The sequence below is a fragment of the Myotis nattereri genome (assembly GCF_964212035.1).
Source record: "Myotis nattereri genome assembly, chromosome: 8".
Taxonomy (NCBI): domain Eukaryota; kingdom Metazoa; phylum Chordata; class Mammalia; order Chiroptera; family Vespertilionidae; genus Myotis; species Myotis nattereri.
Genome location: NC_138083.1, coordinates 6610351 through 6749317, shown reverse-complemented (window position 1 = coordinate 6749317; position 138967 = coordinate 6610351). Strand labels below are relative to the sequence as shown.

The 138967-nt window shown below is 43.0% G+C and overlaps 2 protein-coding genes across 2 annotated transcripts; both read left to right on the top strand.

Moving 5' to 3' along the window:
* The first annotated feature begins 387 nt into the window (after positions 1-387).
* Positions 388-46991, top strand: RAB22A (RAB22A, member RAS oncogene family). The gene is made up of 7 exons (XM_081096645.1): positions 388-516; positions 1383-1462; positions 29712-29793; positions 38293-38364; positions 38452-38558; positions 39113-39222; positions 44197-46991. Exons 1-7 carry the CDS (start codon positions 481-483, stop codon positions 44292-44294), a joined length of 585 nt encoding a protein of 194 aa, XP_080952771.1. The 5' UTR covers positions 388-480; the 3' UTR covers positions 44295-46991.
* Positions 46992-64889: 17898 nt separating this feature from the next.
* Positions 64890-125669, top strand: VAPB (VAMP associated protein B and C). Its single transcript, XM_081096644.1, has 6 exons — positions 64890-65197; positions 101514-101666; positions 114924-115027; positions 118181-118261; positions 120378-120554; positions 125409-125669. The coding sequence occupies exons 1-6, from the start codon at positions 65140-65142 to the stop codon at positions 125565-125567; spliced, it is 732 nt and encodes a 243-aa protein (XP_080952770.1). The 5' UTR covers positions 64890-65139; the 3' UTR covers positions 125568-125669.
* The last annotated feature ends 13298 nt before the right edge of the window (positions 125670-138967 follow it).

Sequence of the window (138967 nt, the reverse complement as noted above, 5' to 3'; positions counted from 1 at the left end):
GAAGGGGCGCCCCGGCACCCCCAGAGCTCGACCCCACTTACCCGCCATCTTGGGATGGGCCTAGAGGCGTGGTCCTGGGGGGCGGGGCCCATGGTCCTGGCCACGCCCCTCATCGCCGGCCACGCCCCCAGGGCCGCCGCTCCCCACGAGCCTCGCGGCGCCGGACGGGCCCCGCCCTCGCGGCGAAGGTGGCTGCCGAGGTGGGCGGGGAGGTCAGGTGACCCGGCCGGCGTCCCAAGATGGCGGCGGCGGCGGCGCCCGGGAGGCCGAGGCACCGTCCCGGCTGCTGAAGCGGGTTTCGCGCGGCTGGCGGCGGACGGGCCGGGGTCGAGGACCGGCGAACGGGCGGCCGCCGCGTCAGCACGCCCGGCGGCCGGGGCTGGGCCGAGCGGCGGCGGCGCCGGGGAATGCCCGTGCGGGCCCTGGCCTGGCCCTCCTCAACTTAGGGCGGCGGCGGGCCCGCGCCCAGGCTCCGGGGCCATGGCGCTGCGGGAGCTCAAAGTGTGTCTGCTGGGGGTGAGTGGCGGCGGGCCGGCCGGGAGGGCCGCGGGAGGCCGGGAGGGCCGGGGACCCGGCGCGCCCACGTCCCGTCCGCCCCTGCCCTCCGCCTCCGCGCGGGACACCGCCTTCCTGCCGGGACCCTCCCTGCACCCGGTGCTGAGGGTCCTGCTGGCCGGAGGGACCCCTACCCCCCCGCCCCCCGGTCTGTGCTGGAGCCCGAGGTCTCTTCCCGCCCCGTCGCCCCTGGTTAAGTCGTTTCCCGCTCAGGTGCCAGTTAAAGTTGGCCAAGTCTCCTCCGGTCCAGCCCGCAGCCGGCCCGCGGGGTCCTGGCGCCGCGGGAGCAGCCCCGCCGGCCGTGCGGTGTTGGGGGACCTGCGGGCTCGCCCTGACACTGTCCGCACCTCCTTGCCTGCGGGACCGTGAAGCGGCCGCTCCCCGTCCCGTCTGGGCAGCGGCGCCGCCTCCGAGCGCGCTTTCCGGGGTTGCTCCCCTGCACACCCCCGAGGGTTCCCCAAAGAGCCTTCCCCTCCCCGGCAGCGGGGCGGGGCGGGGCGGGACCGGGACCTGTCCGGGACGACCCAGAAGTCATGCCAGAGTTCCCCGTTTACTTTCTACACTTACAAAGCCAGTGAGTTCGTCGCTGTTCAACAAGAAGCAGAAATTTGGGGTCTTTCGAAAGGTCCTAAAGCCTTAAAAACTGCAAAACCCCTCTCCTGCAACACGTTTGAGATCCCTTCATGGCTCCCACTGAATCTTTATGGAATGGAAGCCTCCCCTTTGTGTCCCCTAACTTCTGAAACGTGTCCGGGGTGCGTTTTCTGAAATCCCGAACTTAGGTCTGCCGGCAGGCAACCCGCACTCACCCGTCCACTCTCTTCCAGGACACAGGTGTGGGCAAATCAAGTATTGTATGGCGGTTCGTGGAAGACAGCTTTGATCCGAACATCAACCCAACTATAGGGTAAGAGATGAAGTTTATTGAATATGCACCTCGCCGGGTGTCGGAAGCCCTTCCACCTAAAGCGTGCGCCCCAGGCGCGGGCCTCTCCATTGCCCGCACTAGCAAACTCAGAGACCTTGGTTCCGTCGCCTCAGGAAGGTCGTGGAAAAGACACAGTGAGGATTGCTGTGTTTAAAGAAAATTACCTTTTGGCTTGTGAGGAGTGAAGACTGAAAAGCGAAAGTATGAATTAAAGTTCCGAATACACCTAGAACCTTCAGTCTAATATCTCAGCGGCAGTTACACCCTGAAATAGGGCAGGTGAAAATGGGTCTGGTTTCTGATACTGTCTTTTCAGGCATGTCAACCAACAGGTATTTAGATGATTTTCATACTTCCTGAAACGTAGGAGAATGGGGCTCGAACTTTACTCATGCGTTCTTGCTCTAGTAGTATTACTGAATTGATAAATGAATGTTGAAATGTAAGATTCTTTTAGGGTATCTGATTCTTTGGATAAGTGACACTGACTAGCGATTGGTGTTTGACTTAGAGAAAACTTCTCAGGGTATTCAGATATCGTACTATTAATACTTTCTCTGTGAGTTGTGTTTTATAGGTTTTAGTACTATGTGAGGCTTGGGAAACTAAAGCGCCGTTATGCTGTTTTTACTGCATATCCCCAATCAAATGGTTTCTTCCGTTTAAAGAGAAAGGCTGATCTGCCCGGTAGAGAAATATCTTACTACATGTACATACACATATGAAGGCCTGGAGATGAAACCACCACCAACTCTCCACAATTCAAATGCCTTTCAGTACCCTTCAGAAAAGAACTGTTTACAGCATGTTTAAAGCATGACCTCACTGTCCTCAGGGCCTGCCTGTTGCTACCTGCATGGGACAGTGAAGGGACAGGAAGTGATAGCAAGGAGAGCTGGTGACTCAGTGAGTGACACACCTGACACCTAGTCAGACCTGCACACACAGGTCCGAAGTACCCGAGAGCTCCTTCAAATGAGAAAAATGAAGGGTGTGTTTCCAGTAGTTGTGCAGCTCGAAGCCCTGTCCTGGGCATCCACTCCTCTGTTTGCAGCCCTCCCAGTCTGACGCATGTGGGGTTCCTAACCTCCTCAATCCCCTCTCCTCACCACATGGTCCTGGCTCACATTTCACAGGAGAAGGGAATACTGTACAAGGCTTTCCCCTTATTTCCTTCCACCTTTCCTTGTTTCCTCAGCCTCAGGAGGTGTCTTCCTCCTTCATGACCAACCGCCCACATACCTGCGCCCCGAAGTCCCCCTATTCATCAGTTCTCCCCCAGCCCTGCTTTCTCATAGCATGCAAACACGCTCCTAATGTACCTGCTCTATGAAGATGGTATAAGTATCCAAGCCTATCGCTCAAGTTGTGGAGCTCTTGAAAGAGAAGTTACTACTTCCTCAACTGCTGCTCACTCCTCAAACCACTGCTATCTCAATTCCACCTCCACCATTCCACTAAAACCACATTCCCTGAGTACCGACTCTTTCCTGTCTAACTACCATAATGGCTTTTCTTTTTTCATTCACTAAGTGTTTTATTTTTCTTTATTCGTTCACTAAGTGCCTACTACCAGTATATGTCATATGCTAAACTGGCTGCTGATGACAGACCTGGGATCAACAAACCATGGCCCTTTGGCCCACCTCCTGTTTTTGTAAATAAAGCTTTCACACAGTCACACCCATTCATTCACATACTGTCTCCACTGCTTTGGGACTTCGTGGCAGAGCTGAATAGTTGTGACTAAGACCCTATGGTCCGAAAAGCTGAAAATATTTACTATTTTGCCCTTTTCAGAAAAAGTTTGCCAACCCCTGGTGTAGATAAACTTGGTGCTTGCCTTCATGGACTTGTAAGTAGGAGAAACAGTCTGTAACTTGTATACAGGAAGTGATTTATTTGACCACTTTTTGTGCTACAAAAAAGTGTGGAATGAGTGAGAGCATATAAGAGGCCTAACCTAGGCTTAAGGAATAACTGATTTCTTAGTGGAAAAGTGAAGGTATTGAACACTTGGCAACTCTTATATTTAAATATTGAAAAAAATGAGTGGATAATACTTCAATAGAAAGTTTAAGGAAAAAAATTTTTTGTAGAGCAGACATTAACTAGGTGGTATCAAGGGTGGTGAGTAGCATCGGGGAGGGCATGTTGGAGGGGTAGCCAGGAGGCTGGTGAGGCAGCAGGGACTGGGTCCTGGAGATCGGGGAAGGCTCCCACATCACAGGATGTCTTAGAATTAAAACTCCTGTGTCTTTCCTAGTTCTCTTCCTGTGTTCATAACCTTGTTCACTCCTGCCTCTCCTCCCACTTACTTCGTACATAGTGGTCTTCCCCAAGCTGTGTCCTGCTCTCATTCCCTTCCACGGCTCAGCTCCACCTGTGTAGTTAGACTCAAAGTTAACTTCTCCAGCCTGAAGAAAAGAACTTTCTCCTTAGGACCTGATCCCCTGCAGAACTCAGTATTCCTCCTCGGGTCCTTCATCCCTCACTCCCATATTCATGGTCTTCCCTAATGGGCCAAATCAGGGGAAGAGCATGGCCCTGAAGAACCATCCTTCCTGGACTTAAATCAGGGACTCAATCTTGTGCCAGCTGGGAGAACTTCTGGACAACTGACCGAGCCTTCCTATTGGGGATAGGGAGATGATAGTCATGCCTGCCTCCTGGGTTTGTTGGGAGAATTTGGTGACATGCTGGATGTGCACAGGAAGTGTGTAGTGAGTGTTGGTGGCTGGTGGTAGTACTGTGATCAGATGCCATTTGTCACCACACCGTTCTCCACCCACCCATTCTACTTCCCCAGCCCTGTTTGTGCTTCCTCTGACCAGTCACTGAGACCAGGCCTCTCCTCCCCATCCCACAGCTGGACGCCCTCATCCTGCCTTGCCTAGACCCGTGGTCAGCAAACTGCGGCTCACGAGCCACATGCAGCTCTTTGGCCCCTTGAGTGTGGCTCTTCCTAAGCCCTCGGAGTACCCTAATTAAGTTAATAACAATGTACCTACCTATATAGTTTAAGTTTAAAAAATTTGGCTCTCAAAAGAAATTTCAGTCGTAGTACTGTTGATATTTGGCTCTGTTGACTAATGAGTTTGCCAACCACTGGCCTAGACCGTTGTGAGGTCTGCTGTCCCACTTCCAGCCAGTTCTCATTGCTGTTGTCTGAGCCTCTTTAAAAACAAGTCTGATTTTCCCGTGCTCAAGACCATGGCAGGACCCAGCCTCATCTCATTTGCTTCCTTCATGCTCTTCTTGCTCACTTCTCCCTCCTTCCCATGCACACACACACACACACACACCAAAACCCTTTCACACACGTGTACTTTACATATGCAATTTCCCTGGACGGGGGAGCTTTTCTCTTCTTTGTCCCCTTGGTAAGTGCCTGTTGATTTGTTAAGCTTCAAGTACTGCTGTTAGCCCCTCTAAAAGTTGCAAACTCCAATGTCAACAGGGGCCTGGCAAGAATGTAAATGAGTGAGATGGCCCAGATGGAAGAACTTGAGGGTCTCAAGTGTGAACTGCCCCAATTTTCTGCCTTCCCTGCACCATACTCCCCTTATCTTCTTACCTCTATAGAGACTTTCCTTCAGTCTCCTCTGGTTCCTCATCCTCTGAATCCTCCCTTTTTATGTATGATTCCCAGGTAGACCCCCTTGACTGCAAATTCTTGCTTGATGACCTAATTCATTTTGTAGCTTTAGGTTGCATCCTTAGCAGGGATTTTCACAGCCGAGGCTTTTTTTTCAGATGTATGTATATACATGTCTATGGCCCCTCCCCCCACAATACACATGTACTAGGTAAGACATGGCCCCCATTAAAATCACCTTGGTGCCCCGGCCGGTTTGGCTCAGTGGATAGAGTGTTGGCCTGCGGACTGAAAGGTCCCAGGTTCGATTCCGGTCAAGGGCATGTACCTTGGTTGCGGGCACATCTCCAGTAGGAGGTGTGCAGGAGGCAGCTGATGGATGTTTCTCTCTCATCGATGTTTCTAACTCTCTACCCCTCTCCCTTCCTCTCTGTAAAAAATCAATAAAATATATTTTAAAAAAAATAAAATAAAATCACCTTGGTAATGAATTGCAGTCACCAATGGGAGGAGCATATTGTGTTCCTCAAGTGTACTGGGTGGAAAACCAATTGAGAATTATCAAAGATTTTACTTCTTCCTTTGCAATCTATATGCCTTTTATTTCTTTTACTTGTCTTACTACATTAGCCAGGGCCTCTGCCACTTTGTTTTGGAGTGGTAGGGAAAGTCAGCCTTTCCTTATTCCCAGTCTTGTGGGGAAAAGCATCCAGTCTTTTATCAGTAAGTGGGATGGCTAGACTCCAGGTTTTTTTTATAGGTACCCACCCACACTATCAGGTGGTGAATGTTCTTACCTACCCCTCAAACAATGAGATTTTTTATCATGAATTGTGTTGAATTACATCTTTTGAATTGTTTTATGCTTTTTCTTTTTTAGTCTTAAAATAGTAAATTACAATAATCAATACTGAAATATTAAACCAATGTTATGTTCCTAGGATAAATGTTACTTGATTATTATTATTTTAATAAATTATTGGATTGGATTTACTAAAATTTTTTTTTAATATATTTTATTGATTTTTTACAGAGAGAAAGGGAGAGAGATAGAGAGTTAGAAATACCGATGAGAGAGAAACATCGATCAGCTGCCTCCTGCACATCTCCCACTGGGGATATGCCCGCAACCCAGGCACATGCCCTTGACCGGAATCGAACCTGGGACCTCTCAGTCCGCAGGCCGACTCTCTATCCACTGAGCCAAACCGGCTTCGGCGGATTTACTAAAATTTTGCTAAGGATTTTTGCCTCCATGTTCATGATGGATATTGATCTGTAGTTTTCTGTAATATCTTTCTCTAGATTTGGTATCAGGGCATCATAAAAGAAGATGGATGTGTTTCCTTCTCTTCTACTCTATTGCAAGAGTTTATGTAGAATTGGTGTTATTTCTCCCTTAAAGGTTTGGTATTCAGCAATGAAGCCATCTGAGCAAGGAGTTTTCTTTGTCAGAAAAATTACAGATTCAATTTCCTTACTATATATCGGCCTATTCACTTCTTCCTGAGTATCCTTTAGTAGTTTATGTCTTTCAAGGAATTTTTCCTTTGTGTCTATGTTTGTTTTTAAAATATATTTTTATTTGTTTCAGAGAGGAAGGGAGATGGAGAGAGAGATGAAACATCAGTGATGAGAGAGAATCATTGATCAGCTGCCTCCTGCACGCCCCACACTGGGGATTGAGCCCATAACCCGGGCATATGCCCTGACTGGGAGTTGAACTGTGATCTCCTGGTTCATAGGTCGATGCTCAACCACTGAGCCAGCCAGGCTATGTATTTTTTTTTAATCTATTAGAATAAAGCCGTGGTGTTTTATTGACCAGGAATTGAACTCAAAATCTTTTTAGTGTACGGGAAGATGCTCCAACCAGCAATCAGGCTGGGCCCAATGCACTTTTTATTCCTTAGTGATCTTTTTCTTTTTTTTTTTAAATATATCTATTGATTTCAAAGAGGAAGGGAGAGGGAAAGAGATAAGGAAACATCAATGATGAGAGAGAATCATTGATCAGCTGCCTCCTGCAAGATCAGGTATCAAGCCAGAAATCAAACTGTGGTTCATAGGTCAAAGCTCAACCCCTGAGCCACCATGGTCTGGACCAGGGGTCCTCAAACTTTTTAAACAGGGGGCCAGTTCACTGTCCCTCAGACCGTTGGAGGGCCGGACTATAGTTTAAAAAAAACAAGCTATGAACAAATTCCTATGCACACTGCACATACCTTATTTTGAAGTAAAAAAACAAAACGGGAACAAATACAATATTTTTATTTGCATGTGGCCCGCGGGCCGTAGTTTGAGGACCCCTGGTCTGGACAGTCAGTGATCTTTTAAAGAGACTATTAGTTTTTTTATCTCTGTACATGTACCAGTATCATCGTTTCTTAATTTCTCTATCTTTGTAATAAGTCCTGATGTCCAATAATGTGAGTCTTTTGTGTTATTATTCAAGAATGTCTCACCCTGGTCAATGTGGCTAGGTGGTTGGAGCGTTGGCTTACGCACTGAAGGATCTTGGGTTTGATTCCCTGTCAAGGGCATGTATCTGGGTTGCAGGTTTGATCCCCAGCCCCAAATGAGGTGGTGCGGATGGCAACCAAACTAATTGATCTCTCTTCCTCTTCCCTCTCTCCCTCTCCCATCCCTTCTCTCCTTCCCTTCCACTGTCTAAAAATCAATGGAAAAAATATCCTCAGGTGAGGATTAAAACAAAACAAAACAATGTCTTGACTGTTTCTAACCTGTAACATTTCCATATATGCATTAAAAAACATCCTGTCTGTTTTCACACACACACCAACCACTCGTCCCCACTGTATTTTTAAAAATATATTTTTATTTATTTCAGAGAGGAATGGAGAGGGAGAGAGGGAGAGAAACATCGATGAGAGAGAATTATTGATTGGTTGCCTCCTGCACACCCCACATTGGGGATCGAACCCACAACCCGGACATGTGCCCTGACCAGGAATTGAACCATGAGCTCCTGGTTCATAGGTTGACGCTCATCCACCTAGCTATGCCGGCCGGGAGCCACTGTAAATTTTGATTGGCATTCCATTGAATTTAGATTGGTTTGGAAAGAAGTGACATATTTATGATATTGAATCTTCTAATGTATGAACATAGATTATGCTTTCATTCATTAGGCTTCATTATTTTCTCTTAGTAACTTTTCTGCTTCTCTGTGTAGTGTACTTGCACATCTTTCATTAGACTTACTCCAAGGGATTTGATGTTTTAATATAGTTTTATGCTGTTAATGTGCTAAGTAGTATTGCTGTGAAATATCTTTTTTTCTTATCCTTAAACTTTTTACTTCTTTTTTTTTTTTTTAACTTTTTACTTCTTATTTTATTGAATCAGGTATGATCTCCAGTGCAATGTTGAATTGAAATGGTGTTACTGGGTATTTTTATCTTATTCTACTCTAGGAGGGAAAGCTTTCACTATCATACTACTAAATATGCTTATTGTGGGTTTTTGTACATACCTCTTACCATATTACAGAAGTGTCTGTCTTTTCATCATTTGCTGGGATTATTTTTACATGAATAATGGTTTTATCAAAAGATTTTTCTAACCTGTTGGGTTGAACACATGTTAATGTTACATTGTGAATTTTCATGGAATAAATCCAGTGCAATCATGATAGTATTCTTTTTACATATCATTGGCTTTAGTTTCCTATCACTTTTTAAGATTTTTGTGTATGTTTATAAGTGAGATTGTCATATAATAATAACTCCTTTCTGTAATGTACATGCCAGATTTGGTATCAAGGTTATGCTGGCATTATAACACTAGGTGGGAAACTTTCTGTGGAAGGGTCTGTATAAAATTGCTCTTATATCTTCCTTAAATATTGAGAAAAATTCATCAGTGATGCCATCTGAGCTATGAGTTGTCTTTATCTAATAGAGTTTAAATAGTCAATTTCTTTGATAGGTGTAAGATTATTCATATTCAGATTTCTTGTATTGGTTTTGATTGGGTTTTGTTTTTGTTTCTTTAGGAATTTTGACTTTTTCATATACGTTTTCTTAAAAACGTTAAGATTCTACACTGATAGCCCTTTTATTTTACATTTCTGGCATTAGTTTTGCCTTTGATCAACTCTAGAGTTTGTCTTCTCTCTATTTCATTAATTTCTACTCTGATTTACTGTTTCTGTCCTGTTCAGTGTGCTGGGTTTTTTTCTAACTTCTTGATATGCAAAATTATCTCACTGATTTTTAGTCTTTATTCTTTTTAGTTATACTCCTTATATTTTAAAACCTTAACCATGGTTTTTGCTAAATCTGATAAGTTCTTATATATCATAATTTCATTATCATTCAAAATATTTTCCAATTTCTTTTTAAAAATTTATCTTTATTGTTGAAAGTGTTACAGATGTCCCCTTCCCACTCCCAGTTCTTTACCATACTATTGTCTGTGTTCATGGATTATGCATATATACATATAAGTTCTTTGGTTAATCTCTTCCTCACCTCCCCCCTTCCCCCCAACAGAATTATCAGTCTGTTGCATGCTGCCATGTCTCTTGATCTATTTTGTTTGTCAGTTTATTTTGTTCATTAGATTTCACATATAAATGAGATCATGTGATATTTGTCTTTCTCTGACTGACTTATTTCACTTAGCATAATAATCTCCAGGTCCCTCCATGTTGTCTCAAGGGTAAGAGATCCTTTTTTACAGCTGCATAGTATTCCAGAGTGTAAATGTACTACAGTTTTTTTATCTACTCATCTATTGATGGGCACTTGAGTTATTTCCAGATCTTAGCTGTTGTAAATTGTGCTGCTATGAACATAGGGATGCATATATTCTTTCTGATTGGTATTTCAAGCTTCTTAGGATATATTCCTAGACGTGGGAACACTGGGTCAGATAGCAGTTACATTTTTAATTTTTTGAGGAAAGTACATACTGTTTTCCATAATGGCTGCACCAGTCTGCATTCTCACCAGCAGTGTACTAGGGTTCCTTTTTCTCCACATCGTGGTCAGCACTTGTTGGTTGATCTATTGATGGTAGCCATTCTGGCAGGTGTGAGGTGGTACCTCATTGTCTCTTTAATTTGCATCTCTCTGTTGATTAGTGACATTGAGCATTTTTTCATATGTCTCTTGGCCATTTGTATGTCCTCTTTGGAGAAGTGTCTATCTAGGACTCAGCAGTCGCCAACCTTTTAGACCTCACGGACCACCAGTGATCCGCAGAACACCAGTTGGCAACTGCTGATCTAGGTCCTTAGCCCACTTTTTAATTGGATTGTTCATCTTCCTTTTGTTTACTTGTATGAGCACTTTATATTTTTTAAAAATTAACTCCTTAACAGAGTATCATTGGCAAATATGTTCTCCCATACAGTGGTTTCCCTTTTCGTTTTGATGCTGGATTCTTTTGTGCAGAAGCTTTTAATTTTGATATAGTCCCATTTGTTTATTTTTTTTCCTTTATTTCTCTTGCCCTAGGCAATGTTATCAGTGAAAATTCTGCTACATGAGCTGTCTGATACTTGGCTGCCTACACTTTCTTCTAGAATTTTTATGGTTTCATGACTTACATTTTTTTTTTATCTACTTTGAGTTTATTCTTGTGTATGGTGTAAGTTGGTGGTCTAGATTCATTCTTTTGCATGTATCTGTCCAATTTTCCCAACACCATTTATTGAAGAGAGTGTCTTGACTCCATTGTATGCTCTTGCCTCCTTTGTCAAATATTAATTGAACATAATGGCTTGGGTCGGTTTTGGGGTTCTCTGTTCTGTTTGATTGATGTATATGCCTGTCCTTGTGCCAATGCCAGGCTGTTTTGATTACAGAGGCTTTGTAGTATAACTTGAAATCTGGTATTATGATTCCTCCAACTTTGTTCTTGTTTCTCAAGATTGTTGCAGCTATTCGGGGTCTTTTTTGGTTCCATATAAAGTTTTGGAGTATCTGTGAAGTATCTAACTAGGTCCTTTGCCCATTTGGTATTTCCTATGCCATTGGTATTTCACTAGGGATTGCATTGAATCTATAGATTGCTTTGGGTAATTTGGACATTTTAAGGATGTTAATTTTACCAATCCATGAATACAGTATATTCTTCCACTTGTTTATACCTTCTATCTCATTGTAAAACGTTCTGTAGTTTTCTGAGTACAGGTCTTTTACCTCCTTGGTTAAGTTTATTCCTAAGTATCTTAATTTTTTTGTTATTGCAATGGTAAATGTGATTGTTTTTTGCTTGTTTGTTTCTCTTTCTGAGAGTTCGTTATTGGTGTATAAAAATGCCATCAATTTCTGAGTGTTAATATTGTATCCTGCTACATTGCCAAATTCATTTATTATATCTAGTAGTTTTTTAGTGGAGTCTTTAGTGTTTTCTATATAGTATCATGTCATCTGCGAATAATGAGAGTTTTACTTTCTCCTTTCCAATTTGGATGCCTTTTATTTTTTCTTCTTGTTTAATAACTGCAGCTAGGACTTCCAGTACAGTGTTGAATAAACGGGGTGAAAGCAGACATTCCTGTCTTGTTCCTGTTCTTAGGGGAAATGGTTTTAAAGTTTTTGTCCATTGAGTATGATGTTAGTTATAGGTTTGTCATATTTGGCCTTTATTGTATTTTCCAGTTTCTAATATGATTTCATCTTTGATCCAGGTGTCATTTTGATGTGTGTTTCTCAATTTCCAAACATAGGGAAATTTTCTGGTTAACTTTATTAATGATTACTGGCATAACATATTGAAGTAAGAGAACATAGTTGATATTATTTAAATCCTTAAAAAATCTCATAGAATATTCTATGTGGCCCAGCATATGTTGATTTTGGTAAATGTTCCATATATGTTTAAAAAGATTGTGTACTCTACAACCATTAGATGGTGTGTCCTAAGAATGGAATTAGGTCAAGTTTATTAATCCTGTTGTTTATTTTTCCTGTTAGAGTTGCTGGGGTTTTTTTGGACTACCTGAATCCTAAGAGAAGTGGGTTAAAATTTTCCACTATGCTTGTATATTTGTCTATTTATCTTTTTCATCTCAATTTTGCTTTATCGATTTTACAGCTACATTAAGTATCTGCAAATTGAGAATTTGATATCTTACTAATAATGCAAACCTTCTAATATTCTGAAATGTACTCTTTAGCTCTAGAAATGGATTTTGCCTTGAAGCCTAATTTGTTATTAATATAAGGTCACTAATAACTTTGGTCAGTATTTGAATAGTGCATCTTTTTCTCATCCTTTTGTTTTTAACCTTTCTCTATCTGTATAATTTAGGTGGATCTTGTAAGTAGCTTATGACCTCATTTTGATAAAGTATAATCCATATAACCATCACCAGAAATTTCCATCACCTCAGCAAGTTCCTTATGTGAATCTCACTCCAATAAGCAACCACTGTGTGATCTCGGTCACTAGAGATTAATTTGTCTATTCTTGAATTTCACATAAATTCAGAATGTGAAATATTACAGAATGTACTATTTGGTGTTTGATTTCTTCTCCATAAAACAATGTTTTGGAGCTTCAGCCATACTGTTGCATGTAGCATAGGCCTTTTTAAAAAATTGGTGAGTATATTCTCTTATATGAATAGATAATAATTGGTTTATCCATTCTCCTTGTTATGGACATCTAGGTCATTTTCAGCTTTTGGCTATTACGAATATCGATGGTATGAAAATTCTTTTACAGCTCTTTTTGTAGACATAGGCATTCATTTCCTTTGAGTAAATAACTAGGAGTAGAATTTCCAGTTCATATATAAATAACTTAAGTTGTCAAACAGTTGTCCAAAGTGCTGGTATCCTTTTACCCTCCAACCAGCAATGTATAGAATTCCAGTCATTCTATAGCAGTGATGGCGAACCTATGACATGCGTGTCTGAGGTGACACACGAACTCATTTTTTTGGTTGATTTTTCTTTGTTAAATGACATTTAAATATATAAAATAAATATCAAAAATATAAGTCTTTGTTTTACTATGATTGCAAATATCAAAAAATTTCTATATGTGACACGGCACCAGAGTTAAGTTAGGGTTTTTCAAAATGCTGACACGCCGAGCTCAAAAGGTTCGCCATCACTGTTCTATAGCCTTACCATTATGTGTCTTTTTCACGTGAGTTATCCTAGTGGGTGTAAAATGGTATTTCATTGGGCTTTTAATCTGTATTTCCTAGATGGCTAATAACATTAAACATCTTTTTCTGGGCCTATTTGTCATTCACATATCTTTTATGAAGTCACTATTTAAGTCTTTTGTCCATTTTTATGTGTTTTTTTGTCTTATTACAGATTTGTGTAAATTCTTTATATATTACAAATACAACTCCTTTGCAAGGTATATTTATTGCAAATATGTTCGCAAGTATATTTATTGCAAATGTTTTCTTTCATTCCATGGTTTGCCTTTTCATTTTTTTAAATGATGGCTGCTGTTGAAGAGGAGCGTTCATTTTAATGAAGTCTATGTTATCAGTTTTGTCTTTTTTGGCTTATACCTTTTTGGTCCTCTCTAAGTAAGCTCTGCCTGCAATAAGGTCTCAAAGATAGTCTCCTATGTGTTTCTTGTGGCATTAGCTTTGCATTTAGTTCTTTGAGCCATCTACATTAATTTTTCTGTATTGTGGTTTCTACTCAGTGGCCTAGCATCATCCTTAGCACATAGGTAAGAGTGTCTTTATTATCTGGCTGGTTTTAGGATCTGCTCTTTATCTTTTGTTTTCACCAATTTACTGTAATATCTAGGTGCATGATAGATATACAGTGGGGCCTTGACTTACGAGTGTCCCACCTAACAAGTTTTTCGAGATACGAACCATCTCTTGGCCAATTCTTTGCTTTGAGTTGCAAGCTAAAATTCAGGTTACGAGCCAGCTTCAGATACCCCGCCACTAGTTGGCGTAGCGAACGTCACAGTGAACGCCACAACATCAGCCCAGCATCACGTGTCTCACTCATTCACTTTTTGATTTGACATACGAGTAATTTGAGTTACGAGCTCTGTCATGGAATGAATTAAACTCGTAAGTCAAGGCCCCACTGTACTTTGGATTCACTGAGTTTCTTGGATCAGAAATTCTATTATTTGGGACATTGTCAGCTATTATTTCTTGAAATAGTTTGTCTAACAGTTCTCTTACTTCACCTATGGGATTCTAATTTCACACATCTATATCTACACTAATAAAAGAGAAACATGCAAATTGTTGTCACTCCATTATGCCCACCAGCCAATCAGATGAGTACGCAAATTAACCCAACAAAGATGGCGGTTAATTTACATACACAGGCGCGGAGCGAAGACTGAAGACAACGTAGAAGGGAGCGAAGCTGCAGAGAAGCAAGCGGGGTGGCAGAGGCGGGAGAGAAGCAAGCGGGGTGGCAGAGGCGGGAGAGAAGCAAGCGTGGTGGCGGAGGTGGGAGCGAAGCCCACCTTGGCGGGTTTTGCTCCCTTCTCTGCTTTGCTTCAGCCTCAGGAAGCCCTATTCTTGCAGGAATCTTCCTGCAGCGGGCCTCTAGTATATATTTAAAAGGCTAATATGCTAAGTGTCCGACCATTTGACTAGTAGCCATGATGCGCACTGACCACGAGGGGGCAGACGCTCAACACACAGGCTTGGAAACATGGAACAGACTGCTGAATCTCAGAAGGGGCGGGCGGCGGGCGGCGAGGGCAAGAAGAGATTAACCAAAGATCTTATATGCATACTAGAGGCCCAGTGTACGGATTTGTGCACTGGTGGGGTCCCTTGGCCTGGCCTGCAGGGATCGGGCCTAAACTGGCCTGGTGCACGGATTCGTGCATTGGTGGAGTCCCTCAGCCTGGCCTATGGGGATCAGGCCGAATCTGAGCACTGGGCCTCCCAACATCCCCTGAGGGATCCCGGATTACGAGAGGGCACAGGCCAGGTCTCTGGTGTTAAATAAATGTTATATACTATCTCACAAGTGACTGAGGCCTGGATGTTTTTCCCCCCATCTTTTTCTTTCAGTTCTTAGGATCACATTATTTCTATATGATCTGTCTTTAAGTTCAGTTTCTCCCTTCTTCTACTGTCTGTACTGTACATCTAATATATCTTTTTCCTTCAGATATTGTCCTTAATTCTAGAATTTACATTTGGTTCTTTTTTATATTTTATATGTTTAGATTCCCCTTCTGTTCACTCAATATGGCTCTTTTGCTTTGAGCCCTAATTATATTTACTAGTATAAGAGGCACTTTTAAAGTACAATTCTGCTAATGCCAACATCTGGATCAGCTCAGGATCTGTTGCTATTTACTCTTTTTTCTCTTGACCTTAGGTCACATTATTTTTGCATATCTAGTAATCTTACTTTATTTTATTGTATACCATCCACTACAGGAGATATGTTGCAGAGGTTTTAGATTCTCTTACATTCTGTTAAGGGGTGTTGCATTTTGTTTTAGTAGAAGGTCAAAGTATAGGCTAGTCACTTTGAAGTTGTGGAAGCTTTTACACTTGCTTTTACACTTTGTTAGGATGGTTCTTTTGGAGTGTTGCCTTTAGCCTTATTCCTGGGATCTTTTCTTTACTTCTAAGGTATGGCCTATTAACTTGGCAGGATTCAAACTCCCAACTCTTCTTTTCTTGCAGTCAGCAGCAGCTAACTCTCTGTTCAGCTTTTTTTTTTTTTTTAATACATTTTTATTGATTTCGGCAAGGGAGAGAGAGAGAGAGAGAGAGAGAAACATCAATGATGCGAGAGAATCAATGATTGGTTGCCTCCTTCATGCCCCACACTGGGGATCAAGCCACAACTCAGGCATGTGCCCTTTCCAGTAATCAAACCGTGACCTCTGGGTTCATATGTTAACACTTAACCACTGAGTCATGCTGGTTGCTTTTGTTAGCCTTCCAGCTATTGCTGTCCTTGAAGGCTCCCCTATTGTATGTGTGGTTTAAGAGTCAGCTGTGGATTTGAGAGGAATTGGCGTATAGATTTGCAGCTCTTTCCTCAGCAGCATCTTCCTTTCTATGACCTCTCTTCATTTCCAACCACACTGGTAGCCCTGACCCTTGTCCTCCAGCCAGTAGCACTGACAAGTCTGTGAGGGCTATTTCAGTACAAGCTCCCACCACCATTACTGGACTCCTAACTCCTTTTACTTTTAGTCTGAGTATTTAATAATTTCACCTTTAATATAATTGGCAATGTATTTATGTTTAAACCTATAATTTTACACTTGGCTTTTTAATTACCCTGTCTGTTCTATGTTCTTTTGAATTGAACTTTGTTTTTAATGCCATATTTTCCCCTTTGTTTATCTCAGTTACTTTCTTTTATTATTCTTTAAGTGTTTACTCTAGAAATTACCTTTAGCATCCTTGACTTATTCAAGTCTAATATAAGGTATTACTTTTATCATGTTCCAGCAATTCAAGGATCTCAAATTCAATTTCTCTGCTTCCTGCCTTTTATGCTCCTATAGTGTATTTTAATTTTGTAACTTAGACCTCATAGGACATTTATTATTGGTATACAGTCAACAGTCCTGTCAATTTCCTCCACATGTTTAATCTTTTCCTTGCTTTATATTCTGCCTGCATTTCTGACTTTTCATCTGGGATTATTTACTCCGTTCTGAAGAACACTATTTTGTATTTCTTTTAATATACTCTTCTGGTGCTCAGTTATGTGTTTGAAAATGTCTTAATATCATCTTCTCTTAATTGAGCTTTTATTTAAATATAATAAAAAGTGTAGTTCAATGATTTTTTAGCTTGTACGTGTTGAAGTTGTCAAGATAAAGAACATTTCCATTATCGCTAAAAGCTCCCTTCCTAGTGTATCCACTCTCACCTCACCAACATACCCCTCTTTCTGTGATTTTAAACTTGATATAAATGGAGTCATATATACTCATTTATGCTGCTTTCTTTTACTCAAAATACTCTTTTTCAGATTCATTCATGTTTTGATTTCTGAGTAGTATTCCATTGTGTTAATATACCATGATTTCTTTATCCAACCTCTTATTAATGGATATTTAAATGGAGTGTAGTTTTGAATTGTAATGAATAATGCTGTTATGAATTTGTATACAGTTCTTTTTGTGGACACATACACATGTTACTCTTGTGTACATATACCTGAGGGTGAAATTTCTGGTTAATGTTTATTATTTATCATTGTGTAACAGTACCTTAAGACAGAATGAACATGTATTACCTCACAGTTTTGGGGACTTAGAAATCCAGTTTATAGCTGGGTTAAAGCTCTTGAGTGTCTTCACAACATGGGAACTGTCTTCCTCATAATGAGTAATCACCAGAGCCCAAGATGTAAGCCCCAATGTCTTTATGACCCTATCTGTCCTTTCCTGATAGCCTGTTGATTACAGCATCAGCCCCATTCACAGTGGGAGGATCTGTAGGGCCATCTTGGGTCCTGGCTACCACAGTTGGTGTAAAGGCATATTTAACTCTGTAAGAAACTGCTCTTTTCCAAAATGGTTGCATATTCTTTTTCATTCCCACCAGCAATACATGGAAGGGCCATTTGCTCCACATTTTCGCCCACAGTTATTTTTAATTTTAGCTATTTTGGCAGGTCATAATCATTTTCCAGGTCTATTTTCATTGGATATAGAATTCTTGGTTTTCAGTTATTGTTTTTCAGACCTTTGAAAAAAATATATCCAGTTTTCTTCTGGCTTCATCTGTTTTTATTGAAGTCAGTGTCAGTTGTGTTGCTCTCTTGATAGTGTGTCATTTTTTTCCTCTGAGTGCCTTCAGGATTTCTTGTCTTTGAGTTTCAGCACTTTTTGACATGCGTAGGTGAAGTTTTCATTGGATTTATCCTGTTGGGCTCATAGTATTCTTTGCATCTGTGGTTTGATATTTTTCAATAATTATCTCATCAATATTGCTTTTGCTCCATTTTCTCTTCTCACATTCTCAGACTACTGGTCCTTGTAGTGTAGGTTTGTTTTTTTTCTGTCTCTCATACGCTTTACTGTATTTTCCATCATTTTTCCCCATGCTTCAGTCTAGGTATTTTCTTCTAGTCCTTCATTCATATCTTTAATATATTTTTTTCTAACTAATTCTAATCTGATTGTAAATATATCCATTAAGTTCTTGAGTTCATTGATTACCAAAAGGTTTTGTTTGTTTTTATTTCTTTTTTCTATGCTGAAAATGTTAGGTTTATTTTTTATTTTCTTAAACTGATGAGACATAGTTATTTTAAAGTCCACTTTTAGTGACAATAACAGAGTGGAAAGTGGATGATTATTGGAGTTGGATAATGGATTCTACTTTTGTGTATAAGTGAAACATTTCATAATAAAGTTAAAAAGAAAGCTGTCTGATAAACATTCCCTGGAGCACCTGCATTTCTCTTCATTGTCTTTTAGCTTGATGGTTGGTAACACTGACTTGTCACCTTGCGTACATAGTTTATGTTTTATTGCATTCTAAATATTGTTTAGTGAAGTACTATAAATAATTTGTGGGTCTAATTCAGAGTCAGCAAACCTGCAACCCAGGAGCCAAATCCAGCCATGCCCGTTTATTTACTTATTGTGGCTGTTTATTTACTTATTTACTTACTGTAGTATGGCTGCTTTCATGCTACAGCAGCGACGATGAGAGAGACCTTGACATGCAGACCTACAGATATTTACTGTGTGGCCCCTTTCAGAAAATGTTCTCCAATGCCTGCTCTACATGTTATCCTTCACATACACAAACCCAATCCCCTACCACTAACTTGTGATACTTGTGAGTAAAAATCTAAACTATCTTTTCTAGTTTAGATCTGTGTCCACCCAGTAGTCTAACACCTCATACTGCCTTTACCCTAAACCTGTGTTTACAATCTTTGTGCCTTTTTGTTGTTGTTTTTTTGTTTTTTACTTAGGGTATTGGCTAGACTCTCCAGTACAGTGTAGAAAAAGGAGTGTTAAGAGTGGACAGCCAAAAATGTAAAAATAATAATTAAAATAAAGTGGACTTCCACACCTTGTTCTTAGGTAATTACTAAAATTAAGTAATGACAACCAAAATGTTTGTGAGAATGTGGAGGATTTAGATATTTATACATTTCTTTCGGGAGTATAAAATGTTGGACTTCTTTGGAGGACCCCTCATATTAAGTTAAACATAAACCTACGCTATGACCCAGCAATTCTACCCCTATTTGTTTGCCCAAGAGAAATGAAAATACATTTTTACAAGAAAACTTGTGAAAAAGTGTTTACTACAGTTTTATGCATAATAACCAAAAACTTTAAAAGTCACCCAAATATTTTTCAACCCAAGAATGGGCAGCCTTGGCCTGTGTGTCTCAATAGTTGGGCATTGTTCCTTGTACCAGGAGGTTACTGGAGGTCAGGGCACATGCCAGGCTGTGGGCTTAATCCCTGGTAGGGGGCATGCAGGAGGCAGCCTATCGATGTTGCGCTCTCACATCGATGTTTCTCTCTCCCTGTTCCTTCCTCTCTCTCTAAAAATCAATAACTATTTTTTTAAAAATTATAATCGACAAAGTATGATGTAGTCATATAATGGAATACCACACCACAATAAGAGAGAATTAACTACCAAATACAGCAGTGGGCAAAAGTAGGTATACAGTTGTGAATATGTGAAACAGTTTATTCTTGTATTATTATTTATTCATTATTGTATTATTTCCCATATGAACAACTGTAAACCTACTCTTGCCCACACCTGTATAGATGAATTTCAAAAATACTGTTCAGTGGAAAAAGCTAGAAACAATCGAGTGTTACACGTTTTTGGTTCCACATGCATGTAATCCGAAGACAATCAAAACTGACCCATGATGTAGAAGTCAAAAAGGGCTTGCCTGGGATAGTTCCAAGAATAACTGGAAATGTACACAAGGGGACCTCTGGGACTATGGAAATATTCTTTATCTTCTTTTGGGCAGTAGTTACACTAGAATGTGAAATGTCAGAATGTATTGAACTGAAAACCTACACCGTATACTTTATTTTATGTTAGTTATACTTCAGTAAATGTGTTACTGAAGTGTTAAAGCCCTGTGTTATAAACACTGAAATTATTCCTGGTTTTCAAATGAGAGAACTGAGGCAAAGAGAGGTTAATTGACTTGTCTAGTAATATGCAGTTGGTGGCAAAACTAATAAGCAAAGTTGAACAGTCTGGCTTAAAAGTCTGCACCCTCAGTCAGTATACTGCTCTTGTCTCATACACTGGGGCTCAGCAAGTGTACTTCTAGAACTTTAGCCTACAGATAAACTCACATACTTTCCAAACCATGAGGTTAATAATTGTACAGAGTTAATAATTGCAGTATTGTTGATTAGTGGAGGTCTGATTATATAAATTGTAATGTAGTCATTCAATATAATATGATAAAGGAAAAAACAGCTTGAGAAATGTTATATACTTATGTTGAATGATCTCAGTATAGCATAGAGTAAAAAAAAAATTAAAGATATGTAGTAAATGCTACCATCTGTGTTAAAAAATAAATAAAGGAGAATTCAGGGGAAACTGTATATACATGTGCTTATATAAACCTGAAGTATTTTTGAAAGGAGACGTAAGAAGCTGAAAAGATCCGTTTCCAAGGTGAGGAATTGAATGGCTGGGAGAAAGGGATAGGAGGGGAACACTTCAGTATATATCCATTTTGTACATTTTGGGTAATGAAGCATGTGAATGTATTACCTATTCAAAAAATTAATGAATACAATTATAATTTGGAAATAACTGAAATAGCTCATCACACACACAGTTGCCTGAGCTGACAGAAGCCTGCCTCAGACTTTCAGAACTCTCCCTCCCCTTATACCAGTCAATACCTGGTGCTTGTGTGTGCCAGCCTCAGTGTCTCTTCTTGCTCATCAAACCTACCCCATCTTTCTTCCTTCTTTCCTTTTCTGTCCAGTTCCTGCTGGCTGTCCTTGCCCTCACCGTCCTTAGTATTCCCCAGTTTTTGCCTATCTATCTGTTTTCACTTCCACCCCGTAATGTCCTTAAAAATACAGATCCATCTCCTTCATGAACTGGTTGCTAAGGGCCTGGTGTCTAGCAGAGGGGCTCCAACAGCCTGCTTCCAGAATTCACCTCTAAAACAGGAGTGATAACTTCATCCCTTCCTTCCCTCTCACTTTTAGCTGTCTTTCCATATCATCACCTGTGAGATGACTTTAGATAGTGCACAGATGAACATTTAAATTTCCATTGCTAAGTATTTTGTGGTCTGCTAGGAAAAATAAAACTAGTCCGCAAAACCTGTGGCTTTTTAAATTTTATTAATGTTATTGTTTAGACAAGGCTAAGTTTTTTAAAAAGAGTGATTTTTTTTACAATATTCAGTAGTAAATAATTCAGATGGAACACTGATACAGCAGGCATGGTGCCTGTGGAGCCCTGGCCTTTGGGGAACAGGGCCTCACAGAGAATACACGTTCATCAGTGCTAGAGTGCAGTGGCTTGCTGCCTTTCATCCACTATCTGTCCCTGGATGCCTGGAGACTCTTTTGTGGTCACCTAATTGCACTCACCACTCCACCCCACCCCAATCCTGTCTTGTCCCCATCTGCTCCCTCCTTAACTTCTGGGTTTAGTCAGCCTTGGGCAAACTACGGCCCGTGGGCCGGATCCGGCCCATTTGAAATGAATAAAACTAAAAAAAAAAAAAAAGACCGTACCCTTTTATGTAATGATGTTTACTTTGAATTTATATTAGTTCACACAAACACTCCATCCATGCTTTTGTTCCGGCCCTCCAGTCCAGTTTAAGAACCCATTGTGGCCCTCGAGTCAAAAAGTTTGCCCACCCCTGGTTTAGCTCAAACTTGACCTTTTCACTGAAATCCTCCCTAGTTTATTAGTTTCCTAGTGCTGCTGTAACAAATTATAGCAAATTTAATGGCTCACAGGAACACAGATATATTTTATTAGAGGCCTGGTGCATGAAATTCATGCACTGGAGTGTGGTGGGGGGGTCCCTCAGCCTGACCTGTGCCTTCTCCCAGTCCGGGACCCCTCAGGGCATGTCTGACTGCCGGCAGTCAGACATCCCTCTCAGTCTGGGGTTCTTTCAGTCCAGGACTGTTCGCTCTTTACTGCCCGTCTGCAGCAGAGTCAGGAGAGGCTCCCGCCACTGCCGCTGTGCTCACCAGCTGTGAGCCCGCTTCTAGCTGAGCAGGCTCCCCCTGTGGGAGAGCATTGACCAGCAGGGGGCAGCTCCTGCATTGAGCATCTGCCCCCTGGTGGTCAGTGTGTGTCATAGCGACCAGTTCTACACTAATAAAAGACAAAGATGCTAATTGACCGTACCTTCGCTACACCCCAAGCAACATCCACCAGCCAATCAGAGTGACTATATGCAAATTAACCCAACCAAGATGGCAGCCGGCAGCCACGAAGCTGGAGCAAGCAGGAGGCTTCGTTGCCCGGGCGATGGAGGAAACAAGCTTCCCGCCTGCCCTGAGCCGGCTGTGGCCTCTGCTCATGGCAGCACAGTTTCAATTGTAGAAGACAAATAAATCCCAGATACCTGCTTCCAGCCAGCCTCCACTGGGAGCTTGGGTGGCTGGGGGCTATGGCCAGCCTGCAAACAGCCATAAGCCCCTCCCCCAAGATGGCCACACACTCATGGGGTGAGGGTCCCCGCTGGGGGGCTTGGCCAGCCTGCAAACAGCCATCAGCCCCTCACCCAGACTGGCCACACCCTCATGGGGTGAGGGTCCCTGCTGGGGGGCTTAGCCAGCCTGCAAACAGCCATCACCCCCTCACTCAGGCTGGCCACACCCTCATGGGGTGAGGGTCCCTGCTGGGGGGCTTAACCAGCCTGAAAACAGCCCTCAGCCCCTCACCCAGACCGGCCAGGGACCCCAGCAGGAACCCCCCACCCTGAAGGGGCTGTGGCCAGCCTGCAAATGGGTCTCAGCCCCTCACCCAGGCTAGCCAGGCACCCCAGCAGGACCCCCCACCCTAATCCAGGACACCCTTCAGGGCAAACCAGCTGGCCCCCACCTGTGCACCAGGCCTCTATCCTATATAATAAAAGGGTAATATGCAAATTGACCCTAACAGCAGAACGACTGGGAATGATGGGTCACTATAACACACACTGACCACCAGGGGGCAGATGCTCAATGCAGGAGCTGCCCCCTGGTGGTCAGTGCGCTCCCACAGGGGGAGCTCTGCTCAGCCACAAGCCAGGCTGACGGCTGCCAGTACAGCGGTGGTGGTGGGAGTCTCTCCCACCTCCTCAGCAGCACTAAGGATGTCTGACTGCAGCTTAGGCCTGCTCCCTGCTGGCAAGTGGACATCCCCCCAGGGCTCCCAGGCTGCCAGAGGGATGTCTGACTGCCAGCTTAGGCCCAATCCCCCAGGGAGCGGTCCTAAGCCAGCAGGTGGTCATCCCCTGAGGGGTCCCAGACTGTGAGAGGGCACAGGCCGGGCTGAGGGACCTCCCCCACCCCCACCCCCACCCCACCTCGAGTGCACAAATTTTTGTGTACTGGGCCTCTCGTATAGGATAATAGTGGAAGTCAGAAGTCTGAAATCAGTTTCACTGGCTTAGAGTCAAGATGTTGACTTCAAGCTGCTTCCTTCCAGAGGCTCTGAGGGGAGACTTTGTTTCCTTACCTTTTTTAGCTTCTGGTGGCTCCCTTAGCTAGTGGTCCTTTTATCCATCTTCACAGCACATCATTGCAGTCTCCACTTCCATCTTACATCCCCTTCTCTCTGGCTCTAACTGCCCCTGGGCCCTCTTATAAGGACCCTTGTGATTATATTAGGCCCACTGGATAAATCAGGCTCCTTATCCATCAAAAGATTCTTAGCCTAATAACATCTGCAAGCTTCCTTTTGCCACAGAAGGTAATGTAGCCATAGGTTCTTGGATCGGGGTATGAATGTCTATGGAGGAAGAGCCGTTATTGAGCCTCCTGCACCTGGCATTCCCACTCTCTTGGGTACTAACATTGGGCTTTACCTCTGTGCTCCCACAACTCTGTCTATCGTTTGGTGTCTCATTGAATGTCTGCTACCTGAACAGTCCTCCCACTGTGAGCCTCCCAAGGGCAGGAATGGGGTTGTACTCATCTTGGCTGCCTATGTTCGTGTAGTCAAGTAGAAGGCCACATGTTTGAGGAAGTAGACCAACGAGTGCAGAATGGTGATTGTTGGAAGAACAGTGGAATTCAACCAAAGGCTTCCAGTAAGAAGGTCTAAATGGGTCATGTATAAAAGTAAGAGAAGAGTACCTGATAGTAATGACCACTTAGTCGAGGCAGCTAGTTTCATCATCGGTCCTGTTGATTTTGTTTATGATGTAAAAGGTTATATATTATGTTATTATTGACAAACTTAGGAAAGAGGAGGCTAACTCTTCATTATTAAACATTTACATTTATCTTTACATATATATATTTAAAGAATATAAATATATATATTTATATTTAAAGAAATGTTTTGTGATTTTAAATATTTTCCCCAAAGTTTTAGAATGACAAAAATGTAGAAACTACTAAAGGATGTGCTTGGGATGACCATGAACTTGTGGAGCAAGCCACCTCATCTGTTGTGCAATGCTCTGGTTTGAGTGGGTGGTGACTGATTACTAGGAAGCATTGTGCAGAGTGAGACCTTAACCCTTAGATCTCGTTAGCTTAAGAGATGGTAGAGTTTAAAGGAAGGGTTAAAAATAAGCATGACTGTGGAACCCACATTAAGTAACTGAATCTACGGATCCTCATAAGACTTCTGGTTTTTTGAAGCCACTCTAACATAAGACAGATGTGCCTTTATATTCAGCTAATTCTCACTGAGCACCTGGTAAATTCCTGGCACCACCCTGAATTCTCCTGAAGGCCCCTTGGTGTGTTCAGTAAAGGAACTACTAGATTCCACGTACCTTTTAGCTCCATCTTGGTGTACTCAGTGGTGTTTCTATCAGTGTATATAACCTAGAGATCCAGGCATTGTTTGCATGAGATTTAGAGTTGTTTAGAAGTTTCAATCTTTTCTTAATTTTTAAATGTGCTGAGTTGTTCATCCTTAAAAGGCACCATTTGTCATTTTGGGGATGACAGCATCCCATGTGCCACTCCAAGAAAAGGGCTTGCAGTCAAGAGAGGTCCTAGAATGTGAGGGCAGGGCATACCTTGTTCTGAGAGAGCCAAACAAGTCCACTGTAGTCAAAGAAAATAAATTTTAAAACATTTTGTGGCAAGTACTTTCATTGGGAACACGTACTGTGACCGGAGATCATGACTACTTGGTGTGCATGAAAGTTATATTTTGAGAATGTCATGAAAAATGGAGAAGTCTATGAAAGGCACTCTAGCTTTAGGAAATAATGCTAGTAGGGATTTTAGATTAAAGAGGTAATAAGATCTGCCTAGGCAGAGTGAAGAGCGATGGTTGAGTAGTGAAAAATAAGGTTATCAGACAAGTAAATGGCAGGCTGGAAAATAAAAATGTGTCATTGGGATGGCAGGAAGCCATTGCCCGTTTTTCAGAAAGCAAGATAGGGAAGTTATCATACCCTCCCCATCATTTAACTTGAATGGTAAAGGAGTGATCCTAGAGTTCAAGTGACAGTGGGAGGGAAAAATTGTAGTAGTCTCACTTAAAGATTAGGGTCCAATTTTTGAACTTATATCAGGGGTTGAGGTTCAAGTGTAGATTAAATATAAAATGAAGAACCAGACAGTTCTACAAAATTGGATGCAAGTAACAAAGGACATAAACTGTTGTTGCAGACCAGTTTCAGTTCTGTGGAAAGCAGACCGCATGTACTGATTGCGAACTTGGAATTTGGGACTTTTGTGGGGGTGGGGTGGAAATAAGTAAGCCCTGTCTTTATCACGTTCAGTATGAGGAGGTGGAGAGAGTTTAGATGGTACAGCTAAGCTAAATTCAATCAGATTTAGAATGGTGCTGTCCTCAGCAGATAAAAATGTGAGGCTATGGGAGGGAATTCAAGTGAGTCATTCTGCCCCAGGACTAGCCCAGCGCTCCCTAGGGACCATTTGGAAGAAACAACTGGGCAACACCCTATCTCATATGTGACCCTGCATCCAGGCGGTACCACTACATAGACAAACTGAATCCAAATGTTAAGAAGGATGAAATGGTTTCTACAGGTATGACAGACCAAGATTTCAGAGTCTCAAAAATTAGCAGAGATGTCTATTGCTGTAAGGAGGCTTTGGTGGAGCTCAGTGGTGGGAAAGTGAGGGAGGTGTGGTCATCTCACCATAGCCACCTGGCTGGTTCCTGGAGGTGAGACCTGATTCTACACATGAGCCACCAGCAAAGAAACCCCATCTACTAGCACTGCTTCTTCCTTAGCAAAATCCAAGAGTGATGGAAGGACTGGTAATTCTTCCCTCTAGCTCCTGTGTTTTGCCTATTGCCTACCATAGGGGATAGAACTGATGGTTCAGCAGGCAGGAAAGACTTCCCTGGGTATAGTCAGCCCTGGTCTAGAGGCCACAAAGCCAGCTGCAGTTAGAGAGCCACGGTCACCTCCAATCTCAGCTCTGCCTGCACTTCATAGGTGATGCTCCAAGAAGGGCATAGCCAGAACATCTTAGAGTTGTGAGAGTAAGGACAGCAACACAGCAAATACTCTGTCAGAACTCTAGGATAGCATGGAGGAGGGAGATGAGAAAGAAGTATAGCAAGATCCCTGCCCTCATGGAGCTTACATTTCTCCTGGGTGAGTGAGAGCTTGAACAAATAAATTTAAAAAAAAAAAAAAACATAAATAAGCTGATCAGGCAGTGTAGTAGTGCCCTGAAGACAAAAGGGGTGATGTGTGTATTGCAGAGTGAAGTTGGAGTGGGAAGCTGCCTCATTTGGGTGGACCACACAGCTTTCTGTAATCTTTGGCAATTGACCTGAGACCTAAAGAATGAGGAGCATCTTGCCACAGGAGAACTGGTGGAAACGAATTAAGGAAAAGTCTGTGTGAAGGCAGAAACAGGAACAATTAGAAGGATTTTAGATTGTGGGGAGGTGACTAATTTATGACTACAGTGGCTGTGGCAGGATGTGCTGGGATCATGATCCAGGGGAAGGGTGATGAGTGAATTAAAGAAAAGACATGTCGGATTCAGCTAAAGTCAGAAAAGGAAATCACAGTCAGTGTGAATGGAAATTTGTTTCTTCTTAAGTTGTGAGGGTTGACTGGGGAATATTTTGGAGGATTTAGGGTTTCTAACCTGTATTTTCTCTGCAGAGGCAGAAAGGAGCTTTTGTCCTAAAAAGGAGGGTAGCAGAAAGTGGTAGAGAGTTGAAAAGCAGTCATAAGAATGTGGAATAATTGCTGTATGGGATGAGGGGCCTAAGAGGTGGCCCAGTGGAAATAGGATCATCTCACACTGTCCCACACAGCTATGTGACTTTCCTCAAGCAAAACATCCATCCCCACCCACACTGGGTGGAAGAAGCCAGTGGAGAGGCTGTTTGGGGCTATTCTGGGTGGTTGAGACAGGGCAGACAAGATTCCTGAAGAACTGGCAGTGTGGGTGAATGATGCTGATAATCAAAGGACAAGAAGCCAACAATGTAGACCCAAGAAAACCCAAGTGGAGAGCTTTGGACACAAGAAGACATTGGTGTAGAGAGGAAGGGTGTGTTGAGGTGACCATGGGAGGAGCTGGAAGGATGGCCTGGGGTCAGAGACAGGAAGTTGGGTTTAATCCTTTCAGATACTTTACTTATGTGACAGCTGCCATTCTGTCTTTCCCCTGAGTAATGAATCTGTACTTTCATTGGGGGGGGGGTGGGGGGGGGGAATGGTTGGCAGGTAGGTTGAACTTCAGTGAATTTTAACCATATAATGAAACGTTTCCTTTTAATTGTTGCATATACCTTTCTCAGCCTTTTGTCTACTGAAAGTATATTTCTTCTCTTGTTATTTGCACAACCATAATGGATGTGTTGGATACCTGGGCTCTGTTAATAGGCCTGTATTGGACACCCGTTGTCACTCTTAAATAGAACACCACAGCCATAATTGATGGAGAGTTGAGTTGCAAGCTTTTAGGACTAATTGTAAAGTCTAAACTAAAATGTTTCCTGGAGCTGCCTTAAAAAATAATAATAATAATAATAATATACCTTGTGTAGGTATAGTGCTTTACAACTTACAGAGCACTTTCATGACATCATATCATTTAATTTTTACAATAAACGAGTCTGATTGAATGCTTAGATCTCTGCTGAGAAATCGTGCTGCACGTCCTGATTTAATCATGGTGAGTTGCCAGAAGTTCTCAAAACAATAACCATTTATTGAGCACCTTCTATGCATAAAGCACTTTACTAAGGATACCTAGGGGTACATTTCCAGTAAATAAATATCCAGTAAATAGTACCTATCCAAAAATGTGATCTTGCTTTCTAACGTCCTTTCCCTTCCTCATCACAGTCACTGTTTGGGAGGCTGCTTGCTAAACCATAATTTATATAAATATTGCCAGGAATTCAATTGTAGCAGAATTTAAGTTTTTTAAAACTAAGGATTCTGATACTTAGCTGAGCTCAGTGATTCTTCAGAGAGCCATTCTATCGATTTCATCTTGTACTGTCTTAAAGTTTATGTAGCTATTACACGAATCTCAGAAGTATTTCAAACATCCAGTGTATTTGGAAGTGCTTGAATGGGATGTTCAGGGTATGGTTCCAACAGTGCAGCAGGGCCCTTGGCCCCAAGGGCTTAATATCCAGTAGAAAAGGAGAGACAGTCATCTCCAGGGTCTTTGCTGTTTTGAGCCTGGGGGACAAAGGACTCCCAAGATGGAACTATCTGGGTGCATTGGGGGGTAGAAGATAGTATTAGAGCCAGGCCTAGCACCAGAGCAGGACTAAACCTGTGTCCAGGAGCCCCTAGGGTGTCCAAGCATGTGCTCTGGGCCACCATGGCACCTCAGAGATTTTCCAAAAGGTATGAGACACCCCCCTCCAAATAATAGGATTCCTACTTCATAGGCCCCTGGGCAGAATGGCCCCTCAGAATGAGTGATATGGCCTGCACACCGCCATTCCTTTCCCATCGAAGACTAGGTCAGGCTCAGATGTGGCCCATTGGGTCAGCTGAAGGGCTGTTGTGCTACTGAAACAGAGGTGGTCACCAGGGTGTGGCTTCTTCAGCTATCTTCCTGCTCTTTGAATATTGTCTTACACTAGCTCTCATTTGGCTGTACATATGGCCATGTGGTTTGGGAATGGGAGACCACAAATCCAAATGGCCTAATATTTTTTAATAGAGTACTAAATTCTATTATAGAAAGCTCTTCCATGTTACCATCTTTTAAAATAACAATTTCTGTTCTTTACAAGGGAGAGTATTGTCTGGATTACGAAGTTACACAGAGCTTAGGCAGACAGAAGCCAAAGAACGCTTTCTTTTTTGTGTTGGGCAGATGTGCATAATGCTTTATTTTGACACAGACTATGCAGCCAGTATCTGATCATCTCATAAATACTCCAGAGGGAACCACAATGAGAACAGAGTGTGGAGCAGGAGCCTGAGCGTTAAGTCTAAATGATGTTTCCGACTGGGGCTGGCAACATGCTTTAAATAATTATATTCTGATCATTTAGGTCTCTCTTTATAGGGCATCCTTTATGACCAAGACTGTCCAGTACCAAAATGAGCTACATAAATTCCTAATCTGGGATACAGCTGGACAAGAACGAGTAAGTACTCTTTAATTTACTATGTGTTTTTCTGAGGCCCAAATAAAGCTCCAACTAAACCATTGATGTCCCTGTCGTTTCACATTACCCACTCCTCTTCTGCGCGCCTGAGATACATTTATTCCTATTTGCATAGGACAGCCTTTTTCTTTTCAATTAGAACCACAAAGTCCAGTGATGGAGAAAGTGGTAATGGGTACTGAGGGCATTTTTATACTTTTTAGTGTCTTAAAGTAAATGCTGACTAACGGGCTTGATAAAATCCCGCTTAGAGCATTGTGTGTAATTTGGGGCTCTGTCCTCCCACAAAGATAGAAGAGAATTAGTGGTAGAAAGGGAGAGCTAAGCACATCTCATTTATAGCTGCCTTTTAAAAGCTAAAGAGGGAACTTTACAGCATATAAAGTTTGAGATTTAAGTGAAATGGATGAGCTAACACAGTGCTTTGCAATAGGTACTTAATAAATGCCTGATGATAAAATTGTCCAAGATGGTTATCTGCTTAAGGAAGAGCCTGAACCAGACGTGGGAACTGGGCTGAGGCATCACAGTGCAGAGTGGGGATGGGGTGAAGCCCACCCAAGTCATACAGGAGTGGGGAGGTGGGTGGGAGAACACACACCTGCCTGCTGCCTTATTTTACTCTGGGCCCTAAGTCTGATTTCCCTGTCGAGGGGTATCTGGCAGCCACCCCATTATTCAGCTGCTGTTTAATTTTGTTTTCAAACAGTACTATCAGATAGAACATCTGATGGATGCACAGTGCTATCTTAAGCTCTTAAAAGTGTACCAGAAGTAATCAGAAGAAATAGTCTGTCATCACGGTCTTCTCTAAGACAGCAGAGATACTGTGTGTGGTATAAAACCTGACAGAATCATCACAAACAAACAGAGGAAACAAAACAGCCTTACTGTTGTCCCGGACGCAGACACCATGCATCTGTGTCTGTTAGCTTGCTTCTGTTGGTTTTAATGCTGGATGTCATACCCTGTGTCGATTGCTCATCTGAGATCCAGCCCCTAGTCTCCATCTCCCATGCCTTGTACTCTGTATCTGCATGGAGTATTTGGGCCAGCTAGGCCTTTGCTAGCCATCACTCTTCCACCCTTCCCAAGCGTTGCTTCCACAGAGCCTTCCTTAACATATCTGTAGGCACAGCTGTGGTGTCTGTCCTATTAGCCAAAAACTCACGTGGCTCTTCAGGCTGATAACATATGTGCCCTTTCACTGAATCCCGAGTTTCAGTTTACCCCTCCCATATAGTTGATGATACAGCAACCCCCTCATCATAAAGGATCATGCTCTGGTACAGAGTTCACGAGGCTTTGAGTCCGTATGCACTGTGATGTGGAGCATCTCTTTTTTCTAACCACAAAAAAAGAGTTAATAGTGTTTATGCCTCCCTTGCTGCTGCCATAATAGCAGAATCCTATTAAGATGTTCTTTGTTTTTTTGTTTTTGTTAATCCTCACCTGAGGATATTTTCCCATTGATTTTTAGAGAGTGGAAGGGAGGGGGGAGGGAGGGAGGGAGGGAGGGAGGGAGGGAGGGAGAGAGAGAGAGAGAGAGAGAGAGAGAGAGAGAGAGATCAATGTGAGAGATACATTGATTAGTTGCCTCCCACACATGCCCTGACTGGAGTCTAGGATTGAACCTGCAATGCAGGTTCATGCCCTTGACCAGGAATCAAAGCTGTGATCCTTTGGTCCACGGCGACGATCCAACCACTGAGCCAGACTGGCCAGGGTTTAAATTTTGTGTTTTTTTTCCAGGGTTTAAGTTTTATAGTTAGCTGGTTTGCCTGCCTTTTCTTTCCCTCCTTCTCATTGATTCTGTACCAGGAATAGTTGCTCTGAGGTATAAGGCTGCCTCACCCCTACCTGAAGCTACATCTCTTAGCCAGGGGCTTGCCCAGGTAATATAAATGAGGCAGCAGGCAGAGGTCAAGAGAACTGGCTGGTAGGACCCAGACCCCATTGGAAGACCTGAGAGGAGATCCAGCCTGTGGTTGCCAAGCCACTGCATTTCAGAAAAGTTAAACATGTAACAGTGAATCACAAATGGTTTGAAGTACTGTGAGCTTCGTCCAGGACATATCTGTGAGCTTATTCTGATGGCAGTGTGTCCTGGGCAAGGCCTCCCAAGTCCCTGAATATGCCAGCCTTGGCCAGAGTTTCCATTTGCACCTCCTCCAACCAGTTACCCTCTAGGACCCAACCAATGTACCCTACAATTTCATACCCTCACACCCATGAACTATTGTTTCCTATACTTTGAATACCCACTCCCACCTTAACCTAGAAAACTCGCCTCTCATGTCACCTCAGGGGAGGGTGGATTTTCCTTCCTGTCCTGCTGTTCTCAGATAAGTACCCACAATGCCGTACACCTATGTTGCCCCAGCCTGAATCCAGAGGTCATCTTTGACTCCAACCTCCCCCTCACATTTGCTCCAGATCTCAAATCATTCACTTCTCTCCTCCACTGCCAGCACCATGCTCTCAGACACCTTTAGCTCTCAGCCAGGTGTTCCTCCCTGCTATCACTCTTTCCAGCCCCCACCACACTATATCATTTCTCACAGGACTCAGAGGAGTCTTTTGGAAGCATAAATCAGACCAGACCTATTATCTTCTTGCTTAATACCCTTCACTATCTTCCTGTAGCTCCCCTCCAATAGCCAACCTAGGACCAGTGGCCTACAAAGCCTGGCATGGCCTGCTCTACCTTCTCTCTTCGCCCATCCTCCTCTCACCCACTGAGTTGCTGCCCACTGGTCTCCATTCAGTTCCTCAGACTCTGCCCACCATGCCTTTACACACAGCGCGTCTTCTGCGGGAACTTCCTCTTTCCTCCACTGGGTGCCTCGCCAGCTTTCCTTACTAATCTTTTGGTTTCAAGTTAACTGTTATGCCCTCAGACCCCACAGCTAATAGGGCCCCAGTTCATTCTCCATCAGTGTCCTTGATTTATTCTCCTTAGGACCCTCATTCTAAGTTGTAAATAGATATCTGTCTAGTCACCTTTGGTGGCAGTCTCTCCCCCAGACTGTAAGCTTGGGAGAGCTGGGACCTGTGTCTCACTCACTCACTGCTATATTCCCACTGCTCGAACAGTGCCTGACCTAGAGCTGATGTGCAATACTGGTCACCAGTCATTAGATAAACTCTTCAGCACATCTCTGTAGTCTGAACAGTCTTTGATTGCCCTTATCCATGGCATTGTACCTGTTTCCTTACTTATCCTCTGTTTTCTGTAGTAATGAGATTCATTGTGGAACCAGAGTCATTGTAAAATAAAAACCCTTTTGGGTGAACCCTGTTTTGACCCTTACAACTGTCTATTAGTTTGATGGGCCAGTTGCAGTGGACTGCCGAGTGATTCATTAAGTCGGTGAAAGAGATTCTGGAGAACTTTACAGGTGTTGTGTAAAGCCAGTGATGGTCGGATCTTCTTAAATGAAGTGATGATGATACAGGTGCTTCAGAAGATAATGATTTGTATGTAGAAGGGTTGAGAGCCCTAAGGAAAACTGGTGGAATTCTCAAGTAGTTTTGTAAAAATTATCCTTTTTAAGTTGGACCAGGAGAGCCGAAATGAAATGGAAGCTGTCACCTTGCACCAGCAAGCAGTTTCATCAGAAGAACCAGTCAGCTTGGCTCATTCATTCAGCAAACTAGCTTCTGGGTGCAGTAATAAACCTGAGTTTTTTTTCAAATGTCAGATTAAATGACACTTGTTTTTATAACTTAAAATTTATTTTCTCAAGGCAGAGCCTGCCAGACCTTTTTGTCCCTATTTTCTGTCCTTAATGACTTCATTTTAGGTGACATTTTTTCAGTCATCCTTCACTAACAAGGATTCGTACAGTATTCTGGGGGCTGTGCACAAAGCACCACAAACACGTATCATAAATATGCCATAAGTGTCGCAACATTTCAAGTACTTGTTGCCTGTGATCATATAAAAGAAAGCTGCTTAACCAAAGTCTAGTAGACACTGCATCCAGTCTAAAGGTTTAAGCTCCTGAATCCTCACATGCTACTCGGATGACTCTTTCCGGAGGTGACACCAGGAAGGCTCATTTATTGTCACCGTAGTCATGGAAGGAACTGTTTTTGGGTTTCAAATCAGGAAAAAGTGCAGTAGCCTACTATCATCAGAGCTAAAGTCGACACTATGGCCTGTGGGCTAAGTCTTGCCAGCTGCTTGTTTCTGTAAATAAAGTTTTATTGAACACAGCCGCACACTTACTTGTTTACATATTGTCCTCGACTACTTTCATTCTTCAGTAGTACAGTTGAGAAGTTGTACCAAAGATCAAGTGAACCGCAAAGCCTGAAATATTTAATACCTGGCCCTTTCCAGAAAAAGTTTGCTGAACCCTTATCTGGAGCCAGATTTGGAGCAGAGATGTGCGGACATCCTTTGAGTCTCTATTTAAGCTGCCACCTTCCTTTATACAGAAGGACATGAAAGAGTTTCGATGTCAGTAATGGCGGAGTGGCTTGTAATGGAGTCACCCTCCCACAGACAACAGTTCTCTGGAAACTGGACAACACATTAAACAGCATCTATCAGAAGGTACTACCAGATGCAGCCAGAGACTCCACTGGGGGAAAGCCACATTTTTACAGTTTTTCCCAGGAGGGCACTCCCAGTCCATGTGGGACAGGGTAGCTAGGACTCGAGTAGAAAGCCTATTTAGCTTGTGGCTTCTGAGGACAGGCTTTAGGGCTGCTAGAGCAACCAAGGAAAGAAGAGGCAAGTCCCAGAAAAGGGGGACCAACAAGGAGGGAAGCCCTAGAATCTGCTTATAAATTCCCATCAAGGCTTTGCCAGCCCCCCAGTTGTGAATGCAGGGGGAGGACACTGAGGCCCCCAGCAGAAGGCACAGCTAGAGAGGCAACAAGACTGAGCAGAGATGGGGCTGCTGCTCGTCTGTCGCAGGAAACATCGAGTTTGGAGTTTGAGGCCAATCCTGCCGTGTTGGAGGGATTAGTAAACACCTTGGGCTTCCATTGAAACCTCAGAAGGATCAGGCCTCAGGAGCAGACACCATGTCCAAGGACTAAAGACAGACCCAGGCAGACTTACCCTAACCACCGGCAAAACCAATCTCACGATGAGTAGTCAGCAATTTCACACTCCTCGGAGAAGGTAAAGATAGTTTAAGTTGTTCAAAGATTTAAGGAAAAGTAGTCTTATCTACTTTGTACAGATGGGGAAGCTTGCACAGAATGAAAACTAATAACCATATGGAAATGGTAAAACTGAAAACTGTAACATCGAAATGAAAAATCTGCTGGATGGGTGACAAAAATGAGCCAATCAGAAGAACAGGGGAAGAGTGGGAAAATAATGAGCATAATCTCGGTACCATAGGGACAAATCCACACAGTCTAACATTTGTGTAACTGAGACCCCGGAGTGGGGAGCGGGGACAGAAGAAAAGGGATATTTCAAGAAATAATGATTGAAAATTTCCCAAATCTGGTGAAACATATCAACTCACAAATCCAAGCAGTTCAGCATACCCATTAGTACAAAGAAAACTACCTTAAGGTGCATCATAGTCAAACTGCTGAAAACCAGAGTTAAAGAGGAAAAGCTTGTGAAAGCAGGCAGAGATAATAAACACGTTATGTACAGGGGGACAGTATGAATGATGGCTAACGTCCCACACAAACAGGCTGGAAGACCATAGAACAGCATCTCTAAAGTGCTGAAAGCAAAAAAGTCACCCTGCCAAATTATCTTTCAAATATGGAGTCAAAGTAATGACAGTTTTAGAAAAGTAAATGCTGGGAGGATGCAGCAGCAGCCCCAGAAGGGTTTCCGGCTGACGGGTGACACAAAGTGGTAACTCGGACCCATAGAAAGCAATATATAAAAATCCCTTTTCTCAGCTGATTTAAAGGCTACTGGCTATTTACTGCAAAAATTACAGCATTGGATTGTATAGTTTGTAGTGTATGTAGATTGAAAGTACTAGTATTTTACAACAGCACATACGACAGTGGGATAAAAAGAATGAGACTTTTGCAAGGTTCTGGTATTGTACATGGGGTAGTACATTTTTAAACTCTAAGTCAACTGTGGGGGTGTGGGGGGAATGTATATTGTAGTTATGCAAGCATACCACATAAAAAGTAATACAAGAGGTATAGATAAAAAGCCAATGGACAGATTATTAAAATTAAATACTAAAAATATTCAGTTAATGCAAAAGAGGGAGGTAAAGAATAGGATTTTTGAAATGGAACAAATATAAAACAAAAAGCAAAATGGTGACATAATATCAGTAAGACCAAATATATCAGTAAGTACATTAAATGTAAAGGAACTGAGCGTTTCACTTAAAAGGCAGAGTTTAGCAGCGTGGGTCAAAAAGCAGGATCAGCTATGTGCTGGCTGGCAGAGGACTGCCTTAAATACAAACAGAGATAGCTTGAAAATAAAAGAATGGAAAAGGATAGTCTATGCCCGTTAAAAGCAAAAGGAAACCATTGTGCTTATATCAATATCAATGGCGTAGATTTGAAGACAAGGGTTATTGTCAAGGTTAAAGAGCATCAGGGAACTTTCTGTGTTGGTAGAAATGTTTACTATCTTGGTGGGATGTTTACGTGGGTGCATCCACATATGTCATTTTATCAAAACTTAAGATCTTTTATCAAACCTAAGATCTTTGTACTTTTCTATATGAATTTTACCTTCCAAATTTGAAGGTAAAAGCAACAACAGCCTTGTAAAGATGTTGCGGTGTGGTACATCAGAAATGAAAGCTAATGCCATCCCTTTGTCTCGCCTGTACATTCCTGCTCCCCTCATGCTCTCCTTGGAAGTCAGCCCATCTTCCCCACCCAGGAATGCAGTTCCCTCTATGTAGTACTTTCTTGCTCCTAACCTGCATTTTTTGTGGGGGTTTTTTCTCTGTAAAACAACATATTTTATTAGGAGTTATCAGGCTTCCATCCAGAAGAAGGGGTTTTTCTCACAGAGACCAGTGAAACTTCCTATGACACTGAGGTTGGGGTCTGGCTTTAGTTTGATATCACCCCATACTTAACAGTTCTTACTTGTGTTTTCACCAATTCTGGCTTTTCTACAATGTGCAAGCGCTAGGCCCCAGAGAGAAAACCATGTAAACAGACAGGCTACCTTCCCTCATGGAGTTTACAGTCAAAATTTCGCTTTCTTTTGTAAAACTCAAATGAACATGGAAGTTTAAAAGCCAGAGATCAAGCTCATTAGGTGAGAAGTTGCAGACTGTATGTGAGCTGTGCAGCAGATGTTAAGCTCTGCGGACAGTTCTTACCTGAGGTGGGCTAGCCACCAGGGCAGAGAGTAAGGTGGGAGGACAGTGGGAGCCCGTTCTATGTCGGATCCGGTTTCAAACTTGAGGTGTAAGACAAAGATCAATTACAGGTAAAATCTTCTCTTTAAATTTTGGCATCACAGTCGCTGAGTGAGGTGCTCAAACCAGCACATCCACATGGCCAGAGAGCCCAGGTGACTGGGCAGAGAGCAACAGCATAATGTCTCACACTGGTTGAGAGACATGGCCAGCTACTCAGCCTAGCCCTTTAAATTGTTCTTCTGCTCCTCTTTCCTTCCCTTCCCTGTCATTCCTCCTTCCTTCCCTTCTCTGTCATTTCTGTCCCCCTTCCCTTCCCTTCCCTTCCCTTCCCTTCCCTTCCCTTTTCCCTTCCCTTCCCTTCCCTTCCCTTTTCCCTTCCCTTCCCTTTTCCCTTCCCTTCCCTTCCCTTCCCTTCTCCCTTCCCTTCCCTTCTCCCTTCCCTTCCCTTCCCTTCCCTTCCCTTCCCTTCCCTTCCCTTCTTTCCTTGCCTGTTATTTCTCTCCCCGCCTTCCTTTCCTTTCCTGTTGTATGCAGGATGAGAGAGCTGGTGATGAGTGGAAGGAAGCTGTGTATACAGAGTTAATTTCATGTAAATGAAATTAGATACTTACCACATTTGGGAATTGCCACCTGCATGGAATTAGGCAGAAATGGAGTTACAGACTCATCCCAGTATGGAGGGTCGACGTGTCCTCATTTCTGGGGTACCATCAGCATTCATATGACAGGGTCTTCTTCATGACACCCCAGTGCAGCCGCTTCTCTGGAGAGCTATTTGCAGCATGATTTTTATCTCCTTGATCGTTTGAGGAGCCGAAGTTTAAAGGACTATTGAATAAGTGAATTTGGGAACTATAACATTGAGTTCAATTAAAAAGCCTTTTTAGCTGAAACAATTGTTTATAGCACTATATTTAATTCCTATAAAACTGTATTCTAAACTATCTTCTGAGAGACATTTCAGTGTTACATTAGAGTTGTTGCCTTTGGTAATCACTGCCTCATTTGCTTTAAAGCATCATATCATCTTGGGCTTAGAAGAAAGATTACCTTTTGTGTAGGGATAATGGGTTTAAGAGTCTAGTAAAAAACATTAACCAGTTTTCCCAATTTTGTTGTTTCTTTTTCTCTGCAGTTCCGTGCCTTAGCGCCCATGTACTATCGAGGGTCGGCTGCAGCTATAATTGTTTATGATATCACAAAAGAAGTAAGACCTGTATTGTGTTTTCCAGACTGCTTTGAAAACCCTCTTGGTTGCTTAGCTCTCCAGTTGCTTTCCCCTTGTGTGTTACAGGAGACCTTTTCAACATTAAAGAATTGGGTAAAGGAGCTTCGACAACACGGTCCACCTAATATTGTAGTTGCCATTGCAGGAAATAAGTGTGATCTTATCGATGGAAGGTAAGTTATTAGAACAGGAGATTACAATGCTGATCATGTGTTCCTTTTCTTACCGAGCAATATCCAGTTCAAGAATCTTGCTTTTACTTTATCTCTGGCATTGAAAAATCCCTTTTTGTTGTGTGGCTGGACTCCTCAAGTTTCAAAGTAAAATTAAGAGTTCAGGCATTTGGAGCCAATTAGGTTATGTATGTAGACAGGTATGTAATTTATTTAATGTTGGTTGCATCAGGCTTGACATGATCTGAGCTTAGCTCCCATGAAATAGTATACTGGAACAGGGAAAGCAGGTTTTCAGGAAAGCACATTTGTTAGAAGTTTCTGTGGACCACTTCTATAATTCCCAACGCAGGGGCATTACTTTGGCGGGCGGGGCCATTCTCTGATCATTCCACTGCATGCATTGCTAGCAGTACATTTTTGTTTTGTTTAACCATAGACACGAGCCATTCGTGGCATCCTTTGTCATCATCAGTCTGCTGAATTACTGGGTAGGTGGGATAACATGAAGCACTGATGGGTCACATTTCTGATTTGCAATCGTTGCCTTTCAGAGAAGTCATGGAGAGAGATGCTAAGGATTACGCCGACTCCATCCATGCGATTTTTGTAGAGACCAGTGCAAAAAATGCGATAAACATCAATGAACTCTTTATAGAAATTAGTGAGTATCTCTGTGCCGTACGGCTTTTTCCTGTGCAGGGCAACTGAAAAACAGAATTGTCTTTCTGGGTGGAATTCCTTCTTCGTTTCTAGTATGGTTCTCAGTGGAATGAGAGTTGAGAGGGTAAGAGTGACAGCGGTTTTCATGTCATGTAATTGCTGGAGAGCTGCTGCCTGACGACTGACCCTTCTATTAAGATCGTTGCTACTAATAAATTATGCACAGGGCCTGGAGGGCCTGGAAACTTGCCTCTCCCTCTTTCGCTCTTTGTATGTCCCAGTGAGTCGTCTAAAGTCATTGAGAATGAATAAAATAAATAAGGGGAAGGGAAATGCATGTAGAATTCCACTGTAAGGAAACCCTCAGAAATTACTACTAGGCGAGTAAAAGGTAAGACCTGTCTCCCTTTCCCTCCCCCTATCTAGTGTTAATATGATGACACTAGATGGAGAGGCTGCTGCATACCTTTGGGACCCTCTACAGATTGTGTCTATGTTTATTCATTTCATTCAAGTTCATCAAAATGTTTATTGAGAACTGTTCCAGGCTCAGGGGAGACAGTGGAGAATGAGACAGGCACGGCCCCTGTGCTGCTGGAGCGTAGGCTGCCCTGCAGGGACAGACAGTGAGCACAGCAATAGTGAGATCCTCTCAGACGATAAGCATGGATGGCAAGACAGTAATACAGGATGAAGTGAAAGAGTGCCTGCAGGTGGTCAGGGAAAGGCCCTTCCTGAGCAGGTGATGTTGGAGCTGAGATGTGACAGAGCAGCCCGTGCCAGGACCTGAATTCACGTTAACTGAGCATGTCAGACTCCAGCTGGAGAGCAGGGGACAGCCGTCAGGCATCATGAGCTTACTCATTACGATCCATTGTCTGGTGAGATACGAGATTGCTGAAGCTGGAAGGCGCTCAGTGCCCACCAGGACCCACCAGTGACGGCCCACTAGTGGAGTTGGCCCAGGGCAAGTGCTGGGACTCGGGTGGCAGAAAGCCTCACAGCTTGTGGTGAGGGCCCAACTCCCAACAGTGTGGCCACACTAGAATGTAAGCCTCTGGTCGCCCAATTGCTTGGGTTGCTTTTTTTTTATTTTTATTTTTTGATGTTTTTAGTTCAGAGAACTAGAGATCTGAATTTTATGTAACATGTTTCACTGCTGAGATTTGGCCACTAACTCAAATATTTGTAGAGTACTGTACAGACCTACCAACCCCATCTATGGCAGAGAACGCCTGTGGGCTGCTGGTTTGCAACCTTTAGTCCAGTCCCTTCATGTCAACATTAAAAAGTCATGACGTGCCCTGGACGGTTGGTTCAGTGGTTAGAGCGTCAGCCCACGGACCAAAGGGTCTCAGGTTCAATTCCCAGTCAAGGGCATGTACCTCAGTTGCAGGTTTGATCCCCAGCCTCGGTGGGGGCGAGTCGGGGAGGTAACCAGTCATTGTGTCTCTCTTGCATCAATGTTTCTGTCTCTCCCTCTTCCACTCTGAAGACCAATGGAAAAATTTCCTCAGGTGAGAATTAAAAAAAAAAGTAATGATGATTATTGTCTTCCTGGATTGTAAATAGCAGGTACCCAAAGGCATTCTTAAAAGACAACTGGAGGCCAGTCAGAAATTTTTCACAATTCAGGCTAAAAAATCTTAAGTATGGTGTCAAATGTGTATTGAAATTATTACTTTTTCTAAAATTATTTTTTGGTAATCCTCACCCAAGGATATTTTTTTCCATTGATTTTTAGAGAGAGTAGAAGGCAGGGAGGGAGGGAGAGAGAGAGAAATGTCAATATGAGAGAGACACATCGATTGATTGTCTCCTGCACACATCCCGACTGGGGCCGGGAATCGAACCCGAGACCCTTCAGTGCAAGGGCCAATGCTCTAACCATTGAGTCACACTGGGTAGGGCTGAAATTATTACTATTTTTAAGTATTCTTTACTCTTAACAGTATTTGAAACAGGAAGGCAGTGAATTATACCAACAATGAAAATCCTTAAATAAAAACAAGCACGTACATACTCATCTTAACTATGAAAAATAAAAAATATATGTTCACAAAGATTAGAAAAACTGAGTCAGATGTAAAATGAGGTTAATGCTTACTGGGTGTTACAAAGTTGTGTTAGCACAGTAGCTGGCATACTTGCTTCTTCCTGAAGTGTAAGTGCTCACATCAGATGTACAGCACTCAAGGAATTTTCACAAGCAAAGTATACTCCTGTCATCTGCACCCAGAGCTAGACCCAGGGGCACCTCCCAAAGGGAACCATCGTCCTGACTACTGACTCTTCAGATCTGTTTTGCCTGTTTTCATACTTTATGTTTTTTGAAACATACTGTATTTACTCTTGTGTCTGACTTCCTTATCTCTTTTAGGTTCATACACTTTTAGGTTCATCTGTATCATTGCATGATCCATTCTTGTTTCCGTGGTGCATCTGTCAGCCTCAGAGTCAGAGCAGGAGGATGCCCACGGTGGTTATCCATCCTGTTGATAGGCATCTGAGTGGTTGTTTCCAATGTAGAACTATTACAAATGGTACCGCTGTGAGTATTCTGCTTCCTGTCCTGTATATACACAATAGGCACACATTTTGATAGGTGTATTTTATACCAGGAGAAGAGTAACAGTCCTGGGTATGCATGTGTTCAGTATGCATGCATACCTTGCTGACCTTACACCAGGGGAATGGGAGTACTCTTCATTCCCGGTGGGCAGGTAGTGATTTGCATTTCTATGACAGTTAATGAAGTTGAGCACCTTTCCAGGTATTTATTTACGTTTACATACTCTCAGGATGTCCTCCTTTGTGAAGTTCTGTGTTTTTCTGTTCAGTTGCCTGCCTTTTCCTGAGTGTTCATTGATCATACTGGTGGTCATGTGTGTTGGATAAATCTTCTGCTCTGTCCATGGCTTGACTTCCATGTCTGAATCCACTCCTTTGATAAACTGGAGTTTTAACCTTAGTAGAATCCCATTGGCCCTTGTTTTCCTTTATGGTTGACACTTTCTGGCTCTGGTATGAGAAGTCACTGCCTGTTCCCAGGTTAGGAAGATGTTCTCCTCTGCCTCCTTCTAAATGTGCTTCAGAGATGACTGTTATCCCAGCTGTACTTCCAGGACCTATTTAGTGAGAAATGTGTGATGGCCAGAAACTTTAGTAAAGGTTTTGAACTAATTCACAGTTTATTCACAACAGCATGTACAGGCATTTGAAAAGTAGAGGTAGGACATACTGGGGAATACCTTCCAGTCATGTGGACACATGCTGGGTACTACCCACCTGATTTGAAGGCTGCTCGACGTGCTGGAGGCTCCAGGCATGCAACCAAGGACCCAGGAGCTGGCAGATTCCATCTCAATCTGTCCATGCCCAGAATGCACGCACCCAGTTCATCTCATGTCTTCAGAATACTTCAGTGCCTGGAACTGTGCTAATGACCCTGGAAACAAAGATGGACAAACAGGATTTCCCCTTAGAAGGGCTGAGGATCCAATTTGAGGGAGCTCTTTGCATAAACAAATATATGACAGCGTGCCTCCAAAGTCCTGATGGATTCCAGTGCCTAAGATGTTGGAGAGTTAGGAAGTGGGAGGCGTCAAGAAAGCCTTGTATATTGCCGAAACCGGTTTGGCTCAGTGGTTAGAGCGTCGGCCTGCGGACTCAAGGGTCCCAGGTTCGATTCCAGTCAAGGGCAAGTAACTTGGTTGCGGGCACATCCCTGGTGGGAGATGTGCAGGAAGCAGCAGATCGATGTTTCTCTCTCATCGATGTTTCTAACTCTCTATCTCTCTCCCTTCCTCTCTGTGAAAAATCAATAAAATATATTTTAAAAAAAAAAGAAAGAAAAAAAAAAAGAAAGCCTTGTATAGAAGCAGCCCTGAAGTTATCAGTGGGGTGGGTAGATGGATGGGTGATACCAGGTTTCCCTCAAAATCGACATTATGCTTCATGGAGCAGTAAAGTGAAACCTGTTCATTCTCATACATGATTGGTAGCAGAACAAAGTGGCACAGCCTCTTCAGAGAACAATTTGGCAGCATCTGTCACAATTTAAATTGCACGTCCTTTCTGCATCTGGGCTAGACAGACACTGGGCTACAGGGGCTATATCGAGGTCAACACCCAGAAGTAGAATAGCGTGACCTGGCTCTTCAACTCTGTTAGTTTATCCAACACATGCACTCAGGTTCATAAAGATATTCTTGCATCGTTGTTAGTACAATCAGAATATTGTAAACAAACTAAATATCTGTCAACAAGGGAGCGCTTTAATTACAGTACATCCATAATACACTGAAGTGTCACAGAGCTATCACCTAGCAGCTGTGATAGGTGGCAGCTCTCCAGGCACTGTGCTGGGACCGTCCCAGGGTACACCGTGAAGACAGTGAGGTGGAGAGCCGTGCACTCTGGTTGCTCCTGTCCCAGTTTAGGAATGGGCACAGGTTAAGGTGTGCGTGTTGTGTATGTCTGTCCACACCTATTCCTGGACAGAGGGATGGATCTGTTCTGATTAATTTTTTATATCACGTGCATGCGTTACCTACTCAAAACAAGATGTTATTAACAGGTAATTTTTTTATTTTTATTTAAGAAAGTGTTACTAAATGCCACGTGCTATCTTTGCTTGGACCCTGAAACAAAACAGAACATCAATGGAAAACTGCTGGCATCTGAAAAAAGTGGAGTTCAGCTACTAGTGATATGCTCATGTTGAATTTTTCATTTCAACAGATGTCTTGTAGCAGTGTAAGATAGTAACATTAGGGGACACTGGGTGAGGAGTATCAAGAACTCTATATTATCTTTGCAACTTTTCTGTAAATCTAAAATCATTACAAAATTAAAAATTTATTAAACTTTTTTTAATGAAACCTGTCAAGTTATATCTACAAAATTGTGTCTGAGAATGAGCAGATTTAGAAAGTTAAGGTTCATTCCCTTCCCTCCTGTCCTCTTGGTTTAGGTCGAAGAATTCCATCCACCGACACCAACCCGCCGTGTGGCGGGAAGGGCTTCAAACTCCGGAGACAGCCTTCAGAGCCCAGGCGAAGCTGCTGCTGACTGAGCCTCAGTCTCAGACTCAGTGATGAAGTAGGTGGTCCTGAAAGCTAACAGGAGGGCTGGGGGCCCTGCTGCCAGACTGAGCCTCGCTGGTCTGGGGTCTGCTTCATGCAAAAAAGAGTCGCAGAAATTGACCAGTCTGTTTCCTCTTTGAAGACTGTAGCAGTGCGGTTTCAGTCTTCGGACTTGTGTTATGTAAAGACTCTGGGGGACAAAGGGACTCCATCACTGGCTTTTGACCTTGTTGAAAAGGAACATGTAATTGTATGGATCGTAGGATCCAATTGTTGAGTCGTTTTGTAATCAAGATTTTATGTAACATTTGTAAAGGGAAATGAGCACTTTCATCATTCTTGAGGAAAAGAAGACCTCGTGGAGATTATAATTTCCTTGGTTTCACATTACCACTGTTCTAGGGAGTTGTATAATTTAAAATGTGGTAGCATCGTTAAGTGGAGGGATGGCGATTATTATCTGAAGGTAAAATGGGTTCTTTATCGGACTGATGGAAATGATTGCATCCATCTCCAGAGCATTTTCCATTGCATACATTAGCCCAGGACACATACAGTAAATTCACAACAACAACAATAGCCTGCAGCTCAGCCTCCGTTTGCATTCTGACCCTGTCCTGTATGTGTCACCAAACTCATTATTGGCTCCTGTAATAAGCTCTAAGGATCAGGGTAGTGGTGGTGGAGAAGCTGACTGGAGTAAATCAAATTGCATATGTTTAAACTGACTCACTGGTTTTAAAAGGAAGAAAAAGAAAGTAGTGTAAATACTGTCAATTTTTTATTTAACCCAAATATTTTGGTGGGGGAAACAATTATCTGTTGCTTAGCCTATGTAAAGTTGTAGTCCATATTTATGAGACCATTGCTTAAAAAGTATAAATTATGTAAATATGGTAATAAATTCTGTGTTTCATTCCATTTAATCTTGCCCCATCTTGCATGTGCCAACCCTATTTTCAGCCTGTCCACAGGAGACTCTTCAAAGCACATTTATGTTGTGCAAAAGCATAGAGCCTTAGCTTATAAGTCTTCAAAGATTCCCCTGCCTTCCTTTCCTTCCATCCCCCTTCGGAAGCCCATCTGGAAATCATAACGTAGACATACGCCGCTTGGACAGGCCTGACTAGCCCTTTCTAGCCCTGGGGTAAAAAAAGCTCCAAGCTCAGGTCATTTACCTGGTCTTGGTAATAAGTTTCCTTTCACTTTTATCATCGACCTCAGACCAACTGTTTGAAGAGAGCTTTCCTTGTTAACAATTTAGCTTATCTTTCCGGTTCCCTTTTCCCCCCTGCCTCTGTTAGTGGTTAACACTCTTTTCCCTCAGGGAGCCTAATGAGGTTTTTAATATAATCTAAAAATAAAGCACTGAAGTGAAGTTGGTGAAAATTTGTCCCTGGTCTAATTTGGCACCCTTCCAACTTGAGTATTGTAAGGGAAGGAAATTTACAAGATTATATAGGAAATGAAACAGCTTGAATTTCAAACTAAATTGTGTTTTCAGAGCTCTCCTTAAACTGAACAGTCAAAACTTTTAAAAATAATTGTTATTTCTTTGTGCACCCCACTTGATATGGGTAGATTTTAATGAGAAAATTATAACTCAAATGAAGTACAAAACGATTCCCTTCTCCCTGGTGAATATCTCAAGCATTTGAAATTGCTTGTTTTTTATTAAAATCCGATAGAAGGAATGTAGTTAGTGAAAATTCTAACATCGTTTTGTTTAAAATACATGTAGACTCTATAGGTGCCCCCCCACCCCGCCCCAGCATCTTGCTTTCAGAGAAAACAAATAATTGTAAAGACGGCTCTTTGCGCCTGAAGGTGGCTTCACTTTATTTCCTATACTGGTACATCCAGGTGGACGGGGGTACTTGGCCACTGCCCTGGTCCATCCCTAGCATTCCCACTCTGGGCCTCTGTCTCCACGACAACAAAATAAAAACAAAGGTTGCTTGACTTCTTCCCGAAGAGGCAATGCTTGTGTGGCCCCTTCTTTCCTATTTTACCAAAAGATGGTGCAAATCTGTGACCTTCACAATATTGCCACCAAACCTGTCAGTGTTTACGATTTCATGGTGTCTGAGTGCACAGGGAAAAACAAAGTGCTCGCTTGCTTCACCTTACTGGTGCAGTGAGTAAATGCCTCTGATCCTGTTTTGACCTTGACTGTCTTCAGCCCCAAACGGGTCCATCCTGGTAGCCCTGCAGCGGTTCTCTGCCATTTCTCAGACACCTTCCAGCATGTAGAGAGGGATTCTCTTTGACTGTAGCCACATATTTTATGCACAGAATGAATGGCGTATGGCATGTGCAGCACTAGCCGCTATTCTTCACGCGTTTCTGGGCCTCTCCTCCCCTCATTTCCATCAGTCATCTCAGAAATTGACATGGCACCATTCTTGTGCAATATCTTTTTAATCCTTAACAACAGCAACAGATTGCTCTCTCAGATCCACAATTCACACACAATGAAACGGAGAAAAGGGTTTTCATTTATTTTGTTTGCTTATGAAATGCAAAGATGAATATTAAAGTCAGAAGCAGTGTTTCATTTTGAACACACTTTGGATGTTAACCTGACTGAGCAATGATCTGATACACATTTCATACATTCTTTGTTCTTATTTCTTAAGAGAAAAGGCCAAATTTCAAAGGAATTGAGGTCTAATCCACCCATAAAAATCTTTTGGTTCCCTTATGACACAGGGCATTTTTTTAAAAAACTTTAGGGACTGAAAAGAGAAAAATCATTAATTAGCTGCAAGTGTATATTGATTCCTCTCAGAGAAATTGAAATAAGCTCTTTGCAGGTGTCTAATCCTAGTCACCATTGGTCTCCAGAAGTCTCCTTCCACATAAGTGTTTTTCTGATCCTCTGATAACTAATTAACTATCATTTGGTGATTAAAAGAACAAAGTAAGAGTATGATCAAGTGCCCTTCATTTCAATTTCTCTTTAAGAAGTGATTGGGGAGAAGTACCTGGATACAGGCCCTTCAGTTTCCAAATGAACCCTCCATCACCTGCTTCTCAGCCACAGGCAGGATAAGTCCACACATAGCAACAGGAAGATTTAGTTCCTTTAGAATAACATACTTCTGTGCTGCCCATGTATGATTATGTTTGAAGTGCCTGCCTCCCCCAATTTGAAAGGGTCAAGTCTTTTGCCTGAGAAGCTTGATCTCTTCTAAGTGGGCTGGGGTCCTCCTTGAGGTCATCAATTATCATTATTTTCAAATGTATAAAGAAAATCACATTTAATTTCTCTGCTTCTCTTTAAGTCTTATATTCTTTCCGGTCCCCAAGAAGGAAAACAGGTTCCAGGAGGCCTTCTGAATTGAACGGAAGCTACCGGAATGAAAACGCCCATTAGAGAACCATTCCCTGGCTCCCCTGGGGACATGGAGCCGGAAGGCCTGCCCTTCTCGGGCTGCGTCAGCAAGGGCAGGTCTGATGCAGATGGCGAGGCACTAATTGGCAGGTCAGCCTCAGAGCTTGAAAAGGTGTTTCTTCATGGTCATGGGCATCTGTAATAGTCTGAGAATGAATGGCAAAAGAGGTTGTATTAATTCTTATAAGCATTTTTCACTCGTTTTAAAACTGAAAACATGATCCACGGCCCCTTGGTGTGTAAGATAGAGGCACAGAGTATATTACGTGCACAACAGATGTGTTTGCAGGAACCGGCATAGGTAATGAGAGAATCCTTTCTTTCTGGGGGAATGTTGCTGGAAGTCCCTTAACTCTGATCTACTTTAGAACATTGGGTGGAAATGACAACACCCAGACTCAGGCTGTCTTCCCTCTCCAAACTCACTTGGCTGTAAATATTCCTCCTAACCCTCTAGTAAAAACTAAAAGACAATGATGAGCCAGATAGTGTAGCCCTGTCAACAATCTTTGTTATTTACATTTGTCTTAGAAGGACTAGCAGCATGTCTTCTGTTAATTAGTCACTCCAAGAGGTGGTCTACCTCTTGACAGTTCATATTTTTTAAAGGAAGAAGTGGAGTGTACCTTTAAGGATCAAGTTGTTACTGCATACCTGACTTCAATTAGCATGTTCCATCAACAATTTTAAAATGATGCAAGGTAAGGTATAGGAGAAAAATAAATAGTCTAAGCAATGATTTTTCCAGGAGATAGACCTTATACTGTGTAGTTTTAGAAGAGGGAGGTGGGTGGGATTCAGCCCCGAACTGAAAGAAACAGCCTTTGCCAATTTCTCTTGACAGCAGAGTTACTGGTCTTGACTTCCAGTAATAGAAATCCAGGCAATTTGATTATCTGATTTGCAAGAAACATTAATGGAATGCTGGGGCATTTGTCCTGTTCTTTGTGCAAATGAAATTCTAAAAGAATATTAGGAGGGTGTTAAATTTCTCAGTAGCCTCTACTTTTTCAATCCAAGAGAATGATAAGTGAGAGATCTGTGGTGATGAAGTTTCATTAGACATAATGAAGAAAGTGAAAAAATAGAACCAAGAATGTCTATATTTCTCAGTTTGTCCTTCAGAATTCTTTTCTTAGCATATAGGAAGATGATTTACTTCCCAAATCAAGAAGGGCTTCTACTAGCATAGATCAACTTTAATTTGAGGGTCTGTACCATCAGGAATAACTAATATCTATGTTCTTTCTTTATAGAGTATAATCAATTAGAGATATGCTAGAATATTTGGGTCTTCCAAACAAAAGGATTCAGAAGTTTAATGAAAAGAAAAACCTTTCATCTTTTCCTTTGATTACATTGAACATTTTAGATAGTAATATTAGAATGTGTCATTAGTAGATACTGAATTAAAATCATAGAGCCTTAAATTTAACAAGAAAATGTTTTCATTTATTGCCAGTTCATTTTCGGATCTGCATGGTGCCCAGTGCCTCATCAAAATGCTTCATAATTGAAACAAACAAAATTCAAGATAACCTTCCCTGAACAGGAATTCAAGTGCCAAGAATTCAGCCAATTAATGGCAAATCCTAAGACAGCAATGATTTTTTTTTTAAAGCGCCTCTTTTAATTGGCAGTTTTAAATGGTAGACTGTAATGTTCTTAATCATGCAACAGAAATAAAACATGCCAGTCTTCATGCCACGTCTTAATTTAGGAACTTTTCAGTGCTTCCAGAAGCAAATTATTTACTATCAGTGCTCCTTTAGAGGAAGTCATTTTTAAAGTAGCATTCCGCACATAGGGCCATTTATCTTTACTCAGAACTGAAATTGTCCCCCAAAGCCACGTCATGTTGTAGAAATGGCCAGGAGCGTGGGGCCGTCCCAGGTGGACAGGCAGCGCACCCCTACTTGGAACATTGTCAGCCCACAGCAGTGATGACTTCACTTTGGGGCTTCATCTTAATCTCGTTTGTCCTTTATGAATATTTTCATTAAATTTACCCTGGAATAATCAAGTTTACTCCCTGAGAAATTTCAAAAACGGCTTGAATTTGTGTACCTCCTTTTACTTTACGTATGAGGTTATGACATAATTGATGAAACTTTCCTTAATATGGATCATACCCATGATGTCAGAACGACCGGTCGATTCAGTGCAGGAAAAATTATGGGTAGCTAGCCAGTCAGAACAGCTGATTGGTAGCTCTGTTTTTAAACCATTTGTCGTGTTGTGTGGACAGAGCTTTATTGCTCTGGGAAAGATTTTCTTTTTCACTCTCCTCCAGCTCCGTCTTTCTATCATCTCACTTTATGAGTCACTCACGTAGTTGTCAATCATGCCTCTGACCTTCTTAAGAATTGATGTCTTGCCTTCTCTGTGATCGAAGCGGACTGCTTACCTTATTTCTCTTCTTCTCATTTTGCAGTGGGCTGTCCCTTAAAGTCACAGTCCCTTAAAGTCCACCATCCACCTCCTTAATGCACACGACAGTTCTGTGCTGCCTCCCACAAGCACTGTAGGGCTTGCTCTCCACATCCAACAAGAGAGGCAAGACACAACCAGTGCCGTCAGAAAACAAGGCTAATTTTAGGTGAAGAACTCCCATATTTTGAGAGAGGCAGTGGGCAGCACTAACTTAAGTGGCAACATGACTTGAGTGACAAAATGTTTTCTAGCACTGGTGATGAGATAGTGTGAGTGTCAGAACTTCGCTTAGTGTGTAATAGAGCATTTGTCAACGGATGTGACAATCCAAGTCCAGTCTTGAAGGGAAGCAGATATGGAGTGTGGAAGTGAGCCTAGACATTAATTTTTTTAAAAGCTAAGCCCTCATACCAGCAATTCTTATTTCTCCTAAGAATGTCATGCCTTTTCAAGACCTGATTCAAGGAGTAAGATACTTGTGCCTTTTATAATAACATCTATTATGAAAAAAAATAAAATGAATTTGCTTCCAGTTTAGGCCGCTTGGTAGCACTATAAACAGCCCAGATTTATAGCCGTGGCTTCCCTGCATGACGCATTGCTTGATTACCTGTGATGAACTATTGTAATGATGACTTGCCAAGCTTATATGGATGTTTAAAGACTTTATTTTTGCAGTCTTAACCTTGGGCTGGACCTGAGTCTATAGGTAAACCATATAATATCTGTGTTGTTGTAGATGCTGACAAAAGGAAACTAGATCTTTGGATTTTTGTTGTAAGATTTTTCTGTTTTTACTTAGCCCGTGGTAGATAGTTTGCAGATGGTGGTTGATTTGGCACACTTTTAAACTATATTGTTTTAGCTTGAATATTATATCATCAACTTTTATAGAGGATAACGTGCTAAATCACAACAAAATTTGTTGTATTGTAAGAAGGTTGTAAACATTTTCTTAATAAAATACTATGTTTATAAATATATGCGTTTGCCTTTCAAATTGTTTTTCTTTGTAATAGTATACATCACACATTTGTCTTAACGAAATATTCTGAAGTCCCTTTAAAATTATGTTTGAAAACCGAAATAGCAGAACTCTGATAGTTCTGGCGTGTGGTGAGCAGCAAACTAAGTGTATGAACTGATCCATCTGCCTGGCGTCCTGCATCTTCGCATACAACCCCCCTCCCACTCCGCTTCCCTGCATGCTTCCGAGGTTATGATGGGGTGTGGTGCTGGCAGCCTGCAGTGTGGGAGGAAATTCTGCTTCCCTTCCAGGTAAGGAGCAGTGAGGTTCCTTGCTTGGTTCATGGGAGAAAAGCTTTTGGCCATCATCTGTTATTGGGGGATTTCATCAAAGGAGCCAGTGAATTTCCATTCTGGTGTTGACTTGAACCCTGGAATCCCCCAGGGCCACTCACTGCCGGCAGAAGTACATCACACACTCCTGTTCCTGTGAGATCCCTCTTACATAGGAGCACGTCTGGCTGTGTTTTGTGGTTGTGTTGAGAGACCCAGAGAGGACGTAAGACAGACAGACTTGGGTTTGAGTCTCAGCCTGGCTCCTTTCTGGACTGTGCAGTTCTAGACGAAGTCCTTGGCCTCTCTGAGTTTCCTTGCCTTTATCTATAAAGTGGGAAGATAAGAGAGCATACCCCATGCAGTTACATACTTTGGCAAGATACCTATATAACCGGCATTTTATCACAGCATGGATAAAGAGTAAGCACTTACATATTATTAGTTTTTAAAAGCTATCTCCCTGATAATCCATAGCTGATTCAGTTAAAATAACTATTTGTTATGAGTTTGGTATTTTACTTGTTTTTTGCAGTTTTTGAAGTATAACATGTACAGAAAATACCATACATTTTGTGCCCACCTCAATACATTTTTCTATCCACATAACCACCTCTCACATCAAAAAATGGGACATCACCAACATCCCAGAAGCCCTTTCCTGTGTCCCCTTCCCTTCACTACCCTGTTTTCAAACACCACAGATTAGTTTTGAACTTGATATAGTCACTGTATGGACTAGGGTTGGGCTTCATTCAACATGGCATATAGTATTTGCGCTCATTCTTACTGCTATGTTCTATTCCACTAATAGCCATTCTAAGTTGATAGGCATGGCATTTTCTCCAGCTTTTTGCTGTTATGAATGTGCTACAATGAACATTCTTACATGTCTTTGGCGCCCAAATACAGATTTCTATTGGACATATACCTGGGAGTGGAATTACTGGGTCATGGGAGAGCACTGTATCTATAGGTTGGTTCGTTGGTTGGTTGGTTGGTTGGTTGGTTGGTTGGTTGGTTTTTGCTTTAGTAGATAACAGTTTTCTAAAGTGGCATAGCAATATAACAAGATTCCCAGTTGCTTGGCATCCTTACCAACACCTGGTACTCCATTTCAGCCATGCTGGCAGGTGTGTGGTGGTATCTTCTTTTTTTCATAATTTAGAAATTTTTATTTATTGATTTTTTTATTTTATTTATTTATTTTTGCAGTGGTATCTTTTAGTGGGATTTTTATTTTCCTATTTGATGGATGTTCTTCTGCAGGGCTTTTAAATTGTGCCTCAAAGGGAGTATATTTCTTAGTACCTCTCTTCTGTTGTTGCGTATAGTACCCACACCCATAGCTGGAGCTGTGTTGTGGGGGAGGGAGGAGATGGAGGAGGAGGGGGCAGGGCTGGTGCAGAGCCATGGGCCCCCAGCCCTCCATCAGGCTACTTGATCAGATAAATCAGAGAAAGCTATAAACAAAGTTGAAAGGTGAACCAAACACTGGGAAAGACGTTTTTGCTACATTGATAACAGAATAGGTTCCTCTAATCTACTGAGAATGTCTACAAAGCAAAAAGAAGAGCCTTCAAAAGGAAAATAAGAAGACCCATTACATGAAAAGGCAATTCCCAAAAAAGAAAATATAGTAAATGAGTAAATAACAGAGGCTAAAGCACATGAATGCCCGTCCAAGCAGCAATGAACTCACCTTTGGCCTGTTGGTGCTGGTGTAAGGAGAGGAACCCTCACCTAAAACCCCTTTGCGGTGGGTGGGTGGGTGGAGTGCATCCTGCTTCGGACAGGACCCTGCCCTTGGTCCACAGCGACAATCATCAACCCGGAGATGCCAGGCCGTAGAGTTGTAAACAAACTGCCTGGACGAGCACAGGCAGCATCCTTGTTTATAACTTTTGGAAACGGAACCTAAACAGCTGCAAACACATTTACATGGCAGGCTGTGCCCAGTATACAGCTAAATGAGAAAAGGAGGCAACATTTCAGAGTGTGTGCAGAGTGTGACTCCATCACACAGGACAGATGACGCACCTGCACAGTGCGTGCCTTCTAAATCTGGGAACATGCACTCCAAGGTGCTCGCGGTGCTTACTCTGAGGAGAAAGGCTTGAGTGACATTACTATCACCTTTTTCCACTTTCTGTTTTAGATGTATTTCTATACTTTTAAATTTCATTTTCATATTTGACCCATCTTTTTTCAAGCAGTCCTAAATCCTCTTAGAAGGGGGAGTATAAATAAATATAGGGTCTCCCAAAAAATATATACACACTTTGAATGATTATAAAGTCAGTGTTTATTAACATGCAATTTATTTTCAATTTAAAAGAACACAGAAATGAATAATTTTTGTCAATGCCTATTTTCAAACGATGACTGTTCTGGTTCAGGCATTGCTGATAATGCAAAGCAGTAGAACTGCAAACATCAAGAATCATTTTGTTCGGTACTTATATGCCCTCAATTCATCAACTGTTGCCAGTTTTGTACCGTAAACTTTATCTTTTATGTATTCCCATAAAAAAAAATAGTCTAGTGGCACTTTACAATAAATTTTCTTTGTCCAAAGCTTAGTCTGGCTTCATCCATTATTTCAAATCAGTTAAACCTGAAAAGGAGTGAAAATTAAATGTTATCAGCTGTTAAAGTGTGTATACATTTTGGGGGGCACCCTGTATATGTTATGAAGGAGAATATTAATCTATAGCCTGTCAAAATAACACTATGGCGAAAGCCATGCTAAGAAATAGAATGATTCTATGCCCAAAGGAAGAAACAAGTTAGCACAAACAGGGGTATTTTAAATGCACACACAAAACAACTGCTTTATTTTCCTACAAGCCACCGTCTGCTTGCTTGCAGTGGTCGGCAAACCGCGGCTCGAGAGCCACATGCGGCTCTTTGGCCACTTGAGCAGTGGTTCTCAACCTTCTGGCCCTTTAAATACAGTTCCTCATGTTGTGACCCAACCATAAAATTATTTTCGTGACTACTTCATAACTGTAATGTTGCTACTGTTATGAATTGTAATGTAAATATCTGATATGCAGGATGGTCTTAGGCGAGCCCTGTGAAAGGGTTGTTCGACCACCAAAGGGATCGCGACCCACAGGTTGAGAACTACTTCCCTTGAGTGTGGCTCTTCCACAAAATACCACTTGCGGATGTGCACGTACAGTGTGATTGAAGCTTCGCGGCCCATGCTCAGCAGTCGGTACTTTGTAGAAGAGCCGGTATTTTGTGGAAGAGCCACACTCAAGGGGCCAAAGAGCCGCATGTGGCTCACGAGCCGCAGTTTGCCAACCACTGCAGAGCATATAAACCATGGACCCAGGTTTCTAAGCAACCTTAATTTTATGGCAGATTTTTTTCCATTCGGACTTAAGAACAAGATTTGCATTAAGATGGTAAATTACAAAATAAAATTGAGTCTTTTAAAATGTTTAGTTGTTTGGCTTGTAATAATACTAGCTGAAAATAGGGTTCTCTACTGGAAATGTTGGTTGGAAGTCAAGCATCATCAGCCTTCTAGAATGTACCCATCATGAGTATGAAAGCATCCCTTTCGGAGGCCACTGCTGGAGGTTGCAAGACAGAGAAGCAGGACAACAGATGCAGCTTGTCAGAATGCATCACTTTGTCAAATATGATTTTCGTCGGACCTGTGATCATTTCAATGTTTTATTTTCAGCACAACCTTTGAACATCTTCCAAGAAACGACGTAAGAATGCAAAGACCACTGTTTAAGAAATTTGTGTAAAGGTGATACAGCCACAGAGATCACTGTTAAAGGGGCGGAAAGCAGGACAACCAGAGGATCAGAATTCTCTGTGTTTAATGCTCAGTGTGAATGTTACCTTCAGGCCTCTGTTAAATAAACGATGTGGAGAATTTTGTGGGAAAGCTACAAAGGCTCCACTCTATTAGAGAAAGGGCATTTTTTAGAAGAAAAGTGTTAGGTTATGAATGATGGAAATGCAAGGTTAATGCACAGCGTGGGCGGGCACGGAAACCTCGCTGTGGTATACTATCATTAACATTAGCATTTCAATCAGCTGCTCTAGCCATGGGGTCAGGCCTTGTCTTCTTTGCATAGAAATGAGAACAACACAGTTTGTTGTTGTTTTTAAAATGAAAAAAATAACTCACAATAAAACAAGCAGACATTATAGCAATGGCGGGGGGAGGATGAGGGCAGGGGAGACTTTGTCAACAGGGAGATTTTCAGCCTGAACCAGTTAACAACCGGGCCCTTGGATCATAAAATAGCCCACCAGAAATGTTATGCTTGAATTTATTTTTACATTTCATATTTCCCATGTTAGAGAAGCAGGATCCCTGTGGGGTTGTTCTTAAATTTCTTCTCCCCAAGCTAGCCTCCCAAATGTAATAGGAGATGAGAGCATGGTGGCCAAGGGGCAGTTTTTATAAATGGCCTGCTGATGACATGGGGATGCTGGAAAGACAGCAAGTTTGAAGCCTCTTAGAGTACAGCAAATGGAGGTGCTGATGTGGGTATCAGATTACTCCTTCCCTCCAAAACCAGCTCAGCAACCTCTAGAGGAAGAAGAGTCCTGTGGCCAACCAGGAGGGGCTCCTTGGCCTGAACTGGATAGAGATGGAGCACAGGTTTGGTGACCCAGCAATCTACAAGAGCGCGTCTCAAGAAGTGGACTGACATTACGATTACTTGGGATAGTCTCTGAAATGATCACTTGAAGCTCATTTTTCAAAGGGGACTTCAAGTCCAGCCAGAAGACATGTAGTTTGCTGACTCAGTGGCTATGCTTAACCTTTGGCTACCTCCTCTGTGAGTGGGGTGTGATTTTAGTTGCTAAATGATAACAGTGCAGATTTTTACGGGGCTACTACGAATAGCTGATGGAGACAAGTAGTCAAGCTATATAAATCAATATTTTTAATCAGACCAATAACAAATACTTAAATTCCATGATTAGCCCTAGCATCCGACTGCCTGTGGCACAACCACGCACACTGAGGGCCCACTATTTCCCCCACAGGTCTGTGAGGGATTTCTTTATTGTTTCTCTATTACAGCATAAAAATATAGAAGTTTGCCTTTATTTTCCATACGCTGTAGTTTAAAAAACACACCCACACATGCCTGTGATTACGCACAAAATACAAAACGAAGAGAAGACAAATTACTTAAATTGCAAAGTCAAATGAGAAAAAGACAAAAGGTTCCTTGTAGCTCTGGCTGCAGGAGAATAACAGGATCAGAGGGGTTTGAGCAGGGGAGGAAAGTGAAGGAGAGGACAGTTCAAGAGGCGGGGGCCTGGAAACAGTGCAGACGGGCCTGCAGCTGACCGCCACCCAGAGATTAGTGCAGCCCCGTCCCTTCCAGGGACCAGCTTGGGGAGGCTGGTCTGTCATCATTTATTATTCACACTGTAGAATGTTAGCATACTCCTTCCACTGCAAAGCCCACCATCTTGGACTCGAAAAAATAAATAAAAAGAAAAAACCAGGGCGGGGTTTTAGGACTCCTCTCAGATGCCACGCACTATCACAGCACAAATAAATTAGGACCCCATGAGGGAATTCATCTTCTGAGAGATAAAGATGGTACTTTTGTGATACCTTTCCCACAGGAGGAAATAACAGTATTTATTCAATGTTCCTTTTTCTAATTGCTACAATTTAAGAATCATTTGCTTTGATTTAAAACATTTAAAGATCTGGGAGATGGGATGTCATCACTGGGTTGCCACCTAAGGCTCTGCCCCTGCATGTGTTGTGTTTGGGGTGAGGGGCGTTTCACTGTATGATGAACCCATGATTACACTATGGGATGAACTTAACTTGTGTTTATTCATTGAATCCTCTCTGAACCTGAAAGGTAGGAACCTTCATTATTCCCCACCTTATGGATAAGGAAACGGAGGCACAGTCATTGAGAAGGAGAAAATCAGGCCCTAACAGCATGTGCTGGCCTGGCACTCACAGCTGGCCTGGTGCTCTCTCTCCCTGAACATAAGCAGTTCCACAGAACACATGGCCACTCCGTGACTATGGTGGGCAGAGACACAAACAAGGCCCCTCCGTTACCATTCTGACCCCCGACCAAAAAGAGCATTGTCCACATCCCCCCAATGGATCAGCCATCCTGCCTCCCCACTGATCTGAAGGAGGGTTAGGTTTGGCTGGAGTCTGCCCTCCCTTTCTAGCCACCCCATCATACAATTACCTCCATCTGGCAGCATCTAACCAGGAGCAAAGCCCCTCTTCGTAACCCACCCCTGCGTCACTTCCCCAGGTGAGCTTGCCTCCTCCCATCTCCCTCCCTCATCCGGCCTCCCTCCCCCCTCCTGCCTCCCTCCCGCCTCCCTGCTGCAGTGAGAACCCCAACTGGGTCAGCTACAGGTGTGGCCCAGGGCCTTGCTTGGGCTGGAGGGTGTCCTTGCCAACAGGTGTTCATTCACCTTCACTCCCAGGTCACAGGTGGCCCAGACTGCACCAGCAGGAAGCGACGGGGCCCATGGCAACAATTTGGATTTTGTGAGAACACAGCTTTTGCTTTGCATAGTATAATCTACATCGTGTCATGGTTTGTTTTTGTTCCCCCCCCCCCCCCCCCGATAGAAAAGCAACGTGATGACAGTCACTTGAGAATCTGTGGCCCTAAGTGTTCCTGGGAGTGGGGCGCAGGAAAATGGAAATGGGGAAATCTTAAACTGCCTCCACCTGTCATACCTCTCCCTCCTCCCTCCCTCCCTGTGTCAGCCTCTGAGCTCCGAGGTCAGGTGGCAGGGACACCTCCTCTTCTGCCCTGAGGACCGACCGGAGGCTGCTGCGGCATCTCTCTTAGAGGGCCTGGCAGTGGCCAAAGGGTCAGACAGACAGTGGAGGTGGGAGGACTCAAAGCTGTATTCGCAAAGCAAGCCCGTTTTTTAAATTAGATCAGTGTTTCCGATTGATGCCTTTCCTCACTGGTTGCATAATCTTTTTCATTTTTTAAACTTTTACCTCCTGGGTCATTTAATTTCGGTGGCTGGGGGAGAGGCTGATGGAGGTGATGAGGAGAGGCCTAACAGCCCTTGCCCCCAGACACTCCCAGGTGGGGCCGCTGGACGCCACCTTGCTTTGCTTTGTCTCCTGGCTGAACAGGGACAGAGGGGGCTGCGTGTCTTTTGTATCTTGGTCCCCAGGCTCAGCCAGTGCACATCTCCGTGAATGAACCCCATCCAGTGGAAAAGCACTAGGGCTTGGGAAAAGAGGTGTACAAGTTTTACCCCCACACACGTATCCCTGTTCCCTACCCCCATCCCAATACACCGGGATGATCTGTGGGGACCCCGGAAACTCCCACACACTCTCACACCCTGCCTCATCAAACACCTACTCGGAGCTCTGCCTCCCACTGCCCTGGGGGAACATGGAGGTAAATATGCCTGCCTTACCTCTAAGGAGCTTGGAATGTAATTATCTCCCAGAGATCCTTTGGGGATCTGCTTAATAAATCAATACCAATGATTTGTAATTAGAATATACATTATTTGTATGCAAATGTGGCCTTCTGGGTGCTCGGGGAAGAGTCCTAAGGATCTCCCGCATACCACTCCTCTAATTCTTAATTACATTACTTACTTCATGCATCATTTATTGATGTCTGTGCCAGGTACAGAGATGGGGACCAGGAATCCACCTTCAGGACTAAAGAACTAAGGGAGATCAGGGAGTGGAGAAAACTTGCTTCTGGGGAGAAGGGGAAAGCGTTGGTCTTTTTATTCAGCCCCGGAAACCTCCCATCATCCACCTCATTCATTGAAACCCTCAACTGAGCCGGCAGCCCCTCCCCAGTTCTCCTGCCTGAGACTGGAGGGGGCCCCCTCTCCAGGCAAGGTTTAGGCCATAGGACTGCCCCCCTCTTTGTGGTGTAGGTCTGATTCTATGACCTCCCCAACCGCCATCCAGTCTGATTCTGAACTGCTGTGTCTGCTTGGGTTTTTAAAAAGTTTTGTATACAAGCTAGTTCCGAATCTTCAAAGCCAGATGACCCTGGGTCCCCTCCCTTTTTTCCTTTCCCTCCCTCCCCCCTCCCTCCTTCCCTCCCTCCCTCCCTCCCTCCCTCCCTCCGTTCCTTCCTTCCTTCCTTCCCTCCCTTCTTCACTATTTAATTCTCCTCTATTAACTGTTGTGCTTCAAGCCCTTGCTAGGTGCTGGAGGTCGGGTTGTTTTTGTTTGGTTTGGTTTGGTTTGGTTTAAATCCTCACCCGAGGATATTTTTCCATTGATTTTTAGAGAGAGTGGAAGAGAGAGGGAAAGACAGAAATACCAATGTGAGAGAAACACATCCATCCATTGGTTGCCTCCTGCACAAACCCAACCAGGGCCAGGAAGGAGCCTGCAACTGTGGTATGTGCCCTCAACTGGAATCGAACCCAGGACCCTTTGGTCCACAGGCCAACACTCTATCCACTGGAGGTAGGGTTTTAAATCAGGGATGGATCACTCACTAAATTTGCTTCCGAATGGAGAGACAGACAACAGATAAATAAATAAGTGACTCCACGTTGGCAAAGTGTGGGGAAGGAAACTGTGACTGACGTGGAAGCTGGCGTTGGTCACTGGCATCAGGGAAGCCTTCCAGAACAGCGTCCAGCTCAGCTCACACCCATTCAGTCACCTTTTCATAGAACTCCTCTCCCGAGGTTTGTTTACACCTGTGTAGATGTACCTCGTGTGCCCCCACCACCTGGAAGCAGCCTTCATACACCGCAGCACCTAGTACGGTGCCTGACATGCAGCAGGCATTCCAAGAAGTTGTCCAATGATGATAACAATGTAGAGGTAGCCAAGGGAAGGGCAATGTAAGAGAGGGAATGGTGAGTGCAAAGGGCCTGTGGCAGAGCCACTGGGATTCTCCAGGGTGTCCTCTACATCCTCACTATGGGCCCCACTTCTGAGAATTGTGCCCCTACCCTATCCCTGTGGTCTGTTTCATCCAAGTCCTTATTCTCCATCTCCTTTCTAACTCTTCATAGGTAAGTTTCTAAACCTCCCTGTGCCCCTTTCCTCCTGTGTGAACCAGAGACAATGATGTTATCACCTTGTGGTGGCGAGGATGTGAGTGATACCCATGAGGCTGCCAGAACAGTGCCTGGCTCGTGGCACTCGGTCATTTCTGGCTCGGCTGTTGTTACCAGTCCATCCTCCAGTCTGCTGCCCAAGAATCTCTGTGAAAAATAAGTTTGCAGAACACAATGTGATGGCCTGGATTGAATCCTAGAGTGGGAAAACGACATTAGTGGGAAAACTGTGACAACCAGAACAATCTGGGTTAGTTAATTATAACGTTTCGGTGTTGCTACCATGGTCATGTAAAGTGAAGTAAAAGGATGACCTTGGGGTAAGTGTGAGGTGGCAGATAGAACTCTGCACAACTTTTGCAGCTTCTCTGCAAACCTCAAATTATTGCAATATATTTTTATTTAAAAACAATATATAACAACTTTTATATTTAAAAACAAACAAGAAAATAGTTTTAAAAATATATAGTTGATCATGTTACTTCTCTGTATAACAACACTGGGATAGCCAAGGATATCAAAGGATAAAATCTAGACTCTCTAGCATAACAGGAGACCCTTCATCCCCCATCCTTGCTGGCTACACTTCTCAGGGCCTTGGTTTCCTCATCTGTAAATCCTCACCGTGGGGAATAAATGATCCACCTCGATATTGTGAGGACTAAATGAGTTAATAGGAACAAAGCACTTATCGCAGTACCTGGCCCACAGGTCCACATTCAGTACGATGAAAACACAGATCTGAGAGAGAAGATTGAAGAAGCTGGCTTTGAAGACGAGAAAGGGGCGATGAGCCAAGGAATATGGCCAATCTCCAGAATCAAAGGACAAGGAGCCTCCAAATAGAACGCAGACAGATTTTAGCCTTATAAAACCCAATTTTGGATTTCTAATCCCCAAAACTGTAATTTAATGGATTTTTTGGTCATTTGTTATAGCAACACAGGAAACTGATACATATGCTAATATACTGCCTGCTACAGAGCAGAAACTAAATAAATTTGAGAAACTATTTTTACTCCTAGCCTTTCCTCAAGCAGGCCCCGGAAGGCCATGTACCCCAGGACCTTTGCATATGCTATTCCTCCACTTGGAGAACCCTTCCTTTTCTTTCTGTCTGGTAAAATCTTCCTTACTATTTTTACAAGACTATTCTCTAATACCTTGGAGCTTTTAAGTTTTCTTCCAGCCCTGAGAGTGTCTCTTCATAGCTTTCTTTTCATCTATTTTCACATTTATCACAGATTGTATTTATTTTGGTGATTTTTTTCCTCAACTCCATCACTAGACAGTGAGATTCTTTGTAGCTCAGGCTAAATGCATCCACTGCAGGATACTCAGGCAGCTATTCTGCTTGGATGAGTAAATGAATGAGAGAAAGAGTGAGTGAGTGATTGAGGCCATGAAGGATGGGTGGGATTTGGAAAGCCAGGGGTGGCGGCATTCCAAAGCCAGAAATGGGGTGAGACCATGACACAAATTCCACAAAACCATCCATTTCCTTACCGTGGTTAAGCGTTGCATGTTGCATACTCTGGTTATCCAAGGGGTTGACAGCCGGAGAGTTTGCACTACAGAGAACACCAATAGAGGAGGTTGAAAAGCTAATAAAATATGTTAAATGAACTTCTAATTTAGAATAGTTTGGGAGTTACAGAAAAGTTGCAAAGATAGTAGAGTTTCCTCAACTTTTAATGTCTCACATTAGTACATTTGTCACAACTAATGAATCACACTCTTCATAGATTAATATGCTATTTTTAACTAAAGAACATATTTTATAGAGATTTCCTTGGTATTCCCCTGATGCCCTTTTTCTGTTCCAAGACCCCATGCAGGACTCTCTGGATTGTGAATTTCTCAGACTTTCCTTGCTTTAGATGACCTTAACATTTGAGGAGTCCTCAGGCATTTTGTAGGATGTCCTTCCGTTTGGGTTTTTCTGAAGTTTTCCCTATAATTAGAGTGGGGTTGTGGGATTTTGGAGGGGGGAGGGGGAATACCAAGAGGTGAAATGCCCTTCTCATCACATCATAGTAGGATCCGTGCTCTCATTGTGACATTACTTACTTCATGCAGAGGTACTATTTGCCAGGTCTCTCCATTCTACTTTCCATACTGTACTCTTTGGAAGAAAGTCACTAAGTATAATCCTCACTTAAGGGGAGTTATGTACCACCTCCTTGAGGGAGGAATGGCTAAGGTAAATTATTTGGAATTATTTTATCTTTTCTAGTTATTTACTCAATCATTTATTTATATCAGTATGGACTCATGGATATTTATATTCTACTTTTTTTAAAAAATATATATTTTATTGATTTTTCACAGAGAGGAAGGGAGAGAGACAGAGAGTCAGAAACATCGATGAGAGAGAAACATCGATCAGCCGCCTCCTGCACATCCCCGACTGGGGATGTGCCCGCAACCCAGGTATATGCCCTTGACCGGAATCGAACCTGGGACCCTTCAGTCCGCAGGCTGACGCTCTATCCACTGAGCCAAACCGGTTTCGGCTTATTTTCTACTTTTGGTTATAATTCAAAACTATATTATTTATTGTCATTGCTCAAATTGTTCCAACAAGCCCTCACTGAAATAGAATCTAAAGGGTGCACTTCAGGAACAAGGAAAATTATTCTAGCTGTAAGTTCTGAGATGCAAGAAGAAAAGATGAGCAAAGAAATTGGTAACTGTTTGAGTCTAAAGTTACATTGACTGTTCTAAAACAATTTAGTAATGACTCATGGGGTGAAAAAGGAAAAGATTAAACTTAAAATACACTATGATTAAAGCATATAATTGAGAATATGGGTGATTAAAGTATCCCAAAGTCCTTATATTTTAAGAAAGCAAAGTAAAAATATTTTAAAAACTGACTTTGTAAGTATCCATGTCAACATTTCTAGGGTAATCACTAAAACAATAGAAATAGAGTATATAAATTAGGAAGAAAAATGGAATGGGGGAAAAAAAATCAGCCCTAATGAAAACAAGAAAGGGGTGGGAAAAGAAAAAAAAAAGGGGGGCGTCACAAATAGGAAGCACAAAATAAGATGATAGAAATAAATCAGATATATCAGTAAATATAGTAAGTATAAATGGACCAAATGATCTAGTTAAAAGACAAAGATTATCTTAAAACAACCACTTTTTAAAAATACATATTTTTATTGATTTCAGAGAGGAAGGAAGAGGGAGAGAGAGATGGAAACGTCAATGATGAGAGGGAATCATTGATCGGCTGCCTCCTGCACATCCCACACTGGGGATGAGCCCGCAACCCCGGGCTCGTGACCGCACGTGACCGGAGTCAAACCCGGGAGTCCACAGGCGGAGGCTGACCTAAACCAGCCAGGGCTAAAACAATCACTTTTTATTATGAAAAATTTCAAATATACAGAAAAGGGGGAAGAACAGTAGAGAGAACATGTGCCTGCCATGTAGAGTCAGCATTGTTAGCTACTTGTGTTTGTTTCATTTATGATATTTAGGAGACTATTAACACATATTTTACATGGTAAACCTTATATAGTGAAGTAACATTTAGATGGCAAGAACGAGGTAGTGTTCATTTTCAAGGCCAAGCCGATCAAGGTCCCAGTAGTTTTTAGTTACGTAACTTATTTGTGTGTTTTTTTATTCAAAGGCTGTTTCTCCAATGGATTCTAGTGAGAGGGTAGGAACCAGGTCAACTTTTCTGATCATTGCATTTCTAAATGTTTGTTGCATCTATTAGTAAAGGATTCAGTACAGTGCTTGTTACATAGTAAACATGTCATGCAGCATAGCTTTTCTTTTGCTGTTGCTGTTATCAAAAGCGTTCAGCAGAAGTGGCACAAAATAAACAAGCAAAAACTTGCAACTATTTATACTTAGTGCTTTTCAAACATCACAGCGTCTAGCACACATTCATTCACCCATAAACATGTTTATAATGAGAATAAATAGTACTTTCATTATTATTAAAAGTCTCTAACAGTGCCTGGCACTACATATGCAGAGGGAAAGTGGAATTTTATTGTTCTTAATTGTTATTATCGAGTAAAGCACTTAACACAACTGCTGGTCCCCAGGGGCCCTGAAAAAACAATCTTCCTGGGGACACTCATTTATCTGCGTGCGGACACGCCCCTAGCTCGGTCCTGCGCGGCGCCCCGCCCCGCCCCGCCCCGCCCCGCCCCGCCCCGCCCCGCCCCGCCCCGCCCCGCCCCGCCCCGCCCCGCCCCGCCCCGCCCCGCCCCGCCCCGCCCCGCCCCCTGCCTTCTGGCAGCCCCGCTCCCTAGTCCAATGCCGCGCCTGCGCACTGCGCCGGGAGCAGTTCCGGGAGCGCAGCTTCCCGCCGCCCAATCGCGAGCGGGTCAGAGCCAGCCAGACTACTGCGCGCGTGCGTGCGTTCGTGCGTCGCTGCGTGCGTCGCTACGTGTGTGCCGTGCGCTCACTGGGCACCGTGGCCTCGCCCTCGCCCTCCGCCCCCGAGCTTGCACCGCGTAGGCCGCCCCTCCCTCCGCGCGCACTCCGCAACGACCCCCGGCCGGCCCCCCCCTTTCGAATTTAAAGGGGGCGCAGCATTAACGTCCCCCGCCTCAGGTGACCTCTCAGGGGTCTCCCCGCCAGAGGTGCCCCGCCGCCAAGGAACATGGCGAAGGTGGAGCAGGTCCTGAGCCTCGAGCCGCAGCACGAGCTCAAATTCCGAGGTAAGCCGGGGGCCGGCTATCTTATGCCGCGGGCTAGGCCCGCGCCCCGGCCCCGAGGGACCGGACGACCTGGGGGTGACGTCGGCCTCCGCTTCCCCCCGACGGCGCGTTCGCCCCGCGCCCCCTGAGGCTGAGGGCCAGGCGTCCGGGCGCGTGGGTGGGTGGGCGGGGGCGGTGCCGCTCGCCTCTCTCTCCAGACACTCGGCACAGTTGCCATGTTAACTTTACCGTCTAGTTGGCGGGACTCTGGATGGTGAGCCTTGCCGACAGGCTGTGCCTGCCCTCCGCAGGGTTGACCTCTCCAGGTCATAGGTCAGGTGTCCCCTCCCAGAGGGGCCTGCGCTGAGCAGCCATCCCAGCTGGACACCTGCAGCCGCCCCCTGTCGTGTCGCGGCCCTAGGTCAGCCTGGCGCTCACCGCCGCCGTGTGCGCCGTGTTTCTGCAGCAGACACAGCAGACGGGAAGCGCCCTGAGGGCAGGAGTTGGTCTTCCTCTGCCGCGTGCCCAGCACATGATGGGAGCCTAACACCTGCCAAGCGCATGAACGGGAGGAACCGCCGCCGGAGCCTGGTGGACGCCCCGGCTTCCCGGTGCTGCCACCCCAGGCCCGTGGCTCCTGTCCGTGCAGCTGTGGGCAGCCGCCAGGGTGGGCACATCCTTTTCCTCCCCAGAACTGCCCCGAGCGGAAGCCAGAGGAAGTTGAGTGTGCCACCGGGCCCTTCCCAGTGTGGACCTTTCGTTTTTATGTTTCTTTTTCTCCCTACGTTCTCCACTAAGTTGCAAGCGCTGTGAGACCACAGGGACCTCGTCTGATTTCCTGGGTCCTTCTCTCCATGGGCGGAGTAACTGCAGGAGCCCTGCCCTGTGCTTGGCCCTGGAGAGACAGCGATTGAACCAGACAGATACGTTCCCTGCTCTCACAGAGCTTACTTTATGGTGCAGGGAGACAGACCAGCGGGGGAGAGTTTCAGAGGTGGTACATGCTGTGAAGGAAATCAAGTGATTGAACAGCGAGGTCACCTCTGTATCGGCAGCACTTGGCCCACAGTACCCGCTCAGTAGATAATTGTGGACTGAATACTGGCCAGACACCCAGTTGGCAAATGGCACATTTGAACCCAGACTTCGGAGCTCACACTCTTTTTTAAAAAAATATATATATAGTCTATTGATTTTTTTTTTTTTATAGAGAGGAAGGGAGAGGGATAGAGAGCCAGAAACATCGATGAGAGAGAAACATCGATCAGCTGCCTCCTGCACACCTCCCACTGGGGATATGCCCACAACCCAGGTACATGCCCTTGACCGGAATCGAACCCGGGACCCTTCAGTCCGCAGGCCGACGCTCTATCCACTGAGCCAAACGGGTCAGGGCCAGAGCTCACACTTTTTTTTTTTTTTTAAGTATATTTTTATTGATTTTTTTACAGAGAGGAAGGGAGAGAGATAGAGAGTTAGAAACATCGATGAGAGAGAAACATCGATCAGCTACCTCCTGCACACTCCCTACTGGGGATGTGCCCGCAACCAAGGTACATGCCCTTGACCGGAATCGAACCCGGGACCCTTCAGTCCGCAGGCCGACGCTCTATCCACTGAGCCAAACCAGTTTCGGCCAGAGCTCACACTCTTAACAAGCATGTTGTCTGACCCCTGGGAAATACTCTACAACTGTGGTTGTCACATTGCTTCCTAGGTTAACAATTCAGAGTGACTCCAAATGTGTAAAGAACCAAAGGTTTTTCCATTTAAAATGAAAATTAGAAAAACAAAAACAAGAAAACCCACCACAAAACCTAACAAGGATCATTATTCCATGACAGTACTTTAACTTACATGATGTTCCCATCACCTGGAGGAGCCAGGCTGCTAAAGTGAATGTGGAAAGTCAAACTTGGGTTGTCTGAAGTTTTCTACCCTGGAAGCCTGATGTGGCTCCTCTTGGGAATTGGCACATTCATTCATTTAGTCCACAGACATTTCCTGATGCCTGCTCCATAGCAGAGCATGAGTCCCATCACCGGTATGTTCCCATTGTCCCTCAACCCCCCCCCTCTAGAACTTAAGTCTAGGGAAGGGGACAGATGATGGAATCAGCCAGGATAATGCAATGACCTAAGTCAGTGGTCGGCAAACTCATTAGTCAACAGAGCCAAATATTAACAGCACAACGATTGAAATTTCTTTTGAGAGCCAAATTTTTTAAACTTAAACTATATAGGTAGGTACATTGTTATTAACTTAATTAGGGTACTCCTAAGCTGGCCTTTGCTAAAAATGTTTCATTTTATAATAATAAAGCCACCAACACAAAATAATTACAGTTCTTAAATTGATGACAAAAATACCTGTAGGATTTGCAGCTGTTGGAAAAATACAGGTAACTTTATGCTTCGAGTAGGTACTTTTGTCACCAGTGTGTGATTTGCAGACGCGACTAGCACTAACCACTGCACATGAGACTGCTGACTGACTGGCTCACTCAACTGGTGCATGAATTGCGCGCCTCCCCCCGTGTATTCCGCAGCCCGCCTGCACCCCGTCTCCTGTCGCCCAACCGACCGACCCGACCGACACCCCCCACTTCTTCTAACGCCACTTCTTCAAAATAGACTCGCCTAGGCCGAAAACTGACTTCTGCGCATGGGCCACGAAGTTTCAGTCGCACTGTACATGTGCGCCCGCACGTGGTATTTTGTGGAAGAGCCACACTCAAGGGGCCAAAGAGCCGCATGTGGCTCACAAGCTGCGGTTTGCCAACCACTGACCTAAGTAGTCCATAGTGCTCCGAGAGCAATAAGGAGGTCAACTCTTGAAAGAGGTATTATTTGAGCTGAGTTAAAGGTCGAATGGAAGCAGCTAAAAGAAGAATTGGGAGGGGAGCATGTCAAGTAGGGGAAATTGAATGTACAGGCTGAGCTGACTGGGCTCCTTTGGGATGCCACCTGTAGTTCTGAATGATAGGCAAAGAGCATTTGTTGGGGTCATGAGGCAAAGTAGGAGAAGCATCTGGCTAGTAGACAGGGGTCAGATCTTCTAAGGCCTTCTGTGTACAGATGCAGACATTGTGCGAGGTCATATTGTGATGCTTCTCCTTAGCTGGTCCTTTGATTGATGCCCTGCAACCTCGGCCTCTTCCCTCCACCCCCTATATTGACCATGGGCTGGCCATTCTCTCCTCAAAACTTAGGATCATTCCCTAGTGATAAGGATGATGCTCATAATCTACCTTGCCTCCTGTAGAAATTTTTGTTATTGTTAAAAGGAGTGATACTATGGTTTTTCAGTGGCTTTGTAAATGTACAATATTATACAAAGATTGGTGGTTGTATTTAGACAATTGATTTTATCACTTCAGCTTTTTTGCTTAAAAGGTATGGAGAAGAGTGAGCTGCCTGGCCAAAGTAATGATGGCCAAAGTCACTGGGTATTTTGGCTTAGAAGTGGCCCAAGAGAAGTCGAGGTGTCAAATTGTTGAAGGCTGTTGACTCATGACTTCAGAAGAGGCATCTACAGTCATGTGTAAACAGGCCATTTTATGAGGTTTGTTTGTTTGTTTTAAGCTGATCACTAAAATTTAGAATAGAAATTAGAATAGAAGCTCAATACCTTGGCTTGCTGTATAGAAGATTATTTCAGGATGAGAGCTAACTGGTCTCCTCCAAGTTAACTCAGGGTGATGACTCTGACTTTGGGTGGTTCAATGAATCAAACTTTAACTTAGCTTAAGAAAGTAATAATTAAAATACCGATCCAAAAAAAAATTAATCACCTTTTAATTGCAGCCTAGGTGATATGGGATTGTATTGGGTTCCAGTTGATCTTGGGCATTTTGTATGATGATGTTGAGTTAAGGATGTTCCGAAAGAAGAAAGAACACAGATCTACATGACCTTGTTCTGTCTTATAGAAAGTGCCATGTTGCATTGTGTTCAGTATTAGAAGAAAGACTGCTCGCCTCCTGAAAGAAGCATGACATTGCCCAGGGTGAAATAGAAGCTGTTTTGGACTGGTGACCTTTCTGAAAGAATTAAAGGCTTTTGTAAACCTATGAAACCTGTTCTTTGCATTGTCAAAGAGAGTTTTCTGAATTAGTCACTTTGTAATCTCTTCTTTCTCTGTTCTTTCCCTCTTCCATCAGATTCCATCCATGGCAAATAATATCTTCTATTGTTTTGGTCATTGTCCAAGACTCTTAATCCCTCTTCACATCCTAGCACATCCCTCTTCACTCCCCCAACCCTCCCTCCATGATACTGTCATATGAGAATGGTCTATTAACCATCCTTATGAGCTGGCAAGTTAAGGTTTAAATCTGCCATGAACCTACTTTACTTTTGCCTTATTCTGAAACTCAGCTAGTGGCCTTCAGGAAGTCTCAGACGGTTGTACTGTTGGTCAGTATGGATATCAGGTGGGCTGTCACCGAAGGATTGGTGTGATTGACTACTACTTTGGGGACGAAATAGCATGGCAGATAGGTTGGGGATACTGTTTTTTGTTTAAGGAAAGCATGCTTGGAATCATTAGTTCACCCCCCTTAAGTTAATGTGTAATTTAACATTGTTTAGGGAGCAAAAACATATAAAAACCCTGTAGATATAGTCAGTCTTTCATATGCTAAGTACAGCATTAGTTCTTTAGCTTTAGTATAGCACTGATTTCCTTAACATTTTATGACTGCATGGACCAGACTGTGTTTTACAGTACAACAAAATGTCAGCAGTGTGCTTAAGATTCTTTACGGTAGTGGTTTAAACCCATCCTGAATAAATGAAAATTACCTTCATTCATTTAATTATTAACCAGCTTGCTCATCAGAAGCAAGGGGCATTTAATTTACTAAGGTTTAGTCAAACTTAAATCTCGATAGATTATATTATTTCTGAGTTTTTGTTACTGGGAGAAAAAAGAACTAAAAGTTAACTTTCTTTTATCCACTTACTTACTTTTCTTCACAGTTAACTCCTTTTAGTGGGGGGGGAAAAGGTTAGTTCTAGGCTCTACGCTTATATTCGGAGAGTCGTGCTAGCTCCTTGATGTGTGTAATTGTAACATGCATCAGTTACCTTCATAATGACCTGTTAGTTTTGTATCCAAGTGGAATTGATTAAAATAATTAGTCTGAATTGATTCTTATTAAAAGAGATGAACTCTTAGATATTATTAACACTATATTAACACTAAATAAAATTATAAATAAAATTAATAAATTAATTTTATTTATTAAAATTATCTAGCATCTTTCCTTCCAATGCTGAAGGCAAAATACTGAGAATTTTGACTCTACAATATTACCATTAAGTAGTTGAAAATTAGGGGAGGAGTCAAGGGAGTAAACTATAATGGAATCAGTCAAATACTGCCCTTAGGTTCAATTTTTAGAACCTGAAACTTGAATTTTTACATACGGAATTAGCCCCAAGATTGCCTCATACATCCCCCATTTGTATTTGAAAAACTTGCCATCTGAAAGATGACAACGATTTGGAACAAATGAGCACAGCTTTCAGCAAGATGACAAGAAAGAAGAACACGAAGAGTGCTGAGTTCCATTAGTCAGGACAGGGCATGCCATAGTGTCTTTAATAAAATAAAATAAAAGCCTTTGCACAGTGATTTTGCACTGGGCATTGTGTTAAAAACAAAGTTGCATTATGGTTTCCAGGCTTACTTTGTCGTTTTCTATCATTTTAGGCCCCTTTCAGGCTGTTATCAGCATAGCATAGCCAGGATTGCTTGGCCCATGCTCAGTGGGTATGTGGAGTCTTTGAAGTTTTTACTAGACAGACTACCTGGACTGCTGGCTTTATAAAAACAGGAATTATGTAAAGACCTTTGTTACGGAAACAAAATTACTGAACTTGATCATTTTAAGATTATTTAAAAAAATAACGTGACAATATCTCTAGAATACCTATTTTTCAACTGATAAATGTGTTATTTTAACAAACTGTTGATGTATAGAAACAATGTCTTAATTTGCTTTAGGGTTCTCCCTTACATGGAAAAAAATCATTCAGGATATTGCATAGTCCTATAGGGAAAATCTTGAAGGGCATTCTTTTAATAATGTTTTAGCATTAATGGCACAAAAACAATAACACTATAGAAATAACTTCCTAGAGTTTTCCTTCATCCTTTCAGAAGAGTTATTTTCAATTTTTGACTAGCAAGTTAGTGTTTCTCTTCATCTCTGTCAAGGAATGTGTTGGATCAGGCTTTTGGTTTGTGTATGTGTGTGCAGACCTATCTAGACACCTAGAGAGTTGCTGGTGGGCATACATTCTTACTGATACCAGTAACTTGTCTGAATTAATATACAGCTGGCATTTCAACAACCTCCGACAACCTTAGCTTATTTGGGAAGGGGCGTTAGGGATATACAGACGCTCCTCAACTTACAATGAGGTTACATCCCGATAAACCTATGGTTAAATTGTAATTATTGTAGGTAGAAAATACATTGAATACACCTAACCTGAAGAACATCATAGCTTAGTTTAGCCCACCTTAATGTGCTCTGAATACTTACATTAGCCTTCAGTTTGCCAGAATCACCTTAGTGCCCAGCTTCATGAGAGAATATTGTATTGCATATCGCTAGCCTGGGAAAGAACAAAATTCAAAATTCAGTTTTTACTGAATACGTGTCACTTTCACACCATCCTAGAGTTGAAAAATCCTAAGTGGAACCATTGTAAACAAAGGGTTGTGTGTAAATATTTTTAGAGATAGGTAGATTGAAACTGTTGTTTGTGTCTTTTGAATTCTACTTGAAGATAGTGGAATGGGGAATGGATCCTTGGACCGTTTAGCCAGATTTGAATGGCTTGGGGCCTTGTGAATATTCACTTTTTATATCAGATTTTGATGGTGTTTAATGATTTTGTGTATTTAGAAAACATTGGCTTTTGAGTGATTTGCAGTTCTGCTACTGTGTTTGGAAGGTCAGGTGAAACTTGTGTGGTAGAGATTTCACAGGTTTGCAGATTGTAAAGTGAGGAAGTTAAAGAAATTTGAAAGGATACTAAGTAAGATAAGAATGTCAAAATAAATTACCTTTATAGGTGCCACCTTAAACTTCGCAAGCAGGATTGTGCCTGCATACTCCTGACAGGCTACTATTTTAGAAAGAGAAACAAATAAGGGTGAGTGAATATATAGCTAGAGATTTCTCAGATGTTGAAAGAGAGAAACTCAAGGTAAATAACAAAAAGTGCAGTTTTATTCTGTCTGAGATCTAGTTTGGGAAGTCATTCCCCCCAAAATGACAACCAAGCACATGAGCCCAATTGGAGAGGGTTTTAGAGATATGCCTGGGTTATAATGATTGGGTGCATAATAGATGTATCCAGTTGTGAATGTTTCAGGTTTGTACCTTTAAAAAAATATTAAATCTTTATTGTTGAAAGTATTACATATGTCCCCCATATTCCCTCATTGACCCCTTCTAGTCAGACCCTGCCTCCCACCCCACCCTAGGCCTTCACCATTTTAATCTTTGTGTCCATGGTTTATACATATATGCATACAAGTTCTTCTTTACCCACGCACCCTCCCTCTGAGATTCCGTAGTCTGTTCTGTGCTTCTATGTCTTTGTATCTATTTTGTTAATTAGATTCCACATATAAGTGAGATCATATGATACTTCTCTTTCTTTGACTGGCTTATTTCACTTAGCATAATAATCCCCAGGACCCTCCATGCTGTCTCAAAGGGTAAAAGTTCCTTCTTTTTTACTGCTGCATAGTATAACATGGTGTAAATGTACCACAGCTTTTTTTTTTTTTTTTTTTAAGCCAGTCAAGTTTAGCAGTGAGGGTTAGTGATACTAACTTTAGGTAAGTTCTGGTAACCCACTGCCATCGGACCAGCCTACCACAGCTTTTTTTATCCACTCATCTACTGATGGACACCTGGGCTGTTTCCAGGTCTTAGCTCTTGTAAATTGTGCTGCTATGAACATAGGGGTGCATACATTCTTTCTGATTGTTGTCTCGGATTTCTTAGGATATATTCCTAGACGTGGGATTGCTGGGTCAAATGGCAGATCCATATTTAATTTTTTTTTTACATTAAATTTTTATTTTATTTTTTTAATAAATATTTGTTGTTCAGATTATTACAGTTGTTCCTCTTTTTCCTCCCATAGCTCCCCTCCACCCGGTTCCCACTGTCCCCCCCCACCATCCTCATCCATAGGTGTACGATTTTTGTCGAGTCTCTTCCCGTACCGCCCACACCCCGTCTCCCCGAGAATTGTCAGTCCATTCCCTTTCTATTCCCCTGATTCTATTCTATTCACCAGTTTATTCTGTTTGACAGATTTTTTTATTCACTTAATTTTTAGATTCACTTGTTGATAGATATGTATTTGTTGTCACTTCGTTGTTCATAATTTTTATCTTTACCTTTTAGCTTTAACTTTTTCTTCTTCCTCTTCTAAAGAATACCCTTCAGCATTTCATATAATGCTGGTTTGGTGGTGATGAACTCCTTTAACTTTTTCTTATCTGTGAAGCTCTTTATCTGACCTTCAATTCTGAATGATAGCTTCGCTAGGTAGAGTAATCTTGGGTGTAGGTTCTTGGTATTCATCACTTTGAATATTTCTTGCCACTCCCTTCTGGCCTGCATAGTTTCTGTTGAGAAATCAGCTGACAGTCATATGGGCACTCCCTTATAGGTAACTAACTCTTTTTCTCTTGCTGCTTTTAAGATTCTCTCTTTGTCTTTTGCTCTTGGCATTTTAATTATGATGTGTCTTGGTGTGGTCCTCTTTGGATTCCTTTTGTTTGGGGTTCTCTGCGCTTCCTGGACTTATAAGTCTATTTCTTTCACCAGGTAGGGGAAATTTTCTGTCATTATTTCTTCAAATAGGTTTTCAATATCTTGCTCTCTCTCTTCTTCTGGCACCCCCATAATTCGGATGTTGGTACGCTTGAAGTTGTCCCAGAGGCTCCTTGCACTATTTTCATATTTTTGGATTCTTTTTTCATTTTGCTTTTCTGGTTGGGTGTTTTTGCTTCTTCGTATTTCAAATCTTTGACTTGATTCTTGGGATTCTCTAGTCTGCTGTTGGATCTCTGTAAATTATTCTTTATTTCAGTCAGTGTATGCTTAATTTCTGATTGGTCCTTTTTCATATCCTTGAGGGTCTCACTACATTTCTTGAAGGTTTCTAGAAGATTCTTGAGTAACCTTATAACCGTGGTTTTGAACTCTTTATCCAGTCGTTTGCTTTCCTCCATTTCTGTCATTTGTGACCTGTTTCTTTGTCTCCGCATTTTTTTATGCTTCCCTGTGTTGATAGAGTGGCTTTGTGTGCTAGGTGTCCAATAGGGCCCAGTGGCTCGGCCTCTCTAATCACCTGAGGTGGACACTCTTGGTGCACCCCTTTGTGGGCTGTGTTCACAATCTTGTTGTAGTTAAGCCATGATTGCTGTTGGTATCAGGAGGAATTGACCTCCAGGCCAATTGGCCGTGAGACAGTGGGAGAACTTCTGTGTTGGAGACACCCTTATGGGGCAGGACTTGCTTCAGTGGGGCTTTGGCGCTCACTGAGTCTGCCCTGGTTTTTAGGTGGAGAAAGGCCAGGCCATTCATATGCAAAAGCCTGTGCACACAGCTTGGGTGGGGTTGTAAATTGGGTGGGGCAGGGTCTCAGGGAATCACCAGGGTGGAGCAAATAGCAATGGATGCCAGTCTGCTCTGCCTCGGAAAGGTCCCGGTTCTGTGTCCTGCGGCCCCGTGCAGGAACAATGACTGCTGCAAACACCTGTGTGAGAAAGCTGCCCTCACGTTCCGGTCCCACGCCTGACAGTCCAGTTTCTCTCTGTATGAGTCTGGGTCCCCAAATTCTCACCCGGAACTGGAGTTCAGAGCAGTGGGGAGCTTGTATCTCCCTCTGGATTGAAAAAGACAACAGTGTACCCAGCTGCCAGCCTCTTTCTGACAGGCCTCTGAACCTCCGCACTTCCACACCTCTGCACCCCCTACCGGACTCGATGCATTTTTCTCTTTCCTTCTAGTTGTAATTTCCACTCAGCCAGCCTTCCCGTGGTTCTGGATGATAATTCGTTTTGTCTTTTAGTTGTAGTTTTAATGTGGTTGTGCGCGGCAGCAAATTCAGGTGTTTACCTATGCCGCCATCTTGGTTGTCCACTCATATTTAATTTTTTGAGGAAACTCCATACTGTTTTCCATAATGGCTGCACCAGTCTGCATTCCCACCAGCAGTGAACTAGGGTTCCCTTTTCTCCACATCATCAATAGCACTTGTCATTTCTTGATTTGTTGGTGGTAGCCATTCTGACAGGTGTGAGGTGATACCTCATTGTCATTTTAATTTGCATCTTTCTGATGATCAGTGACATTGAGCATTTCTTCATATGTCTCTTTACCATCTGTATGTTCACTTTGGAGAAATGTCTATTTAGGTCTTTTGTCCATTTTTTTTTTTTTAAATATATTGTATTGATTTTTTACAGAGAGGAAGGGAGAGGGATAGAGAGTTAGAAACATCGATGAGAGAGAAACATCGACCAGCCGCCTCCTGCACACCTCCTACTGGGGATGTGCCCGCAACCGAGGTATGTGCCCTTGACCGGAATCGAACCTGGGACCCTTCAGTCCGCAGGCCGACGCTCTATCCACTGAGCCAAACCGGTTTGGCCATTTTTTAATTGGATTGTTTCTCTTCCTTTAGTTATGAGTACTTTCTATATTTTTAGAATTAACCCCTTATTGGATGAATCATTGGCAAATATGTTCTTCTATGCAGTGGACTCTCTTTTCATTTTGCTGATGATTTCTTTTGCTGTACAGAAGCTTTTTATTTTGATGTAGTCCCATTTGTTTATTTTCTCCTTAGTTTTTTTTGCCTTAGGAGATTAAAAAATGGCCAAACCGGTTTGGCTCAGTGGATAGAGCGTTGGTATTTTAATAGGTATTGCATTGAAGCTATAGATTGCTTTGTATAGTATGGACATTTTAATGATGTTAATTCTACCAATCCATGAACATGGTATTTTCTTCCACTTGTTTATATCTTCTTCTGTTTCTTTTTTCAATGTCCCGTAGTTTTCTGAGTAGAAGTCTTTTATCTCCTTGGTTAAGTTTATTCCTAAGTATCCTAATGTTTTTGTTGCAGCGGTAAATGGAATTGTTTGTTTAGTTTCGCTTTCTGAGAATTCATTATTGGTGTATAAAAGTGCCATCAATTTCTGGGTGTTAATTTTATATCCTGCTACATTGCCAAATTCACATATTAACTCTAGTAGTTTTTTTTGGTGGAGTCCTTAGGGTTTTCTATGTACCATATCATGTCATCTGAATAATGAGAGTTTTACTTTCTCCTTTCCAATTTGGATGCCTTTTATTTCTTCATGTTTGATTGGCTGTGGCTTTGGATTTCTAGTGCTATATTGAATAAGAGTGGTGAAAGTGGACATCTCTGTCTTGTTCCTGTTCTTAAAGGAAATGGTTTTAGTTTTTGCCCAGAGAGTATGGTGTTGGCTATAGACCTTTATTATGCTGAGATATGCTCCCTCTCTTCTGACTTTTGCTGATAGTTTTTATGGGTGTTGGATTTTGTCTAATGCTTTTTCTGCGTCTATTGATATGATCATGTGAGTTTTGTCGTTCAGTTTGTTTATTTGATGTATCACATTTATTGATTAGCAAATATTGTACCAGCCTTGCATTCCTGGATTAAATCCCATTTGTTCATGGTGAATGATCTTTTCAATATATTGCTGGATCCGATTTGCTAATATTTTGTTGAGGATTTTAGCATCTATGTTCATGAGGGATATTGGCTTGTAATTTTCTTTCTTTGTAGTGTCTTTACCTGGTTTTGGAGGTAGGATAATGCGGGCCTCATAAAAAGAATTTGGAAGGCCCTAACCGGTTTGCCTTAGTGAGTAGAGCATCAGCCTGCAGACTGAAAGGTCCCGGGTTCGGTTCCGGTCAAGGGCATGTACCTTGGTTTGTGGACACATCCCCAGTAGGAGGTGTGCAGGAGGCAGCTGATCGATGTTTCTCTCTCACCGATGTTTCTAACTCTCTATCTCTCTCCCTCTCTGTAAAAAATCAATAAAATATATTTTTTTAAAAAGAATTTGGAAGTGTCCCTTTCTCTTGGATTTTCTGTGATAGTTTGAGGAGTTTAAGTGTTCGTTCTTCTTTGAATGTTTGGTAAAACTCCCCTATGAAGCCTTCTGGACCTGGGCTTTTGTTTGCTGGGACTTTTTTGATTACTGCTTCTATTTCATCAGTTGTTATTGACCTATTCAGGTGTTCTGATTCCTCCTGATTTAGTTTTGGGAGATTGTATTTTTGTATGAATTTGTCCATTTCATCCACATTGTCTTGCTTGTTAGTATATAGTTGTTCATAGTATTTTCTTACAATCCTTTGTATTTCTGTCTGTCGGTGGTTACTTCTGCACTTTCCTTTCTGATTTTATTTATTTGGGTCCTCTCTGTTTCTTGATGAGTCTGGCTAATGGTGTGTCAATCTTGTTTATTCTTTCAAAGAACCAGCTCTTGGTTTCATTGATTTTTTTGTATTGTTTTTTTAGTCTCAATGTTATTGACATCTGTTCTAATTTTTTATTATTTCCTTCCTTCTACTTACTCTGGGCTTTTTCTTTTGTTTTCTTTCTAGTTCTTTAAGTTGTAAGGTCAAATAGTGTATTGTTGGTTTTTCTTGTTTTTTTTTGAGGTATGCCTGTAGTGCTATGAACTTCCCCTCAGGACTGCTTTTACTGTATCCCAGAGATTTTGGGTTGTCGTATGTTCATTTTCATTTGTTTCCAGGAAGTTTTTTATTTCTTTCTTGATCTTGTTGGTAACCATTCATTGTTTAATAACATGCTATATAGTTTCCATGTGTTTGAATGTTTTTGGGTGTTTTTACTATAGTTGATTTCTAATTTCATGCCACTGTGATCTGAGATGTTGATATTATTTCAAACTCCTTGAACTTGTAGCGACTTGTTTTGTGTCCTAACATGTGGTCTGTCTTTATGAATGAATGACCCTTGTACACTTGAGAAGAATGTATATTCTGCAGCTTTGGGGTGAAATGTTCTATAAATGTCAGTTAAATCAGTCTGATCCAGTATGTCATTTAGAGTTATTTTCCTGTTTATTTTTTTGTCTGGAAGATCAATCCAGTGAAGTCAGTGGGGTGGTAAAATCCCCTAATATGACTGTATTGCTGTTGATGTCTTCCTTAAAGTCCTCTGGAAGGTTTTCTTTTAATATATTTAGGTGTTCTTACATTGGGTGCATATATGTTTTATCAGTGTTATATCCTCTTATTAGATTGATTCTTTATTATTATGTAGTGAACTTTTTGTCTCCTGTGATGGCCTTCATTTTGAAGTATATTTTGTCAGATATGAGGATTGCTACCTCCGCTTATTTTTGTTTCCATTTGCATGGAAAAATTTTTTCCATCCCTTCACTCTCATTCTGTGTGAATCTTCTGTTCTGAGGTGGGCCTCTTGTGGACAGCATATAATTGGGTCATGTTGTTGTATCCATTCACCTACCCTATATCTTTTGATTGGAGCATCTTATCCATTTACCTTTAAGGTTATTATTGATAGATAGTATTTATTGCCATTTTAATTCTGTATGTCTATGTTTCTCTCTATCTCTATCTATCTCTATCTCTATCTCTATCTCTATCTCTATCTCTATCTCTATCTCTATCTATCTGTCTGTCTCTCTATTCCCATTACAGCAGTCCCTTTAGCATTTCTTTGGTGGTGATAAACTCCCTTAGTCCCTTAGTCCCCCCCCCCCTTTTTTTTTTGTTTGGGAAGCTCTATTTCACCACATATTTTGAATGATAGCTCTTCTGGATATAATAATCTTAGTTTCAGATCCTTGCTTTTTCATTACCTTGAATACTTCATGCCATTTCCTTCTGGCCTATAGAGTTTTTTATGAGAAATCAGCTGACAGCCTTATGGGAGCTCTTTTTGTAGGTAACAGATTGCTTTTTTCATGCTGCCTTTAAGATTCTCTCTTTGCCTTTACTTGTTGGCATTTTAATTATGATGTTTCTGGACTTGTGCCTGTTTGGGTTCTTGCTTGGGACTCTCTGTGCCTCCTGGACTTGTGTGACATTTTTCTTCACTATGTTGGGGAAATGGTCTGCCATTATTTCTTCAAGCATGTTCTTTATCCCTTGCTCACTTTCTTCTTCTGGTACTCCTATTATGTGAATATTGTTAGGTTTCATGTTGCCCACAGCTTCCCTAAGCTGTCCTCCTGTTTTTTAATCTTTTTTTTTCTTTTTGGTTCTCTGATTGAGTGGTTTTTCTTCTACCCTGTCTTCTACTTCAGTGATCCAATCCTCAGCTTCCCCTCATCTGCTGTGTATTCCTTCCAATGTATTCTTTACTAGTGCTATGCATTCTTTATTTCCAATTTGTCTTTTTTCATTGTTATTTATATTTTCTCATGATGTTGAGCATCTTTGTCATCATTATCCTGAACTCTATATCTGATAAATTTCTTATCTTCCTTTTGTTTAGCTCTTCTTTTAGAGAATTCTCTTGTTCTTTCATTTGGGGGTTTGTTTTTTGTCTCCCCATTTTGGCTGCCTGTTTGGGTTTCTGTCTATGTATTAGGTAGATATGCTACAACTCCCTATCACTATAGGAGGACAATGTCAGATGCTGTTTCTGACTGATCCTGCATACCCTGTTTGGAGCTACCTGCAATCCACAGCTTGTGGCTCCCTCTGCTGGGGCTTGGTGTCTTTGGAAAGGACGAAGATGTACAACAGGTTTTGCTTTCCTAACCCCAGGCCCAGAAAGAGATTAAGCAAAGACTCAAAGCCTCCAGAGACCCACCTCTGCCTGCAGTCTGATTGTATTCAGGCTTGACTAGCCTCAGGCTATGGACACAGGTTGGGGAGAGAGGTGTTCCAACAGGGTGGGTCAACTGCTTAACACCCCCCCCCCCCCCCCCCCGCAGCCGAAAACTGCCTGGATAGCAAAGGTCTATGGAGAAAGATGTCCTCCCCTGTGGGAGGGAATGACTCAGTATAGGAACTGGGGTGGCTGCCTTCCCAGCTCCCACCCCAGAGCCCCCAACCCTGGATTCTCCTCACAGCTCCAGTCCAATTTGCCCTCCCTCCTCCGGAGCCCTATGTGAGTGGCGGCACATGAAATTCTGTGCATTGGCCCTTTAAGAGAGTGCCTGCATTTCCAGTTATCTCTATCTGGCTGACTGAAACTCTGCTGCCTTTCACAGCCAGATGTTCTGTGGGCACCTTTCTCAGATCTGGTTTTCTGGGCTGGGGAGCCCAACTTGGGGTTTAGATCCCGGAGTGCTCAGTGGGAACCCCCGACAGCTGAGATATCTCTCCGGACCTTCATTTCTTGTCTGTGGGCGTCCAGCCAGCCCTTTTGCGTCTCTATGTGGTCTCCACTTTCCATCCTTCATTTGCAGGGTTCTCTGTAGCTAGTCTTCAGTTGACTTTTCAGAGTGTTTTTTGTTTTTGTTTTTGTTTTGTTTTTTAAATATTTTTATTGATTTTTTCCAGAGAGGAAGGGAGAGAGATAGAGAGTTAGAAACATCGATGAGAGAGAAACATTGATCAGCTGCCTCCTGCACACCTCCCACTGGGGATGTGCCTGCAACCCAGGTACATGCCCTTGACCGGAATTGAACCCGGGACCCCCCAGTCTGCAGGCCGACGCTCCATCCACTGAGCCAAACCGGCCATGGCTGTTTTTGCCCCCCCCCACCCCCCCTGTATTTTAGTTGTATTTGCATTTTGGTCCTGAGAATGTGTCAGTGTAGCTTCCACTTAACTCCACCACCATTTTTAAGCCTCTGCACCTTTTTATCAACTCATCTTTGGAGGTTTCCTTTGTGGACCCATGACTCCATCTTGTCGGGTAGAATATAACATGACTTGTGCAGGGTTGATTTGGTCACCACTTACTGAAAGCTTCCTATGGGCCAGGCATTGAGTTGGGGACAAAGGAGGAGCCCTGGCCCTTAAAGTTCCCAGCCTCACAGTAGTGTAGTAAGAGAAGAGAAAATGGAGACCAGACGCTTATGGGCTGCCCCCATTGGGAGCTTAGAAAAAGCTATGTTAATTCCACTTCATTGTTTGGATCTCATAGAGAAGGTGACATTTGAGATTTGTGAGTTGGCGAGCTTATACTGTGTGTTAGCCATTTTTCTATAAATGCCCGTTTAATTCTTACAACAAGCCTAGGAAGGAGATATAGCTGTGAATTAGAGGTGGAGCTGGAATTTGAACCAAGACTTGTCTTGACTGCAAAGCCCATGTTCTTTATGTTGGCTATATTTTTTGCTTTAAAAGATGAGTGGGAGTTTGACTGACTAGGAAGACCCTCAGTTGTCTTATTTATTATGTTGTTAAGAAGATGAAAGGAAGTCTGGAAATAGGATCTTGGGAATGGAGAAAGAGGATTAAAAGAGAAATAAGATAGAAAAAGAAAGGAGCTTAACTGTAATTGTAATCTAGTAATGGCCTCTTTGGCACTGCTTTTCATGAAGTACAGAGTAGTTATGGAACATTAGAGTGACTAATTGACTTAATATTTTTCTACCAATTTCTATTTTCCCTTAAGAATTTGTATCCTAACTTGATCACTTCTGATTGTGTCATTTATTTGTGTTGAAAATTAAGTGCTAATATTAACACTATACCTCCCCTTCTACCACCCCACTCCCTACTTGAATTCCTTTATTTCCTTGATGCCTGCCATCACAATGTGTTTTAACTGGGTACTGTCTTAACCTTTTAGTTACATCATTCAGCATTTATAGTACAGTAGGAAAAAGGGAAGGAAGGGAGTGGTTTATCTCCATTTTAGAAATGAGAGAACCTAGGGCCAGGACTTGGCAAAATGTGTTGATTTGCATCTCGGTCTTTTAGTCCCTAAAACTTGTGTGCTTTGTGTCATGAAGGGAAACTTAGGTTCCTACCCTTTCCATCACTTAGAGACACTCAGCTGATCTCTTCAGTTTTGATTTCCTCTTTTGTTGGAGGAGGAAGCTTGAACTCAGTGCCTCCTGGTGTTTCTCTTAGCTCTAGCTTTGAGAGGTTAGATTCAAGTTTAGTTTAGCTGAAGAAGAAGGATGGAAAGCCCCTGCAGAGAGAAATGAGCTTGCATTTCCCATAGTCCCTACCTACCAGCGCTTCGCACTAGGAGGCTCCCAGACATTTAATGAACCAACCCTCTTGTTCCTGTTGAAAAGCTCACTGTTCTGTTAACCTTACCTGAGTATTTTTTGAGAGATTTTCATCCAGTTTTTTCTGCATCATCTCAAATTTTACAGTTTGTGTATCATGCGCATGTTTTGTTTACATCTTACTCTCGGTGTGCTTTATGTGGGACATAACCCAGGACTTGGTCATCTTTTCCGTGTTTGGTATTGACCATTAGAAATAGAAGCATACACAAGAATAAAAAGAAGGATTTGCTGAAAAACCAAAGGTTTGTCCTTATGGAGGCTTATTTGAATTCACATTCTGTTGGTTGAATTGATTTGTTGGCATATAAATGTATCCTGATGGACTGCTCTGAAAATCTAACTTCGTGCTTTTTGACCTTTTTAAAGTCAGACACTGCTTTACTAATTGGAAGAAGGAAAGCAATGAATCATTCCTTGGAGAATCTGCAGATGCACTCACTCAAAACTTCCTGTGCAATTGAGGAACAGGAGGATTCAGCTGACTGATGGGTGCCTGGTTGACCTCAGGTCTTACCCAGAGGATGGCAGAGGTGGAGAGACAGGAGATGTTACGTAGAGGAGTCCAGAGAACACTTGGCCAGTTCATTTGGGTTTTTTACTTTGTTATTTTTAAATGAATGCCTTTCCCTTTCAAAGCAAGATAGTTCCTTTCTTTCCTTTATATACCTTACAGGAACACAGCACTCGGCAATTAGTCATCTGCAGTAAGCATTTGCGTGTCTTCCACCTTTAAAAAGGAATAATTGCTTTCTCAGTTATTTTGCTACTACTGTCTCTTCCCTTCACTTTCCTTCTTATCCTGGCAAATTTCTGGAAATAGTAGTCTTAATCTTCATTTTCTCACCAACCATCCACTCCTAAAGTCATTGCCCAGGATGCTTTATTACCACGTCTGTTGTTGCATTTTTAGTCTTTGGCTTATGTGTGTTCTCTGTAGCATTGACAACTGTTGCCATCCTGCTTCTTGACACTCTTCCCTTCACCTCCCTAATCACTCTCTTTTGGCTTTCTTCCACCCATTTGTCACTTTTGTCCAGTCATCAAGTCCTGTTGATAATGCAGAGGGTTATAGGTTCTCCCTCTCCCCCTTCTTACTCCTCTTCTCTTTCTCTTGGTTTCCCTGCCTCCCTATCTTTTACCCCTTTGAGGAGCTCTTCTGCTAGTACCCCTGGCTTCTAACATCATTTAGGATGATCCCAGGCCTGACTCAAGCCCATAAATAGGCTTCAAATGCAGCATGGCCCAAACTATACTCCTTACTATTTGTTTTCCTTTTTCTCCAAACCCTCTCTTCCTGCAGGTATCTCATTGAATGATACCCATACCCACATAGCTGACGAACTTAGAGCCCATGACTCAAATCTGCCCCTTCTTCCTTATCACCTTTGTGGTTGCTTCATTTTCCCTTGGACAACTGTAATAGCCTCTTAATTGGTCCTCTTGTATGAGTCCTCTCTTTTCTCCAGACTGATGACACTTTCAAATATGCAAATCTGAGCTTATCTCTTGCTTGCTTAAAATCATTAAATGTCTGTTCAGTACCAAAAGAATAACGTTTAAATTTTTTAACAAGACCTAGAAAATCATTTGTGCTTGTCACCCCTGCTCTCTCCAGCACTGTCTTTCCTTATGCTGTGCTCCAGCCTTGGGACTTCTGCAGAAGTTGTTTCCACCACTCAAGATGTGTTCAGTCCTCTCCTTTTTAAACTGCTCCTTTCCCCTTACCTTTAAGGCTCAACACAGTTTCATTTCTTTGAGGTCACTTTCTTGACACATTCTCCACTCACAGTGTGCCTCTTCCCTGTCCCCCCAAACTTACTACAGTGAGTGTATTTGGTTATCTGACTTCCTTCCGCATTAATCAACAAGACCTTTGCCTTTTTTAGACTGTGTCTTATTTCCAGATCCCAGGGCCTAGCACAATGCATGGCACGTGGCAGGTTCTCAGGAAGTTAATGATGTTGGGTCTGAGAATGCTGAGAAGAGAGGGAAGGGAACTTGCTGTGTTTAGGGTAGTGAAACCTGTCAGTGAGGCCTGCTGTGGGCAGCAGGTGAATGTGGCACAGTGCATTTCATTGAGAAGATAGGTGAAGATTTTCTACTAAATGCTGATCACTTTTTTCTCTTCTACAAACTTACATTTTCATACCTCCTCCCCTCCGATTTCAGAGTCAGAACTGCCTCCTCACCCCCTGTTATTTACCCCAAACATTTCCATCAATTATGGTGTCTTGCTTCATTTGTCGGCCTATTCCTGGTGTCTTGAGTTTCTCTTCTACTAGTCCTTCCCAGTGCCTATGAACATGCTTAAGTTGTCCCTTCCTAAAAAGAGATCACATTCCTCCAGATTGTCCCCCCAATTAAGCAAATGCCCAGTCTTCTACCACAACTAAGTTTTTGTAAGCGATGAATCTTCAGTTGTTTGTTTATGTATTCAGTTTCCTCTCAATTCTGAGACTTTACCCCTCTACTGAAACCCTTCTCAGTTCACCAGATTTCTTCCTGCGACATTTGTCTTTGACTTTTCTGGTGAACTGCCCACTTCTTTATCAATTTACTCTGGATGTTGACATTTTCCAGGCTTCTGCTCCATTTAACTACCCTCTGAATGTTACCTCATTAATAATGCCTTCAGCTCTCACTCTACACAGAAAACTTCCAAATCTCTAGCTCTAAGCAGATCTTTTGATCCTACAGTTTTCTGCTTAGTGGACACCTTTCCTATCTGGTTGTCATGAAATCACCTCAGACTTAACCTATTCTATACTGCATCCATGGTTTCTTTTCTTGTTCCCATCCAGTGTGTCTTCCATATCTTGGGAATGGCCTAGCATTAGGTGGGTAAGCCAGAAATCCTAAACTCATCTTCACACTCCTTCCTCTACACCTCTTACATCTACTCCGTCCATTTTCACCAATGAAAATCCTGTCTCTTCTCTTTACCCCCTGCCATATCCTGAGTATAGCCCTCTCCCTTCAGGATTTTTGCTCATGTCCCAGCTTTCTGACTCTAACTTCTCCCGGCTTCCCTCATCCTTCACACTGTCCTGTATACAGTTTTCAGAGTCATTTTTCTAAAATTGAAATTTGATCATGTCATTTCTTTGTTTTAAACATTCATTGGCCTCCTAGTTTTTACAGGTTAGTGGTCAAAATTCTTAGACCAGCATCAAAGCCTTTCAAAATTGGGCCATACTTAAAAAAAAAAAAAAAGACATACAATCTCAACTGGTATTTTCTTTTTTAAAAAAAATATATTTTATTGATTTTTTTTTACAGAGAGGAAGGGAGAGGGATAGAGAGTTAGAAACATCGATGAGAGAGAAACATTGATCAGCTGCCTCCTGCACACTCCCTACTGGGGATGTGCCCGCAACCAAGGTACATGCCCTTGATCAGACTTGAACCTGGGACCCTTGAGTCCGCAGGCTGATGCTCTGTCCACTGAGCCAAACCGGTTAGGGCAGTATTTTCTCTTTTAAACAACAATATTTACAAGCTGTTTAGAATAACACTCCGATACACACACACAGACATGCCGCAAGTACAGGTATTTTATATTTTAATCCTCACCTTAGGGTACATTTGTTGACTTTAGAGAATGAGAAAGGGGGAGAGAGAGAATCATCGATGTGAGAGAAACATCGATCGGTTGCCTCCTTTTATGTACCCTGACTGGGGATTGAACCCACAACCTAAGTATGTGCCCTGACAGGGAATAGAACTCGAAACCTTTAGGTATACAGGACGATGCTGGAGCTAGCCACCTGAGCCACCGTCCAGGCAGTATAGGTATTTTTACCTCTGGTTTATACTGAATGCCAGTAGAAGTGATGAGTACTTCTTTTTAAAGCCCATGATCAGAAAAGAGAAACCCATTTTCCTTCCTCACACCTACCTCCCTAAAATCATTTTTAATACTTTTCCTTCCATTTCCTCTTATAGAACTCATTGCCAGACTTATGTAGGGTTAAATGGTCAGTTTTTACAATTTATTTTTGCTTAAACTATATATATGCTTTTTAAAAGCATAAGCACACATGATTTCCCCCCATTTCTCACCTTCATTCACTTCCCTCATGCCCCTTATACTCTAATCATGTGGTGTCTCCTATAGAGGCCGTTTGCACTTTGATCACATCACACCAGGGCTTTTCTTACAGCTCAACATGTATCTTTTCAAATACCAGGGCTTCCATCAGTGTTCAGCTCTCTGCCCTCTCCACCCTCCTGTGTTCACATAAAGTTTCATATGTTAACTTTATTTTAGTATTCAATGCAGTAAGAGGTAGTATACAATTATGCAGTTAATTTAAGAGTGTAAATTCAGGCCCGCTGGGCAGCTCAGTTGCTTAGAGCATTGTCCTGACACACCAAGGTTTCAGGTTCGATCCCCAGTCAGGGCACATGAAAATCAATGAATGCATAAATAAATGGGACAACAGATCTATGTTTGTCTCTCTCTCTCCCTGCTTTCCTCCCTCTCCCACTACTTCTCTTCCTTCTTCCCTCTCTCTACAAATCAATGAAAAAAAAAAAAAAAAAAGAGTGTGAATTCATGGGCCAAACTGCTTGTTTGTGGATCCTGGATCTGCCACCTAAAAGTCACATGACTTTGGATAAAGTATTTAACTTCTCCATGCCTCAGCTTCTTCACCATGGGGTATATTAAGATGAAATGAGCTGACATATGTAAAGTGCTTAGTGTAGACCTGGCACTGTTAGATATTAACTAATGTCACTATCACTTGATAATTTTTTTTAAGATAAATGTAACTTCAGAGCCTCAGTCCCAAAAATTCTTATTCATTAGTTCTGGATGGGTCCTGGAATGGTCCTCCAAGGACATTTACTGTCTTCCTAGGGTCTGGGCAGGCTCAGCAGTGTCATTTCTGGTTTGAGGGCCTAGCACAGTACCTGGAGCTTTCATTCATCCATTATCTCTTGGATGCCTACTGTGTGCCAGGGATTGTTCTAGAAACTTGAGAGACTGAGATGATAATACTGACAAAACCTTTGCCTTATGGAGCTCATCTGGTGTGGGGAAGATGGGTACTAAATAAAAAGGAAATGTATATAACTGTGTTGCTGGATAATTGATAGGTGCCGAATGGAGGGGCGGGGGTGCAGTGTAAAGGGGTTTGGGAGTGAATTCTGTCTTAAAGAGGGTTATTGGGAAGGCCGTGTGTCTGAGAAGGTGATACTTGAACCGAGATCCTATATAAAATGAGTTTACAAGTCGTGCACACATTTGGGGGAACAGTATTCCAAACAGAGGGAAGGGCAAGTGCAAGGCCGCAAGGTGGTGATGAGCTTGAAGTATTTAAGGGACAGCAAAGTCATTGTTCCTGCAATGGAGTGATGGAGTGGTACTGTAGGAGATGGGCTCAGGGAGGAAGGAGGAATGTTCCTGGTAGGCAGGTCATAGGAGAGACCTTGGATTTTGTTGTGAGATGGAAGCCATGGAGGATTCTGAGCAAGAGTCCATTTTTAAAAGAACATGGCTGGGCCCGGCTGGTGTTGCTCAGTGATGGAGCATTGACCCAGGAACCAAGAGATCTTGGTTCAATTTCCAATCAGGGCGTATGCCCGCGGTGTGGGCTCAGTCCCCAGAAGGGGGGTGTGCAGGAGGCAGCCGATCAATGATGTTTTTCTCTCATCAATGTTTCTATCTCTATCCCTCTCTCTTCCTTTCTCTATAAAAATCAGTAAAATATATATTAAAAAAAAAAGAACATGGTGGGTGTGGGGAGAGTTGGCTATGGGAAATGTGTGGGTGCTGCCATGTGTGGAAGCGGTAAGGCCACTGCAATAATCCAGGCCAAGAATAGGAGAGGCTCTGGCATGAATCAGGGTGGTGGCGTGTGGAGAATGTGGTAAGAAGTGCTCAGATTCCAAATCGATTCCGATGGTAGAACTGAGAGAACTTGCTGATGGTTAAGTGGGGTTGGGGGAGGAAGAGAGGAAACTAGGTGACTGACTGCTTGTGGCCCAAGCTTAGATGAATGGTGGTTTCTCCTCCTGAGATGGGAAGTAGTGGGTTTGGGGCTCGAGTGCAGTTTGGACATGATAAACTGGAGATGTTTAGTCCACCTCACCGGCAAGTCGAGATCGGGGAGAGGGTCAGGTTGCAGATACAAATGTGGCAATCAGTTTATTGTTAGAACACAGGTCCTGAGAGATTAGGGTAAGCCATTTCAAAGAGAAGGTATTTGAATAAAACTTTGAAGAATGAGTATAATTTCCAAAGGCAAACAATAGGAAAAATAAAAAAATATTTACATCCAGGTCTCACATTCTTTTCCCCTGGCATCCTCACCTTCTTTTCTTGTTGAATTTGTTCAAGGGGCTGCAGACCTGGTTGATAACCTTTCTTCACCAGTAAACCACTTAGGTTCTCTCCTGAAAAGGAAGCCAGAACAGGTTACATATTAGCTGATAAGCCAACCAAATTCCGCTGTTCCTCAGTGTTTACAAATTGAAAATTTAAGTTGGGCCCTAGAGGTGAGGAATGTGCATGTGTTTTGCTTCACTCTGTGCGTCTGCTGTGAATTGGGATGTGTTGATTTTGGTGTGGGCGCTTTCGTATGCTGTCTGTCATTTCCACTGAGCATTTTACATTTTGGGGCAGTTTTACTTCTACTGATATTGACTTTATTATGTACTTGACTCAAACTGCTAATTTATTTAGTCAAGTTAAAACCACAACTGCAGCCTTGAGAAATTGGGACTCTTTTCTCTCTCATTACTCATATCCCTCACTGGTGTCTGTCTTGACTCCTGCTTTGTCTGAAAGAAAACACACGTAACAAAACCAGTCATGCTTTGTCACTCTATTTAGGTAGAATTTTATTTGAAGTAGAATATTGCTTATCTTTTTGTTTATTTCCATGATAACTGTAATCATAAACTTTGCACAAATTTTGATCTAAATAGAGAAAAATTACTAGATGTTTGTTAAATTCAGTGGGGTAAAAATTGTGCATTGAAAAAAATTCAGTCTATTAAGTAGTCTAAGATCCTTTTAGAGCTGATATATAAAATTCATACCAGTCAGTAATGCTGTTACCTTAAAACAATCTTAACCTATATACTATCATTTGTCTTTGTGCTGAAAAGGGATAAGATGTATGTATGAAACGTCAGGCCTTGTATTATACTTTCAGCCATTTTTCTATTTAGAAAAGGGGTTGCATTAAAGAAAAGTAGTCATAGTATTTACCTCTAGGTGGGTAAAGTCTTTTAGTCTTCAAAGTTCTTATAATAGATTTGGTCAAAATTTTAGGTTTGTATTTGTCTTGAATTAATAAGACCACTACTGCTCTATACCCGTGTAGGTACATTGGTTTTCAACAATTGCACAGTTCGGGATCCCAGTATTTTATACATACAAGGCGTTCTGGGCAAGAAGAAGCATCTCTAAAAAAGAACATTGTCTGGCCTGACCGCGTTTTAGTTCAATGGTTGAGCATTGACCTATGAACAAGGAGGTCATGGTTTGATTTCTGGACAGAGCACATGCCGGGTTGGGGGCTCCATCCCCTGTGTGAGGCATGTGAGGCATGCAGGAGGCAGCCAATCAATGATTTTCTCTCATTTTTTTAAAAATATATTTTATTGATTTTTTACAGAGAGGAAGGAGAGAGATAGAGAGTTAGAAACATCGATGAGAGAGAAACATCGATCAGCTGCCTCCTGCACATCCCCCACTGGGGAAGTGCCTGCAACCCAGGTACATGCCCTTGACCGGAATCGAACCTGGGACCTTTCAGTCCGCAGGCCGACGCTCTATCCACTGAGCCAAACCGGCTTTGGCGATTTTCTCTCATCATTGATGTTTCTGTCTCTCTCCATCCCCCTCTCTGAAATCAATAAAAATATATATATTTTAAAAATAAGAACATTGTCTGGATCTTATGTAAACTACAGATAGCTTTCTTTATTTGCAAAAAAAGTTAAATGCCGAAAAATACAGATACTATAATAAACACCCCAATTCAGAATAACTAAATGTCAGTAACTTATATATTTTGTTTTAAATTTTGCTTTAATAAATAAACTTCACTGAGAATGTAAAGACATGTCTGCCCTCCATATCTGCCCCTTCATGCCACTCTTTTTTACCCTTCAGAGGAATTTAGTGTGAACTATTTCTTTTTTTTTTAATATATTAATTAATGCAATATTTTGGCATACTAGTATGCATCACTTAACATGTTTCTGAGACTCATCTATTTTTGAAATATAGATCTAGTTCATTCTTTTCAGCTATATAGTACTTCATAAGAATTTAGCACACTTATTATTAACTAGGGGCCCCGTGCATGAATTCGTGCACCTTGAAAGGAACTGTGGGCTGTGAAGCTGCGGTGGGCACAGGGGCAGGTCTTGGCCCATCCTCCATGCCCCTGCCCGGACCCTTCCAGCTGCAGCCCCCAGTCTCCTGTCTACTGGCAGCCCCACTCCCACCACTGCAGCTCCTATGCGCTGATGGCGCAGAGCGATTGGGACCGGCGCCAGCAGCAGGTTCCAGGGGCGGCTCCAGCACTGGCTGCAGATGTGAGGGGGGCTGGCACCGGCAGTGGGTGTGAGAGGCAGCTGCTGGTCCTGATCACCCCTCAGGAGCAGGGGGAGGTGGAGAAGCCCTGAAGGGCGATCGGGGCCGGCAGCTGCCACTCACACCTGCTGACGGCGCTGAGCAATCTTGGCTGGTGCCTGGCGCTGACAGTGGGTATGAGTGGCGGCTCCAGTGCCGGCAGTGGGTGCAAATGGGGCTGGCACCGGCAGCAGGTATGAGTGCCAGGCGGGATCACAGTGGGTGGGAGTAAAATATTTTTAGTAACCACCAGAGGCTCTCCCAACAACAGCGACAGGTGCTCCACCTTGGTCTGGCACCCCCACTCACCTGCTCCACCATTCCACTGCTGCTGATGCCCACCATGTTCTGCGTGCGCTACCTGGTGGTCAGGGCATATCATAGTGACTGGTTGTTCGGTTGTTTGGTTCCGCTGTTCAGACAATTTTCATATTAGCCTTTTATTATATAGGATGAGTTCTTTATTCTGAATGATAATTGCTTATCTGTTAACATAAGCTACAACTAAGTATCTTTTAGTTACCTTGGCTGTTCTTTGCTGTCTAGCTTTATGTCTTTCTTGGGTAGCTTTCCTGAGTTTGATCTTGGGTCTTTCATAGCACTTCCCACCCACTGGATATTTGTTTGTTTGTTTATTTAATATTTTTATTGATTTCAGAGAGGGAGAGAGAGATAGAAACATCAAAGATGAGAGAGAATCATTGATTAGCTGCCTCCTGCACACCCTCCACTGGGGATCAAGCCTGCAACCTGGGCATGTGCCCTGATCAGGAATCGAACCATGACCTCCTAGTTGATAGGTTGATGCTCAACCACTGAGCCATGTTGGCCAGGCCACCCACTGGATTTTTACGCTGCAGTAGAGTGCCTTGTGATCTAGTTTTCCCACCTGTGTGACAGACTAAGTTTTCTTTCTTTCTGCTCCAAAGGAACTAGGAAGCTGGTGAGCTGAAGAAGCAATCTGAAAGGTTGGGACAGGCTATTTCAATCAGGCTGGCTTCTAGTGTGCCTTTAATGGCATCATTAGTGAGTATTCTTGGTGTTGATTTTTCTTGCTATAATAATGGGTGTGATGTTTCTCAGTTGCTGGCTGTCTCCTGAGGATATCACGGAGGTTGCTTTATTAATTTAGGATACATTACATTCTAAGATTTCTTCAGGAAAGTTATATGTCTGTGTGAGGGTTCTTTATGTGTGGTTATTTCAAAATAAGAGCTACACAATTAGGCTTTCTGCTGAAATATCGGAATCCAATGTCTGCCATTAAAAACACATTGGTTGCAAAGCTTTATTTGTTTCTAAAGCATCGATTTAATGTGTGAGCTAACAATTCAATCAAGAAAATAGATTTTTAAAAAAACTTCTCTCAGTGTCTTTACTCTTGAATTCATGGCTATTTAAAGAGCACGCCCTCTCCGAATTTCTGTTACTATGACTTTTTTCTTCTTCATTTTTTTGAGGGAAAAGTTTAAACAAAATTATCATAGACTAATAATGATAAAAACATTATTGACACAAAAGATCATTTTCAAAACCTTCAACCTGTATACAACAGCACAAATTTACCATGACTTTAGATCCATGTTGTGGAGTAGGCATCTGTTCATAGGAAACGTGCAGAGTCAGAATCGAGTTGCCTCTCAGGAATCTGTTGTTCACCCTTTTGTTATGGAACAGTTGTACTGTTCTAGGCTCTGGGCATCCAGGGACGAATGGGATAGGAATAGTCTCTCGTGTGAAAGTTTACTCTAGATGGGAACAAATGAAATAGGAGTTGATCCTAAGTCCTGTGCTGAAGATGGAAAGGATGATAATGCTGGTGAGGGGGCAACAGTTGTCTCAGAGATCATTCACCCAGAACCAACCGGTTGTGCATGCAGGAGGATGCATCAGGAAGAAGAAAACCATTGCTCAAAATAGAAGGATGTTATGGCCATCCTTTAATTCATTCATCCAATTTACTGAGCACCAGCTCTTTGTTTGGGAGTGTTCTGGATGCAGATCATCTGTATTGAACAAGAGGGACAGAAAAGTATCTGTTCATGGAGTTTTTATTCTGGAAGGGGAATACTTACATAAACAAGAAAAGAAGTAATGTGAGGGTTGGTGCATTGCAGATGAGTAGGGAAAGCAGGAAGCAGTAGGATACCTTTAATGAAAATAGACTGCCAAAGGATAAATTTTAAAGACATCTATAAGATATTCAACAGATTTTACTTTATACTGTCCATTTCCCCCATTTTAATATACTTTTTCCGTGCACAGAGCCTACTGTATTGAAACCTCAAGCATAATTTTATTGTCTTAACAAAATCCATCATCAGCCCTAGGCTTCTGGAGACAGATTATTACCTTCTCAGAAGGTAATCTTTTCAGAGTTGAAGTGAAATATGGTTAACTTGTTTTTTGGAAGGTTTGAAGAAAGGAGAGATATTGTACCTAAATTTTGTTTGCAAGAGTATAAAATACAGCTCATTTTATGCAGAATGAAAAAAAAAAAAACCTGTTGTGGAGATAATAACTTTAAGTTTATATCTGGAAAGCCGAGACCTGATAGATTATATATCAAATTGCTATATAACGTATTTGGTAACACATATAGTTTGAGTTTTAAAATACTGTAGCTGCATCAGGAAACATATTACAAAGGAAGGGTATGTGTTTCTAACACCAGAATTTAATGAACTCTAAAAAAAGAGAAAATCAATCTCTTTGCAAAACAAAACATCTTTATTCATTTTATATATTTTTACATTATATATATATATATATATATATATATATATATATATATACTTAAAATGTTGGGGGTGCTACCAAAATATAACTAATATGAAGGCCAGATACTTTTTTCTTCCTCTTAAAAAAAAAAAGTTTCTTTTAATAGCAGTTTTAGGTTCACAACAAGACCCAGTAGAAAGTATAGAGAGTTCCTATATGCCCCTGACCCCATACATGCACTGTCAACATCTAGCACTAGACTGATATATATTTTTTTACAATTGATAAATCTACATTGACACATCATTATAACCCCAAATTCCTAGTCTACATTTGGGTTCAGTATTGCTGTCATACATTCTGTTGGTTTTGACATTATAATATCATGCAGAATAGATTCACTGCCTATCTATTTATTTCTCCCTCCCCTCAACCCTGCCTTTTCTAGAATGTTATATAATTGTAGTTATACAGGATGTAGCCTTTTTCAGATTGGCTTTTTAATTTTAGTAATATGCATTTAATATTCCTCAAGTCTGAACATGGTAGCTTATTTTAGTGCTTAATGATATCCCATTGTTTGGATGTACCACAGTTTATCCATTCAACTACTGAAGAACATCTTGGTTGCTTCCACATTTTGGTAGTATGAATAAAGTTGCTATAAACATTCATGTGCAGGTTTTTGTGTGGACATGTTTTTTCAACTCTTGGGTAAATATCGAGGAGTGAGATTGATTGCTGAATTGTATGGTAAGAGTATGTGTTTTTGTAAAGAAACAGTCAAACTGTCTTCCAAAGTGTCTGTACCATTTCGCATGCCCACCTACAATGGATGAGAGCTCCTGTTCCACATCCTTGCCAGGGTTTAACGTTCAGTGTTTTAGGTTTTGGCTATTCTTTTTATTTTATTACTAGAGGCCCAGTGCACGAAGTTAGTGCACGGGTAGGCTCCCTAGCGGCTGCCGGCCAGGGTCGGCTGGCCCCAACCCATGGTTGAACTCCAAGTCATGGGGACAGTTTGCATATTAGGCTTTTATTAAATAGGATTATTATTATTATTGATTTTAGAGGGAGGAAGGAAGAGAGAGAGACATCAGTGTGAAAGAAAATCATCAGTTGCCTCACTTTTGCCCTAACCAGGGGTTGAACCTGAAACCTGAGTATGTGCCCTGACTGGGAATTGAACTTACCACCTTTTGGTGCATGGGACGTTGTCCCAACCAACTGAACAACACTGGCCACTGCGATTTTGGCTATTCTAATAAGTGTGTATTGGTATCTCATTGTTTCATTGCTGTTTCTATTTGCAACTTCCTAATGGTATGTTAACCATCTTTCATTTGTATATATTTTTTCATCTGTATGTTTTATTTTTCATCGGTTTATCTTTGGTGAGGTGTCTGTTCAGATCATTTGCCCATTTTTATTTTTATTTTTTAAAATATATTTTATTGATTTTTTACAGAGAGGAAGGGAGAGAGATAGAGAGTTAGAAACATCGATAAGCTGCCTCCTGCACATCTCCCACTGGGGACGTGCCCGCAACCCAGGTACATGCCCTTGACCGGAATCGAACCTGGGACCTTTCAGTCTGCAGGCCGACACTCTATCCACTGAGCCAAACCGGTTTCGGCCATTTGCCCATTTTTAAATTGGGCTGTTTGTTTTCTTATTGTTGAGTTTTAAGAGTTTTTTGTATATTTTGGATGACAGTTCTTTATCAAATATGCCCACCCCCACCCCCACCCCATAGTATGTCTTTTGCAAATTTCTTCTCCCAGCCTATGGCTTGCTTGTCTTCTCATTCTCTTGACAGTATCCATTACAGAGAGATGTTTTTAATTTTAATGAATTAAAGCTTATCAATTATTTCTTTCATGGATTGTGCCTTCCTTAGGTGTTGCATCTGAAAAGTAATCGCCAAGTCCAAGTTTATCTAGAATTTCTGTGTTATTTTCTATGAGTTTTATGGTTTTGTGTTTCATATATGTGTGTGTGTGTGTGTGTGTGTGTGTATATATATATATATGTATATATATATATATATATATTTCTAGTTGGATTGCTGAGTAAAAATAAAATTATATATTTAGCCCTTAAAAAAATTCTGTCCTGTTATTTACAGTGTGGTGATATGATAGCTTTAGGTTACACAGATAAGGCCAAGAATGAGTTTTGAGTTCACTTGGAGTTTTCACTGGTACCTTTTACGGTTGTTGGGACCTGAACTCCAGAGCTTTGTTATAGTCTCCTCCTGCTTGGGTCTGAACGAACAGTTACAGAAAAATACTTACCCATGCAGAGACTGTGACATGTTTAAGAATTTGATGGAATATTTTTTTCATAAAATGCTCTTATGTTTCCTGGTTGATAAGTTTATCTTGCCATTTTTAATGAAATTTTCACTATCTGGAACCTGAACTCTTACTGTTGAGAAGTTTGCTGGATTGTGACCTTCTTTCCTTGACCTTTAAACCAGCACTTTGTAATTCTAAGGCTCCATTTTTGTAAGTAAGACGGTTCCACTTTTCACTTTTTATGTGATGCATATTACTGCTGACGTTGTATATTGTTTGCTTTCTAAGGTCAATTCTAGATCTCTTACTGTCTTAAAATACTTTAAAGTGATAATAAGTCAAGGCTAGGTGTAGGAAATACAGTAAGTCAAAAGTTTTGTGACTTTTAAGTGAAATGATGTATAATGACCAATTTTACTGTGGGCTAATTGATATAAACAAGAGCTAAGTTCTTAAGGTGTTATAATGAAACAGTATTGAGGACCTGTGTTTAGCTTTATCTAAATAACCTTTCAGATCATGTCCAGGAATTCAAATTCAAGTTAGTTAATGCTATTCATGAGCATCTATCAAACTCCAAGAATTTTGACAGGTGAACACGCCTAATAAAAAGCATAAAGAACATTAGTCCAGTTGTTAAAAAGAAAAAAATTTAAAATTTAAGCAATAGTCCTAATTTCTTCCAAAATCATGTTGCTTCATTTTTTGACCTCCCATTTCACATTTTAGGTGCTTAGTTCCTAGTTTTGTATAAACATCATCTGAAATAAGGAATAGAAGATTAGAAAGAAAAATGATTAAAAGTATGTGCTGCGGTTCTAGAGATACCTAATCATCTTTTTCATCTCTTAAAAGAAAAAAGCCTAATTTTGAAAGGAGATGTCATTTGTAAAATTGACTCTGTACTTTACAAGCAATGTTTAAATTCATTGGTGATAAATATTTATGTTGGTATAGTAAAGTCCCATTTTTTACATAATGCTTTAATGGAAATGGCAGTTTTATGAAATGAAAGTGACTAGTAAAAATCTGAGTGATGTTCATAAGCCTTTACATCATTTTTATTGAGGTTTTTGTGTATTCTAATTCATTAATACAGGGGAAAAGGAGAACGCTAACATGGTTTATTTCCTATAATTACTCAAATTGAATAGAATTTATTTTCAATAAAATTCTTAAGAGTAAATTGCCAGGGGTGGAGTGAGAAGGGTTGACCTGTTTTTTGTAAAATATCTTGAGTTTTACTCATGAGGCTTTGCTATTTTACCAGTGATGTTGTTCACTTGCATATATTTTCAGTATATTTCCCTCCAGATTTTTACAAATTATTACCTATGTAAACCCAAGAAATCCCTAATAGGATTGAGTGTTGAAGAGAAATCTGGGATATTTATTTTATCCTGTTTATTACTATAAATATTGCCTTTTAATAATTTAGACTACTTATGTGATGCATATAGGTTGAAACACTATTGAGATTGCTGTGTAATAGATTAACTGAGGGGATTTCCAAAGCAGTTTAGTGTTTACAATTACAATTGGTTTATTTTTTTGTGGAGTACCTTGGAAGAAAAGGTCAATGTAAGGGATAAACAAATACAGCAGGCCCTCAGTTAACATTGTTTTGTTCAAGGTAGTTTCGATATAATGCCTTAGGAACTGAGCTCTTGTTTATATCAATTAGCCCGTGACAAAATTGGTTTCATTATGTGTCATCTTGCTCAAAGTGGTAGGACCTGTCTCTAATGTAAAGTAAGGACTTAACTGTATTTTAAAAATTTAGGCTCCCCAACTTCATGAAGTAAGGTGGGGAGGAGACAATAGAAGTTGAGTTGAAAACAAGTAAGTGTTCTTAATTTCATCACAGTGTAATCTTGCTAGCATCCCTTTCTTTTGCCCTCCGTATACTTTAAGCCACCTTAGAAAAATCTGTTTCTTTTGTTCTATATTTGTAGGCAATTATGAATTCTTGGCATTTTATCTGAAGAGTCTTCCGTGTTCTTGAGGCAGAATTTTGTTGAAACTTGTAACTTTAAGCTTATGTCTGGAGAGCTTTAAGACATGGTAGTTTATAACTCACCTTCAAATGGTCAGTAAATACTTTTTTTTATCCCCAGGCTTTACATTTGCAAGCATATCCCTTTTTAGGTGAGTCTTTGTGTAGACACACATTTTTGCCTGTTTTCCTCCCCTTTCCCCCAGCATTGTGGGGCTACTTGAGCTGGAGCTATGCCTATGGAGTTCTTGTGATTGGTGATTCTTAAGTGAGGGCGAGGGAATGTAAGTAGGTGGTGATAGTGCCTATATAGGTTTGTGTGTCATTTGGGCATGATTGCATGTATGTGTTTGCTTTCTTTGATCCCAGAAAACTAGAGTTGTGTTCAGCTGTTCTTTTTTTCTTTCACCATTGCTAAAGCGATCTCCACCCGAAGCAAGTAGAGAGGCCTTCACGGGAGCTCAGACTCTCTCCATCTTCATTATGAGTCAGACTGCAGGCTTTAGAGAGTGGTGAAGGGTAGAGTCACAGAGAGCCGCTGCCTCTATAATCCCCAAACACTGCCACAGCAGTCCTATTTCTACCTTAATGCTAAGAACTTAATACAAGGATGGAATGCTATCAGCATCTGGCTTTTCTCATGGTAGTTGAGAATCCTCTTGGGCCACAGGGTACCTTCCCTCTTGTGTAAGCTTTTATTTTGCAATAAGGAGATGACTTAGAATGTAGAGAGAGGGTTGTTTGTGCTGGAGTCAGCAGGTCAGATGCACTATCAAGGACTCTGCCTTTCTGCATATCTGGCCACAGCTGCTTTTACCCAATGCCTCCCTCTCACGGCTTCCAGCCTGACTCCCAAAGGGAGGGCTGAAGGCAGCACCTATTATAGAAAGGTAAACAAATGGACAACTTCTCTTTAGGCATTTCATTCTTGGAGGTGTCATTGCACATGAAATGAGAATAGCGTTTAGTACAAGTAACCCCAAAACAACAGATCCAGTAATAGAGTTGGTTCTTTTTTTTTTTTTTTTTTTAATCCTCACCAAAGGACATTTTCTCTGTTTTTAGAGAGAGGGGGAAGGAGGGAAAGAGAGAGAGAGAGAGATTTTTTGCTCCCCCCCACCCCCCCACACACCCCAACCCCAATTGGGGCTGGGGATAGAACCTGCAACCCAGGTACTTGCCCTTGACGGGAATGGAACCCAAAACCCTCTGGTGTGCAAGCTGACGCTCTAACCACTGACCCACGCTAGCCAGGGCAAGCTGGTTCTATTTTAATGACACTTGCATCCCTAAAAATCACCATACTCTGCAAATAGCACAGTAAAAAACCACAGGACTTGCAAGGGGGAAATGAAGTTAGGAGCGTAATATTCAGGAACTTTGTTGTGTACACACAGACACACACACACACACGAAACTAATAAAAGCAGTAGCACAGTTTTGCACACATTAAATGGGTAGGAAATACAGAAATATTACAGTTAAGTATGGCACTTTACCTCAAAAGACCTGATGTTTACCCATGGAAGTGGGCATCTGAGGAAGGAGGGTCATCTGCTATCGAGGGGACTATGGGAACACCAGGTGTGATGGGCATGGTTCCTAACCCAGAAGGTGGACTGAGGCATCGGTAGGTGGTTAAGGTGTGTCGGAGGTGTGTATTTCTGTGCGACATGGTTCAGCAGGGTGCAATTTTCTGTGTTCACCTAGCGTTTCTTGCAGACAAAATCACGCATAAGCAAATGTGGAATTCATTTTATGCTCAGATTGTCCCCCTAATATGCACATCAATCACATTGGAACAAATTCACGGTTTCAAAATAAGCTTTATAGTAGAACCAACTGTAGTTTATTTAATTTTGGAATTGAGTTTCTCTTCCTTTTTTCCTTTCTATCATTATTGATTTCTTAATTTATATTTAGGTTGAGCCCATACCAGATTGATTTTTCATACCCTGAGCACCTCTAGTGCAGAGAAAGCAGCCTAAGATTTTAATTTTGCTAGTGGTAATCTATGAAGTAGTTTCCCCTTTGGTGAAGGAATCTCTGTATATCTGTGTCTGTGTGTGTGTGTGCGCGCGCGCGCGGGCACGCACGCACACACACACACACACACACACACACACCTTTCCTAGATGCCCGGCACAGTGCCAGAGAGAGACCGGGAACAGTATCATCTTTATCTTCGCAAGCTTATAGTCTCATTAAAAAGTTGTCAAGTCATAGATTCAAACATCTGTGTTGGTTGGGTCTTCTTAGGGAACATCTGACAAAGCATCATTATGTATTTGTTAGTTTGTGAAACCACACCCACACACACCTTCCACCCTATCTCCTACGTCCTTGTAAAGAGCTTGCCTAGGGGAAACACAGATGTTATTGGTTTACATGGTGAAAAGATATAAATTTGAAAAGGACCTAATAGGTCTCATAGTTCAAACTTCCCACCTAACTTCTTAAACCCAGTGGTCATGTTTCCATAGTAGATTGGTAAATGGAAAAAAAGCAAGTTTCAGAGCAGTGTGAATAGTATGATCCCATTTTTGTTAATGTTCTCCCCCTGCATGCGTATGTATGTACTGTTTGTATGAGCATAGATGATGTGGAAAGATCTCCCATATTGTTACCTCAGGGTACAAGGGAAAGCTTATTAACTTCCTCTTTATACATCTTTTATTGTTTGACTTGTTTTAAGAAGCATGTTTTACTTTTTTAATTAAAAAATCTAATAAAGTAGAAAATGAATAAATAATAATAAAATATACCCTCAGGGCACTGAGCTTTCTTTCAATCTTCCCAGTAGCCTGGGTAGTTAAAACTGAATGTGACGTTTCAGGTGTGGGCTGCTCAGCAGGACTATGAACCTGCTGTAGCCCAGATATCATGGACTCTAGGGCAGTACCACTGTATTGTTTATAGACAGTTAACACCTCAAAGCCTTTCTTACATTTGCCACTCTGCACACTCTGCCAGTGACTGTCACTGTGCACAGGTCTGGCCCTTTACACTCTCCCTTTTAGCTTTTCTCTTGTTATTGTGGAAATCAGTATTCAACATAGGTTAAGAGCAGGCCTTGGTTGGAATCAGGCTGCCTGGTTGGAGAGCCTAACTATCACTAACTAGTGTTACAACGTAGACAAGTAATGTGTCTTCTCAAGCCTCAGTATTCTCATCTGTAAAACAGCAATAAGCATAAAGTTGTGAGGGATGTTGGAATGCTCACCAGATGCCTGGTGGCAAGGTGAGAACATGTGAATTTTACCTGCTACTGTTAATGCACTAACCTCGGCTCATCTGTATTTATGATAGTGAGAGAGTTTTGGATCTCAAATCTTCACTTAACCATATTCCATTATCCCTTCCAACCTCAGACTGTAAATCAGTCTTCTAGACTTTCCTCCTGAGATCCCCAATCAGTCTCTGTCTCTCATTCCATAGGTCCCTTCACTGATGTTGTCACCACCAACCTAAAGCTTGGCAACCCAACAGACCGAAACGTGTGTTTCAAAGTGAAGACCACAGCACCACGTAGGTACTGCGTGAGGCCCAACAGTGGGATCATTGATGCAGGGGCTGCGATTAATGTATCTGGTAAGTCCTGAGATTGGAGGCTGGAAGGGTGGACTAAAGAGGCCCCCTGGAACCAGTGGGATTTCTTAAAGGTTGTATTTGCAATGTAGCAAAATAAGATGTAGATTTCTCCCCCCAACCCTCCAAGCTCAGTGGGTCCCTCTCACCTGTTGTTTTTCCATAATTAATGCCTCTTTAGTTTAATGCTTACAGCCTTTGCGCCTCAATGCTTAGAGCAAAATTGCAGTGGTAACTTCAGACTTCAGAATGAGTTTGATTTCACTCCCTTGAAATTTGCCCTTCGGCAATAAATAAAAAAGGGCCAAACAAACTTAATTTTACTTTGTGGGAGAAAGCTAAATGGAGTTATTTTCTTATTTAAGCTAAATGATTTCTGACATTAAGCTCATGTCATTTCCAATGACTGGTAACTGCGCTTTACTGATTGTGAAAAGCTAAGGGAGACAGGCTAAGGAAATTGGAATGTATTCCAGGGTGTGAGTTTTGTTCGTGTCTGATGGCTTTTTCCCCTTCTGTCTGAGAGGGAATATTTTTTCCAAAGTCCAACTTTTGAAAAGATGCTGGTAAAGTGCCCAAATTGAGAATTAAATTTCAGAATTAAGGAGATGAAAGTGATGGGTTTGACTTTAATATATTTTAGAAATGGAATAAACTTTTAGCTCATTAGAACTTCTGATCCAAGGATGCCTTTGTGTTTGTGAGGAGCTGTGGGCGTATGTGTTTATCTTTTGAGTATCTAGGGAGACAGAGCCACAGCAGGCTCTGCATCATTAGAGGCCACTACTTGTTGGAAATGGGTACCTGGCTGGCTTTTTCCATGACAGATTTTGATTATGATGCATTTGGCTATTCACTTGACACCTGAAAGAAAATGATTCACTTCTTTGGAAAGATATGAGGTGTTTCATTATCTGATCATTTCTGCAAGCTCTTATTCCCTGCATCCATCGGTCTCTCTCATTATGGCGCGCCCACACCAGCTGTCCCCCTGTGTGCTTCTCTCTGAGGCTGCAAAGCCTGATCTGGACTCTTGACTCAGCTTACTATCTAGGAGAAGTCAGGAGAGTAGGAGCCCACATTTACTGGGGCTGTCCAACACTGTGGGCCTGCATACACATTATCTCCTCCAACTTCTGTTCTCTGCCCTGTGAGGAGCGCACTGTCACCTCCATTGTTCCAAAACGGACACTAGTGACTGTAGACTCAGGAAACTAACAAGTGACAGCAGGGTGTAGATTGTTCTGCCTAGCTCTAAAGCCCTAGCTCTGAACTGTAGCAAGCTGGAGAAGGCAAGTGGCCCAGGGTGTTGGTGTTTCTGTAGTCTTGGTTGGTTCCACAGGTTTAAAAACACATGAGTTTCCATTTTTCTGTCGAAATTAAGGGCAGCCTAATCTTCCATTCCCTTCTTTTATTGACTTTTTTTTCTCGATTTCTGTGCCCATATCAAATTTGAGCAAGATTGTCAGTAGATGAGAATTACCAATTTTCACAGTAACTGTGGGAGCAGCAACATGGTTTTCTGAATAAAATAGTCTCAACAGGCAGTTGTACAGTGTAGATGTTCTTTCTGATGTTATAAGTGTTTGTGTGTGTGTGTGTGTGTGTGTGTGTGTGTGTGTGTTTCAGAAAGATCCATCCCTCTCCATCATAGAAATGTCTTTTAAAGTAATAACTTATCCTGGGCATTTGTTTTGATTTATGATTACCTGCTTAAGGAAGACCAAGACGTTGGGGGTGTGGCCTTCCTTTGGCAGATGAAAAGGGAAGGTGCAGATAGTGGGCATGGTCATCTAGAGCAGCGGTTGCCAACCGGTGGTCCACGGACCACTGGTGGTCCATGCGGTCCGAAAGGTTGGCAACCACTGACCTAGAGTCCCTGGGTGTTTAGTGCCAGAGCTGGTATTTGAAGCCAGGTGTCTTAGCTCCTGATCCAGTGGCTCTAAGCTGCCTCAACAGTTTTAGGGGAAGGTCGCACTTACACGTGAATGTCAAACATAAAGTGCCCTATTTCTCAGCATGTGATGTACTTGGGGGAAAGCAATTGAATAATAAACTGTCTGTGTGTCTGCAAGCTTTCCTTCTAGATGGGAAGGATTAGGCTTTGCACATGGAAAAGGGCTCCTTGGGTTTTTTTTGGTGTGTATTTATCTCAGTGTTTGAGGGCCTGGGGATGAGGTTAGATGTCGGTGCATTTCCAGGACCACCCCACCTGTTGCCACAGAAGGCTGACACCTGTTTATTGCAATTTTATGTGCTGAGAGGCTACTGTATCATTAAGCAGACATTCATATCTTGAGATAAAAGCGCTGCACTTTTCTAAGGGTCCTGAATGCAGCTACACAGTGACATCTTAGCGAATATGTGGTGTTTTCCGGTTTCTTTGGGGGAGAAAACATCCTCAGGAGGGTGAATTGCAGCTTGTCCAAAGGCCAGCCTTCCCTTCTCCCAGGTGCACGTGTAGCCAAGCTTGGTCTCACTTGCTCTACTCAAAGATATATTTGAGGTCTGGAAACCTGAATAGCAAGCCCAGCTCTGCTATGTAACTTGTAGCTTGATCTCTGGCCAATCAATCAACCTCTGTAGGTTGCGGTTTTCTCATTTGTAACATGGAGAGTAGTATCTGCCTCACAGAGTATTTACCATGCTGCTTTAACTGGGCATGGTACGAGGGACGGATTCCAATAGCCTTGAAGTAAACTGGCTAGTTTGTTGTTGCAGGTGGATTGTACATACTTGAATTGCTTCTTAAGAAATAAACTAATTTCATTTCATTAATTTTTGGACTTTTTCTGATTTCAATAAGAAATTTGTATTTTTCTTCTTTCTATATTCTGCATTTGTTTTATAGTGAAAAGCTTCTACTAAATTTTCAGATATAATCTATAGAAAGGTGGTCATCGAATCAATTTAAAATACTGCCAGGACTGCCCTGCCTACCACGCAGAACGTCACAGCATACCTGAAGAGGACGTGGTCTACAGGACTTGTCTCCCTGGTCTGAAAAGCTGTGGGATGTGTAGCTGTTTGGGAAGCTTGTAAATCACTCCTGGAGAGGGGAGTGGGCAGGGAGAGAGAGCAAAGAGCAGGAGGAGGAGGCTACCTACCATGGAGCTGGCTAGAGGGACTGAGGTTTTGAAGGCCCACAAACCAGGTTGAGATGTGGGAGCAAGAATTTCTAGCTGTCAGATGTTTTTCAGACACACTCTGTGAGGCTCTTCTCAGCTTTTAGAAAACCAGTATTCAAGGGACCTTACTTTTTTAGTCAGAAGTCCAGATTCTGACCTTTCATGTTATTATCTTCATAAGATGGCAAATCACTTATTAGGTCCTTTAAAAAATCTACCAACTTTGTTTTATAAACTTAAGTGGTAAAGTTATGGGTGGAGATAGGCATAATCTAAACTTTTTGTGCCAGTAGGTAAAAATGTGGGGGCATCCCAAGGGGTTTTAGAGCTGTCTACAAGGGCCTCTGATTTGAATCCTTTTATTTACACTTTACGGAGGTGCTCATCTCATCTCATTCTTACAGTGGCCCCTGCGGGGGCCCATGCCTGTTGGATGAGGCATTGTAAGGGGGGGAGGGGGGTGGCAGTTGTTTGCTGTTTCCATTAATTGACCAGAAAGCCATGATTTTGTCCCCTTGCTCTCTGATACACACCATCTACTAGAGATGGCTTTGAATTACTCAACTCTGGACCTCAGCAAGATAGGCACACTTAAATGGAGATCGGAGAAGAGGAGATTGGATCCCCCCACCCCGCCCCCGAGATTTTAAATGCAAGGAAAACAGAACTTTTTGAATTAATGAAGTGTTTGAAGCAGTGGGGGGTCTCCCCATTTGTTCTAGCTTTACAAAATTAAATCTATTTTCTGAACTGTCTAGTGGGAAAATATTTTTAAGGTAGATAATTTCTGAAAATGTCTTTGTGGTAAGCTGTTAGTGGTTGTGGATTTTTTTTTTTAATGCTGCAGTTTAATAATGAGGGAGTTTTCCATTAATATTCCAAACCATGTTTGCCAGCGGATACAGCAGGTGAAGTGGTAAAATTATGGGCCCATCAAAAATACTTACGCTTCCTGTAATATGATATTAAGTTTAATATTTTTATAACCTTCACTGAATTCTAATTTCACTAAAGTAGCAAGCACACTTCCATTTGCAGTTCAATTATGCACATTGGTTGCCTGTGTACCAAGCAAATTAGAAATGCAAAATCTCTCTGTGTTAGGAGGGGTACTGGGAAGAGTCATTAAAGATACCAGTATTTAGGTACAGATATACTTTACTAAGTGTACCCTGGGAACTGGAAATGGATGAGAGACAAACACACACAAATCTCCTAGTGTCTGAATATGTCATTTAAATTATAATTCAAAGAATCCGGGAGCAGTATTCATTACTGACAGATAGCCCTTTTCAGCACTTATATCAATCACATTTAAAGCATAAAGTTCTTCCAGTAAAATCCTGAGGAAGGACAATGAATATCAGCGACTCTTCTTGGATGGAAACATTGGTCAATTAATGTAATTGGGTAGCATCGCAATTGGTAATTAATCCTTTTAAGAGTTTGCTGACTCCGTGTGATGAAGCTGTTGGCTTGCCCTGGACCAGCCAACCTTGGCTGCAGCTTGTAGGTGACCAGCACCAGCGTGCAGTCGCACTGCCCCAGGGGAAGAAGTCTGGCGTTGTCTGTCTCCTGCTGATACATGGGAGCTACATTTGTGAGGTTTGGACATCTTCACAGCCATGTTCTTGTTCGTTTGCTCATTTGTTTTGGAATTGAAGTCTCTGATAAGAGAAACATTTTATAAATCGTTTTCATGAACCAGGTTTACTACTCTTAGATAAGAACAACTCACATTCATATGTAAAAGGTATCTTTAATCTTTTTCACCCATATGAGATTCTAGACTTATAAAAAAAGGAAATTACCAACAAAAATTCAGCCTAATTGTGCTTTTAAATATTTTTTTTAAAGTTTACTGTAATATTTAAGTTTCTTAGAAAGAATTGACAGACCAGAGTGAATGGAAAGGGCTGTGAGAGGCAGCCACAGTGGGGGCTGGAAGGAGCACTACACAGAGCAAGTAGGGAGAGTTCGGAAATGACAGAGTGGCCTGGAATTACTTAAGCATCAGGCAGACCGTTTTTCACATTCCAGTTGACTGTCGTAAGAGACCTGGTTTATAGGTTTATAGGTTTTACTAAGATAGGGCACCATGGGTGCTCATGCTCACAGCGCAGGAGTGACCAGGGAGAGGCTGTTGTAGTCCACTATACAGTGTTATGGGAGACAGGAAATGTGCTGGAGGTTTGGGAAAGATGTATATTTTAAAAAATATTTATAAAAAAGGAGTGAGCCTTGTTCTCTGACCAGTGCCTGCATATGGCACACATCGTTTTCCAGTGACACTGGGCACATTTGTGTTAATCTCTACAAATAAATTAGACTATGAGAAGTTGGTTATCTAAGACAGGCTAGCCTGAACAAGAAAGACACAAAGACAATTCAGTGTTAACGTATTTACAAATAGATAAAATTAATTATTTACCTGCTAGACTCATAGTTCCATCCATGGGTCCCTGGATAGGCAGAGGGGAATGTAGTGATGCTTTCAAAGTTTTGAGAATACTAAAGGAAATAGTAAATTTACTCACAGGATACACATTGTAACCAAATGTTGAGCAGCTTCACTTTAGACTAGAATTATATTACTTCACTGTGGTAACACTAGTTATCTTAAGCTGATCATGAGCTCTGGTTTTTCTCTGATTACTTTAAAACAGTGCAGCAGTGACTTGATTATTACAACATGAATGCAGTTCGGTAGAGAACAGTCTTTCGATATATAGGGTGTATGAAAGGGAAAGGAAAAAGGGACAGTGGTGGCCAGGAGACTGGAAACCGTGCCTTAGACAGAGGGTAGGATAGTGAGCAGCTCCAGGTGGTAGGAGAGAGGAGAAGCTGGCTGATTGAAGGTCTTTGTGCTGCTCTAAGGTTTCCAGAGGGAGCCAGATACAGGAGTGTGTGGAAAGTTGAAGGGAAGACGGTGCACACCATGAACCAGTGGAAAATGCAGATTAGTACCCAGCATAGAAACATCAAAACATGAAATCTTGTTCTTGGTCTGACCAAGTAGGAAAGGCAGACCTGTAGGAAGGAGCTTAGGAGTCTGAGCATCAGACAATGTCCACTTACAGAATAATGCCCACGGTGGGAATGAGGTTGTGAGGTGGCATTCCAGCAGGAGCTGCAGTGTCAGGAGGTGCTGTGTGGCCTTTGTTCTCCAGGTGTGGTCCCTGGACCAGCAGGGTCAGCGTCTGCTGGGAGCTTGTTAGAAATGCATGCTCCCAGTCCCACTCCAGGCCTGTTGAATCAGAAACTTTGGAGGTGGGGGGGAGAACCAGACTGAAGAGTTGAATTGATTGTCTTTACCTGCACAATGGGAGGTTTTGATCTGAGGGATATCACAGTGGTGACTAGGGTGTTTAGGGGGAGGTAACATTTGTAGGGGTTATGGGGGTATATAACTAGAGTAACCTGGTTGGGAGAGAAACTGCAAAGATCTTTGAGGGGGAGAATCCAGATGTCAGTAGAGGCCTCAGCTGAGATGGGTCATGTAAAATGAGAAGAGACATTTTGAAGATAAGATTCTGAGATTAAAAAATAATAAAGCTCACGCTGTAGACTTTTATTCATTAGCTGTTACCATTATGGTGCAGATGAAAATGAACTGTGACGTGCTTGGGTTCTCATAAGGAGCTGTAATGCTGCATTTAATCAAGTCATCATTTCTCTGAGGTATGTGTGTACTTGTGCATTAAGTAGCATATATTCTGCATTTCTTTCTTTTGAATAAGGTCTAATCTTATTGATCCAATGTTTTATGATCCCAAAGGCCCTTTCTTAACAGGATCCCACTGTTGCGATCTGTAATACGGCAGACATCATATCATAAAGTGTTAATGTGGGTGAGTGGTGACCGGGTCTCCAAGCTGTCTCCTGGTAACAGGCTTCTTTTTAATGTAGTATCAGCAGATACATTTTAAAAGTAGGATAGATGGTTCATTTAAGAGGGTTTTTATCATCAGTGTCTCTGGTATTCAAGTGAAATAAATTAAGTTAATGGGAGGCTCTTTTATAGCCTGTCAGGGTAAAAGTACATAATTTCTGTCACAATTTGCATGTATGGAGCTGAAAGAACAAACGATTAACAGCATTTATTCTGTCATGTTCTCATAAAGTTCTGGCTAATAGGGTATAGCAAATTGAATGTGACATGAGATGATGGGGGTTGAGAAATACAAACTTTGGACATGTGTTGGAGGCCATGTTGAGCAGGATGGGTATACTGAGGCACAGCAGGAGTCATGAAGTTTCACAAAGTCTAAGAGGCCACCTGACCTCTTTACTCTTTCTTGCTGATTTGGGACCCCAGAAGGAAAGGAGAGCTGGTCGGTGGAACACACCTTCTTTTCCACTTGCTGCTCAAGGCCAAAGGAGAGTCATGGGGAAGGGTTATAGCCACCTTTACCTCCTGAGCTTCCAGTAAGTTTTGCCTGCAGTTCAAAGTTTTCAGCTCTGGCCAGACTCCCTAGTGCACTGGGCACCCGTGTTCCTATTTCACGAGGGCTGCCTTTGCAGAAGGGATATTTGACCTGCTACCTTGGCTGTCTTCAGTGCTCCCTTGTGATTATTGGTTACCACCATTATGTCCTTGCTTACATTCTTGTTTAACAGAGGTCTAAATGTAAGTTATACCTTCTCACAGGTCTTCCTGATCTACACTGTGGTGACTTGGCAGGTAGGGTGTGCTAGCCTGGGGTTGTGCTGATAACATCTGTAAGGTCCACAGGCAGCAGTGGATCTCAGACGGTACCCTCAGCAGAGTTGGAGCAAACAAGGTGGTTTGGTTAGAGGAGCGCAGGAAACCCTGTCCCCTCCCTGTAAGGGACACGTGCCTTTTGATACCACCGAGTCTTGATCCGTACAGAACTCTAGGCTGGTTTGTGTGAAACTGCTCTCTGTTTTAACTGCAATTTCTCCCAAACAGGGTACTAGACCGCTACCAGTGTCTTCACTATTCCGCCAGACCATTTTCCTCCTGCAGATCCTGTGAGGCAGCTTGGTGTAGAGCAGGGGTGGGCAAACTTTTTGACTCGAGGGCCACAATGGGTTCTTAAACTGGACCGGAGGGCCGGAACAAAAGCATGGATGGAGTGTTTGTGTGAACTAATATAAATTCAAAGTAAACATCATTACATAAAAGGGTACGGTCTTTTCTTTTTTCAGTTTTATTCATTTCAAACGGGCCGGATCCGGCCCGCGGGCCGTAGTTTGCCCACGGCTAGTGTAGAGTGATGGTGCTCAAACTTTTTAGTTTCAGAACCCCTTTATATTCTTAAAAATGGAAGACCCAAGAACATTTTTGTTTGTAGGTTATATCAATATTTAGCATATTGTAAATTAAATTGAGAAGTTTAAAAGTATTAATTCATTTTATAATCACATTAATAAATTAATTACATCAAAAAATGTAGTGAGAAGACTGGTGTTATTTAACATGTTTTGCATATCTTTTGAATGTCTGGCTTAGTGAAAGACAGGTTGGATTCTCCTCTCTGCTCTTGCAGTTAGTCTCTTGTAATGTGTCATTTTGATGAATGTGTATGAAGAAAAACCACTTTTTACGATAGAATATGTAGTTGGAAAAGGGAAGAGTATTTTTAATAGCCTTTTCAGATAATGGTGGACATTATTCTTTGGTACTACACCAAAACTTGACAAGTGACACTTCCTTCAAGTTTGGTGTAGTGTGGAATCTGAAACCACTTTGTTTCTCTAAAACACATTGGTCTCTCTTGCACTCTGGTTGGATTATGTAATACTATGTTAGCTGAGTTATACAGGTCTTCCAAATGTTGACATATCTATATACTTATAAAAGCCTAGGTGGCCCTTGCACGTGACGTCGTCACAATATGGCTGCCACAAGATGGCCACACAACACGGCGGAGGCGGGGCCTGGCAGCTGCTCCACACAGTGAGGCCTGGGGGTCCCGTGGCTCCACGCAGCATGGATGAGGCGGGTCCCGGCAGAGGAGGCGGGTCATGGCAGAGGAGGGCAGTTGTGGGCGATCAGGCTGGCAGGGGAGGGCAGTTGTGGGCGATCGGGCCGGCAGGGGAGGGCAGTTGTCAATCAGGCCAGCAGGGGAGCAGTTAGGCGTCAATCAGGCCGGCAGGGGAGCGGTTAGGGGGTGATCAGGCTGATAGGCAGAAGCAGTAAGGGGCAATCAGGCAGGCAGGCAGGCGAGCAGCTGGGAGCCAGCAGTCCTGAATTGTGAGAGTGATGTCTGACTGTGGGATCGGGCCTAACCCAGCAGTTGGACATCCCCAGAGGGGGTCCCAGATTGGAGAGGGTGCAGGCCAGGCTGAGGGACACCCCCCACCCCCATGCATGAATTTAGTGCACGAGGCCACTAGTCCTATATAATAAAAGGCTAATATGCAAATTGACCTGTCGGCATAACGAACCAGTCACTATGACGTGCACTGACCACCAGGGGGAAGATGCTCAATGCAGGAGCTGCCCCCTGGTGGTCAGTATGCCAGAAGCCGGGTTCACGGCTGGTGAGCTCAGTGGCAGTGGCAGGAGCCTCTCCCACCTCCACAGCAGCGCTATGGATGTCTAACTGCTGGCTTAGGACAGCAGCGCTATGGATGTCTAACTGCTGTCAGTCGGACATCCCCCGAGGGCTCCCGGATTGCAAGGGCACAGGCTGGGCCGAGGGACTACCCCACCCCCATCCCCGCCCCTGAATGCATGAATTTTGTGTAGTGGGCCTCTAGTTTTATTATATAACAGCAAAAAATCACATTCATTACTATTTCCACTGATCTCATCGGAAAAGTCTTTAAGTACTTGGGAAACTAGGAAGCTCTTGGTGACAGCTATAAATTTTCCAAGATTCTAATTTTTGCCTGGATTTTATCATTGACCACTACTATAAGCTGTTTTCCTTGAACGGATAGACTCACTTCATTCCTTTTCAAGAAAACATCTGCCATTCATAAAACACCCAGATCTGAATAACCATCGTTTTCAAGTCCATGAGCCAGTGTCCCCAACCAGATGGATGCACAGGAGCTTTTCCCAGAGAGCAGCAGTGTTCTCTGTGCGAGAGCTGCCATGTACTGTCAGGTCTGGGTGTGAGAAAACTAATGCATGACTTCGTCAAGGGCATTCTTCTGTGAAACTCGTCTGCTAGTGCCTGATACAGAGACACCAGCACTATCTGGTTCCTGCCCAGGGGGGCCAGCAATTTTACCCCAGGGCTTTTGTGCCAACATCACTGAGTGTCAATACAATAGAATAGGCTCATAATATCCTGGTATTATCATGACTTAATGGGTCACCCAATGGGGGGACCTTCAGGGTCTGTGCAATAACACTTTGAGAACCTGTGGTGTGGGAGTCTGACTCTGGGGGCAAAGCCAAGTGTGTGTAATACTGACTGGCTCTGTCATTTTTTATGCTGCCATGGGACCCGAGTGAGGCCACATGTTCTTTTTAAGCCCTTGTCTCCTCATCCGGAGAATGAAGACATGGGCTTCTTTGACCATTTGTCGTGAGCACTAAATGGTAGAACTAATGAAATGCGCCTGTGTGGGGTTAGTACATAGCAGGTTCTAGAGAAGTTTCCTTTTCTTTCCTTCTTAGAACATTGGTTCTAGCCAAGCAGAGGTCTCTTGGCTGTTCTCTCACTTGCAGTGCCTTGAGGAAGGGGGAGTAGAATGGACAGGGAGCAGCAGAACTTCCTGGGCTGTTTAAGCAGGGAGGTCTTAGGTTCTTCGGACTCATCAGTTCTATGCGGACGACTTAGTGTAGTTTGAAATAAAGAGCCAGCTTCTAAGAAAATTAGCAGTCTTCCTGTTGCTCTCGTCTTCTGGGCTTTGGGCTCTTTACCAGTAATCCTGGTTTAGCCTCAGAACTCTAGGGTGGAGTGGAGCAGAAGGGGCCTTTCACAGCTGGAAAACCATCTCAAGGAAAAGGCAGCTTCTGCTGCAAGAGCTGTGCCCTGCTGGAAGTCTAAGTGTAGTGGGGGACAAGGTTTTCCCTTCCAGAAAAATACTGGAACATGATTTTGTCACAGCTAAGTGAAACCCGAAATGCTCAAAACCCAGTTCTCTTCAGATTTTAAAAATGAACATTAATCTGACAGTGGTTTGAAGACTGTGGCCCAACTCCAAAAGAGGTCGACAGTTCCTGTCCAAGACAGATCCCATTGAGTCTTTAGTTTATCATGTATTATCTTCCTTATTGCCCCGGAGGTGGAGATGGGGACATGCTATGAGAATGTAGCTTTCAGAAGAAGAGGTTGTGGTTTTGACCTGCTAGTGGGTTCAGTGTCAAGCCCGGTGTGTTACGGTGTTCCAGGTCTTTCTGGGAGAGCTCTTGCCAGCTCAGTGGTGCCTGGTCCAGAGCTGCTGGCAAGGACTTTTCCAGGAGAAAACCATGCCCTGATACCTGCAAGAATACATTCTGAGTGCAGTGGCCCAGTGTTTGAAATGACCTTAGTCTCTGTGCAGATCTTGGATACTCAGGCTGAACATCCTTATGTTACTAATCTTTATTGGTAGCTAGACTCGGTATTATGTGTACACAAGCCCCAAATTTTAAAAAGGGTTGCGCATGTATTAAGTTTTGTCCTGAAGAAGTCTCCCAGCAAGGTTCCCTGTAGCTCAGAGCACTCGGATGTGATGGGGGTAGCAGAGCTGCCTGGGTGACTGTACACTAAAGCATTTAAATCGATGACTTGTTAGGTTTTAATAGACTCTCTGTCCCCAAGATAGAAAGGACCCCTGCACCCCAAGATGGATGAGGATCTTTGTATTTCTCTTCTCCATCATATGTGGTTCTGTGAAGTATGTGATGGTGGGCCTGGGGTGCAGGTGAACCCATCTCAATTGGAGTGACCAGTGTGGCAGAAGGGGTGCTGGGCTGCACTTTGCTGTTTGTCTTCTTAATGTTGTGACCTTGAGCAAGCCAGTTCACTTTGTTGAGCTCCAGCACCTTCATATGTAAACTCAGTCTTAGGACACTTGCCCCTTATGTGCTGCAGGGGGTGGTTGGTTGTGAGGCTTCCGAGGAAGGGCTGAGAAGCCCTAAGATGGGGGAAGGGCGTTCAAGGCAAGAGAACACTGAAGAGTGCCCAGAGAAAAGGTGGAAGCCTGCAGGTGGAGGAGGACAGAGCTAGTCCCTCCTGGTGGCCGTGATGTTGGCCCTGCAGGCAGACCACCTGCATTTGAGTGCTCACTTCTCCATGTGTGACCTTTCCGTGCTTCCGTTTTGTCCTCTGAAAATAGGTGTCAAAATAACCTCTGCAACAGTACCTGCCCTTAAGGATTACATGGATAATAATAAGCCGAAAGTCCAAGCCTGGTTTCTGACTATGGGAAATGCTCCGTCATGTTAGCTCTTACTCCCATCAGGACCACAGTAGTCTTTCCCCACATGTGACAAAGTTTTGTTTCAGAGACATAACTAGATGTGTGATGTAGCCAAAGCCTGGTAGCAACCACCATATTTTAGAGCAGCCGTCATTTAACAGGGATAGGTCCAGTCAGAGCAGCGGGTACCTCGCTGCAGTTGGTGAGTGTGACCCTCCAAGGGAGCTGTTATGTGAGATTCCTCTAGGCCCTTTGGAGAAAAGGGGCATATCCATGCTGTGAGTGTGCTGTTTGTGAAAAATTTACAACGTTTTATTGGCAAAACTATATTTCAAACATTACCTTGATTACCTTGCTATGGGAAATAGCACAGAGAAAAGCAAAAGCAATTCCTTACATGTCTTGGATTATTCTATATTAGTTCCTAAAGAGATTATTTGGATGTTTTCTTGAGCAAACAAGCATGTGCTGTTTTTACCTGCTTTACCTGTTCTGTGAGGGCTGTAGGAGATATATTGTCAGGTATGCAATCAGTGGACCAGGATTCAGAAGACCTGGGTCCCAGCTCTGCCACACCCTGCTGTTCAACCTCGGGCAAGTCACCTAACTTTTTTGGACCTCAGGTTTGAGACCTGAAAAGTGGAGAAGATGTTGGTCATCTTGCCCTGCTCACTTCACCTGGGGCATCATGAGGCTCAGTGAGAGAATCCGGGTAAATTGCTTTACAACCAAATACAAGTATTAACAAATGGCTGCTGGTAACCAAGTTCTGACCCTCCTAATGAAATATTTTCTTTCTCAGTGATGTTACAGCCTTTCGATTATGACCCCAATGAGAAAAGTAAACACAAGTTTATGGTTCAGTCTATGTTTGCGCCAACTGACACTTCTGATATGGAAGCAGTAGTAAGTACTGAATGCTTCTTACTTTTTAGTATTCAATGATTAGGGACAGAATTGTGGGTGCATGCAGTTCACAGTATGTTAGAATTGTTTTAAAGGGGAATGTTATTTCCAGGGAGGTTTTTACTCTGGCTGCCTTTATGGTTTTCCTAAAAGCTTTGATTTTTTACATTTTATGTAACTCTCTAGAATACTGTTCTTCTTTGACTTTTGTATCTCAGTTTGCCTCAGCAATTCCTTGTTCTGATGTATTGTATCTTGAATGGTTTGTGGGTTCTCTCCCTTTCCTCCCATCATGTGCCCTACAGAAAAGGGCACCCGCTCATTACCATGCCCCGCGCCCCCCCCCCCCCAACTCAGGGGGATGTGAGCGAGGTGAATACTAAATGTTCTCCACGCTTAAGAACTACCCCCCCCCCCCCCCCCCCCCGCTTGGTTCTGGTAAGCATGATTTCTTTTTTCCCTTTTAGGTTCTTTCATTTTTTTCTGCTTAAATGCATGTTTAACTAATTTGGTAAAAATAAGATGACTTCATTTTCATAAAATAAATGATACTGTATTATTGATTTTACTGGAAAAAGAGTGTAATGGAAATTCCAAAGTAAGCTTGTTACTCAAATAAATGAGGAGGCCTTCTGGTGCTGTGAGTGTGTCTCAATATACAGAGCAGCTTCGCCATCCATCGCACCGGCCAGGACAGGTGTCTGGTCCTCACAGAGTGGGAAAGAAAGGCAGATTGCCTCACTCCAGCCTGCCAACCCAAACTGAGACTGCAGTCATCCAAGAAATGTCTGCAAGTTTGGTTAGCTGTGACTCACACCGTCTTGTAGTTTTCTCTCTCAGAGTTTGATACTGAGGGCTGTTTAATGCACAGCTCACCTTTGTGTCTCAGAATCACCACACAGCCTTTTCTGCTCGTCTTGGAAGAGTAAACCGACCATCTTCATGTGTTTAATTTTGGGGCTGTAAATGGAGAAGCCACTATTTGGGGGTTTGAGAGAGATCAGTGATAATGAGCCATCTCCCTTTGCATAAGAACAATTATTGAGGCTACTTTCCCTTTTATTTCCTAGATCACGATGTGTCATTTCATGTTAATTTGTGTAATCAAGGAAATGTATGGCAAATACGAAATAAGGGATATCTGAGAATATGTTCTATATGGCTTTTGTTGCATGGCTTACTAAAGAGAGCATGGGCTTGGGTGTGGAGCTGAGGCCTGCCTTTTACTAACACTGTGGCCTTGGGCGATTTCATTAACTCACTTGAGGGTTTGGTCACCTGTAACATGGGGTTAAGGACCTGGTTGATGGGTTGTCGTGGGATGAAACGTGCTCTGTGTAGAGCACCTGGCAGGGCCTGGCTCTGTTTCATCTGCTGTCACAGGTCTGGCACTCTCGTAGTCAAGGTGAATCTCACTTCCTCATACGGTAATTTTTGTACCAGTTTTAAAGATGTTTCTATGAAATGTACATTGTAGAATTTTTGGAAATAAAAAAATGAAAAGTTACCTGAAATTTGTTATACTTGACCTAACCACTGTTAATGAAGCCTTGAGCTTTTTTATTTTATTTTAAAATATCTTTCTTTTTATTTTGATATACAGAAAGTTGAAAAAATGCTACATTAACCACTCATATTACCTTTACCTAGAGTCACCATTTAACATTTGCCACATCTGCTCCATTTCTGTCATAAGCTTTCTTTTTTACTGAACCACTTGAGGGTAAGATGCAGACTTCACCCCTAAATGCTTCAGAATAAGGCCAGTCTCCTATATAGCAACATACTGTTACCACAGCCTAGGAGTCAACATGGATTGTATTGCCTAACAGAGAAACACACATTACAGTGTTTTTCAGTTGTTCCCCAGTGGCCTTTAGTTCTAGTCTGGTAGAGTAGCCTGGACCTTTTTAGTTTTTTATTACTTTGAATTTTTTAAAGTCCAGGCCAGTTGACTTTTAGAATGTCCCACATTCTGGATTTGTCCAGTTGTTTCCTCATGATTAAATTCAGGTCAAATGTTTTGTGGCAAGAATATTCCATAGGTGATGTCATGTATGTATCATTTCAGAAGGCATTTAATGCTGATTGTCCCTCTGTTGGTGACACTAAGTTTGATTACTTGGTTGCAATGATGATGGCCAACTCTTTCCAGGGTCAAAGCACATTTGCCCCTTGTGGTTAATAACAGGGAATCTGTGATGCGCTGAGTAAACTGGTGCTTGGACTCAGCAGCAGTCCTCCTCCCAGAGGCCTTAGCATCCAATGATAGTCCTGCCCAATGCTCTGACATGTGTGCATGTTTGCACAGAAGTAGACTCAGAACATTGATGTTGCATCTTCACTGACTTTCTGTGGACTTCCCATGAGTGAAATGCTCCTCAGTGTCCTGTGAACGGCATGCTACACCACGGAGAAACTGCCAGGGTTTGTTGGCAGTTCACACCCTGTTTTCTTCATTCTTGGTTCTTAGTACCTGTGTTGCTCCAGCTGCCCTTGCCTCTTGGTCCTGGGGCAGGGCTGGGGGAGTTTATTCCTTCTCTGTATTGTAACCCTCCTGATGCACTGGGCTACAGTTCTCAGAATCCCATCTTCCACTTCCAGAAGGAGGAAGAGTAAACCAGGAATGCAGCGTCCCAGAACAGGGTTCAGCCAGGAAGCCGCCTGTACCAACAGACAGAGGGAGGAGGAGAGCAGCAGAGAAGGCTTGCTGGCTAATGTGCCCTGTTGGTAGTTGGCAGCATGGATCCCGAACCACACCCAGATTGGACGTGCTTACTCTAAGGGATGCACCCTGTAAAGGAGGTTTATTTTCTTAAGGGTCAAGGTTAGCCCTGGCCATCCAACCATCAGCCATGGTCCTCTCTCTTCTAAGTGCTTCCCACAGACTAGCAACGGGGGGGCATTGGTTGACTTTGAGGAGTTAGGCAGCAAGACTGGGATTTGCGAAGTGTAATAAATATTCAGGAAAGCTATTATATTTAATCTTGTCATGTTGAAAATATTGAAATCTCAGCAGACTTAATTTCTTTATTTGATATATATCAGGGCTTTCTCATTAAGAGTATTTTTCTGAAATTGTCAGTTATAGGAAGAAAATTATTCTTCCCACAGCTTTATAATATCCTGATTATTAAATTTAAATTGTTTTAGTGGAAGGAGGCAAAACCGGAAGACCTTATGGATTCAAAACTTAGATGTGTGTTTGAATTGCCAGCAGAAAATGATAAACCAGTAAGTATATTTATAGTTAACAATAATTGAATGTTGCAAGCTGATACTTATTTGCATACCATCTCCTGCAAAACCAGGATTTAAGTTGGCAAATTATTTTCCTCTTTTTGATGCATAAAAAAAAAATCTTAAGTCGACAAATAAGTGGGCCCCCACAAAATCAGCCTTTGAAAGACTTGCAGAGAGACAACCAATTGGAATAATTTTGCCCTTGCAGAGTACAACCTGTTGGCTGTGGGAATGTTATAAATCCCAACGAGCATCTTTGACTTCACAGAGTTATAGGTCGCTCTTACATGGGGTAAGACTAAAACAGGGAATAATTTGCCATTTATCATGGTGCTTGACAGACAGGTGTTAAGCATGTAGGGTCTATTGTTTCACAAAGAACCTAAAGGTTCTCCAGTCTGCTGTTTCCCTCAGCACCACCTCTCTATCCCGTAACCCCACTTCTGCTGCTGTCAAAATTGCTTCTAGAGGAGGAGTCTCCAATTCAGACTAACATGTGGGCCCCATACTCTGCTATGGGCTGTCCTGGGCCTTATAGAATGCCTGACTTCTGCCCACTAAATACTGGTAACTCTACCTAGTTGTGACAACTGAAAATATCTCCTGGCATTGCCAAATATGCCTCCCTACCCCCCCCCCCCCCACCACCACCATTGAGAATCCCCTGTGCTGTCTGAGGGGTGAATCCAAGGAACGGCTTCTCTCAGGCTTGCGCTCACTTTTCTCTTTGTGTAAAACCGAGGGATTGGCCTGGCATGGCCCTTACTTGATTCCAGTTGAAGGCAGAAGACTGAAATGCTAATGTGGACTCCCTTCAACCTAGTCAGAAAAACTTAAATTGTATTAAAAACACAATTTGAAGCATAGGCAGAGTATTAGCTACCCTGGTTGTTAATCGCTGAGACCTTCTGAGAACATTACCAAATGACCCCCAGGAATGCTCTGGATCTGTGCCAGAACTACTTAGTATGTTCTTTCTGCACAGTCACTGACGTGACCATTATTCTGTTTCTTTGAATTACACATTATGTCCTGGGAAGGTCAGTTTTGGAAGTTAGGAGACCTGTATTCTGGTCCTAGCTGCAGCTCTGATACATTAGCTTTGTAGATTGGGGCCTTGCCTTATAGGGCCTCACTCTTCTCCTCTGGAAAATAAAGGTTGGAGCTAGATAGGTCAGTAGAGCTAGATGAGTAGTTCTAGATTACTACTTGGAACCCCACCACCCAGGACAGCTCTCCTCAGTACACCTAAGCCTCTATGCCAGGGTTCCTCAAACTACAGCCCGTGGGCCACATGCAAATACAAATACTGTATTTGTTCTCGTTTTGTTTTTTTACTTCAAAATAAGATATGTGCAGTGTGCATAGGAATTTGTTCATAGTTTTTTTTTTAAACTATAGTCCGGCCCTCCAACGGTCTGAGGGACAGTGAACTGGCCCCCTATTTAAAAAGTTTGAGGACCCCTGCTCTACGCCACCCGCTCCCCCTCCCGTCCTCCTCCCAGCCCTCCCCCGCCCCGCCCCCCGCCCCCTCACTGACACATCCCTAGTCAGTCTCAAGATGATGCCATAACACATGGAAATGGGGGGGGGGGGCACATGTAGCTTTCCCAGATTGAAATATTGCAGACACTGCACTCATTCCACCTTCATCCCAGCTTCCAAGCTCTAAGTTTATGAACTAAATGCCCTCTGTGTCCTCCCTGGCCTCCCACCCCTGCCCAGCCAGTCCTAGGATGTTCAGATCTTCACGGTGACAGTAATTTGTGGATAAGAGTTCCTGCACTTGTACAATTACCGCATGCTAATTTTTGCATGGTGGGAGTCTGATGGTACAATACATACAGACTTTTCCTCCTCCTCTGAAGCATTAGTCTCGGCTGGACTTTGTTATTTGCCCTTCTCCATAATTTCTGGGGCCCAGTTGCTTTAGATTATTAATATTAAGATACTAGATGAAGTGATCCATTTTTAAATAAATGTGACATCTTTCGGTGTGGATAAAAGGCTGCCATGTGTGGTGTTGCTGAGAGCTACTTTACTTTGCATAAAAAAGTCCTTTATTACATAGTTGGTGACACTTGGGCTTTCATTTATTTCTGAACAGCATGATGTAGAAATAAATAAAATTATATCCACAACTGCATCAAAGACAGAAACATCAACGGTGTCTAAATCTCTGAGCTCTTCTTTGGATGATACTGAAGTTAAGAAGGTGATGGAAGAATGTAAGCGGCTGCAAGGTGAAGTCCAGAGGCTGCGGGAAGAGAACAGACAGTTCAAGGTAACAGCATTTCTCTTTCTGATAATCTGAGAAAGGGGGCTTCTTCCCTAGGATCTTGGGGAGGGAAGTTGATGAACCCCTGAATTTGTAGGCTTGTTTGTATTTGCACACTTTTCTCCCAGGGAGAAATTCCATAGCTTTCATCGGTTTCTCAAAAAGGCCTTGAACTTCCCCTCCCCCCCATCAAGAACCTGTGTCTATTTAAACTCTTGTCCCCTGGTGTTAAAAACAAACAAACAAACAAAAAACAAAACCCCTCTCACCTTCCATTAGTGTAAAATGAATATTAGACATAAAAAATAAAGCAGCAGTGGTTATGTGGAATTTACATTTTCAAATCCCATTTCATCCCCACTGGAGGAGAATCTCTTTTTGAAGAGAGTAGATACTGACCTCTCCTCCATTTTAACGCAGGCATAATTCTGACTTTTGAAAATTCTAAATGAATCTGAACATAAAGCCCTTGTTACACTATGAGCATGGCGATGAGGTTGGAGTTGTCAGAGTAGGTGGAGATTGTGGAAGGAGAAACCCGTGTCCAGCCATGGGCAAGATGGCTGGCAGTGGTGCTGGAGGGTCAGGCTACACTGGGTGGTAAGGAAGGGGGCGGGGCACTGCTCTCGCCTCGGAGGCCTGTGGTGGTGTGGAAACAACTAGTCAGACTTGAACTAGCTCTGAGTCTAGTGTATGTTAATCACAGCATCTCCTGGACCTCTTTCCCAAAATACCTCTGCAGCCCCTTCCAGCTTTAAAAGTGTGTCTGTTCTAGACACAGTAGTGAAGAAAACACTTCTGATCATTTGATCAGAGGAACTTTTGTTGCAGCTTAAATTTTGAGGCTGACCTATTCCCTTCATCTTGGTCGTGCCACCCAAGCATGTAATAGGTTTTTGCTCTCTAACTACTGCAGCACTCGGTTCTCGTAACAAATTCATTTCCGCCGACTCTTCTCTTTTATTCTGACAGTGTGGTCGGTCTAAAACTGTCAGTGCCTGGGAAGCGGCACTGTCTTCTTTTCCTGAAGAAGTCTTCATTGGCCTCATGCCGTGGAATAAATTAGGAAGCTGACTTTACTCTTTGGCTAAAAATCTAAGATACGCCTAAAGCTTCTTCTTGAGTATATTTCTCTTTAGAAACAGAGTTCTTTGCCATTTAAAGTGATAAGTAGGTAGAAATAGCTTCTATATAAACCCAATAAAATAAACGCTGTATTTTGCTGTGCCCATTTTTTTTTAAGTTAATCGAATAACACTGGTCATTTATCACACTGTGCATCGATATTGGCTATGTCCCATGAGCAGAATATCTTTAAAATATTATCAGGCCAATCTTGACATTAGAAGATTCTTTATCCTGCCAGACACTGATTTCTTGTTTTGTGTTTTTTCATTCTTTTATTTGGCCTACAAATTCCTGGCCCTACCGTGCACCCAGCACTGTGGGTACAAATGAGAGCAGTCCTTCCCTTGAGAAGTTACCTGAGAACGGAGAGACATAGGCACAAACTTTGACATAGAGTGACAAGCAGTTCCACAGGTACCTGGAGAGTCGGCTTGGTGGGCTGGCTGCTGCTTATCTTCAGGACCTGATAGGCACTAGGTGGATGTGAAGGAATAGAAGGAAAAGAAGAAGGGAAAGTGCAGCTGGTTTGTGAGTCCTGGGATGAGCAGATGGGTCATTAGCCAGAGTTCTAGCTGCAGAGTATGGCTGTGTGGCAGATAGGAAGGCTTTGGTGTGTGTCCTGTGTAGGGATCTAGGGCTGGCCTGGGACGGAAGGAGGAAGAAGGGCCATTTCCTTGCACACCTGTTGGTGGAGGAATGTAGCCAGGTACCTTTATATATAGGAAAAGCAGTATTGCCTCTTCAATGGAAAATCCATGCACCAAGTAGAAAATATTTGAGATGCATGTATCAAGTTGAGTCACATTTTAATATTCCAAATTCATGTTATTTGAATAATGAGAATCCATCAGTCTACATGTAACTCATCAAATACCTGTACACAGCTCTGCATTGGAAAGCTTCTAGATCCCCTACTTCCAAGTTTCTTGTGATTTTTATTTTTTTTAAATTAAATCTTTATTGTTCAGATTATTACAGTTGTTCCTCTTTTTTCCCTCCATAGCTCCCCTCCACCCGGTTCCCACCCCACCCTCTGCCCTAACCCTGCCACTGACTGTTCTCATCCATAGGTGTACAATTTTTGTCCAGTCTCTTCCCACACCCCCCTCATCCTCCCCCCCCCCCCGAGAATAGTCAGTCCACTCCCTTTCTATGCCCCTGATTCTATTATAATCACCAGTTTATTCTGCTCATCAGATTATTTATTCACTTGATTTTTAGATTCACTTGTTGATAGATGTGTATTGTTGTTCATAATTTGTATCTTTACCTTTTTCTTCTTCTTCCTCTTCTTAAAGGATACCTTTCAGCATTTCATATAATACTGGTTTGGTGGTGATGAACTCCTTTAGCTTTTTCTTATCTGTGAAGCTCTTTATCTGATCTTCAATTCTGAATGATAGCTTTGCTGGATAAAGTAATCTTGCTTGTAGGTTCTTGGTATTCATCACTTTGAATATTTCTTGCCACTCCCTTCTGGCCTGCATAGTTTCTGTTGAGAAATCAGCTGACAGTCGTATGGGCACTCCCTTATAGGTAACTGACATTTTTTCTCTTGCTGCTTTTAAGATTCTCTCTTTGTCTTTTGCTCTTGGCATTTTAATTATGATGTGTCTTGGTGTGGTCCTCTTTGGATTCCTTTTGTTTGGGGTTCTCTGCGCTTCCTGGACTTGTAAGTATTTCTTTCACCAGGTAGGGGAAGTTTTCTGTCATTATTTCTTCAAATAGGTTTCAATATCTTGCTCTCTCTCTTCTTCTGGCACCCCCATAATTCGGATGTTGGTACACTTGAAGTTGTCCCAGAGGCTCCTTACACTATCTTCATATTTTTGGATTCTTTTTTCATTTTGCTTTTCCGGTTGGGTGTTTTTTGCTTCTTCGTATTTCAAATCTTTGACTTGATTCTTGCGATCCTCTAGTCTGCTGTCGGAACTCTGGATAATATCCTTTATTTCAGTCAGTGTATGCTTAATTTCTAGTTGGTCCTTTTTCATAATCTTGAGGGTCTCACTAGATTTCTTGAGGGTCTCACTAAATTTATCGGCGGTTTCTAAAAAATTCTTGAAAAACCTTAAAAGTGTGGTTTTGAACTCTATGTCCAGTAGTTTGCTTTCCTCCATTTCTGTCATTTGTGTCCTGTTTCTTTGTCTCCGCATTTTTTATGCTTCTCTGTGTTGATAGAGTGGCTTTCTGTGCGAGGTGTCCTATAGGGCCCAGTGGCTCAGCCTCCCCAATTACCTGAGGTGGACACTCTTGGTGCACCCCTTTGTGGGCTTTCTGCACAGTCTTGTTGTAGTTAAGTCTTGATTGTTGTAGGTATCACTGGGAAGAATTGACCTCCAGGCCAATTGGCTGTGAGGATCAGCTGTGCCTGCAGTGGGAGAACTTCTGAGCTGGAGACACTCTTCTGGGGCAATACTTGCTTCAGTGGGGCTTTGGTGCTCACTGAGTCTGCCCCCTGAATGTGTCCCTTATGGATCTGAGGAGTTGTAATCTGGATGGTCCCACTCTGACCACTGGGTACACTGGCTCTTGGATCTCTAAGGAGGTGCTAATTTAGCCTCTGCCTGAGGCTACCCAGCAGGAGCTATGGAGAGATTCCTCTTCTTTGTTTGGGGTTTGGAGGTGCCCAGATGAGGCCCAGCTGTGAAGCAGTGCAGGCTGCTGTAAGGCCTTGGACCTTCTTTTGGAAGTTTTGTGTCTCTCTGATTCAGCTGCAGTTTGTTAGGTAATTTCCAGGTTGCAAAGGGCCAGACCTTTCATATGCAAAAGCCTCTGCACACAGCTTGGGTGGGGCGGGGCCTCAGGGGAGTAACAGGGCAGAGCAAACAGCTATGGCTGATTCTCAGTCCTGCCCTCTCAGTCCGGCCCCGGGTCTCAGTGTCCCGTGGTAATTGCTGCAAGCACCTCTGAGAGAAAGCCGCCCTCGAGTTCTGCCTGCTGCCAGACAGTCCAGTTTCTTCCCGTATGAGTCTGGGTCCCCAGAGACTCACCCGGAACTGGAGTTCAGAGCAGTCAGAAGCTTGAGACTCCCTCCTGATTGAAAAAGACAACAGTGTCCTCAGCCGCCAGCCCTCTCCACGTGCGCCTCCGTACTTCTGCACTTTACCTCCGCACCTCTTCTGTGTCTCAGTGCTTTTCTCTTTCCTTCTAGTTGTAGAATTTCCACTCAGCCAGCCTTCCTGTGGTTCTGGGTGATGTCCGTTTTGTCTTTTAGTTGTATTTTTGAAGTGGTTGTGTGAGGCAGCAATTTCCGGTGTTTACCTATGCCGCCATCTTGGTTTCTATTCTTGTGATTTTTATATTCCTGTCTTGAGAGGTACCTGTCATTTCAAAAACTGATGACTTCATTAGGGAAGCCTGTCAATAGAGGAAGGAAGGACAGAGCGGTTGGGGTTGGATGTAGGTGAAGAAGAGCAGCTGGGAGACATGGCCAAAAAAGTGGGTGTGTCCAGACTAGACCATCTTAAGAACTTTTTTCTATAAATCATGGGGAACCAAGGTGTGCCCTGCTTGAATTTGTGGTGCAAAAATGTGTAGGATGGATGGAAGAAAAGAGGGGCTTCTGATATTTTTTAGTGGCCTCAAATCAGCCCCCTCCTAGGCTACAAAATGAGGAAGTTGGACCACATCATGGGGTCTGAGTGTGGGTATGAAAGCCCCCTGCTAAGCTGTACAGCTGACTCTGCTTCTGGTGTGTGGATTGTCTGAAACGTGCATTTGCTCCCTCAGGAAGAAGATGGACTTCGGATGAGGAAGACGGCGCAGAGCAACAGCCCCATTCCTGCATTGGCCACGGCAGGGAAGGAGGAGGGCCTCAGCACCCGGCTGCTCGCGCTGGTAGTCCTGTTCTTCATCGTCGGTGTCATCATAGGGAAGATCGCCTTGTAGAGGCAGCATGTGGAGGGGGGTCGATTGGATTGATGGATCCGCCATATCATGGGATTTAAATTTATCATAACCATGTATAAAAAGAAATTATGTATGATGACATCTCACAGGTCTTGCCTTTTAAATTACCCCTTCCTGCGCCTGCGAGTGCACCCATACACAAATGTAACACAATGTAACAATCTTTTAGAAAGATACAAATGCATAATACATGATGGGGAAAAGAATGATCTTTGTTAATGATAAGGGAAGCCATGATTAAGTGGTAATGGCATGTTGTAAATGTCATTTTAAACATCCGTAGCCTTGGTCCATGTCGCTGGTTACCTCTCTGAAAACACGACTCTCTTCCTTGCCTGGGTGCCGGCCTGGGAGCCAGAGCCCAGCGTGGTGGGAATACCATCCTTCCACAGTCAGCCCACGCTGCTCGCTTGCTCCCAGGCTTCTTGTCCGTGTGATGCCCGGGCCATCAGTTCCTTGGGACTGATGAGCAGAGTCAGCCGCCGAGAATTGTGCTGTGGCGGCATGGGCAGGGTGCTGGACACGGGTGGGCATGGGCACCGATTGGCCCATACTTTGGAAGGAAAAGCCAGTGCTTTGTTCTCTTAAAGGGACCAAGCTAAATTCCTGTTGGTTCACGTCGTGTGATTGAACTGTATTCAGAGATGTTTAATGCATATTTAACTTATCTAATGTATTTCATCTCATGTTTTCTTGTCACAAGATTATAGTTAATGCTGTGGCCTAAAAATCACCTGTGCTACATAATGCCGCCGTTGAAGCTGGCATTATGGCCAGAGGGCTGTGGACTCTGCATACGCATATACAGACGTGTGGTTCATTTGAATGTTGGAGAACAGCAGCCAGGAAGTATTTTTCTGTGTAAAAAATTAACAACTATCAGAGGGATGAAAATTTGTAGTAGCAACAGTAAACTCGATTGTACCCTTTTTAGTGGAGAAGAGCAGCCGATCTTTTATATTGTTCTCTCACTGCCCACCCCTCAGCCAGCACTCACACTTCTAGCACAGGAACCCCAAGCCTGGTCCTGATCTGACCTTACAGATCCAGCTGGGGATCGGGCAGTGAGTTAGGCAGCAGAGGGTTAGGCGAGGGAGTCAGCCGCCGGGGCAGGGAGGGTTGCGTGAGGGGCTCTGCAGATAGTCCATCTAGCACGTGGTAACTGAGAGTTTGACTGTGGAATCATTTTATGCCGTAAAAGACCAACCCAATTCTGTTTGACTATGTAGCATCTTAAAAAGAAAAAAAGTAAAATAAATCCCCAAAATTCAGAGTTCTTTTGTCATTTTGTCACATTTGCTATATGCGAGTAATTATTATTTTTATCATAATCATCATTATTTTGTCATTGGAAGGTTGATTTTAAAATGTACCATACCCATGAGAAAAAATACGTTTAATTACACACACACACACACACACATTTGGGGTGTTGGCTTCAACTGCAAATATAAAAATAAAATTGCTGAACATCGTAAGCCCCATTCTCCCTTGCCCTTCCATTGCTTTGCCTGCCTCTCGGGGCAAAGAAACCTTCCCTCTGTGTCGAGGAGCCCTGCAGAAGAGACTAGTGGGAGGTACACTGAGATGGCTTCAGTGTGTGAGTGGGTCTAAAAGACAGATTCATCAACAGGAAGACAGTTCTTAGAAGCCATATACCCCGAGTCTTCTTCCCCCCAGTCTGGCTGGGCACATGGCCCGAGGTTCTGGCTCTGGTGATCTGGTCAGGACCCAGCCTGGAAAGCGGGAGTCTGGTTAGTCAGTAACTTGCTGTCTTCACAATAAGGTCACTCTGTGTCCTGAGTACGTCCTGCACCTGTCGCACCAGTTGCACTGAGCAGGCAGCCATGGAAGGCTGCCCGTTGTAAATGAGTCTCCCTAGTTTTTCCATGTGGGTCCTGGGAGTGAGCTGCGAGGCATGTGGACTGAAATGTGTCAGGTGTGGGCCCACAGCAGACGAGTCCTTTTGCCTCCCGTGCCGCACCTTGGAGGGAATTGAAGTGGTTAGGAAGGCCGCAAATGTCCCGTGGCTCTGGAGCAGGGGCTGCACACTTGCTCTGTGTGTTCCAATAAAGCTTTATTCACAAAAGCAGTTTGTTGGGTTTGACCTTTGAGGCTGCAGTTTGCTGGTGCCTCCCTAGGGTGACTAAGTTCTTAGAGTGCCTGGGAAGCCTCTGTTTTGGGTCTTGGATCGTGACAGCGTTTCGTGGACATCTGGAAGCAGATATTCAGCTTCTTAAGAGTATGGGCATTTTGTAGCTAAAAATCAAAATTTTAAATCCAGAGTTGTCTCTTTTTTCTAATTAAACATCCTGTAAAATCTCCCTCTTAGAGGTTCGAACTTGGGGAACACGTTACTTTGTGGGACTTTTTGGCTGAGTGGGAGAAGGGAATTCCCCAGTGAGGGTAGTGGCAGGGAGATTGGCTGCTCTCTGAATTGTCCTGTTCAGTAAAGAATGTGTCACAAGAGAATGTGTGAGGGAGCCAGCTCTGCTAAGGTTCAGGGGCCACTTTAAGAGCCGTAACACTCAAGAGCTTGGCCCTGGAGAAACGCACATTTCGGGGGCCTTTTCCGGAAAGGGAAAACCGAAATGTGGATGTGCACGGTCCTATCACATGTTCTGTTCTATCCGGCGAGGGTGGGAGTCAGAAAATTGAAATAAACTGTCACAGAACGAGGCTGACGTTGGTTGGGGTGCTGGCCAGGAACAGAGCTGGGCACTGCCGGCAAGTTGGCCGCTGGTTCCGTAGCACCTCAAAGCCTGGTGCCCTTGTTTTAGAAATACCCACCATGCAGTTCGCAAGTACTGAGATGTAAGCAATAACAGAGTGCCATAAATTTTTATTGATCGCATTTTTAAATGGATAATTTAAGCTCCCTTGGCACGATACAAAAATACCTCTTGAAGAGAGCAGACTAAAATTTGTAGGTGTGAGGACCCGGCTTTAATTTTTTCTCTCCTAGTTTGCATGTTTTCCCTCATTAGTCTTTCTAAACTGCTGGCACCAGCAGTAATAAATACTGATAAAATCAAAATTGATTTTTACCAGTGGACAGTTTATGCCTAGAGAGATGGCTTATACCTAGCTTATACCTGCATAACACAAAAGGGGGAAAATGAAGAACCTCCAGTGATCCGTGTAAACCTAAACGCTTTCAAACAAATTCTAGGAACAGAATTCCTATCGAAAGAGACCAGTGCTGACGGTGGCGAGTCAGACAGAACTGAAGGCAGTGATAGCTCAGAGCTAAACAGCCTTTCAAATTAATTTGAAAACAAGCCGTGTGTGTGTGTGTGTGACATGTACCATATGTAAGTAGCTTCCCATTTTTCCAATGGTGCCTATATTGTTTGCACACACAAATCTCTATATTTGCAAACTCTGAATCTATGCCAAAATGTAATACCATTTGTCATTTTCTGTTCCTTTTCTAGAGAACTGGCCTATTTACAAAGTATTTTTTTTTTTTCTGGTGTGTTTGTGAAATTCTTGGTTTACAAGAGAAAAGTAAGGAGAAAAATGGGACATGGGCTGCAAAGTCACCTGAACACTGGAATGACCTTGACCTCTGAGACTGAGTTGGCAATGGCCTTGGATCCCAGAGCAGCCTCCCCTCCCCCTTTCCTTTGAGCCCATCTGGCTAGAGAAGGCGCAGTAAAACTATGGAATGAATCAAAAGTTAGGAGTCCTGCTGTTGCTGAAATGGAGTAGGACTTAATCCTAACCTAAAGAGTATGTGGGTGACTACGGTTCATAGTACGCAGATCCGATCAGGCCCTTGGGGCCCCCCTGTACCCCATGTGAAGGGCCTGAATCACTGGGACATTGTCTCAACCTCAGAGTCACACAGGTGACCTCAGGGAAGGCTGTGGTGAGCTAACTCCCCATCTCGCACTGGCGGTATACACCTTTATGCATCTGCCGCCCTCATACCTTATGTAGTTGCTTTACGAGAAAGTGGCTAGAATCAGGACTTTCCTTCTGATGGTTTTTGGTTTTGGAACTGAACACAAGTCAGACAGTGAAGAAATGTGTTTCCATCTTCCCAGTGCCTGCAGCCTCTGCCACGTGCTCCCGGAAATGAGTCTGGGGCTTCAAGGAAGCAAATGAGCAGTCTGTCTTGGGAGGGAGGGAGGAGGGTGGTGGCCCAAATTAACTGGGAGCCAGGACAGCTCATTAGAATGGGTGTCACAAGAGAGGCCTGCTAGGGTTAGGAAACAGCCAGCTGCTGGTCTCCGCTCTCCCGAATCAGGTTGCATTTCTCTGGGAAGTCGCCAATGGGAGCCAGTAATAGCAGGCCCTGATCCGGAGCATTGGCCCAGAGGCAAACCTGTGAGGCTGGGAAAGTAAATCTCAGGCCAGATTCCCAAACCCTACTCCTTATCCGAGTCCCACCGGCAGCAGACTCAGCCTCTGAGACCATTAGTTGGGGCGCATAAGGCCACCCCCAGCTCAGGTCGAGAGACTCAGACCTTCCTTTGAGGGGTTGCTTGACACCACTGACAAATAAGGTTTTGTTTTAATTTATTTTCATTACAGAGATATTTTGAAAAAATTTAGAAGGCGTGTGCTCACATGCACGGCTGTGCATCATAGTTAAAAGTGAAACCATGGAGGTGGATGAGAGGCTTCCCCATTAATGTAATTACTTCGGATTTTTTTCTTAATGGAATTAATTCATTAGAAAATGTTGGCATCCGATCTGTAGGAAAGGAAGACAAAGCTAGCAACAAAAATATAGCTATTATCTCACTTGCCATAAATATTTGCAATTATGATACCTTGGAATGCTGCCACGATATGGATTGCTTTGATTAAAAGATGTCAGTTGAATAAAACAGTACGGGGGGATAATAGTTTTCTGCTACTAGATAAATGCTAATGTTTATTTTTAAACCCGGAAACATTGATCCTGTGACAATGCCCCGTTACAATTACTTTATTATCCCGGGGGTTGATGTATATTTAATCATTTGGCTAATGGATGTGAGTGCTGTCCTGAGGCTGGCTCGCTGTCCCGCTTGCATTCTGATGAGCGGCAGGAGCCCCCCCAAGGCTGCTCAGGTGGGGCAGCTGCAGATGGGGCTGCTCAGGTGGGGCTGTGGCTCCCGAGCTTCGTTTCACTGGTATCCAAAGCCAGGTCTGGCTGAAACCAAACGGATTACCCTTTATTTTCTGTTTCCCTTCAGTAAACACCGACCAGGGGAGACAAATCAGCCATCTTAACACAATTTCATTAAGGCTTCGTGCTAACAAGGACGCATCGCCTTTCACAGTTGAAGCCGATGATCAATGAGCTTGCGTGTTGCCCACCTTGATGTGATGGCTTTCCATGCAACACCCAAAGGGCTGGTTCTTTTTGCCTGCATTCCCATCTTTCTTTAGGATTTCAGAAGTAAACTAATTTCAGCTGCTACCCTCTCGTCCAGCATGCATTTAGAAATTTTTTCCCCCACTGACCCTTTTACTTGGAATCAAAGATCAGAATTGATTGTCTAATTCTGAGACCACGTGGCCAAGAACAGCTTCTTGCTTTTCCCCATTTACTTACTCATTCAGCAAACATTTATCAGTTCACCTTCTCTGTTAATTACCGTGGGAGATGCCAAGAAATTAATCAATGGGAGGGATTGGGTTTTGGTTTTCATTTGTAAGCAATAAGGTGATCCAAGCTTATACATATACTAGAAAAATGCATTTTGCTCTCATTTCTGTTGGTAGTGTTTCCTCTTTAAAGACCGTTTATAAACTGCCATTTGGAATTTCCTATAAGAAACTCAGAATGATCTATTTAAATGTTCCCTTCGCCTCCCCTCTCCTCTTTGAGTCAAGAAGTATTTTAGTACATCCTACTGTCCTCCCTGCTTTACATCTTTCTGTCTGGAGAGATCTCGCAGCGTGTTTTCATTGTGACTTCAATGTACATTAACATTTGGGGAATCTAGTGTTTTAAGGATGTCTTAGAATGCTTTAGATTGCATATTTTTTCTTTGATGTATTTTAAGTTGAATTTCCTATTTGGACATGGGATTCATTTTAAAAGTTGGTGCAGGAAAGGATTCTCCACCGTCATACATTCTGGTTATTTGATATGTCATCAGTTGGAGGTTTTCTGGCTAACGTGGCATTTGCCAGAGGGAAGGAGATGTATTTCCACTGTGTCCAAATCCAAGAGACATGCACAGCGTGCTCTCACATGTTCCGTGGCAGCCCGAAGACGCCCGCCCTGCCCAGGCACACACTTTTGTACTAGGAGTCTCTGTGTTATGTTCAGTAAACTCTGCTCTGAACATGTTTCAGGGATGCTTCAGTGTAAAATTATTTTGAATGGATGGCTTAAGAGCCTTGCGATGTGCTTTAGAGAACCTTCTAGAGCCCATCACTGCTCTGCCACTGCTGCTTAGGAAGAGAAAATTGGTTTAAATGAAAGATTATAGGTATTTTGCGCCAGAAAACAGACTCAAGAGATAGCTTAGGTCAATGTCCTCATTTTTCTGATGAGGAAACTCTTGCCCAAGGAGCCATAGCTGTCAGAGGTTGCAAGGTGGGGTGGTCCCTGTCCCAAGCAACAGTTGACAGTTTCAGTGTCACAATGTTATCTTGTTGACATATTAGTGAAAAATTTTTAGCTTCTTTTGTCAAAGTACTACATGCAAATGGTAAGACTTCATTGAAGCAAGGCCAGGGGGCAGACAGTACAAAGTGAGCTTTTCTCTAAGCTCAAATCCCCTTCCCTTTTCCAGAAACTGTTGTTTTATGTGTTTCTTGTTTGACTCTCTCTAAGAGATCCTCAGAGTACATATGTCTGCGTGCACACATGTCTGTGTGTGCACATATGTCTGTGCGAATGGCCATTGTGTTTTCCTACAAGCGGCAGCACGCACTACCCATTCTGTTGTGCGTGTTGTGCTTTGACTTTGTATGTTAGAGATCATTTCATATCTGTGTGTTTGCTCAGTGGCACTGTAGTTTTCCTTGGTGTGATGGGCTCATAACTCACTGAGCCAGCCCTCTACTGGGGGCGTTTCTATAGTTTCTAGTCTTGCTGCTGCAAACACAGCTGTAGCAAACACCCCTGTAAATGAGCAAGAATGTCCAGACAGTTCCTAGAAGTGGTTTAGTTTGTCTTCCAGGGAGGGTGCACCTACTCCTGGTCCAGGACCACCCGCATTCCAGCCCTTCCTGCAGGCTGTGTTGTCTGCTTCCCGTGTCTTTGCTCATCTGAAGAGGACATGTGATTGCTTAGCTTTAATTTGCATTTTTTTTTTTGCATGAGGTTGAGGTGCTTTTCATATGAGTTAAGGCCATTTGAACACTCAGGAAGATGTGGAGTGAATAAGGTCAGGGAAACAGGCTTTCCACACTCAGGGCTGATAACAGCAGCAGAAATGAAGGTTCTCGGGCATACTCATGATGTGGGCATGGGGATCCATATTATTCTAGGAATAGGGATCGAAGCAAAGGGTATAGACATGGGTTGGGCAGAAGGAAATAAATAGCCTCTACAGCCAACTCCTGGAGCTTCGACCTGTGCCCTGTACGAGCTCACTCACTATTGTCCTTGTCCATATGCCTGTGTCACACTTGTGTGCGGGGGTCCTGTTGACTGGTCTTCACAGACAACACAAAAGAGGAGGCAGATTTGGGCACCTCAGACACAAGCTTCTATAAGAGGGGCTGAAAATGGTGGTAATCGCTAAAGGGTTAAAATCAGAGCTGTGACAGAAGCATTTTCTGAACAATAGAAGGAGCTGTTCTGAAGAAATAACTGCACTGACTGGCCATTATCTCTCAGTGCATTCGAGGACAGACCTGCCCCCTGAGGATGTGCAGGGTCCTGTGACAGGTGTGACGTACCCCATGGGAAACGGGAAACACTCCAAACTTCACTTCCTACTTTTGTCTCTGTTTTCTTAGCAACGTTTGACTGCTCAAGTCACTTCAGAGAAGAAAAGGAATAGTAAAAATTTGGAGAAACACACAATCAGTGTTTGGACTTTTGGAAAAACGTACCTTTATGCTACTTCAAAAAAAGTGTTAGGGAAGTGGGAAGGAAGGACAGGTGTTCTACAGTTAAGCCAAGACCCATGGTTATGTTGCAGACCCCCTCTGTGGGGTCATGCTACTTGTCCTAAAGGTGACTCCAAAACATAGACAGTATTTTCCATTACTGATGACAAAACCATCACAGAGTAGCCATCCAGTTCCTGTGTGAGGATAGTTGTACTAGGTATCTATACTAATAATAGAGGAATATGCAAATTATCCAGGATGCCATCACAGTAATGACTGAACAGCAGGCTGCGTGGGGTGACCAGGCTGGCAGAGGGGGGCTGTTGGGGGCGACCAGGCTGCCTGGGGGCCAGTAAGGGGCGATCAGGCCTGGGGGGCAGTTTGGAGCAACCAGGCTGGTGGGGGGGCAGTTGTGGGTGACCAGGCCAGCGGGGGTTGGGGTGAGGGAGTTGGGGGCAAACAGGTTGGCAGGGGGAGCAGTGAGGGGCAACAAGGCTGGCAGGGAGGGCAGTTAGGGGCGATCAGGCCAACAGGCAGAAGTGGTTAGGGGCAATCAGGCAGGCAGGCAGGTGAGCAGTTAGGAGCCAACACTCCTGGATTAGAGAGGGTGCAGGTTGGGCTGAGGGGGACACCCCCTCCCTGCATGAATTTCGTGCACCAGGCCTCTAGTAAAAACAAAAATCAAGGTTAGAAGTCAGTCTGAGGATTTCGAAAGCATCATTCACTGACTGCCAGCTTCCAGAGTTGCCCTTAAAAAATCTAATGACATTTTAATTCCTGATTCTTTAAAAAAAAATTTCTAGGGGAAATTCTTCAACTTTAATTTTCAACTTTCTTTTGATTTTCTTCTATTATACTTATAACTTATAATTTTCAAGGATTCTTTCCTTTCTGGTTACTATTATTTGTGTACTAGAGTTCCGGTGCACAAATTTGTGCACCAGTAGGGTCCCTCAGCCTGGCCCGTGGGATTGGGCCGAAACTGGCTCTCTGACATCCCCTGAGGGGTCCCAGATTGTGAGAGGGCACAGGCCAGGCTGAGGGAACCCACCAGTGCATGATCGGGGCTGGGGAGAGTGTAGAGGTTGGCCAGCTGGGGAGGGACCGAGGGAGGGCTCCAGGGTGTGTCCAGCCCATCTTGCTTAGTCTCAATCAACCAGATCTCAGCAGCAAGCTAACCTATCAGTCAGAGTGTCTGCCCCCTGGTGGTCAGTGGTTGTCATAGCGACTGGTTGACCAGTGGACTGTCTGCCCTCTGATGGTCAATGCACGTCATAATGAGCGGTTGAGCGACCTTAGCATATCATTACCATATTACGCTTTGATTGGTTAAACGGACGACTGGATGCTTAGCATATTAGGCTTTTATTATATTGGATAGCAACCTGATCTTAGTAGTTACATAATATTTTCTTTTCACTGAAGAAATTGTAGTTCTTACCCAGCTGGCATGGCTCAGTGGTTGAGTGTTGACTTATGAACCAGAAGGTCATGGTTCAATTCCCAGTCAGGGTACATGCCCAGGTTGTGGGCTCGATCCCCAGTGTGGGGCATGCAAGAGGCAGCCAATCAATGATTCTCTCTCATCATTGATGTTTCTCTCTTTCTTCCTCTCCCTTCCTCTCTGAAATCAATAAAGAATTGTAGTTCTTGTGTTATTCTATAAGTTCTTCTTTGTTGTTCTATAAGAGGTACTGAAAAATTGTGGTGGCCTTTAAAAGGTTAACATTCTTTTCACTGAGAATAGTATAATTATTGTTGCTCTATCGCTTGCATTATCTTCTACCTACTAAGCACTTTGGACTAGATTGGTATCTTTATCATTTTGGAGGCTTTCCTCTAATGTAGTGGTTCTCAACCTTCTAGACCTTTAAATACAGTTCCTCATGTTGTGACCCAACCATAAAATTATTTTCGTTGCTATTTCATAACTATAATGTTGCTACTATTATGAATCGTAATGTAAATATCTGATATGCAGGATGGTCTTAGGTGACCCCTGTGAAAGAGTGGTTCGACTGCCAAAGGGGTCGCGACCCACAGGTTGAGAACCGCTGCTCTAATGCCTGTGACCTTGAATGTCCTTATGTAGAGTGAAGCACTAGCAAGCTGGTGGGCACCTGCACAGGTGGATGGGATATGAACGGTGGGTTTCTGTAACACACCTCCTAAGGACTTTCAGTGTCCGTAGTTGGTCTACCTGGGGCTTCTTTCTCTGCAGACGAATCTTGGCCGCCATCTCTCAAGGAGGCCGGCCATGCACCCTCACTTTTATGTGTAGGGTTTTCTTCACTACCTCTATTTTCAGCTCGATTCCTTGGCCTGGAACAGTATCCTAGTCCAGAGAGCCCCTGGTTAAATTTCTGGTTTCTTACAGGGGTTAGAGATGGGATTTGGGGGTAAAATGACTGTTGTATACTTTCAACGAGTCCTCCTATTTTCTGCCTCCCTGCTCTTCTGTTGTTCAGGGACCTGGGGCTGCCAGTCCCTGGGCCATTGGAGAATGAGTGGACCTGCTTCAGGCTCTGCCTCTCAACCAGCACTTTTTTTCTGTTTTCTGTGATCTGCTGTCAATGATACGTTACCCATCAGCTTTCCAGAGTCCAGAATTTTGCTGATATCTCTTGTTGACTGTGTTCTCTTCTACTTTTGTGTTTATCCATATGATTTGTGCCTTTTTAGTATGTTCCTACAATTTAATGAGGCTTCAGAAGGAAGGAGAGGGAAAAGTATATGTTCCATCGGCCACGTTAGCCAGAAGTGTGGAATCTTCCTCCCCAGCCACCCAGTTCAATACCTGGCACATGTTGGTGTCCCGTAAATATATGTGGGTCTTATTCAACTGACACGGTGGATTTCAACAGAAGTAATGACCACCTAAGTTTTTTACTTTTGTCTTTGCTCCTGAGGAATTAAAAATTACCAAATATAGGAATAAGAATAGTAGGTTATTAACCCCTGGGAGAGAAATACGATGTCACTGGGGGGTTCTCTGTGTAAAGCCGTCCTCTTAAGACACGTGGTGGATTCCTCTTGAATCTGTTACTAGTGATGGGCCTTCCAGGTGCTGGGGCTGGATGGATCCTGGAATCACCAGGTTGAGGCTCAGGGTCTCCCAGTCTCCCCCACATCACAGGTACGAGAAACCTGAGGTGGACCCGTGGGGACCCCGCATCAGGCTCTGTGGTCCTCTGTTCTAGGACGGCAGTTGGCCCAGTGCCCTTCCTAAACAGCCTGGCTAGCAGAACACAGGCACTCTGCAGCTCACAGTTCTGAGTTCTGTTCTGCCCATCTTATTAAAAAAATAAAAATAAAGAAGATAGAAACATCAAAATTCCAAGCCAGTATTTAGAGTATGTGGTTGTCACCTTGATGCCTGAGTTCTGAGCCTCCAACCAGTAGCCGGCATTTATTCATTCAGCCAGTGTTTGCTGAGCTCCTGTTATGTGCCATCCACACACTGGGGTACAGTGGGGAGCAAGACAGACATGGCCACTGTCCAGAACTCATTCTAGAGGAGAGGCTGATGAGGAAAAAGGGAAGGAACGAAGAGGGACTTTCACTGACAAGTGCTGCGGGGGTGAAGATAAAAGGGGGGGAAGGGGCTGGTGGGGGTGGGTGGCAGGGCCCATGCAAAGGCCCTGGGAGGGAAATGATTAGGAGTGGCAGGGAGCCCCTGCCTGGGGTAGAGCGGGAAGGCGGAAGGGGGTCAGAGGAGGGTCTGTCTGGAAGCTTAGAAGGTTATTCCTTGAGTGTGAAGGCAGGTAATTTACTCCGTCCTCACGTCCACCTGGTCCTAATGGGTCATGTGTGCGATTGGAACCCGGCTCTCAGTCACTGAGGTCACCAGGTGGCCCCTGCCGCCCAGGGTCCGCCCTGGAGGTGGGTAGGCCCCTCCCCGCAGGGCTGCACTAGTGGCCCTGAGGTGGCCCGGACTCGGTCCCGGTGGGAAGCTGCTGCCCCGCCCCTGCACTCTGTCCTGTCTGAGTCACCCACCCAGGAGACCAGGGCGCAGTGGCAGGGTCCCCGTCACGCCACCGCCAGCCGCTCTGGGCACCGCTGGGAGATTAAACACATTCGCTTAGAAAAAGCAAAGAAATAACTTCTTTTGATAACCAGCATCTGTTAGTTAATGGGCCTCTGAGAGCTGTATACAATTTAAACTTTTTATTAAAAAGAAAAAAAAAGCTCATTTACTCTCCTGGGAGCTTACGCTGTGAAATTATCAGCTGCTCGGCTTTTTCCTTTTAAACGTGACTGAACATACAATGGAGAACATTAATTTTGTTTTGTTTTGTTCTGAACGAGAACTGTGGGTTTTACTTTCCTCTCTTTTGATTAAAGTCATCTCGGCTTGTATGTGGGGGAGCCAGACTCACAGTGGGGAGCCAAGAGGGCCCCTGAGCCCCCAAGCCCACCCTCCTTATTTTAGCCCTGAGCCTGGAGCGGCCGCATTCCTTTCTCCAGCTGTGATGTTTTCTACCGGCACCAAGGGCTTCGGAACCAAGAAGCCCCGGAGGGGAGGGGGCCTGGGTCCAGGTGGCTGGGCCGGGACCTTCCCTTCTCAGCACAGCCTCCTAATTAGGTGGCTCACGCCACGTCCCACAAAGCAGCCCTGAATCACCCCCCGCAAATACGGTCAAGGAATCCCACCCCTGTCAAGGGACTGGAGCCCCCAGTGCCAGCCCGGAGGAGGCCCAGTGCTGGGGCCTCGGCCAGCCCCTTCCTCCCTGAGCCTGAAGCTGTCACCCCTCACCCACACTGTCGGGCCGCCGGCCAGGGAGGCTGTACCTGTGGCGGCAGTGACCTCACAGGTTTCGGTGTGAGGATTAACTGGCATCACTCGGCCGTGCGGACTGAGCTTCCACTGAGTGCCAGGCGCTGCCGGACCTGCTCGGAAAGGTCGCGGTGCCTCAGGGCTTCCCGTTTACACCGGCGGCAGAGGACCCCGAGTCAGGAGGCATGACACAAAGCAGAAGGGTGATGGGATGGGTAGAAGACGGAGGGAAGGAGGCCGCTCTCTGGGGGTGCTGGTGACGGGTGTCATGAGGAAGGACGTGGTCTCAGGCTTGAAGGCAAAGAAAGAGCCAAGCTCAGAAGGATCTGGGGGAAGAGGTGTTGGCAGAGAAATAACATGCGCAGAGGCCCCGAGGCGGGGAACAGCTTGCTGTGATCAAGAGGAAGAAGGAACACAGGTGCAACCTGGGTAGGGGAGGCAGGTGGGGCCTCGCAGACATCGGCGAGCAAGAAGTTGGGATTTCTTCCGAGTGTCCTGGAAGCCCTGGAGCTGTAACCAGGGCCGGCCATAGCGCGGCCTCGAGGTGCATAACAGCCATCCAGCGATGGCCACCCCCGGTCTCGTC

Bases quoted from the DNA above. Each gene is read 5' to 3' on its own strand.
- RAB22A (XM_081096645.1), top strand. From the start codon at position 481: ATGGCGCTGCGGGAGCTCAAAGTGTGTCTGCTGGGG. The intron at 29,794-38,292 runs GTAAGTACTCTT...TTTTCTCTGCAG, and splicing joins ATACAGCTGGACAAGAACGA to TTCCGTGCCTTAGCGCCCAT. The intron at 38,365-38,451 runs GTAAGACCTGTA...TGTGTGTTACAG, and splicing joins TTTATGATATCACAAAAGAA to GAGACCTTTTCAACATTAAA.
- VAPB (XM_081096644.1), top strand. From the start codon at position 65,140: ATGGCGAAGGTGGAGCAGGTCCTGAGCCTCGAGCCGCAGCACGAGCTC. The intron at 118,262-120,377 runs GTAAGTATATTT...ATTTCTGAACAG, and splicing joins CAGCAGAAAATGATAAACCA to CATGATGTAGAAATAAATAA. The intron at 120,555-125,408 runs GTAACAGCATTT...TTGCTCCCTCAG, and splicing joins AAGAGAACAGACAGTTCAAG to GAAGAAGATGGACTTCGGAT.